The 140,408-nt window shown below is 33.7% G+C and overlaps 6 protein-coding genes and 2 pseudogenes across 7 annotated transcripts in view; 7 read left to right on the top strand and 1 right to left on the bottom strand.

Annotated features, from left to right (window-relative positions):
* Positions 1–15,493: 15,493 nt before the first annotated feature.
* On the bottom strand, positions 15,494–17,164 carry LOC128242677 (uncharacterized). The gene is made up of 2 exons (XM_052959922.1): positions 17,037–17,164; positions 15,494–16,278 (listed from the first exon to the last, which is right to left on the bottom strand). Exon 2 carries the CDS (start codon positions 16,197–16,199, stop codon positions 15,519–15,521), a length of 681 nt encoding a protein of 226 aa, XP_052815882.1. The 5' UTR covers positions 16,200–16,278; positions 17,037–17,164; the 3' UTR covers positions 15,494–15,518.
* Positions 17,165–35,083: 17,919 nt separating this feature from the next.
* Positions 35,084–43,118, top strand: LOC128243799 (flavin-containing monooxygenase 5-like). 2 transcript variants are annotated; one of them, XM_052961748.1, is made up of 7 exons: positions 35,084–35,177; positions 35,534–35,693; positions 38,888–39,061; positions 39,296–39,589; positions 39,967–40,521; positions 41,108–41,273; positions 42,125–43,118. In XM_052961748.1, exons 2-7 carry the CDS (start codon positions 35,538–35,540, stop codon positions 42,373–42,375), a joined length of 1,596 nt encoding a protein of 531 aa, XP_052817708.1. In that variant the 5' UTR covers positions 35,084–35,177; positions 35,534–35,537; the 3' UTR covers positions 42,376–43,118. The 2 variants fall into 2 exon arrangements, with proteins under 2 accessions (XP_052817708.1, XP_052817709.1); XM_052961749.1 differs by lacking the exon at positions 35,084–35,177 and having other exon boundaries at positions 35,512–35,693.
* A 4,020-nt stretch (positions 43,119–47,138) lies between these two features.
* On the top strand, positions 47,139–54,442 carry LOC128244759 (putative tyrosinase-like protein tyr-3). Its single transcript, XM_052962820.1, has 8 exons — positions 47,139–47,324; positions 47,453–47,577; positions 50,122–50,230; positions 51,063–51,163; positions 51,394–51,673; positions 52,026–52,210; positions 52,634–53,051; positions 53,646–54,442. Exons 1-7 carry the CDS (start codon positions 47,205–47,207, stop codon positions 53,037–53,039), a joined length of 1,326 nt encoding a protein of 441 aa, XP_052818780.1. The 5' UTR covers positions 47,139–47,204; the 3' UTR covers positions 53,040–53,051; positions 53,646–54,442.
* A 6,544-nt stretch (positions 54,443–60,986) lies between these two features.
* Positions 60,987–66,226, top strand: LOC128244279 (flavin-containing monooxygenase 5-like; annotated as a pseudogene).
* A 12,018-nt stretch (positions 66,227–78,244) lies between these two features.
* LOC128244627 (putative tyrosinase-like protein tyr-3) lies at positions 78,245–87,088 on the top strand. The gene is made up of 8 exons (XM_052962642.1): positions 78,245–78,389; positions 78,507–78,631; positions 82,853–82,961; positions 83,637–83,737; positions 83,984–84,263; positions 84,658–84,845; positions 85,294–85,718; positions 86,215–87,088. The coding sequence occupies exons 1-8, from the start codon at positions 78,267–78,269 to the stop codon at positions 86,325–86,327; spliced, it is 1,464 nt and encodes a 487-aa protein (XP_052818602.1). The 5' UTR covers positions 78,245–78,266; the 3' UTR covers positions 86,328–87,088.
* Positions 87,089–91,924: 4,836 nt separating this feature from the next.
* LOC128244278 (putative tyrosinase-like protein tyr-3) lies at positions 91,925–110,522 on the top strand (annotated as a pseudogene).
* A 12,058-nt stretch (positions 110,523–122,580) lies between these two features.
* LOC128244277 (uncharacterized) lies at positions 122,581–123,517 on the top strand. The gene is made up of 2 exons (XM_052962295.1): positions 122,581–123,038; positions 123,376–123,517. The coding sequence occupies exons 1-2, from the start codon at positions 122,581–122,583 to the stop codon at positions 123,515–123,517; spliced, it is 600 nt and encodes a 199-aa protein (XP_052818255.1).
* A 12,528-nt stretch (positions 123,518–136,045) lies between these two features.
* LOC128244276 (uncharacterized) overlaps positions 136,046–140,408 on the top strand; it is a 10,479-nt gene continuing 6,116 nt past the window's right edge. The window contains exons 1-2 of the mRNA XM_052962293.1: positions 136,046–136,121; positions 140,311–140,408. The exon at positions 140,311–140,408 is cut by the window's right edge and continues 157 nt beyond it. Of these exons, the coding sequence (XP_052818253.1) occupies positions 136,046–136,121; positions 140,311–140,408 (174 nt within the window). The remainder of the gene's footprint in view (positions 136,122–140,310) is intronic.

Here is a 140,408-nt window from a genome sequence, read left to right as displayed (position 1 = left end):
TGTGCATAATCACAAGTGGTTTCCGTTTTTTTCTCAGTATGTTCATAAGAAACCACTTTAAAACTTTGGTTGTTCAAAGATTAAAATCCTGCAATATTTAACATTTTAAGTGCACCAACTTGTTTGATAGATAAATAGATAATTGCTTACAAATTTACTTCTTGAAATGGAATTTAGCATACAGAAAACAATTGATGTTTTGATAGTGTTGAACATAAGCGCACATAAACTTATCTAAGATTGTTTTAGACGTACTCAAGTATTCCTGCAGCTTCTCAGGTTGTGGATACAAATGGATTTGAATATAATGCTTAAAAATTATCATCCTGCTTAAAACTTGCATCACTTTTTAAACGGGCTGTACTCCGTATGATGAAATAGCGGGAAAAAAAGAAAATTCAATTTGTCGAAAACTGACATAAACTTGGTATCATTGTGTACAATGCATTGAAACTTACTAACTTAAGTACCACATAGTTTACATTAATTTATTTTTAGCAGTTTTTTGGTGTTTAAGATGTATTTTTTTACAATTATGATATCAAAGAGTAAAACATTTTATCAAATAATTGTCCTGAGATTCGTTACAGATAAAAACTCCTTTTTTTGCCAATCTGGTGTACAGTGCCTTTAACACATCACATGTCAAAATGATACGTATCAAGGTAAACATCGACAAAAGACAACCGACAATACATTTGAGATGGCCAAGCCGTGTGATGTTTATGCAATATTTCTCTGCGAGTGTCGTCGGACCATATCTGACTTCAAACGGGCGGTAGATTCGGGGAACAGATATAACACGTATATTTTTACCAGTCGTTTACGACATTAACTGTAACTATTTCATCTTCAACATTGCATACACTTGTTTTATATAATACAAAATGGAACACTTACACTGTCAGGTAAGGTTAACAATGACGCGATCATTACACAATACATTGAAAAAAGTAAATATCTCACTACATACAAAATCTTTAATACTATATATTACTACAAAGAGTAAAGATTCTAATATTGGATTTTAATTCAAAATCTGCAGTGATCTAAACTAGTACCTTCATAAATGGATCTTATGGCACACTACGAAATGGCGTAGTGAGGGATAATTGTTTGACTGTGAAATAAGTTATCAGTTGATTGGTTAATTCTAAACATTGACGTTTAGTGTCAGGTTAACAAACACTTTATTTTAATATCTAATTAACTGCGCTACGCTTCATGTATAAGTTTCATAACCTGATATTTTTCGGGGCGAAGTCAGATTGAGGGTAGTAACTAAAATACGATACAAGTACAATTAAATTACTGTTTATTGCACATAAAAGTTACACCCTAAGACACGAGCTCTAACGTAATGGAACATTGTTAATAATCTGGGGGGTTTTCACCATCAAAAATACATTCGCCAAAGTCAATTTTTACCAAGATGGCTGTCTTGAGAACTTGCTTACCATGTGATCTACGACATTTCTCTGCTGTTCTCGCTTTGCTGACGCATGTCATCTAACATTGTGAAACCGTAAAATGAATATTTAAAGTCAGCATTTGAGCAGTTTGTTTGACAAAGGTCAAAAACATCTATCGAATAGTTACTCTTTGTTGTGTGCCCATACATGTTACAACAAATATAACGATATTATAAAACTGGCATTTTTGTAAGAGTTTTGATTGGGTTCGATAATTTTTTAAAAATCAGATTTTAGCATATTGAAAATGATCATACTGTTTCTTAAGTGTGTTTACATTTGCATTTGCAATTTTAAAGATGTACATTATAAAACGAAGACTCCATTCAAGGCTGGAAAACTGCAAATCTGAAAAAAGAGAAAACAAGGAATAGACCATTCAAGTATTCACCTTATCACTAGTATGGAACACTTACTAGCGCAGAGTTTAAGTTATATTTTTTGTATTTTAAAACACCGCACGGGTTAAGAATTTTTATACTGGCAACGACAAATAAAAAAAAATCATACAATCGAAAAGGAGAGCTGAATACTGTGAATACCAGTTTTACGTAAACGCGAATGCCGTAACCTCGGTTACGATAGAATCTAAACGACAAGGCGTTTCCTGTGGAAGCATACACTTTACTGTCTATCTCTGCTTGCGACCGGAAACAAATGTAGAGGCGCGTGCCTGAAATTAACAATCAGCCATTTTTCCAATTTGGCTTCATTTCTTTGACTTCCGGTTTTTTAGTCTGTAATTGCGTGCCTGGGAAATTGAGCGACTTGTCAATATTGAAAATGTCGGGCGTTTAACCATTATCACTAAGATAAAAAAAGAAGACTGTCGACAATGTCACGTAACACTTTCCGTTCTCTTTATAAAACAAATTCTCTTACCTTTTTGTTGGAAGCATTGTCCTATTTTAAAGATCATGACCTTGAAATTCTCTGTTATTGTACAAAACACAAGGAGATTATTAAAATGGACTTATTGGCTAAAATGTATGTTACATTGAATAAATATTTGAAATAATAGCATCCAGTGTATTAAAAATAACCATCCTTGTATGTACAGAACACTACAATTATAAGATAAGTATATATAGTTACAAGAAGGTGAAAATTACGATTACCGTCTGAATGCCAATTCTTTTATTCATTTTTTAGCTTACATCTATAATTGTGTCTTTAATGTTATTTACTGTACTTCGGTGACCCAATTCTTATTCTGAATTTTCTGCTTTTAGATGCTTAATCTCTCTTTTGAATTATCTGAGGTAAATTTGTAAATTAAAATTGGCCAGTCTGCTGTAATTTTAGAACTGCATGAAAGAGCGGATGCTGTAATTAGAACCTGTCAAACACATACACCATTATTAAAGGTATCGACCGTAGTGGAATTAAACAATGTAATGTTTTTTTTAACATCATGCCAAGTGTTCTAGCAAAATTATCTGTAAAGAGCAAGACGTGCTTTTATTGAAAAGTCGGTTTGATTGAAACTCATAAAAGAGAATAAATTTCCTTTAAGCGAAAAAGGGAACTTTTTTTGTGATTACTATAGGATGTTGCAACAATCAATTTGACTGTTATTTATTGCTCTTTTTATGTATTCCATCAATGAAACACGAACCATTGCCGATCAAATGCGAGCATTTGTTTGATTTATTTGAACATTCAGTTGTAAATACAATGTGCTCTTACGAGACAATTTATGTAAATATTGGTCCAAGAAAACGTACCGTATCCGTGCTTATTTTTTATATTTCGCTGACATCCCTTTACCTATCAAAATAAATTCATAGTTTCGATTGATGTCACGAGGCACTATGCACGCGCGGTCCATTTCATTATTAACATTCGTAGAGCCAAGGAAGAGGTCCGTTAAGTAAGACATGACCTGGCGGTCGTTCTCGGCGGTTATAGTGCTGGAGTCACTTCCAATACCAATCGCCACGATATCGACCTTCTCGTTACACATGTTGTCTACAGCATGATTAGAATAACGTTGTGGCAACAATAATTAAAAAGTAGTTCTTAACATAGTGACAAGAAACACGTGAACAGCTAATAAACAAACTTTAGGGACATGTCAAGATCCTACTCCAAGTGGTGGCATAATATGGCCAGGGAAGGGACAGTAAAAATAATTATACATGACATAAAGTGACATATAAACTGGTCAATCCATAAACTCACATGGCAAAGTGCAGTCTCATTTATGCAATAAATATTCCAAGAATCAATAATGTTCTTGTTGACACTAAAACCGCATCGAATTTAATTATACATACATTATTATTCAGTTTTTGAAATTATGAAGCAGTAATTATTAAAATGTCTAAATGTGTCATCTTTATTGCCCCTATATATTTTCCTATAAATAAACAGCTGCTTGGTTGAAAAACAACTCTCTTTAAAATTACGGTGACTGTATAATATCAAACAAAGGTGTTTTTCCGGAACACAATTGAAGCATAACGAGAACGTTAAAAAATATTTTTCAGTTTAAATACTTAAATTGCCATTCACCATAATAATTGATGCAAAAATATGATAAAGATTGAAATGTCGAGTTATCTGGAATACTGGTATTAATTCTAAAGTATATTTCAACTCCTTAAAGTTGTTCTTGGTTCACTTGTTGACCAACACTATGCTTCAAAATGTTGGTAACATTTATTCCTAAAGCAGCTCTACATAGACACATAATCAGCACCTCAATTTCTCTATCAGGTGATCAATGGTTGAAATTCCAACTAAAAACACGATGTGATTCAAATATCTCTTTAAGAAGCATGCAGTTATGTCAAAATGCAAATCATGTTCATATGTTGTGTTAAAGCAATTCACGAGGTTTTATTTTCTGGAATTTAAATACTCTGTCAGATATGTTTTAAAGCTATTCAATGCCTCCCAAAAAGTATGTTAGCACATTTTTGTATCACATGTATCCCATAATGATACATCCACTGAGTAGGCTTTTCATCCGATACTCTTTTCAAACTTAGGTTAGAGGAAATCTTTAATTGAGAGTTCTATCACTGGAACTGCGAGTTATCCATATTCAAGAGACTGTATAAAATAATTAATTCCTATAAAATACTAGTAGACGTCCCCTTCATACGATTCAAAGACCGATTCCTGAGGCCCCCAGCTCATTTTTTTTCTTTTCGGATATTACCTAGTTCACGCTCATTCATAGGAGTCAGTGACTATGCATTGAACAAATTTACCCTGTTTAGTTTCTCATATTCGAAGTATTTCCTTTTCAGGCCTAACATGTATGCATTCTGTTTAGAAACATATACTCACGAGACCGGCTTTAGTAATTAAAATAATTAAATATTAAAGCGAAGAATAGCGTTAATGAATAGTGTAAACTTGGTTAGGATAATTTAAATGCTTTGTACATTAATGTAAATTTAATTAGAAAATGCCTTGTTTATGAGGCAATGCGATGCAAAACTAATGAAAATCCAATAACTACCTAACAGAAAACCTAATTATGCATGCAGGTAGGAATTAAAGATGCAGTTTCATTTTCCTGGCCTGTGGAAGATGCTACGATATACATAATGACTGCTAATTTACCAAAGGGTTTCAAATCTTGAACAATTCCATAAATAAATACGCATAAACATGATATGTGAAATATATATACTTCTCAATACGGGAAATGCAATAATGCCATTGCCTGTCCGTAATTATGCTATGTTTAAATTTAACAGTGAAACGAAGTTAATGTTATTCATAATCAATATGAAATTTACATTCATCATAAGAAATTGCCATTGTTTATAACATTCCTATCCATTTTTATGACACAATTCAGATACTTATAGAAAAGTAAATGATAATTGCTTTTTTAATAAGAGGTAAAATATTGCTTGAACTGGGAAGCGGATTTGTTTTATGTTTCCTGCAATCATACTTAAGAAGCAACCTTTTATTAATACACTAACATTTTGTAAACTATAAACATATTTTATTTAACATAATTATTCACAAGTATGTAAACTTTGTTTTGAACGTATACGATCGTAATAAATTCGCTTACTCAATGGTTGTGAGGTTATGGGCTATCCACAGTGCAAACGTCATTTAAAGGACAAAAAAGTAACGTTTATAAAGGTCATTTTTTATTTAGTTTTGAGGGTCAATATTAAGCATGTCTTATAGATATATTCGTTGTGCCATGTTTACATGTTATTAGAAATTTACCAAAGAAGATTGTATCAGATTTCTCATAAAAAGCATTTGCATTTTTCCAAAAATGTCTTTATACAAAATAAATATGCTTTGTGTTGAACACACTACTTTCCTATCAACAATATCTTGAGGCTTTTAACAAATCGTCGGAAAAGAAAGATATATACAATTCAAGGTAAATGAAAGTCCAGTGAATACACCTTGGAAGACAGTGTTTCCGGCAGTCTTCGGTTTAATCAAGACTGCCGATGACCTTGATGGTTGCGATTCTTTACTAGATCAACTTTATATTCATCGATGCTAAACTTGTCCCTGTTGTATCCATGGTAGTAATCATAAACAGTACAAATGGCTTGCATTTTTTGTATGATTAAGAACAATGTTTAGGTGATCATTATAACAACCCCTGAACAACAAGTTTAACAAATTTAACATGTTTTTTGAGTGCCTCGGATAGCTATTGATTTAAAAATAGAATAACAAATCTGTTGTATCCGGTAGAGATGCTGGAGACTTGTTTGAGGAGATTAAATCCCTGATTAGACTTTGCTATTCAATGTTCTCATTGTTTTGTCCACATAGCCTCTAAGGATATTTAAGTAATAGATACCATTGTATAGAACAAGATCAGTTCACCATACAAAACTCATCACTATACATTACCTAATAAAAATATATTGGAAAATTTCCTGAAAGATATTATTCACTGCTTTGTCTTTGAGATGTTTCATTTATATATCATTGTATTGGGTTATTTTTGGAGTTGTTTTACAGTCCCTGACGCTTCAAATATGTTATTACGAATATGCGATTAATTTGTGCTTTTTTACTCTTGTATAATTTAAGACGTGATTCGAACATTTTAAGACAGTAAAAATATTAGCATGTACATTCATATATAGCACACCTTCACTTCATTCTCTGTTTATATCAGTTGTATCAATAACTTTTTTTACTGAAAACAATATTATAATATACATTAAATATATAATATTTTATAGCGTTGTGTGTCTCGTTGAAAGTTTGTCTTGTGCCTTGCCAAACGTATTTGACTGCAGGGTAAGAGTCTGTAGTTGTCATTGTTGTAAGGTATTGAATTAGATGTGTATGATTAAGCTACATTTTAAGCGAATTCAGCGTTTTTGAATGCTTATGCACACCGTTTTAAAATTTACACAAATTTTACCCTAACTTGCCTTTATACTGTATCCATATTTTGTGCAAACATCATGTGTTATTGTTGTCAAACATTAACAGTTTCCATAACATAATTAAGCTTTAAAATATTGCATTTAAAGCTTGGGTCCTAAATATTTGCCTCCTGCAGTTTATATTTACACTTAATACCATAATCATTTTTAAAACTTCGAATAAGTATTTGTCTCATACAAAATAAAGAAACTAAGTTACTCACAATAGGGTTGTGTTGTAATAGTATGTTGCTGTCTTCAAACGGAAGCGTTAAAAATAAAAAAAATCTGCAGACACCAAATAATGAGAAGAATATCTGTGCAGTGGATCCGCGAATATTTTAAGCCGGTGATAATTGTCTTTTCTTGTGTTCAAGTTTAGTTTCATTCGTAACTCTACAATCAAACATTTGGTCAAGTCGACATTTATTGTATCGGGCATAGGTTAGGTATTTAATTTAAATATTTTGAACGAAATTATGATTCAGGATGATAGTTTTTCACGGCGACACCGCCGTCGATGACAGTGACACTATGGTTATAACATAAGTACCTTGACATTTTGTTTTTAAAACATCAAAGTAGTCTACGCTATCTATCAATCAATCTACCGCATTATAAATACAAGACTGGTTTAAAGGTTGTTTAAATATTAAATATCCAAACCCACTTTGTACCATTAATGACAGAAAAAAAAAGTTTCCAAGTGTTACAAGTGTTAGTGATAGGTACTGGTGCAAGCAGAATAACTTCTATCAAGGAAGCGGAATAACTGCTATCAAGGAAGCGGAATGACTCCTATCAAGTGTGTCCTTGAAAAGGAACTGAAACCAGTTTACTTCGAGCGGTTCTCCTACATCGATTGGGTCTTGCACTTTATTTCCGAGGTTGAGGAAGGACAGGCCAGAATTGTTGTTCTTTTTGATGGTGATGGTTTTGGTTGGCTGGACCATGTCAGTCGTGGTTGAGAAGGTGTTGAAGTTTTGAAGTTGGAAACATTCAATTTATTAAAATTGACTATTAAAGTGGAGCGCCCCAGGGTACATATATTGTCCGTTGCTTTTTAGAGTGTATGTAAATGATATAAGCCTATATTTTTTTCAGTAGATTTGTATGCAGATGGATCAAGTCTTTATTGTGACACTAAGGAGAAAAATGAAGATCAAATCCAGACTTATATTTCAAGCATCATGAAATTATGTCCTGCAAATAAATAATAAAGACTCTTAACCAAACAAAATAACATGTATGTTACTAGGCTCGCACAGAACATAAACGTGTATGAATAAACTAAATATACACATAAAAAATCAAAATGTGGTACAGAAACTTCTTGAGGTATATGTGACATTAGGCAAGTGACTAAGCAATGTTTGCAATATGGTATATTCCAAGCACCCTCTTCTAACGACCCGACGGGTTTACACATTTTATTGATACGGATATAAAATAGCCACAAAAGAAAATCAATTTTGAACGAAAAATCAAAACGCTATTGACAACATTACATTTAACAAATTGTATATTTTCACTTTTCAACATGTTGATTAAACAATCTCGTGGCCTGCTAAATAACACAAACAATACTGTCAATAGAACGCTATTTATATGCGATGATATGGAATGAAAAAGCACAGACAAAAGATATAAATAACGAGCTTGAATGCTGATCCACTATAACAGTTTACCGCATACAATCTTATGTTCGCGTCGTCAATGCACGTATCTTTGCTGCCAACAAAACGAACCATTTAAAACAGAAGGCAATACTTTTAAGAAAGACTCGACAACAGGCCAGAATTATGTATATGAACATTTTATAAGACTTTAAAACTTGCAGAGCTTTTAGTAATTATTGTAAATAGTGATTTAGGTAAAGCTCATAGAAGATGTGTAAATGATTTAAAGTATGATTCATTTGATCTTTAAATTGTAGATTCAATAGTTTTTCAAGAGTGTGACCCCTGTGGTAATTTAACAAAATACGTATGTATTCAGATATGCCTTTCTTTGCCTTGTAATTCCTAATGTTATATTATTATGTCGTCATATATAGTGGTTCGGAATGCAACACAACAAACTCTAAGCAGATTATATAAAATAGGAGACATATAAGTTTCACCATTAGACCATCATAAGAACATTCCCTTTGGCAATAAGTCCCTCAAAATTGCTTTCTTGTGTGTCCGAGCATAACGCCCGAGTTTTTGCAGCAACACTGCCATATTCGGTAGCGTTGGAGACTTGTTGGGGAGTTAAATTACAGATAAGAATCTGTCATCTGACGGACTGATACCAGTGTTCATATATCCTCAAGATACCGTTAAGTAATGGATTCCATCGAATAATTAGATTTTGTCACCATCCGAGGCCCATCACAATAGCAATTATATATTAAGACAGATTACTGCGAAATTGCTAGCAAATGGTTTACGGGACACTTTTCGAAAGATATAAGTTTGCTGCCTGATCCAATAGACGGTACATTTGTATGACGGCACAAATGTGTATAGTTGGAGGCAGTTTTTACTCGGTAACTTTACTAGGCAAACAGGAATAGAAATATAGTGTATGCTTATCTCAAAGCTTCTTTAAAACTGATATCTAACAATGGATGTTTAAACACTGATGTATGAAAGTATATCGCTAACTCTGCTTTTCTTTCCTACGCTTTAAAGCTTATATAATGTATATTCACGTATTAAACACATTACAACAGGTTTTCGTAGGTTATACATTACACGTATTGCAATACAAACCCTCATCTATTCCAAATCAAGTAATGGCCGTTATTGACATACATGTTGCAAGTTTATCTTATTGTTATATCTCTTCGGAATTTTATGATTTTATAAATGGAGATTCTTCGAATTATTTAGCATGTTTGAATATGTAACGCAAAATTTCGCAAACATTCCAATTAATCAAACAAACAATAAATCACATTAAAAGGTCCCAATAGCGAATTTTTGCCGAACTTAGCAATACAAATTGCTATCATTAGTCACAATTATTATCACTCACAAAGCGACATCGTTATTTAGTGTCGTGACTTTATTACATTGTCCAATCCATATTTGTCCCAGCTTGCAACGGTTAATTCATATGGTCAGATTATACCCAAAATGTTGTTGTTAGGGAATGCGAAAACTCTCTATTGCTTTATATGTGACGTCTCTACAGACACATCAGTACACAGACAAAAACTAATTCGAAGACCACGGCAATACAATAAAGCCGCATAGTTAATTGAGTTATTTTCTGAAATTCATCACAATTGAAATTAATCAAATAATATGCTTACAGATCGCTTGATGCCCTCTTATGCAAATATCAGACAGTGGATGAGTTGTCCATTAGAAAACATGGCTTTTACACAAGGGAATTATTCCGGCACGATGGATTTGTATAACCTACCGATAGGAGGATATGAATCTTGATTCTATCAAGGTCGGTATTGCACGGGTATTGAACCAATATAAAATGTTTGTATGATATGATATGTTATGTCAAAGAAAAGGCTAGAGGTATACCCCTTTAAAGAGAGGACCAGCATGGTGCATTATCTAAGTTGGTCAGATTCTACCAAAATTTGAATATTGTAGATTTTTGAAGGGTTTGCTAGCTCCAATATCTATATTTAGATACATCCGTTTCTTTGTCTGAAAGAACTTTACAAAACATGACTTTATTAGTTGTTTTCTGTTTTGTTTTGTTTTTTAAAAACGGACTTCTGTATATCGAATATGTTTAGGTTGTATTTTTAAAAAAAAAACATCTAGGGGTAAGACTTTGTAAAATGGCAACGACAAATAAAACAAATAATACAATCGAACAGAATAATGATGATACCGAGTCTGAATGATGTGAATATAAGTTTCACGTAGACGCAAATGCCATAACCTCGGTAACGATAGAAACCTAACGCCATGGAGCTTCCTGTGGAAGCGTACACTTTAATGCCTCTCCACTTGCGTCCGTAAACAAATGAAGGGGCGCATGCCTGAAATTTTTCTAAATTGGCCTCAGCTCTTTGACTTCCGTTTTTTAGTCTGTAATTGCGTGCCTGTGAAATTGAGCGATTTGTCAATATTGAAAATGTCAGGCGTAAAATGTAAGTACCCAAAATCTCCGATAAATACCACCTTCAACGTCCTATTTTATATAGAAAAAAAATGTGCAAATATATGTTACAACAAATATATCGACAGTATGAAATTAGAATTTTCTAAAGAATTTCAATTAGGATCGCTACATAAATTGCCTATATTTAGATATATCTGTTTCTTTGTTTGAAAGAACTGAACAAAACATGTATTGACTATTTGTGCTTTGTATTATTTTTATTTTTTTTAAATCGGATTTAAGTATATGGAATATTTTATATTGTTTTAATGGTGTTTACATTTGTAATTGCAATGTTGAAGATTTGCATTATAAAACGAAGACTCCAGTTGTAGCTAAAAAAATCAAATCTGAATAAAGAGCAAACAAGTAATATATCATTCAAGTATTACCCTTATTAATAGTATAATAACTACTTGCGCAGATATTTAGTTAAGAATTTTTATAATGACAACGACAAATTAAACAAATCACACCATCGAGTAATGATAATACGGAGTCTGAATGCTGTGAATACAAGTTTCACGAAGACGCAAATACCGTAACCCCGGTTACGATAATATCTTAACGACAGGGAGTTTCCTGTAAGCAGCGTACACTTTACTGCCTATCTGCACTTGCATGCGCAAACAAATGTAACGGCGCATGCCTGAAATTTACAATCAGCCATTTTCCTAATTTGGCCTCAATTGTTAGACTTCCGTTTTTTTAGTCTGTAAATTGCGTGCTTGGGTAATTGAGCGATTTGTCAATATTGAAAATGTCAGGCGTATAACCATTATCACTTAAATAAAAAAACAGTCTGTCGATATTGTCACGAAACGCTTTTCCGTTCTTTATTTTATAATACAAATATCTTTAGGTTTTGTTGTAGCGTTTTCCAAATGTAAAACAATATAATCTTGGAGCTCTTTGTAAGTAATAAGAGCTTACATCTATTGTGTCTTTCAAGTTATTTAACATACCTCGTTAACATTATTCTTATACGGAATTTTCTGCATTTAGATACTTAAATCCCTCCTTTAAATTATCTGAAATAAATTTGTAAATTAAAATTGATATACTCCTGCCATTTTAGAAGATAAATGGCCATTTGAAAATACAACATATAGGAACTGATGATGTAGCTATGAATTTATCAAGGTTAAAATGTTCCCCGAAGAAGTTATTTTACAACATTTGCTGTACAATACGACCAAAGGACCGTACTTTAAATCAATCAACTAATGAAAGGATCGGAAAACGTTATAAGAACCAGTCAATAACATATACAATTACAATAGGTGTCGACCGTAGTGGAAATAAACAAAAAAGTATAACATAATGCCAATTGTTGTAGCAAAATTATCTGTAAAGAGCTAGGTGTGCTTTTAGTGAAAAGTCGGTTCGATAAAAACTCATAAAACAAAACGAAATAGATTGTTTTTCGCGTTAAAGTTAATTGCGCTAATTTTATTGCGATTGGTATAAGCTGCTGCAACAGTCAGTACGCAGTTGTGACGGTGAATATTTGCGTCTTTTATGTATGCAATAAATAAAACACAAACAATTGCCGACAAATTGAGTTTTTGATGAATTTAGCAGTTAATTATAAACCTATCGATCGCTTGAAATTAATTAGGACATTCAGTTGCAAAAACAATTAGCTCTTTCGAAGCAATTCATGAAAACATGTGTCAAAGTAATAATATGTTTAACGTATCGGTGTATGTGTTTTATTTAATATTTCTCTTACATCCATTTACCTGACAAAAATGTTTCGTAAATTCTATTGAATCACGTGGCCCTATGAACATTCGGTTCATGCGCTCAGTAAAGTTTGGGGAGCCAATGACGAGGTCTGTTAAGTAGATCTTTCTCCAAGCACTATTTGTTATAACGGTAACTTTGGTATGCTTTAGTTCGATTGAAATTCGTTTTTTTTGGCTACATACTATTAATAATATAAGTTTTATTTTAGTTATTTGGGATACTGCATTTTCAGTAGTTTTTTCCAGTACATTTCCATTTACTGAAGTCGTCTTTGGTTCACTTACCATTTGTTGTTAGCATTTATTCAAATAGCAGCTTTGAACATGAACACACCCACCTCTTGATCACCTCATTGCGTGGTCAATGGCTGACATTCCAACCTGCAACGATGTGAGACTTCTAGTGACTTTCTAGCGTTATGCCGTTATGTCATCATCTAATAACTGTTCATTAATTGTGTTCAAGTGATGATTCAGATGCCATTTTCTGTAAAACTGTTCATGTGTGTAGATTTCGAGTATTCAATATTGTGCATTAATCATACTTTTACACCAGTCAACAATATAGACACAGTGAACACTTTAAGTCGGATACAACATTGGAGTTTAGATTGCTGGAAGACTTTCCTTCCGCGTTCCGTCTATGAATTCTGCAGATTGGCTACATTCAAGAGTGTAAAACGTATTCATTACTAAACAATAAAACTAGATGTCCCCTGATATATATTTCAAAGACCAAATCCTAGGGGAACCGGATTCAATTTGTTCTCTGGATGTTTGCTCGATTTCAAATACATCAGTGACCACGCATTGAACAGGTTTGTCGGGCGAGTATTGGTTTTTATTTCCGAGACAGAAAGTATTCCAAATAAATAAGTATTATTCAGGACAAATAGTCTACCTGCTGTAATACAAAATATACAAATACTCGAGACCGGCTTTCATTATAAAAAGAAAATATTAAAGCGAATAAAAGCAAGATCGAGTATTGTTAGTTTGGTAATGTTTAAGGTTAAGTATATTGAAAATGCAATATTAGAAAATGGCATGTTAATGAGCAAATCCAAACATTACTTAAAGCAAATTTAATAAAACATCAAAGTATGAATTACACAAAGTCATGCAGTTCAAGTTTCCTCCTCCGTTAAGGCTTTTAACTTATACATTTTGAACTTTTATATCAAATGGTTTCAATATGTAATGTATATAGTTTATATATATGGTATATATGGTATCGAGCCGTAATCAGCTATTAAATTATGAAGAAAAAGGCAACAGCTTGTGAAGGATTATAATGGACACAAATAAGTGTTTTATATCACCGATATTTAATCTGTACATGACGTTTTCAAATACAAGATGTTATTTAATTTCTTCTTGTTTTGTTATCTGATGTTAGGAAGCGGTCATACATGCTGTACTTTGTAACTAACATTACAAATGCCAAGTCGATGCGGTACTGAAATTATCTGCTAATGTACCTTGCTTGTTCCAGACATCATGTTCTGCTCGACAATGCAAACAAACGTATTAGGAGCAACAAGACGCAAGTATGTTTGAGAATAATCTGCCCCCAGTGGAATGCAATGTCGATATTGCATTTGATCATGCCAATAGCAGTTCAATATCATATCTCAGGCTTGGACTGGCGAAATTGGACATTATGATGTCAGGATAAATATATTCTCGAGAAGAACAAAAGAGGTTTCAATATCATCCAATGTCATATTTAGGTTTATTTGCGACCATTATTTTAATTGTCTTCTTTTTAAATCATTTTGAGACATGTTTGTTTGTAGAGTTTAAATACAACTCAATGAATTAATTATTTTTTCATATGTGCATTTATCAATTATATCATATGCTGAAAATAAATAAAAATGCTTAATTTCCATGTTTTTACTGATATGTCATTTAGGTTTTTTTAAACGTATACATTGCAATAATGTATGAACCAAGAATTGACATATCTGATTTCTTTATCATGTTGATGATTAAATCCTAACTTGGAAAGCTTTTCAACAGTAATATTGCACCGTTGAAAAAAACTCTCCTATATAAACAGCCCCGGCTCAAAAGACCCTGTAGACCGGTTTCAATGAAGTTCTTAGTTGAATTCAGTTATCAATTAGAAATTAACTTAGTGTCACAGTTTCAACTTTTTCTTCATATATACAATATTTGTGAGAATTGAAGAAGTACTAAAAATGAGCACAATTTCTGGAAATTAAAAAGTGTAGCCATTTTTAATGTATATACAGATTTAAGATTATTGAAGGTAACGATTGAAATCATTTCTTGAAACAGACAACCTCATTCCTAAAAGCTGTGTTTTGTTCAAGTTTTTTATAAGTGTTTAAACACACATTAAAATACCCGTTTAGATTAAGATAGTAACCCTTTTTAACGTATTTGTGAATTTGCGCTTCATTTTTTATAGCGACCAAATGGTCTATTAAACAAGATCAAAGTAAGTTGATGGCTGTATTAAACAGCTGCTAGGCTTGTCCCTTGCATTTTCGTTATGCAAGTTGTTATTGTAATTGATATATTTGGATGTATATATATATATATATATATATATATATATATATATATATATATATATATATATATATATATATATATATATATATATCCAAATTAGAGTAGATCATTTTGTTACAGGGTACTAATTTCTGTTCATGTTTAATTTCTTGCAGAAATCATTATGAAGGTAGTCCTCACAGTCATTCAAACGTTTAAATAAAAGACAATGCACGATAACAGCAACTGGGCAGTAATTAATGTGTTGAAATGGAAATATTATTGTTGTTAATTAGTTTGTCTAAAGCACTTTCATTGGTTTCTACACCATACGGAGGTGAGGGTGCTTGGATCATTGCTAGCATCTCACTTCTAGTGTTCAGTTCACTACCATTAGGAGAAGACTTGTGCTCATCAAAAGGACGCACGTATTTTGTATCCAAAGTCTGTCTTGAGAAATCATGGACTCGTTGTAGTCTGTTCTCATCCTCGTTGCCGCTATCACTATCCGAGATCACTAAAGAATGGATGGAAAAATAAAGGTCACTTGAGTGGGGTCTTGTCGCGTTTGGTTTCCTATTAAAGTCGTCTCTAATATTACTTTGAGGGGCTCCAACAAATGTGGCCAAGTCTCCACAAGTTTTCATCATTGTGTTTGACATACCAGATCCATTTGAGTACGTTTTGACTCTAACATCATGCGTTGGCTTCGTCGAGTTAAAATGATCATCTTCCATCTTACTGCCTATGTCAATTGCTAACCTACTGCTTTTCAGGCTGTGTATTAGCTTTTCACGGTCACTTCTGTACTGGGAGTCAGAAGCCGATTTAAAAAAAAATTCGTCTTCACCCTCTGTAAATCTAGAAAGGTTTGTTATTACTTCCATTGAAAGATTGTCGTTTCGAGCCTCTCTCATAGTTAGTGTGAGGCTTTTCATCGCTGTTTTTTACCACGTGCATTTCAACGTGCGGACACTCGTGATGTACCATTCCGTTTGCAGGAAATGTGACGTCATCCTGTAGTAAAATACATAATTTGAATGTTTATTCTATGATAGAAAATCAAGAATTTAATGTTACATTTATAAATTTAATGGCGTTTTAAGAGATGTAAATGAAAAAAAAACGAAGATTAATGCCGATTTTTATTGGTCAAGAAATAGCTGCATCCGCTAAATATGATGTGTCTAATTATATGAACCTTTCAGCAGCAACTCACACGTTCTGCGCTTTCACTTTGTGCTTTTATATTTTTCTGTAGAACATTAAAATAAGCACTATTAAATACCTTGAAGTTACATTCGTTTCAAATCGAAATTTTGGCAAATATGTCTAAGCCCGCTATTTAATTTAAAAATGTAGTTCCAAAATATGCCAGTATCAGAAATCAGGTAAATCTACATATCTCTCAATATATAAATATAAGGCCAGCAAGAAGACAATTGGTTTCAGTTTATGAAATTAACAAGCAAAACTAACTGATGTATATAGGACAAACAAAGCTACGTTTGTATCAAAACAACCATTAATGGGTCCATGTTTACCTATCAATAAAAATCCGGCTTCATTTAAAAAAATACCTACCCGGCAAGGAAAATCAAAGTGACAAGGAAATATATATGATTTTATTAAATGCAGAATTTTCCTATTTTAATGAAATCTAAATAAAAGCGCCATAATATACATTTGCAAGTTCATACTAGGTTCTGCCCGTAAAAACATACTTTTGACTTGTATCATTATAGTTATACCTTTTTAGGGAAAAAGGGCATTACCAAGCCATAGTTTTTGTTGCCAGCTCGCTGGAGACACACGGTTGCCATGATGATAACGATGCCTCCACACAGAAGAGCCAGGATTACAATGCCGCTCATAGCCCAGCTGGATAGGTGTTCAAGGCCTGTGGGACAGTCTGAGTGGTCCCCGCACTGGGTTTCGGTCATTGCACACGATGTCATGCGCAATGCACCGCTCGTTGTTGCACTTCCGCTCAGTTGTACGACAGGATCCTGTAATGTTAATAATGATTCGTGGATTTACTTAAGTAAAACGTATTTGAATATCTAACAATCTTATCTTGAGTTATTTCTGAACAGAATAGTGAGTAAAACACACGGCTTATCTGGATAAATGAACCATTCTCTGTTGCAAAAGGCAGTGGCAATCTATTGTCTTGTCAGTTATAATATGTTTATCGTTTGATTATATACTGAAATTAAATAAATAAATAGATAAATAACAAACAACAAATTAAAACATCTAGATCCGTTAATGATTTTTTTCGTTTTATTTTTTTTTAAATGTTACACAAATCCCAAGATAAACAAGAAAAAAAAACTTATTAATATCGTTGCTTTCTGATTGAAACTGGATAACATATCAGATCGACGAGATTCAATTTCAATGAACATAAATATGTTATTATATTGAAAAATGGATAAATATCACATAAGCAAAATATGTGTAGATCTTACTTTGAAAATGTTACCGATAGATAGATAGATACGCTTTATTCCTCCAGTAACGGAGAGCATAGTTTCTTTAAGCAAACCAACATCGTTATGAAGTATCGTGAATTTATAACATTGTCAAATACATATTTGTTCCCAAATGGCAAAAGTTAATTTCTATATTCAAATAATATCCAATTCGTCTTCCTTTGGGAATGCGCAAATTATCTGTCGCTTAATATGTGACGTTCCAGGAGGCAATTTATTACAGACAAAATCAAATACTAGGAACACGGTAAGTTAATAAAAGCTGAGTTAATTAATGGATTTATTCACTTTTTTTTCATCAGAGTATTGATCAACATTGCCATTAATCATATGCTCAATGATCGCTAGATGCCCTCTGTTTTCAGTAACTATGTAGGGGGTGCGTTGTCTAGTATAAGGCAACATGGCCTTTCACGAGTGACCTGTTTCAGCGCGTTTGCAAATGTCGGGTCTTTGCCGGGTTTCATTCCTATCAGTATTGCAGAGTGTATAAAAACAGCGTGTTTTTGAAATTGTTTATGTATGCTATAATACTACATTGCAAGGTAAAAGTATACTGCATTTAGTTCAGTTATTATATAAGAGAAGCATACATGGTGCTTTCATTTGATGAATTAAATTGCTTGCAATAGTATACATGTACTTAATTCGGTTCGTTTGTCTGAAATAGGCAATTAAAGTTGTTGTAATAAGATTCTAATTCTACTTACAATCACGATTGTTTTCTTGCATCTTTCCACCTTTTATGAGTTTAAGCATACAACCATCGATGGTTTTCGTTTATTGCATGGTGTGTTCATAAACGTGCGTAACAAAAATTAGTTTATCAAGACACTAAATCCTGCAAATTTTCACCAAAATGCTCTTAACTGTACATTCTTCAAGTCTTTTTCGACCGAGAACTATATAATCAGCAATTTAACTATTCCCACATGGTTGCGAATAAATGAATAAATATATTTCTTGAAAAAAAAGTAATCATCCAATAAAAATAGCCATCATGATTGTTGTTGTGCTGGTTAAAACATATGTGTACAGAGAAGTACTTAAGATTTTTCCAGACGCATTTAAAATTATACCTGCACCTTCTCTTATTGTGGATGCAAATGGATATAAAGAAACCGCTGACAAAAATTATTCCTTCGTAAAACATGCACCATTCTTAAACACAACAGTTACATGTCAGAATGATACATGTGTAGCATTTTATCAAGGCATACTACGGTGATGAAAGCCGAGACAATACATATGGGAGCAGCCAAGCCATGTGAGGTTTGGGTAATATTTTCTGAGAGCTTTAATGTAATGGAATAATGTGAGTAATCGTATCTTGTCACCATCCGAAATTCATCGTCAAAGTCATTATTTATATAATGGCTAGCATTAGAATTTGCTTAGCTTGTGATGAACTGCAACTTTTAGTGTTTGACACATGCCATCTAACATTGTGACAACGCAAACTAAATATGTTAAATAAGCCTTTATTAATAAAAAAAGTTTGTCTTAAATAAATCCCTCTTCTTACTTTTGTGTCTGCAGATAAATGTAATAACATTTTTAACGACAGCATTAAAGCTGCACATCTCACAGCTTTACCACTTTTTACAACTTTTTTTTTTATTTTTTATCTTGGAAAGAGCAAATCTTTGCGTAATTATCTGCAAACCAATGATAAAAGATTGCTGACATAATATCAGATCCCAGATTTTCATATTTCTGTTCGATATTTTTACGGTTTAAACTGTTACTAAAGGTTTAAGAAAAATGCTTAAAACATAAAGTTTTGAACTTAAATATTAAAATCTTTCATCTTATTATTTGTTGGCAGTCTTATATAACTGGCTTCCATGCATGTTCGCAAAAATTGGCTCATTCCAAGACAAAAAAAAGTTGTCAAAACGTTCAATCTGTGAGAATGCAGCTTTAAATTAGCATAATTTATTCTGAAGAGGAGGAATTGGAAACATTATTGCCAATGTTTGTGTTTGGATGTATCTGGTTTTTTTTGCTAGAAATCGTGTACAAAACATAATTTGAACGTTTGTTCTTGTTTTTGTTTTTTTACAAAAATCACATTTTCGGTTATCAAATATTTATAAATTTTGTTTACATATTGTAAAAATTTGTATTTGCAATGTTGAATATGTACATTATCAATCGCAGTCTCCATTTAAGGTTAGTAAACTGCAGTTCTAAATAAAAAGTAAACAAGGTGTATAATTACTTCGGTAGATTTGTATTGTATTCACTTTAAGATCAGCAAGGGGTAAGAATTGGTGTAAAGGCAAGAAGAAATAAAGAAAACACACATGATATCATTGTACAGAATAATGATAATACCGAGTCTGAATGCTGTGAAGACCAGTTTCACGTAGACGCGAATGCCGTAACCTCGGTTACGATAGAACCTTAACGACAATGCGTTTCCGGTGGAAGCGTACACTTTACTGCCTATCTCCACTTGCGTCCGGGAACAAATGTAGGGGACGCATGCCTGAAATGAAAAACAAGCCATGTTTCCAATAGAGCCTCTGCTCTATTACTTCCGGTTTTGTAGTCCTTAATTGCGTACAGTGGAAATTGAGCGTTGTGTCAATATTGATAATGTGTGGCGTATAACCAATATGCTTTAGGCTCCCAGTCAATGTCACGCAATACTTTTCATCGAATAAACAAACAATTACCTTAATATTTTGTTGGGTGCATTTCCCAATTCTAACGTTTAAATACTTAACAGTCAAACAAGTCAGTTTCAAATGTGTTTGCTTTATCAACGTAATAAAAATTCAATGAAAAATTTAGAAGCCAAATCAATTTAAGGGTTTACATTATGCAGATATTATATATATAAGGACAAGAAGAAAGAAACAACCGCTACATGACAGCTTCGATTTCCTTATTTCAATATCAGAGTAATTTCTAATTGGTGTGAAGCCTTTGTTTAACAATCCCCAAGGAATGTTAATGTCATGGAGTAAACAAGGTTCATGCCGGTCAATGCCGGCAATAAATTAACAGAAACAAATAAGCCAATGTCTATAAGACGTCTCAGATAAAAACATATTTTGATATTAAGCCGAGTACTTGGATTGCTTCGAAATTGGGAGATGTTCTTTTTCATATCCTGCTTTATCTTGAAGCTTTCATGTAAGCACGACGTTGTTTTACAGAACGTAATACATCCAAACAGAGTATTAACTATTAAGAAAGAGTATATTTAAACACACAGAAAGCGTGTATTACGTATATGAGTATAGGCAATGTTAGTTAACTGTTAGTTTTTTTATTTAAGCAATGCAATATGACAGTACCTAACCGTTTTCTTAAATGTACGACACATTGCGAAGGCAGTTAAACTATTTAACAAAATTGTAACCGTTATTGACCGTTGTAATATCAAACGATTATATGCTTTTTATTCCATAGTCTCAATTATTCTTGCAAAATTATAGGAGAAAATTTAGGCGAGGTTATAGTAGGGGAGTCGGCTCGATAGAAACTTACAAGAAGTGGAATAAAATTCCATTGTTCGCAAAAAAAATAATTTAGCTGACTTTATAGCGAGTGTTATAGGATGCTGCGGAAATAAGTGCACATATTAGACGTCCAACTACAGCCCTTTAATTGCCTTCCACTAATGAAACACGAACATTTAATGACGACCAATTGAGATTTTGATTATTTCGGCAGTAAATTGTAAACCTCTATATCGATCTCTAAAATCTCATCAGGAAATTCTGTTACAATACGAAACATTTTGAAGACTTGATATAGGCTCTTTAGAGACATTTATCTAACTTGCATATTGTCACCAATAATTATCCGTGTCCGTGTGTCATGTTTCATTGACATTTCTTTACCTGTCAAAAAGGTTTCGTAATTTCCATTGATGTCACGTGGCTCTATGCACGCGCGGTCAACGCGTTCAGTTAAGTTTGGGGAGCCAAGGAAAAGGTCTGTGAAGTAAAACATGACGTTGCGGCCGTTTCCGGCTGTTACAATGAAGTCGCAAGACACACGGGAGTCCATTCCGGTGTTGGTGTTGATGGCTAGCTCCAGCTCCCCTTGTTGGATGCCCTGTGCCTCCATATCGACTTTCTCGTTACACAAAGTGTCTGTAAGATAATTAAAATTAATTGGTGGCAATACAACTTCAACAATATATTTTACGCAGTTGAAACGAACGCCCTTACAATAAACAATGCGAACGTATAGATTATTTTTACAGGACACCTTATATTAACATTTTACATACTATTTTTCGAATGGAAAGCGGAGCTAGGTTTTCATATATGAAAATGATTATGTTATTATTATGTATAAGGAGTACTATCTAACTACAAGAATGCATTTTCCGACATATAGTTTAAAGGAACCTTTCGAATCCACAAGGACATTCCAAATGGGAAAACGTAAGTCTGATATTAAGATACCAACATTTGAACCAAAGGAAAAGGACAAAAATAGAACAATACGTATGGAGGATATACAACCAAATTGTTGTTAAGCAATTTATACACCTACATAATGAAACGCCATTACAATAATACAATTCATAAATAATCATTAATTAAAAAGTTTGCTCTTGCTGGATCGAATTATACTCTAATTTAAAGTTCGTAAAATTATTTTGCAGTAACTATTTTAGCAGACAAAGTATTTTCTGTTCATCGAAGCCCTATACAAAACATTCCAATTAATTAACAACTGCTTTATTGAAATTGAAATACAACGATGACTATGAAAATACATAATTATTTAAAATATCGTAATGGAAAAGTTTTCGCCATAATAGATTTTTGTGTATTTTTATCATTGTTAAAATGACTGAAAATATGATATCAAACGATTTCGTGAAATCTTTCCTAATCAGCGTAATGTAATAATACTAATATGAAATTTAAGACAATATATGCAAACATATTGTAAAGTGGAATACCTTTTTTGTGTCTCTTTTGCTTCACTTTTTGCAAATTTAACAAGTACGTAAGGCATATATTGTTTTATTTCAGGTTCAAGTTTTTGCGATTTGTAGAAACGCAGTTTATGAAATAAAACCGTCAAGGTCAAGATATGTTCAGTAAAATACACGTTTTAACGAAAACAAACGTTATTTAAAAACAACAACAAAAGTATAAATGTCTTAAGAAAGGTGAAATAATATATTAAAATCACCCTCTCTATAAACAGTGTGTGTATACCACGTGATACATCGCGTCATAAATGCTATGTCGGAGGGCAATATTTTGTTTAAATGAAGACTTGAAAACAAGGATAACTATCACTATTTCTTCACCATTTGAAATGAAACAAAGTGCAGGCTACGCCGTTTACGAAGCCTCGCCTTCGGTATTTACCAGAGTTTGATTGAGAGTTTATTTTCTTAAAACACTTCGACGAACCTTTTCACAATACGGCCGTGTGACGGAGCACTGCCAAAACATTCTTTTGGAAACAAGTTTTTCGAAGTGTTTGGTGAAAGTCAAATTTATCAAATTTCGGTAATTAAACAAAGGCGGGGCTCTTTAAGTGGCATAGACTGCCTTTTGTTTTATTTAAAATGGAGTAGTTAAAGAACAGTTATCTTTGATTTAAGTCTTCAATTTAATGTTGCCTAACGATGTAGCAAATATGAAGTTATTTATCACGTTGTATACACACACTGATAAACATCATTTAAAACAAGAGTATTGCATTATGACGTATTTCGAGCATTGGAAAACTTGGTTGTAGTACTTACATTTCTTAATTTCAGCGACAGACAGGTCGAGCAAACAAAGCAGTAAATTACTCCAAATAGTTGTTTGTAACCCAAAGCTTACTACATAATCCATCTTCTAACACAACTGAACTGAACTTTCAAATATATGCATTCAATTGAAATACAATTTATATCCCTTCACACTTAAGTGTAACAATTAAATAATGTTTAAATTGTTTTGTTATTTTGATCACTGCAATTTCAGTAGTTATTTCTAGTTTATTTCCACTCCTTGACGTTGTCTTTGGTTTATTTGTCGACCACTTCCTTGCTCCAAATATTGGTACCTTTTATTTCCAATAGCAGCTTTGAACATGCACTCACTCAGTTCCTCAATACCACAGTGTATTGTCCAATGAGATACATTCCATTTTGTTACGAGGTAGGAGTCCAATATATCTGAAGCAGCATACGGTTCTGCCGTCATCCAATAACTGCTCATAAACTGTTTGAAAGGATGAGTGGAAAATTGTTTAATGCATTTATATTTCAAACGTCAATATATTTATACCGCATGGTCTCTCAAACATATATCAACAGTGCCAGCCTTTTGGTCGGGTTCAACATTTAAAGTAAGGTTATTGGAAGTCTTAAATAGCGCTTTCCGTCCAAGTATGGCGTAAATTGTCTATATTCAAGATTTTTCAGCGCATTCATCCCTGACTTGTATAACGAGATGTCCCCTGTCATATATTCCAAAGATCAAATCCGAGGCGATCTGGATTCTTTTGATTATCTAAATGATGCTTTATATGCGTGCATTAGTGGCCACGCATTGAATAGATTTACCGTGCTTGTATTGATATCGGAAGCATTCCGAAAAAAAAATATTATTCAGGACAAAAAATACGATTGCTGTTAAATATATAGCCGCGACCTGCTTTCGTTATGAACAACGATAATTTCTTGAAGCGTAAAATACCGATTACGAATAGACTAGTGATAATTTGGTTTGGTTAAAGAGTTTTGTGAATTCAAAACAAGTATATATGGAAATGCTATGTATGTGAGCAAGCTCGATGCAAAATGACACACAAAATGCGAAAAGATGAAAGCAAAACTTAATAAAACATACAAGTAAGATATTTAAATACTCCTGAAATTTTCCTCTACAAGTTTGTAACGGCTTTTAACGCGCACATAATGATATTTTATGGTTTCAATACATGACATGTTACCATTGTCTACCTTAAGTTTGTAGATATATATTAAAACTGATTTATAGACCCTTATCGCTCTCAGGCAGAATTTTTAAAGAAGCATTTAAGACGCCTTAATTTTAATTAAATACAATTGCTAAATTAAAGAGTAATGCTTAAGTGTCTTCTGACGTCATTGTCCCGCACGGGTGCTGTGACACATGAATAAAAAGAAAAGGAATTATGTTTGGTTCTTGTTCGGGCTGAGTCGTCATTTAGAGACTACCTTCAATAGAGCGTTTAAGATATTTAATTTTATATACTTTGAAGCGATTTATTAACGAAAACACGGCGATATTACCATTCATGAGAATGTTAATAAACGGGAAGTATAGATACCCGTCTTCGTACAATTAAACTTTGTTGAAAACAATACGCAGACGATTTGCATTTTTTTTTAAAAACATTGACATAACAGTAACAGGTATAAATACCGACATTCTACATTAATATAATTTTGTCACAATTATTTTGTCTCATAAAAGGACTTCGTCATTTATTATGATAACTTTATTTAATTGTCAATATTTATGCAAAACAACTACAAAAATTATCTCAGTATTAAAGAGTTTAAACATAAACCCGGTTAAATGGCACTGGGTAAACGCCAAAGAAATAGAAAAAAGACATAAAACAAAAAATCACAACCAAGAAACATGAAAGAACAGCACAAAACTCCACAAACAGCACATTGAATAAATACTATATATAACAAACTAGGTATGTTTATAAAGGATTGTTAGGTACCGCCTCGGTCAGTGAAATGTAAATTTACTGGGGTTTTAAAACAGTTTAAGTGTACAAACCTCACTCTTATCCCAACAATCCTAAAGGTAAATCTGATCAAAGTATGCATTAACTTGAGGGAACTTAATAATAAAACAAATAATAAACTTATAGGTAAACCCCAATTACTTCTATGATTAGAGATCCCAACTCTATCTACAGACGGAGGAATACAATTCAGAGCACCTAATGCAAAAAAATTCAAAGATACGATGCAGTCATTGTTTGAAACTATGAGCATCACGCACAGTCTGTCCTTATAAAAAAAAGGTTTAAAAATGTGTGATCATAGAGTTTCATAATAAAAAGCATCACTGTACTAAAGCAGGGAACAAGTAAAGAAAACATTATTACAAATAAAAGCGACAAATATGAAGTCCATAACCGTTCCAAACTGGCAACATTATATATGCGAATATGGAATAATATATATATTAGTTTTTGTCAAATTTTGTTTGGCTGGCTTGTGACAAATGCTTATATTTTTCGAATCAATCTCGAGTCCTTTGCCTTGGTAGAAACCAGGACTGGTGTCTAGTTTCAGAGGCCATTAGAAAGAACCACTGGTGGGGATCGAACCAACAACACCTTTGGTGAGAGACAAACACCTTAACCACAAGACCAGTCTCACCCTCGAATATATCTATATCCAGATTCTCTGTTGCTTAATGTTTAACATTTAATCATCTCAGCTGACACACCAGTACATATCCAAATTAAAGTCTAAGGTCACGCTATTTAATGAAAGTTGATAAGATTAATCGAAAGTTTTACTTAAATGTTCAGGGTATCCATCACAATTGCAAAAAAATCATTAATTCAGACATTGTAAGATGCCCTTCTTGTGTAAAAAAATCAAACACACAGTGGATGAGTTGACAATGTGGAAAAACACTTTTAAATGAACGTTCCATTTCAGATGATCATTTAAACTGTTGTAACAATTACATTTCATTTTCCATTTCCAGACCAATCCAACTAAATAAGGTATAGATGACCATTGATAGATATTCACAAATAAATCATTTCAATATTACCCAACATGGTTGCGAAATTGCTAATGAATTTATTTTTGAAATTGTGGTAATCATCTATTGCTGATATTTATATGTTCAAACATGATAGGCACTTAATAGTATTCAAGATTCTACGAAAAACAATCAAGATTATTTCTGAAGCTTTCAAAAGGGTGGTTGCAAACGAATTGGAATCATAATGCTTATAAAATGTAATTCTTTGTCACATTTGACTGGCTTTGGAATTGTTTTGCTACAAGTCTTTGATTTCTTCGAGTTGTTGATATACATTTCATTTGACATTTCAACAACGTTACAGCGGCACTATAAAATGTTATTTTAGGTGTTGTCTCATTGAACTATATTTGATCACTACGGGGAAGGGAGGGAGACCCGGCGCTGGCCGCCTCAAAAATCCTTTATGTCAATATGGGAGAACAAAGGTAATAACGTACACCACAAATACATCATTACGTGCAATAAATTGTCAACATGTTCATGGGGAGGTAACACCGAACCACCCTGCCAATACTAAAAACATATAGTAAATTTTGCTTCTGGTGAACGAAAGAATATCAATATCAGGTTTTGCCCCTTAGTTAAGCCCCCTCTAACGTTGTTTCCTATACCCGCCCCTGTAGACCAGGTAGAAAACAGCATGTTCTTATATTATTTGCATAGGTGTTTTTTTTCAGTCAGAGCCGTCTGTAGCAAAGATGTTTTCTTAAATTATGTTATAAAACTTCAATATCAAGCATTGAAACCTAAACACTTCTAGTGTGCATAGTGCTGCATAAATAACTTTTGTATGACGAGAATAAGGAGAATAATAAATATTCAATTCAAACTGGAAAACTTTCATTTCTTCATTTCAAAAATTGTTTTAATAAAAAAAAATGTTAATTTTACAGCATTTTCATGAACTTTCTAGTCTCATTAAAGATATTGTATCAACAGAGGTCGTGCTAGTAAATGCCGGCACTAAATTGGCATCAACAAAGGAGCCAGATTCATTAAGACGTCTCAAATAAATATCTGTCTAAAGAACAGCTTATCCGACAGCCATGAGACGAAGAGAAGTTTCTCGTTTTATTCCGCAAATTCTGTATATCTCTGTGAGCAATGAAAACACATGTATAAATGCATTCTGTTATTCCTTATAGGCGAGGCGATTAAGATATGAACAAGAAAAAAATAAGCTCCCGTTAAAGTCATCCAAATATAATTTCAAAAGTACTGTAAATGCCATTGCAAGGAAATTTATTATTTTTCTCGTGTTTGGACAACAATTACTCATTGGTAAAATGAGTGTCACAGTGGTGAGCTGATCGAAATAATAGCAAAGTCATACAGCAGTTCGTATTGGTGGTTTGAATTAATAATACATATACAAGAAATGGCAAATGGTGATTAAAATCTTAATGCAAACGCCATTATCTAATATTTGGCTAACAGCGATAGTTTTATCTACGTCATTTAGTCTACTCCGATGACATGATTCTGACTATCAATTATACGGCTTTTTCTTCTTTGTGATGCTCGAGCCTGTTCTTTTATTCTCTAAGGCACATCTACAAATGAGAATTGATCATGTAGTTTCTTGTTATTGAAAATGGTTAAAAGCCATTAGAAAATTAGGACAATGAGTTCCTTACCTATGGGAACTGAGAGGGAAGCTTTTAATCTATCAAAGTTAAAATATTCTCGATTAGAGATCATTTCAATAGATTTGTTAGACAATACGATCAAAGAGTGAAGTTTTAATGAACCAGCTAATTCAAAACACTGAATAAAAGGAGCGGAAGTGAAATTAAAAGAAAATCGAGTACATATTATACAATAAGCTCCGGTATTGACAGTCCGGAATGAAGCAATCTCATTTTATAACCTTTTCACAATGTAACAGAATTGCCTTCCCATGTGTGCTTGCAATATTCTAGGAAGGTAAATTGGTAGGCGTGCATGTAATGAATAGTCAGTTTAACAGAAAATCATTAATAAATGCTACATATAAGTCCACCTGAAAATTACGTTACAAATACGGCATTCTACGAAGACTAGAAATTTTATAATTTTGAACCAAACCTATTTCTTTTATTTGAAGTTTCATAGTTTTGAAATTTTCCGTGGCTCTATGCAAGCGCGGTCCACGCTCTCGGGAACGTTTGAAAACCCAAGGAAGAGGTCCGTGAAATAGGATACGACTTGGTGCCCGTTTCAAATAGTCACAGTGAAGTCGCAGGACACGCGAAAGTCACTTCTGGAGATTTTATGTACATCAAGCTCTAGCTGCCCAAAAGCAGTATGCCTTTCGCCTCCATATCCACATTCTCGTTACGAATACATTCTTGGCATCAATAATTAAAAAGTTGTACTTAACTGCGAAACACCACAAGAGCAAAAAAGCAAATGTCTAGTTAAATGACAAATACACAATATGTCTTTATAGAACGTCAAGGACAATAAAAGAAATTAAAAGTTCAAACCCAGTCTGAATTGTGAAATCAAATGAAACTACAGGGACATGTCAAGAATCAAGAAAACAATGTTTTTCTCCAACTTCTTAGTTATTAAAATTAGTATTTGGTTCCTTTCTCGACCACGACCATGTTTCACACTGTTGATAAATAGCAGCTGTGTGCAAAAAGATACTAAGTTTCCCAATTCCTCAATCAGTTGGTAAATGGCTGAAATTTAAACTTGTAATAATGTGTGTCTCCTATATCTATTGAAGCAACATGCGGTGACGTCATCATTCAAATTCATTTCATAATAAATTGGTGAAGTGATAACTGATGTCTTGAATCTAGAATGTCAATAAGGTTTTTATATATATATTTATAGTTTGTCAAATAATGCCACTTTAGTTTCTTTTTACACCACATGATTTTTCAATGACGTTAACATTGTGCAGGTGTTTTGTCGAATACATCATTCAAAATCAATAGAAGTCTCGTGTCATGTAATTCAAATACCTTATTCTCTGGGAACCGGAATCATTTTGTCCTTGGATATTGCCTTGTTTGCGAGCATTCATAGGACTCAGTAACCATGCATTAAAATAGTGAGCCATGCTGGTATTAGTTTCAAGTATCCGATATTGGAAGCATTTCCGTATAACATATTTGTATTCAGAAATAACAGAGCCTTGGGTTATCAAACAAACACTCTCAAGTCACGCTTAAGTAATTAGAACATCGATTAAATATTAACGTGAATAATAGCGCTAATGAATAGTGTTAACTTGATTAAAGCGAAAGTAAAAGCTTTATACATTTAAAACAATTTCATTAGAAAATGCCATGTTAATGAGCAAATGCAATGCAAAACTAATGAAAATCCAAACCCAACTGGAAACAAAACTAAATTAAACATGCACGTATGAATTATAAATGCAATTTCAATGTCCTGGAAGTTTGTGGACGAATTCACCGTATACCTCATGTGTTAAGTGTCGTTAAAATGTTAAACCTTAAAAATAAACAAAAACTGATGAAAGTATCTTTATTTGTCAAATAAGCTTTGAGTATTAGGATATCAACTTTTTTTATTGATTTACAATAGAAATGTAGTTCTCCCACACCTGATTTGAATAATCATATGTATGTATTCAATTAAAATAGTATAAAATGTATAAACTGTTTCACACTATGTCTTTGTTTATTCATAAGTAGTTAAAAAGGTGATTTACTTAGTACACGACTAAATGTTATGTCTTGTTCGTAATGAATACTTTTATATAAAAGGGCTCGAAACCGAGATGATTTAATATGTATTTTATAATATAAGGATAACAAATGACGATACATGCTGCAGTTTGTACTATGTAATCAAACACCAACATCGATACAGGGCTCAAATTGAGTACTTATGAACCTTACTTGTTTCAATAATTAGGCTAAAGATATGGCTTCCAAAGCAAACAGAAGTATTAAGAACAACCTGGTAACGCAGGTATTTTGACGGAAATAATGATACTGATCACGTAATGTTATTAATGTTTTAGCACAAAATTTGTTCCGGTTTTATTTAACGTCACATCTGGGCTTATTGAGACATACCATCTAGTGCCGTTCGTTTTGAATTATTTCGAAAAAAACATTATGGGTATAGGTAATGAAATATGGACTACTGAATGACTGCTTTCGGAACATGTTTCAATTAAGTGCATCTTTATACAGTTTATATGATAACTAAAAATTGTTTTTGTTTCTAATTTCAAAGTTATTTGACCATAGATACTGAGCGTAAATCGAATTATCTGTTTTATACTCGTGTGGAACAAAATATAGAAACCATATTTTTCGTAATAAAACAATGATAAGTAACGGCACTTAAACATCAAGGTCATTTTAATCATTAAGTTTTACTCATGGCATATATAAATATAACGGAATTTTCAGCTAAAAAAAATTCCCGTATGATTTTGACCGTCGGATTTGTTCTTGTAGTTGATATTGCATTATGATTTTACAAGTTGGCTTTTGGAAATATTTGTTCATAGAATTTGATTAAAATAATTATCATTATTAATACAATGGGACACAAGGCAATATATTTACTACTTTTCATGTTGATGTTGGCTCAAATATGCCAAAGCATGCTTACATTTTTTTAAAAGTACCGAGGTCCCGGCAAAAAAGTAATATCTTCCGGGTAATTTATGTAAATCATTTGCTTCAAAATTCTAAGGAATCTGTCTGTATATATCATGGCTAAGGTGATGGTCTTCAGCTGTTGACAAGATCTGATTAAACGATGGAATCCATTACTTAAAGATTCCGCGAGAAAATATGGACAATAACATCTGCTCGTCAGATGACAAATTCTATTCTGTGATCCTTTTCAACAAGTCTCCGTCATTGCCACTGGATAGGACTATATTGCATTAGCAATTCGTTCGCTATTCTACTATATTTCTTCAAAGCATGTAGCGCGGATAATAGCTTGTTGTGTCAGTAAACGGTTATCGGTTATCAGCGCTTGTGAAACAGGTTGGTCCTTTTGCGTTGCTTTACCTGAACAAAAAACATGTGATATAAATAATCTGACATCCGTCATCACATAATTCTATCTACGTATCTCGGAATTTTTGCTTACATGTATATATCATGAACTCTTTGGTTAAAATAAATATATAACGTATACTTATATACGCATACAAATCACATTTAAACTACTTGGAAATACATGGGAAATGCAATAATTAAACGAATCTGCATTTATTCAAGGCTCAAATCTTTCGCCCGAGCAAATTCATGATATGTGTCGTGCACTCATTATGACTAAGCCTTTTTTATGGTTTACACAAAGATAAGGTAAAATGCAATTATTTTTAAGAATAAATATAACTATGATGTGATTGCTTTGATGAATGAAGTGTCATAACAAAATAAAACACAATTATGCCAAGTTTGTTTTATACATATATGATGCGAAATGTTTTTGGAAAACGCGGTTATTGCACTTCATTTAAAGCAAAAACGATTGGTTTTACATACGTATCTTATTTGTTTAATATAACACCCATATTAATCATTTTAATGATATTATTAAAGGTAATTTGACTAATTTCGAAACTTATGAAATAGTGTAATGTAACCTTGGTGTTTTAATAATCTTCCTCTTTTTTACCGACTATAAAAATGCTCCATAAAAGAAAATTATGAGTGACGTTATTGAGTTGTAACGCTAACATGTTAATTTTGCGTAAAATTATTTAATTATTGGTACTTGATTGTGACTTTAAACCGGTTTAACACAAACATACAGTAATCAATACTGCTGGAAAATTACGAATGTGTCAGACGAATTATTTTGTGTTTCATCGAAGATAAACAAAATCACTGAGCTTTGCAGAACGATGAATGACACTAAGTTTTGCAAAATGGATATCCTAAACACCCACTGGGTAAGTCATATATTTTATTCATTTACATTTTTGTGTGGCTTTTTGAATACGTTAAGAAGTAGGACAACTCATTAGTATGCACCAGTCAATTGTCACCACGGTCTCCCCAGGTCCGGGGAAAAGCGGGGACTTTGACTTTCGGTCCAGCCAAGCCCGGGTAAAATCCCTTTTCTGCGGGGACAAACTGCTGGTAAAATCCCCGCCAAATGCCCCCGCATCCAAGAGACCCTAGAGGTAAGGCCTAATTCCCCGCTATTTGTGGCGCAAAGGCAAAACCACCGCATTCAATCGGCACTGCAGGGCCACCTGGAAGATAAAAACACACCCCATTTCCCCGGCTATCCCTGAGGGGTGGTGGTTGCAATTGACTGGTGCATTACTGTAAGGTATTCTTCTAATCCCCACTAGAGGCTCCTGGGGGAGGAGGGATGTCACACGGCCCCTGCGCGTGCCGCCTATGCGAACACTTGAAACCTAATAAGTTTCGGTTCTGAGGGAGGGGCGCTAGTCAAAAGCATACACACCTATGTTATGCCCCCTTTTATGTAAAATCTGGACCCATGGATCATCTGCTAATCTCTAAACATCTAAACAGGTTATAGTCCACCTAAATGGCCGTCAACGAGTCTTTCGACGATTTTTTTTTACTATGGCAGACTCGAGACAGGGATACAAAAGTTAAAAGTTGAACACGGTTTCATCCAATCGCAAGGTACTAAAATGACATTATATCTTAACAAATTTAGTGTGCGAAATCAGCGGTAGCCTGATCGCCAGAGGGGCAGGAAAAAATACCAAGGCTACGAATTTATTGATTAGTGATTAAATCATCAGGCTTAAAGACTAAAAACAGTTCGGTGAATGTTTACCTCAACACTGTTTACCAACTTATAATTTCTCATAAGTACGGATATTTCCTGCAGCTGTGATCTCCCTTGTCAAACAACACTACATTGCTTAATATGATTATTGTGACGGAAATGAACTGTTTGATGTATTGATTTTGTTTAGGGGATAATTGAATTAAGAAATAGCAGTTTTTCATCACAGTTATAGATCAATATGCAATTTTTAACTGGCAATAAATATTTACATTCACACGGATTGTTATTTCAGCCCTTACCCCTACATCAACTACCCAACCCACTGGCAACACAGGTTGACAGAACAAGCCCCCCACACACACACACAATTCTCCACCAACACTCCCAGACCCTGGCAACACAGGTTAACAGGACCATCCCACTGCCTTACTTGCATCTTTAATTGAATAAGATAATGTACAGTTCATATCATTCCTTGTCTTTAACCATATAAGGTACTCATAAAAATGCCCCATGTTATTTTCTGTTAACTTCCAGTACTATGTCACCTACTAACCCTGTAATGAATGTATCACGTTGACACCCTGTTAACCTGTTTAAATGTTTCATTTATTTATTAAAATATTCATCAAAATATTCATCAAAATCCAAATAAAGACGCCATTTTGGTACAATATAAATATGGAAAATGGAAAAATGTGGGGTAACCGCGTGACCTTTCCTTGACCAACAGTGGTGTGTCATTAATGTTGGAGTCGTGATATTTTTTCTGACCAATAGAAATAGACCAATGTTATATTGATATAACTCATGTGTATTTAGGACAGAAAAAATAAGTGATTGCTGTATTTAACCGGATATAAGGTATACAAGTAATTAAAAAACGCGAAAAAAATTCTTAATGACAAGACATTATTGTTAAGGAATGGGCGGAATGATTGCAGATAATGAGCCCTTCTTAATCATTAAGCTAGGTACCGCCTTGGAACGGTCAGTCAAATATAAATTTACTGGGGGTTTAAAGCAGTTGAAGTGCACAAACCTCACTCTTATCCCAACAATCCTAAATAAAGAAAAAACGCAAAAGGTAAAACTTATCAAAGTATGCATTAACTTGAGGAAACTTAACAATAAAACAAATAATAATGAACTTATAGGTAAACCCCAAGTACTTCTATGATAAGAGATCCCAACTCTATCTGCAGACGGAGGAGTGCAATTCAGAGCACCTAATGCAAATTCAGCCCGACATTGACTTTATAATATGTTTAAAGACAAGACGTAACGAAAGAATCTATTTTGCTGTGAACCCGCGTTCATTTAATGCTGGTGACAATTGGCTGTAAAAGTTGTTATCATAACTCTAGCATGAATTTTGAGTTATGGCCAAGGTTAGTGGTCTATGCAAGACGATGCCGAATCCATCAAGGTAAAGGAGAATACAGGTGAATAGTCCCGACAGTTTGTTTGTAAAATTGGACGAGCAGAACATCAAAGACAAAAAGTTGATAGAACTGTAGGTCTTCTCTATCTATCAATCTATCGTAGGCATTAAAAAACACAAGTTTGTTAAAACGTTATTTAAGTTCAAACTAACAATGCATATCCAAACCAATTCCTCACCATTAAGTGACTGATAATAGAACGTTGCCAAAAGTTCAAAACGGGTTTAACTTAAACATAGCGAAGGCATTGACTAATTTCTACAACATAGAAGAAAGTATATCTTGACTTTTCAATACTTTAACGGAGAATTGTTTGTGGTTCTAGTGCATGCATTTAGATGTAACCTTTCACACAGATTTTGTTATCAGTGCTGCAATAGTTTGTCCTACATTGAAGACGTCCCGGATTTATTTTTTCATCCCGTTATCAGATTGACATTTTCGTACTGTACGATACTCTTCTGAAGCATTAACAGGTTTGTTGCAGCATTTTTATTTCGTTATTAATTCATATCAAAGTTAAAGTTGGACAATTACAAGTATCTTGTTACAATTTTCTATTGAAGACATGATGAAACACAAGTGTCAGTTTGTGCAGTGCTTATTCGCCTTTCATGGATTCACTTTTTATCAAAAATCATTTCAAAACGCATTGTCAGCATTTAAGGTACAAACTCCTTTAACAGTATAATTATGTGATAACAAAATGTTCCTTCAAAAATCAACGCGTGTGTTATCTTTATATTTATAGCTTATAGTTGCCATTTGATTATACAAATGGAGATACACTGATCATTGTTAAATGTGTATAATGTTGTAATGTACATTATAGAAAAATGGCTAAGAAACGAGTGTTAGTGATAGGGGCGGGTGCCAGCGGATTAACGGCCATCAAGTGTTGCCTTGACGAGGGACTTGAACCAGTCTGCTTCGAACGTTCTTCCTACATGGGTGGTCTGTGGCACTACACGTCCGAGGTTGAGGAAGGACAGGCCAGTATTGTTGTTGTTGTTTTTGTGGTGGTGATATATTTTGGCTGGTCTATATAAGTAGCTGATTGGCAGGTTTTGGATGTTGTAAACATAAAATCTTGAAAATTGACTATTAAATGTGGAATGCCCCAGGGCTCAATAATTTGTATATTGCTTTTTATTAAGTTTGCTGATGATACTTTTATAATAATGGAAAAAATAAGAAATGAAAACAAAATCCAGACCAATATTTGAAGCATCCAAAATAATATATGCCTCTAGGCCAATACAACAAATTGAAACGAACTTAATATATACAAAGAAAATATCAAAATGCTAAGTACTGAAATTTCTTGAGATTTTTGTTTATTTTTAAACAATTGTCAGCTGTTTAGCAATGATTGTTATACACTCAAGTCCTAGCTTACTCTTCTAGAGCTCGTTTGCTGATACGAATTTCATTCTTTACAATTGAGCCGTATCGCGCGATTTTGGGCATTGCATACATTTGCTGATTTGAGTTCAATTACATTTCAGAAAGCAGTAGTGAAGAGTTCACGATGATTTTACTTATATTGAGTAGAACTCGTGTTTCTAAGAATATATCTTGTATCGCGCATTTAAATACCAATTATGACGACACGCACATGACGTAATTACAAGCGTATGTAATTGAAATGACGTGTCCCATTAACGTAGCAAGCTTAAGTTCTGAGTTGTTGTTATACAACACAATCATTATCGAACCTAAAGAAAGAAGACAAATCTTAGTTTATTTTTGTATTTTTAATACAATTGGCTGTTCTATACACTACTATGAATACAGTCAAAATAAGTTGGGACGGATGCCATTCTATCATAAGTAAACTTATGGTCATAAACTTTTGAAAGAAATGAGACGCCAATGACATTCCTTTAAAAAAAAATCCGTGTTGAAAATAAGTAATATACATATAAACATTCTTTCTTTTCTTCATTTTCTATTAATGGCTATTTCATTTGCAATTATTATTTCCGAAGGCCCAAATCGCGTGGTGCGGCTCAATTGACTTTTTCCATTGATAACTTTAACAAACAAATTGATATTATAAAAAATGGCTACACTACATGATATAACTGACAAGATAAACCTAATGGCACGCTTGAGAAAACAATTAATTTCAATATTTGAATGACTAAAATTCTTTACTTTAAATTTGTAAATTGAATCAAATATCATACAATGCTCATTGTTTATACAACCTAAAACAAACAATGTTCTAAATACATAAACTATCTTATTACTTCTCGAATAATTTAACGTTAAATTCATTATCATCTTTTAGCACGGAAAATGCCAAGTCTAAATTCAAAGGATACTCTCTTTCAGAGTCAATACACGATATTGTATACTAACATAAAGTTTGGGTGATAAACCTTTAATTACTTACGTAAACTGAAGTTTCGGAAAATATCAATTAGACATAACAAGATTATAACGTGTATCTAATAGATGAACACGCGCGAGTGATAAAATATTTAGTGCAATCTACTATCGTCTTATAATGTAGAAATACCGTGTGTTCTGCATCTTTTGTTCGAATTAAACTCGGTATCCGTTTTAAGAATCATTGTTTTTTGAAATTTATTCATTCTTTTGGTACATTAAAACAATTACATTTATTGTGGCAAACCATATTTGGGAGGAAGAGTGCATCTATAAAGTACAGCACATGAATCGGTCACCGTCTGTTTTTCAATAAAACATTATCTAAAGTTAAGCGCTCTGCTTTGTCGGTACAATCTATCAAAAAAAAAAGCATGAGAAAAAAACTACTTTCCCTGAATACCATTCTATAAATTCCTATAGATAATAACAATATCTATACTTTTCAATAGTATTATTTTGGAAGTCTCGAAGAAGCGCTTGTGAAACCGATTTACATATACAGCATGAACTTTCAACATGAGGAAAGCATATCTAGATAACAACTTGCTTGTCAAAAATGGAGCTTACAGACGTGGTCGACTGGCCGAGGAAAAATCTGAGATAAAACTCTCTTTCTGGGGAAAACTCAGAAACCTCTTCCCGTTTGGCATCAGGATTTATCTTGTACCACTAGATGTTCGGCCTCATCACCTATAAGCTCCTTAACAATGATGCCTAGAAAACATATCATTTACATGATTTATGTATACGTACTATATCAAGTTATACAAGTGTATATCGCATAGCTGTGTTTTTTTGTTGACAAGTGAAAACAATTAGATCATTCATATGATGGCATTGCATAATAACAGAACACTTTCACCATAAACATTTGCTTACAAAATTTAAATATCAATTGAATCGATGTGAACTTATCGGTTCGCCAAAGCTGAATTCCTTTACATTCATATGCGCATGAAACACTCGTGCGTATGAATCACTCGTGCTTATAAAACGCCACCTGTAGGTTATTCATTATAAACAAGGATTTTCTTTCCATTCTAATTCGTTAAACTTAAACGTAGAAAATTGTATTGCATACAATCTGTTTGATTTAAAATGATAAGACATTAATTCTAGACAACTGAAAAACAGTAAGGCTATCATCGTTGGTTCGTGTGAATATATGTTGTCTATATTGATACAAATAGGTGTCTATTTTATCTAAACATTTTACCATTGAAAACACCAACAATCAGTAGTAGAGTATTGTATTAAATACATCTATGTCATTATTTGCATTTCTGTAATACTTATATATACTTATATATTAATGCGTAATCTGAAAATGAGTATGTTTTTACGACTTTTGTTTTCTTTTCTCTTGTTCTGATACTTTTTGTTACGATAAGGGCCTCGACTCATATATTATACAACGTTGGAGAGTAATAAGGTCCAACTTATCGGACGATTTTGCAAGGAGGAAGGCCAAGGTCAAACTTAGTATTGTTTTGAAAATACTTCCGTTGCAATATAATAGATGGCTATAATGTATGGCAGACTGTTTGACGCATTCTGCCTCTGCTTGCCTTACCATAAATACTATTTATTATTTCATAGATATTCCGTCGTAATTCAGTGTTAAGGGAGATGGTTTTGTCCACTTAACATTTATTTTTTGTTATAGAAATATATTTGACCTCTCTGATGAATGATGAACTTTCTGTGAAACTGATGATCTACAGTGGTTAAATATGATTCTAATAAGTAGCTTGTGTATATGTAACGCTGATATTTTCCACACTAGGCATGCGTGATGAAGTCAACTGTGATAAACACGTCTAAGGAGATGATGTGTTACAGTGACTTCCCGATCCCTGCTGAGTTCTCAATCTACATGCACAATACCCAAGTGGACAGGTACCTGAACATGTATGCAGACGAATTTGGAATGAAAAAGTACATCCAGTTTAATAGGGAGGTATGTCGTCATTTACAGACTAAATGAAATTACCATCTGCAATAGTAACTGACCTTGACATTTGTAATTTTCCAACCACTCTGATGCGTTTAAGTAAACATTTCTATTCCACTGATCTGATTTAGATATCCAAAATTACAGTTTACACGTCCCCTTTGACGCAGGTCATTGGTGCATACATTAACTGTATTTTATTATTACGATATGTTTCATGAGTTTATAACACGGGTTAAGGTTGTCAGTGTAAAGCCTTCGACATCGGGCAAAGGAAAATGGGACGTAGTGAGTAAGGCGAAGGGCTCGAGTAATTCTGACACCCAAACGTACGATGCTTTGCTGGTATGCACGGGCCACCATGCCAACAAGAACATCCCCGATTTTCCCGGGCTCGACAAGTTCAAAGGGGACGTCGTACACACGCACGACTTCAAGGATCACCATGGCTACGAAGATAAGCGCGTCCTTGTCATAGGGATAGGAAACTCAGGTGGCGATGTGACCACTGAGCTCAGCAGAATCTCGTCTAAGGTATGTTATCATAATCACTAATGTTTAAACCTAATTTTAGATTGAAGACACGCTTTTTAAGCTTAGAGTTAACTGTCAAACTGATGCCTGTAGAATTGTTTAATCTTTCGAATGCTTCAATTTTGTCACCATGCAAACTTGTCTTAAAGTTGTGTGGGTGAATAAATATATAGCGTTCACTATGTCGGGTTAACATTATTCGAAATAACTTGATAATGCCAGGATAATGTCGCGATGATAAACTTTCGAACAATAGGACAACTAAATTAAACAATTAAAAACTCTTTAAAAATGTTTTAAAGCAGACTATTGTCAAATAACGATAATTAGGTAGTTTTCTTACAATAATTGATAAACTTAAGTTTATAAATCCACAGGTATATTTGAGCACACGGTCCGGCGCGTGGATATTCAACAGAGTGGCGGAAGACGGGGATCCTTGGGATATGCGTGCAACTACACGATTTGATAAGGCCAAACGAAAGACATTGCCTTGGAACATGCTCCAAAGTTTCTTTATCAAGAATCTAAATAAAAAATTCGACCATGCGAAGTATTGCCTTCAGCCAAACTTTCCTCCTTTTAGCTCCCACCCAACGATGAATGACGAGCTTCCAAACAGGATTGTCATAGGAAGCGTGGTTGTGAAAGCTAACGTCAGCCGCTTCACCGAAAATGGGGTGGAGTTTGAAGATGGGACGAAAGTTGATAACATCGATAAAGTTGTAATGGCCACGGGGTACATTTTTGGGTTCCCGTTTCTTGACAAGAGTATCACAGAGGTAAAAGAGAACAAGGTGAATCTTTTCAAGTACATGTTTCCGCCAGATGATGAGCACCACACCCTGGCGATCATCGGTTGCTTCCAGCCCCTCGGCGCTATTATGCCGCTCAGCGAAATGCAGTGCCGTGTGGCCACGAAGGTCTTCAAGGTAGGGTATGAATAATGACATAATCAAGAGCCCTTTTCGACCTATTAATACACTGCATACTTAATTGTTAATAAGTTAGTTGTAATCCCATGTCATGTTTATAAAAACGAAGGAATGTCTGATAAATATTATTTGCGAAGCCACCTGCAAATCCTTCACTTTATAAAACTCTCATCATTTGAAATACATATCGAGCTCTGCGCCACAATTAGTGAAGACTTGTTTAATCGAAATACTATTAAGGTGACGTTCACAGAGCCTTACCGGCAGCTGGTAACCCTGTGTTGTCTCCCTTGCTCTCTACTAGGTTGTGTAACGTTTTCATGTCATTCATTGCTAAAAAAGCAACACCCTTCGTGTTTTAAATTAATCTGCTTTCCTAATATCACACACATATTAAGGGTCAGTAAATCGCTGTTCAAGCTTTTCGCTTCCTTGTTATCATCCCGTTTCGGCGCCACACCTCCCTTACTTTTGAACTTCAAAATCCTCTTTTACATAACACGGGATTAAGATAAAGTAAGACTATCATGTAGCCAGAAACACGGGTAGAAAATATAAATTAAAATACCTACTTCTTGTATAGGGAGAGATTAGCCTGCCCGACCGGTCGGCGATGTGGGAGGACATCCGGAACAAGCAGGTGACCATGGCGCAGCGCTACAAGACGTCCACAAGACATACAATACAAGTAGATTACGTCGATTTCATGGACGAACTAGCCGAACTTATTGGATGCAAACCAAATCTTGGTAAGATTTTGTTTTAGGTTTTGTTTTCCGTGAATTATGTTTTCAAAATTAATCCGATTCACATGTCTGGCCAGGCTTCACTTTTTGAAAATAATTTTAGGTTTAGGATTTGTTGTTGTTCGCCATTATGCCATAATCTCCCGAATATACCCATAAAGGCCTTAGAGCTGGAGGCCCGCAAAGGATTTTAATTTCGATTTCAATTGTTGCAAAATGGCAAGCCTCAACCAATCATTAACGTTTTTTTATTCGTCGGTGTTCCCGTTCCATTCATGTGATTTGTTTTTAATTTATGTTATTGTCTAAAATAGTACTGAATTTATAATTTACCCTTTCGGACATCATTCGGTTGATCTGCTTACTTAGTGAAGTTAGGTTTTGTCACACAGAAACTAACCGTAATAATAATACAATGAAACCCACAGGGACAAATCAACAAGTGCATAGTTTCTCATCAACAGAAATTTCGTACCAGAATTATATGAGGAATACAAATCAAATGTACTCACTCATTACGTTTTTAGCTTGTCAAGTCTACTATCCGGATTATTCCGGATTTTGGTTGACTTCGAGTGACTCGACTGTAACGCCATTCACCTCGATCTGTATCTTTAAACTATTTATGTTGTCAATGGATACAAGTAAACACTTAGAAGTCGTTCACAGATGACTATTAAGGTTTTATAGCAGATAAATATCGCGATAAAGGGCGCTCCGTAACTCTATTTTGTAAACAATTATATTAATACTTTAATCCAAAGTTGTGTCCTTTATCGTTGTTTTTGAATATTAGGGATATATATTCGGAGAGGCAGACACACAAGGAGTTGTTTTCCGTTTTATAATTACAGGAAAACTGGTTCTTACTGACCCAAAGTTGGCTTTTGATGTATTTTTCGGTCCTGCGTCTCCCTACCAGTACCGCCTTCATGGACCCGGTGCCTGGAAGCCAGCCCGGAAATATATCCAGACTCAGTGGGAACGGACGTACAAGCCCCTCACTACTCGCCCATGCAAAGCGAACAAGGCAGGGAGCTTCGGTCCAATGACCATAATGGTCGTTTTGATAATTGCTTTCGTTGCTTACTTTTTGGCGTTCTAGGAGATATGAACGGATTATAAGTATCTTCCATGGCCGATAGTGTAAGATTGGATATTCCGACCCGAGCGTAGGGTGTTTTGCGGAAACGAGGTTAACCGAGTTTCCGCAAAACACCCTGCGCGAGGGTCGGGATGAACCTAACTTACACGAGCGGCTATGGTAGATAGTTTTCTCCCACCTCTGTTAAACAAAATTAAGTAAAAATGTATTTTTTTGCCGGAACTCTGTTGTGCTTAGTAAAAATAATTGCGTACGGATTTGCAATAATTCGTGGTTGTCATGGATATTCGCGCAGTGATTCAGAGTACATAAATGGTCTGATCGGTCTTTAAATAGTTCTAAGAAGAGTGAAGCATTATTTCTTGAAAGGTGCGTGAAAACTGTTTTCTGGTGACATTTGAAGCGAGAAATAATTAACTCGCGTTCTAAATATTGCCACCAGACAATGTTTCCGTGATGCGCTACAGACGACAGTCTTCAAAAAGGGAGGTAATTACAATGTGGTGACCATTAAAAGAAGTTCCATACGGGCATTTTATCTTCGCCCGTGGGCAAGATAAGAATTTCTAGCATGGTCAAATTAATGGATCTACTTATCTGAGGTGGGAGAAAACACATTCTGTGTTTAGCGTCCTATGGACACCTATGTGTATTATTAAATAAAAAGTGAAACTCCAGTTTGAAAACGTTAAAGCTGCACTTTCACATATGAACCATTTTTACAATTTTTTTTATTTTTTGTCTTGGAGAGAGCAAATTTTTGCGTAAATATCTGGAATCCAATGATATAAGATTGCTGACAAAAAATCAGATCGTAGATTTTCATATTTCCATTCGAAAGTTATTGTTTTATGGCTTAAACTGTTACTAACGGTTTAAGAAAAATGCATAAAAACATCAATTTTTGAACTTAAATATAAAAATCTTCGATCTAACTCTTTGTCAGCAGTCTAATATTAGTGGTTTCCATGGATTTTCGCAAAAATTGGCTCGTTCCAAGACAAAAAATAAAAAAGTTGTCAAAACGTTCAATCTGTGAGAGTGCAGCTTTAACAAATACATTGCAGAGTGATCTTGCATCTCATCAAAAGCTTAAATAATCTTTAAAAAAATAAACAAAAAGAATCCAAAAAAAATAATGGTATGTTTATCCTAGGTGTATATGCGTTCATGTTCAAAGCAATTCAGACATATCATTGTTTTATAGATTTTGTACATTTTTGGTGTTCAGTCATTTATAACCAGAACACGGTAACGACGATTGGAATCAGACTGAATTAAATGTTTTCGTGGGAGACTAAACAAGGTTTTAATGGAGATGGATTGCGATTTCAATCAACGGAATCCTACTAAAGCGATGCTAGCGTCGATAATGTCCATAGCATGTTATCAATACCACTGGTCAATAAAAACAGAAATCAAAACTTGACTCACGCTATTATTATGTATTGGGACAGTGTTTTAGGGTGAACAACTTGTAGTGCCGTTTGTACTTGTGGTAAATAATAAAATGGGTTATGCTTCTGGTTTGCTTCCACGTGACATATTTTGATCTACTCGCACGCATTTATGTACGTCGTTCCTTATCTTTGTATTCATAACTGTTCTCTTATCGTAATAAATATTGGTTTAAGATAGAAAGGTCAATACACCAAACTTTTGTCTAAGTTAATCCAAATAACATACCTACAACAAAAAGTCCCATTGTGTTGTGCCTGAACATAATAATCGAGGTTACAGCAAAGCTGCCACATTCGTTGCGGCAAGGTTCGAGCCTTGTTTATGAATTTAAATAACATATTAGACTTTTTCATCTGACGTTTTGATGTCCTTTTATGTCCTAAAGGAACTGTTACGTAATGGATTCCATCGTATAATCAGAAATTGTCACCATCGCGAGCATTCAAATTTCGTTATTAGACCAAATACAATATTTGGTTTGTTTGTGGTAAACTTAGTTACATGTCATTTGAATTTTGTTATATTTTTTTGTGACGTAGCAAATATTGTTTGCAATGTATGCCTTCAAATTTTCTTTAATTAAGTAAACATAAGATGGCAACTTTCCCACTTCAAAATTGGAAAACTTACTTAAATAAAACTCCGCTGTATTGCCTGATTAGTTAACATGAAGAAGGTTATCGTGGCTTAAGTCGGATCGACACAACTCGAAGCCAAACCTATATATGTTTGGGTCGATAGGTGTTGATATGCAAGGTAATATAAACTCAATTTCCCACAGCATATTCTGTTTATCTTTACTTAAGAAAGATATATGCTGAACGTTATAGGCATTACGTAGCCGATCGAGTTCTTTAAGCTTATTTTAAATAAACCATGCTTTAAACAAGGATTTAGATCGAAACGATGTATTCTCTATGACGCCGCTTTGCTGCAAGATGAAATATCAAATAATGTATTGATGAATTTTATATAGATATGGAACTATGTAGTACCGTAGGTTAAAGTGCCATGAAATAATATTTTCATTTAACTAATGATTGAGGTTGTTAAGAAATAGAAGGCGTATACAATAAATGTCAAGAATAACACATCGAAGGGCCCTTATTTATTGAAAATGTACCCTACGGGTATGGTTGGATCCTTGACGAACGCGCGTGTGTTTCTTTGATTCGTTTTATATCAACAGTAATTTCTTGTTGTAGCGCTGACATCGCTTGTTCTCTGTTGGTATAATCTTTTTGGCAAACACGTTTGAACCTGTAATGTACATTGCATATACGAATTGTTGTAATAACTCTGGCTTTATTCATTGTCAAGTTATGTCAATCATTCAACAACTTGACCATTACTCAATGACCATTCAATATTAACAAGAAACTTTGTACACATGTTACTAGTGATGCAAATATAACACAGTCCATAGCTCTGGGTTAAATAGTTATAAGGTAGGTCATGCAAATATAATACAGTCCATAGCTCTGGGTTAAATAGGTATAAGGTAGGTCATGCAGATATAATACAGTCCATAGCTCTGGGTTAAATAGTTATAAGGTAGGTCATGCAAATATAATACAGTCCATAGCTCTGGGTTAAATAGTTATAAGGTAGGTCATGCAAATATAATACAGTCCATAGCTCTGGGTTAAATAGTTATAAGGTAGGTCATGCAAATATAATACAGTCCATAGTTCTGGGTTAAATAGTTATAAGGTAGGTCATGCAAATATAACACAGTCCATAGCTCTGGGTTAAATAGTTATAAGGTAGGTCATGCAAATATAACACAGTCCATAGCTCTGGGTTAAATAGTTATAAGGTAGGTCATGCAAATATAACACAGTCCATAGTTCTGGGTTAAATAGTTATAAGGTATGTCATGCAAATATAACACAGTCCATAGTTCTGGGTTAAATAGTTATAAGGTATGTCATGCAAATATAACACAGTCCATAGCTCTGGGTTAAATAGTTATAAGGTTAGTCATGCAAATATAAACTTGGCTATAACCTAACAAAACGTTCAAGACTACTTCATGGCGATTTGTTTATGAAATATACTACTTGCGACCATTTGACCATGTGAGACATGTTTAAATCCATTTGCTGTAGTCACGCATCTTTTATTATGTGATACAGCGTATGTTATCATATTGGAAATGACCTGTTTTTAACAGATCAGCTTTATAAATAAAATGAGAGTTTGGCAATATCTCTTTGAGGGCTGAACATTAAATGTGTGGACAGAAGTAAATTCAAGCAATTATCAATGTAGCCAATATAACACATACACGATCGTATACCAAATATAGTTACGATATATCAGAAATTTTATTTTAAGATATTGATTTCTATGTTAAGTTATTAGCAACTTAATATTAAAGTTAGAGACCACGAAACAATCCAATATTTAAGTCAATTCACCAATTTACACGTGAAATAATAGTGTGTTCTTAACTTGTGTTTTTAATATTACATGACGTGACAAAAAAAGCTTGAACATAACCGACATGGTTCAGACGAAGTGGTCACATCGGTGTACGAGTTAAAGCGATGTGGTGAAAATATAAAATGAAACAGTAAGGAAAACCATTTAGATGCAGCATGTTCTGCAATTGTTTTGAATTACAAAACATTCAGCCTCCAAACCAAACTCCAAAAAAGACAATAGTATGGGATGGTGTTACCTCGCTTCGATAATTAAAAAAGAAAAAAAAAACATGTCACATTGAGTAGTCACTTTGTAGCAAGTGCATTTTGCAATTTAAAGTACATAGCAATTTGAAACATAATGGCGCTTTGAAATATAAAATTCAATTTTATATCAAAGTCTGTCATCTGCCAATACTCGCAATATACTTAATTTGAGTATGTGCTGTAGTTCTTATTTAACACTATGAATGTTAACCGATCAGTAACCGTAGTAATTTAGTCCTCCTCTCATTTTTTATTATGTTAGTAAAATTGTAGTTGTGCATTTTAAAAGAGTTTCAATGGCATGGATATTTTGTCTTAAACCATAATTAGATATGAAAATGTATACACAATTTGGAGAAAACATATGCACATTTTAAACCAATGCAGAACTATAATGTTTAACGAGTAAATGTTAAGAGTAAATTGCAAAACATTTGGCGACAAGGCTTTTGCCCTGTGTTTTACGTCAATTTCACAAATTTTAACACTGTTAGTTTCGCCAAAGAGATTCTTTATCTCATTCAATACTTTAAACATTGATTAAAACAGGTTGTCAAGGTTTAAAAAATCGCGATTTGTGCGTCACTGAGTGTCTTTCAAATCGATATATACTCTGAAGGTAAAACATGCGGTATTCGTATCGTAGTCAGTTCATATTCAACAAAGAAAAAGATGGCTGTTCTTGTTATTGCTACCATGATGTCTTTATGTGTGTCAAGAATTGCAGCTGACTTCAGCCATACTCTGACACTTCCAGAATACGTGCAGGAATGTTTCGATCGGAGTAAAAATGTAAGCGTGTTTTTTCCAGTATAATGATATGTTTTTTGATAATGTTATATTTTGGTATGTTCGTTGTGAATATTGATTTTTGAGGTAATAATATGAAGGATATAACAGAAAAGATACATATTTATCAGCTTGCACAAGTTGACCGTAAATTGGCAGAAGAGGCTTGTCTTCGAGCACATTTCAACAAAATCCTAACACCTTTAATAACGGATGAAGATTACAATTACTTCAAGACTGAGTTTGAAGATACAAGGTATGCATATTTCTATACCAATCAAAACATCTTACAAACACGGTTTTCGGGGCATGCAAATATTGCTATAAACGCCTACTAATATCCGATTCAAATTGAAATAAAACAAATATTCCAAGTTGCAATACACTCATTTATATGTTTAACCTGTCACGAGATGTGATACAATAAACAATTGTATTCGAAGTGTTCATGAAATATGTTAGTAAGCGAACCTTTGGTCCTAGGGTGACCTTGAAATGTGTTTTGTATTATATCAGTTGTTCCTGTTACACCTGCATTTCACTAGGGGGCTCTGTTGATCCAAAACATTCAAAGTCACCCTTTTTGCAGTAGTACGATATACATAGCGCTTTTTGAACGACAGATGCGTCTGTATGTACATCGTTTATTTTTATCGTAAATTGATAGAAACGGAAATCGATTCTTCTAAGAAAGATGATATCTGCTTCTCAAATAATGAATATCATTTACAACCCTATGACGTGAGACAGCAGCGAACAAAAGCTGTTGCATTAGGTATTGATAAGTGAATGGCTTATAACGTCCCAGCGCGTGTACTTTTACACAAGATTTCTCTTTTTCAGTCAACAGCTTCTCCCTAAATAAGAACGTACGATTAACATATCGGGGCGACTAATCTATTTAAATGGTTCAGGCGATAAAACGTGTCGGTGTTAATCTAAAGTGACAAGTTGCGTAGTAAATTGTGTCGTTGTTGACTTATAAGGCATTAGTACCAACAAAGTCCTGACAAAAATACAATATGAGGCAAAACTAATGAACAAAACCACCCAAATCACATCCAGTATGACTTGTGTGCTACTACTGCTGGCGCAACACTACAAATATTTAACGTGTAATGACATGTTAAATTGATATGTATTTCGGTTGTTTTAAGTATGCTTTATATTTTCATTGGATTGCAACCTGATTTCTTTCGACCTAGCATTTTTTGGCCATTGTGCTTGCAATTTATGCAACCTCGAGTCCAGCTTGACAAAACACACTTTTAATACAACAGTTAGAATCAGCATGTAACTGGAAATACCCTTACATATAAAATAAAACCAATTTCATCATTTTTCTATTTAACTTTATTATTAATATTTATTTTTGAGGTGGAGTTCGGATGCTAACATTAGATTTATGATAATGTTAAATATGTGTATGCTGGCTCGTGTGAATATAGGGCGTAGATCCAAGTCATTGTACTCCAGGGACCTCGATTTGTAACATTAGACATACCACTTGGGGTCATCTAACTTTATAAGGGCCGGTCAATCAGCCCCCGATGGTATGTTTTGACCGAAGCGTTAGTCATATGGCCCGAAGTTTTTGTTATATTTCTTATATCATACCGACCACCTTATACTAACATTCATGTGGTAAAAGCACCAGTTGTATACAAAACAAAGTTGCTAAAAAGTACAATAGTATGAATGCTTCTAGGATGTTTACCCAAAACGTTTTCTGCTAGAAATAAAGTTTGTTTTTTTATTTTCTCCTGCTTACAAATCGGTCCAAAATCAAGGAGCCGTGTATTTTTTTTGTTTATTACAGTAGTTGACCACGTGATCTTTAACTCAGTCAGTTGGTCAAGCGAAAACGGACTTCTTTTGTATTCTGAGGATGAGCAGAAATAATGCTTCAGAATCTCTGAAAAGTCCGCCAACAACAGACGTCAACAATCATTAGCCAACAATCACGCTGCATGCAAATGTTGTAGAGAAAATTGGTCAGACAATCTACATTTGCACTTACCGCAACCGCAAATGTTGAAAATATATAGCATTCAACGATGTTTATTATATAATATCAACGTGAATTAAATCAATTGAGCATCGAACGATTGTTTGTTTACACTCGTGATCTTGAAACATGACCTGTGAGATCAGTGACTAATAATTGCTTCATGATAAGATAATGTTTGGTGACTGATAAGTATATCAACTTTTAAAGCGTTTATGTTTTGAATTGTTATGAACGTATTCAAATGTAATTACTTTGACCATAAACATATTGAATAAAATTAAACAGTATTGAGAACTATTTTGGGCCATATTTCAATTGGAATGCCTGGTGTGCCAATGTCAACAGGGGAAATAATTGCCTCCCTTTTTAAAGGTTCATAGTTGGTTTAAGGAGATGTTTCGTCTTTTAATAAACTAATTAAAGGATAAATATAATTCTAGGTTAGTGACTCGGATGGGGAAAGTTTATTTAGCTCTGATAAGCAAGATACGCGTCCTCAATCAACGGCACTTACGTTGAATCTGTCCGCAAATCTGGTATAGTGGAATCCTGCAAATCCTTACTGGTGCTTTTAAGAAATAACTTGTTGAGTCCAAGTATCAAAAGTGAACATACCATTAAACCTAAAAGTTGTAACTCTCCTGGAGAATGCTTTTTACAGCAACACACTCTTTTTACTCAGAGAGAGATTCAGACTATTCTATATTCTGTTTCTTTCTTGATTAAAATATAAGTTGAATGTTTTGTATCCCAACACATCACAATATGGCTCAATTGTCGCTTTTGAAGGTATGGATTTCATGGACCTCCTACAGGATTTAGGCGGAGATCCGATATTCGAACTCTCTCTCGGCAGGATAGAGAGGCTGTATTTGATGTGTTCAGGACCCTATATGAGGTAAACATAAATACGTTTTCTTTTGCTGTACTAGCTGCGAATAGACGTTTAATTAGATATTACTAACATAAACATTTTTATATGAACTAGTTACGTATACATGAAAAATGAATAATGTTACCAGACCAAGAGGCTCCGTAACTTCTGTGTTAGATTCGTCACGAACAGGTATATTTAAAATTTTGCTGAAAGTATAGAAAATACGGTCACAAATTGCGTAGTGTTAATTCAAGATCATACCATGCGACAATAAAAACATATCATATGTTTGTACATGCAGATTTGTTTTGTGTGAAATTGAATTAAAAGGATTATTAAACGCCAAAACATCATCTCAAGTTTAAATCTAAGCTCGTTCGACACACAAATCTCTCGAAGTAACGTTAGTAACGTCATTAAAAGGTATTTCATTTAAGGCTAAATACATAAAAAAATGTTTAAGTGTGTATATGCCAGATGCTGTTTGATGTATGATTGTATAAGTAAATCAATCAAACAAATCAAGTTTTCAAAACAAATCTCGGCATAATACAATTGGTGTGCTAGTTATTTAATACACTTAAAGACAATACATCGTAATGTAAGAAATGTTTGGGTGACGTAGCAGTAAGAAATCTGTGAATTGCAATTGAAGAGTTTGTATGAAAAAAATGATTTTAATTTCATGCTATTAAATTGTTTTATAATTAGGTTGAGAATTTCTTTTAACCGTTTTTAGTTTGTTGTTGAGTTGCTTGTCTCGGGTCAAGTTGAGTGAAAGACCTCTAAAAAGGCTGACCTTTAAGTTGCATTGTATTTTCTAATTGTATTTGTTGTTGCGTTTGATTTCAAGAATGGAGTCCTAGGTCGCTTTGGAAGGGTGCATGGTCAAAATATCCCGTTGAAGCATAGAGGAAGGGCTTTTTTACCTTGGCACCGGATGTTGGTGGTAGCGTAAGTGAACACATGTAAAATGAATGCACTAGTTCCTGTATAGCATTCAAATGGTAGTATGTTTAATTGTTAAACGCATTTCGAATGCAAGAATTGGTGATACTTGTTATATAATAAGTTTCTCGTTATTAAAGGACAGGTTAAACTTGGATATTTCCTGCTACTCGTACGCGTGGTTTTTATTGTAGTACTGTTATCTTGTATTGATCTAAATGCTTATTGATTTTAAGATTTGAAGAAGAAATGAGAAAGATAAATCCCGACGTATCTTTGCCTTATTGGGACTATACTATGGACTATTACATCCCATCGCCTGACCAATCTGTTGTGTGGTCGCATTGCTTTTTCGGAAATGGTGATGGCCCAATATCGTCGGGGCCATTTGCAGGATGGTTTGGAGGATATAACATTGAAATTCAGCGACACATAGCCAATGCTGACAGTCGGTGCCCACCAAGACTTATTAACAAAGATGACATCAAAGGACTGATGGATTTTTGCCATTATCAAGTTAGTGATTAAAGATACTTGGCTTAAACCGGCTGATGGCGCTGTAGCGACCCCTGTACCATTGTTGTATTACAGTCAATGTCTATGAGCTAGTGCAAACTTGGGTTGGCGATCCATGCAAGAAACACCTTTGTTTTGCCTACTAGTTATTGAATGAAATACTTTAACTTAAAATGGTGCCGAATAAGTAACAATTTTAGAAATAAGATAATCATCACGACAACCACTACTATTTTTATTTTTTATTTATTTTTAGGGGGGCGGGAGGGCAATCGATTTAATAGCGTTAAAATGTTGAATCACTACCATATTTATAGTTTATATAACATGTTCATTGCATCATTTGTTTTAGGATATAACGACAGGGACAGAAAAGTATTTTAGTAAACCATTTAACTTGGAAGTCCTTCATGATGGGGTTCACGACTGGCTTGGGGGTGATTTGGGGGTCGTCAAGTATTCTGCGTTTGACCCAGTGTTCTGGATGCACCATGCCTTTATTGATTATATCTGGGAACTATTTCGACATAATCAACAGTAAGTGAAATTGATTTATATATGCATACATTAAAAGACGAACTTAAGATTGATTCGATTGTTTTAAGAATGGCATGAGGGTAATTGGCAAAGCGATACCTGTTTAATGTATTTTTAAGATTTTTTACAGATACACTATTTCGTTTTTTAAGCAAAATTACGAATTCTAGATTATTAATTTATAATACCCCTACACTACTTTTTCGGGGTTTTCAGGTTTATTCATGAAATTTATACGCGCATGTATGTCTTAAAGTATTTTCATGAGCGACACTGTTCACTTCAGTATAGAACACGGAGAACATTAGGGATGTACCGTTTTTACAACATCCCGGTAAAATTAAGCATGTTTTTTACCCAAACATTGCTATCAATTACTCATTTTTAGCTACACAATAGTTTTAACCGTTGTTCTATTGCAAGGTCTCATTGCAACATAGATCCTGAAACAGATTACCCAACTACCAACCTCGCTCAAAACAACCATCCTGGCCATGGACCTAATGATCCAATGCCAGCTTTTGAATACTTGAAAAACATTAACGGGATGTGGAACAACTGGACCACAGATTTCTATTCTTACGAGCCCCAGCCAGAATGTCCCGAATGTGGAAATTCAATCTACCTTTTCTGCGACAAAAGCATCGACCGCATCAGGTTTCCGAATGGAATTTGTGTGAGCAAACAAGTATCCGATTGTAAAGAGGGCCACATATCACATAAACGGAAGACTTTACAGCGTGAGACGTGTAATAGAAGGTCCTCGTTGGTCTCCAAGACGACGGTCGTTACAGGTATAACACAGCTGAGGACAACCGACACATCTTGAGAGACTTCATAGGTACACCACATTTAATTATAGTTATAAAGATCAATTGTCATTTTACTACGATTTGTGAACTCATTTATCATTCATTTTTTTATTATTGTCTTGGTGTCGTAGTCGGCCGATTCATCGTTTCCAAATGTAAATATCGGTCATGATAAAAAAACGTTCATACATTGAAAAGAAACTTGGTACACTTGTTGCCAGAGGCAATACTCAAATTTATAGCGAGGATCATATTCATGACTTAATAAATGTCGAGTTATTCACCGTGATGATTTTAAAAAGTCAACGTTTTAACTTGGCCTGACTTAATACACATATAATATTTTTACATGCGACTTTTATATACTTTTTCATAATGGAATAAAGCTTATTCCAACGAGGCCTATAACTCGGGCTTCATAAATTGTTATATACCTTATATATTTGAAAAGCATGCAACATCTTTAACTTGTCCATTACAAAAGAAATGTACAAGAAAATTGTAAAAAACGTTGTACACGAATTACTAGATACAATATGCACATGTTTGATACGAATCGTAATCGTGGCGCTCTTTTTATGTGTTTGGTTTTTTACTTATATATTGTAGCGTTTTTATTTCAGCTGATGCGTCAGAACCGAATCCGAATACGTGCCCTTGCGATGTATCTGGATATTTACGCGAACATTATTAACTACTTTGTAGTTGCTGCTTTATTATTCGTCCTAGCTCCCTGCAATATTGAACTTCCTATTGCCTTTCCTTAGTTGAATGAACATCATTTCAATTACATTCGTAGTCTTATGAGAGTTTATAATTATGAGGACGTTTTATTTCGGTTAAATTTGTGTGATGTTGATGTAATCAAATATGTCATTTACTCCGCGATTTGTTACACAGGCGAATTATTACTTCGTTCAATAATTTTGAAGCGTTATTTCAGCGTTATCTTAAAAAACATTTTCTGATTGTGTACGGGAATAAACCTGATCCATATGTGAAAGGTATGGCCGGTGACGGATAATCATGAGTCTTTAGCTGACGAGTGTATGAATAAAATATGAAGATATGTAAACTCGAAACAGAAACAACCAAGGAATATAAACCACATCACCGGGTCGTTGGGTTGCCCGTCAAGTATGTTAGTTACAACGACCTGCCGTTTGCGTATGTTTGTAAGATTGCTTACCAATCATCGTTAGCGCTACAACCCAGGTGCGGTGGATATTCGCCTTTGGATTGCTAAAATAGTACTCTAACCGATAAAACTATGCTGCGGTGGCTACCTTTTATTACAAATAATCAATGTTTAATTATTGTCTGTATTTTCAGTTTTCCTTATGTTTGTATGTTGTATGTTTCGTAACGACAAGCAGTTGATAATTTCTCAAAAAAAAATAAAGAGAAATACAGGGGCAAGCCCAGTTGTTGAAGTTTTAAAAATCAACTCCATTTAGGGAAAATTAGACAGCGGCCACAACGACAATGAACTGCAGACACAAACGTATTAATATCACTTACACAACAATAAACACCAAAAATAACTTAAACGACTTATATAAATACAAACACCACAAACCAACCATACTCTCCTCAAAACTGCTTAACCGTTAAATGATGGGTAATATGCAGTTACATCAATGACATAAAAGAAAACCGCTCTTCTCTACGACAAGTCTATCATTTGCATAAGGCGCCCAAATGCGCCTCCGTAAGACACTTTTTGTTTGTTTGCACTAATATAAACATCTATCCGAAAAAGAATGTGCAATTATATCATCCATTCAGTTGTGAAAAACTTGAGACGGATTTTAAATTATTCTAAGCATTCGGTACGTGTAATCAAGGATGTAATTGTCTGTCCGATTGCCAGACAGGTACAAATCATTTAAATCTTCTGACGAAATGTATCATTTTCAGTCTGTGGTAAAATAAAATTGGCGCTTTTATTATCAAAACTTTCAAGTTAAACATCTATTTCCAAACAAATGGGAAGTTAAAAAGTTTATGTTGGCTGTTAAAAAATATGCTACCCATTGCGTATTATTGAATATGCATTAATTCGAAAAGCTAGCAAAAACAGAGATAAATTTAAATAAAAATACTCGCACACGCTTTACTTATGGTTAATCAAATATACCCCCAAAGCATGTGTCATGCCTTAAACACATGTGTCAGTATCATTTTTTTTCATTTTATAGTAGTCAGATGCAATTAATTGAATACAATTAAGGCCTACATAATACTCTGTCATGTATATGACAACAATGGAATTGTACTCGAGAAAAGAGATCATAGGTCTATTATAAGTAAGATATAACCATTTTAAAGGGACTGGTTTTTAACGAGGATAATATCTTAAAAGTATGTCCAATCGTTGAGTTATTGGGTTCGTTGACGGAATATACGATATTGAACACGGTGTATTTTACCTGAGCGAGCGATATTGTCCCTCGCTTCGACTTCGTTGCTGGCATTACAGGGACTTTGGGTGACAGTGTTAGCCTCATATAGAATGTTTATGACAAGTAAAGGGTCTTTTTTATTAGATATAATATAGTTATACAATACGCAAAAATTACACCATTACGGAATAGAAATTGTGAAAATAATCAATAGGGAGTAACACAAAACCGTCCTACCAATATCTTAAACAAATAAATTTTGCTTCTGATGAAAGAAAGAACGTCAATAGGTTGTGCCCCAAATTCCCGCACCCTCTAACGGTATTTTCTATAAGGGCCCTTGTAGACCAGGTATCATACAAAATTTTATTTTTAATTTCAATGTACAAAGTTTGTTTTTCAGTTAGAACCATCTGTAGCAAAGATGATTTCTTAAAAAATGTTATAAAAATTCAATGTCGAGAATTGAAACAAAATACTTCTAGTTTGCATTGTGCTGCATACATAAGTCTTGTTTGACGATAATTCGGAAAATAAGAAACAACCAATTGAAACAGGATACATTTCATTTCTTCATTTGAAATAAGTTAATATACAAATCCAGTCTCATTGTTGATATTGGATCAACAGAGGTCGTGCTAGTCAATGCCGAAACTAAATTTACAGTGACAAATGAACCAGAATCATTAAGACGTCTCAAATAAGTATATGTCTAAACAACAGCTGATTCGACTCCGTAGAATCAATAGAAGTTTTTCGTTGTATCCTGCAATTTCATGAAGATGTAATTCTATATATCGATGTGAGCATTAAAACACATGTATATATGCATTCTGTAATTTCTTCTAGGCAATGCGATTGAAGTATTTACAAGAAAAAAAATAAACTCCCGTTAAAGACATCCAAACATTTCTTTTTAAAAGTACTATATATATACTATTTCAACGCAATTTATTATTTTACACAGGTTTGTATTTTAAAAACGCAATTAAATAACATAGCCAAGTGAATAAATAAACAATACCTTAATGGTTAAATGGGTGAAACAGTGGAAAGTAGTTCGAAATAATAGCAACTAAGTCATCCAATAGCTCAAAAGGGGCAAATGGGGATTATAATCTTAATGCAAGCGACATTTATACATTATTTGGCTAACAGCGATAGCTTTGTTTACGTCATTTTTTTACTCCAATGACAAGATTCTTATCAATTATACGGCTTTTTCTGCTTTTCGATGTTCGAGCCTGCTCTTTTCCTCTCTAAGGTACATTTGCAAATTAGATTTGGTTATGTAGTTTCTTGTTACTGAAGATTGTTTATAGCCATTTAGAAAATTGGGACAATAAGTTCCTTACCTATGGGAACTAAGGCGGTAGCTTTTAATCAATCAAAGTTAAAATGTTACCCATTAGAAACCATTTTACTAGATTTGTAAGACAATACAATCAAAGACTGTACTTGACATACACAAATAAAACAAGACACTGCATAACAGGAGTGAACGTGAAATTAAAACAAATCGAGTACATTTACAATTTGCACCGGTAAAGACAGTAATGGAAATTAACAAAGTCATTGTTTTATAACCTTTTCACAATGCCAAAGTAAACATTGTACAAGTCTTAATGCACTGTTCTGTTCATGATAGGTTCTACTGTATCAAAGTGTTCGAGACCATTGGAGATGATTTTAACTATTTAATATTATTTCATAATGAATGTTCAAAGAGTTTCAATATGAAGAAGAGTTTTCTAATATACTTTCTGATTTTGATGATACGAATTGACCTTACATGCCGCATTATGTTATTTTAAAAACTACTAAGTGCAGCATGTAGGTTCGCTTCTCAGCATTATATAACAGGAATGTTATCAAATAACTGGAAATCCCTTCTATGGATTAAAACCTTTTGATATATTAGCACTTAATTGGTAAATATTTCCACAAGCTTTTAATACTAATGTGAACAACTCAGAAGCTCAGTAGCCAAAAGTTTAAACATAAACCCCGTTTAATGGCACAGGGTCAACGCCAAAACATAGAACAAAAAACAAACATCAAACAAGAAACAGGTTACAACAATATAAAACTCAACAAAGAGCCAGTGCATACATACTAGCAAAATGTAAATTTCCTGGGGGTTTAAATCAGTTTGCGTGCACCAACCTCACTCTGATCTCAGCAATCCTGAAAAAAGTAAAGGTAAATCTTACCAAAGAATTGAAGACATTGAAACTGCATTTTTCATTAATTCTTACGTGTACAATTAAGTTTTTTCTTCAGGTTATGTTTGGACTTTCATTAGTTTTGCATCTCATTTGCTCATAAATTTCCAGACATATTTAAGCTTGTAAGAATATGTTGGTGGAGTAGGGTGATGACCTTTAGTAACATATGTGTTAATTGTATATGAACTTAGTGTGTTTCTCATTCCGGGTCTGTTTTGCCCCTGACCTGTGAGCTTTTGAAGATGATTAAAGCTATTTTACGGATGCTTAACATTTCCTTGTAGTTTTCATTGCAGAATTAATAAACAGTACGAATACCTTGCAATTTATTTTCTTTATGCATCTTGCAAAGCATTATTTTCATTTATAATAATAAACATTGATTCGTGTTTCATGACAGTGATTTAATTAAATAGACATTAAAGTGATTCTTGCCTTAGATGGTCGTAATACCAGCCCCTTAATAAACTAAGTCCCACTTAACATGCTTTCATGAGTGCCTTATAATTGAATCTCTATAACACAATTTGATTTCAAATTACAATTTGTTGTCTGATGGTTTGATTGTGTTGTTCACATAACTCCCATGACTATTTACGTAAAGGATAACAAAAAACAACCAAACCGGGTCAACATTTAAAATCAATTTCAGTTCTTATTTAATAAATCATATAGAAAAAATGTCCAGAAGATAATATTTACTGCTTGATCTCTGAGATACTCCCGTTAATATGATTTTTAACGGTTTTTTTAGAGTTATTTGTTTTTACAGTTCCATTTGCTACTTAAATTGTGAAACCGTTTCTAAATGTATACACATTTACTTTTATTATGTTCCTCTTATATTCTGTGCAAAACATCACATGTATTTAATTGCAAAGATTAACAGTTTCAATTTTATTTTTAACTTCAATCCATTTAAGAAATAGTGCAGTTGAAGCTAAGGTCCACATTATGTATACACCATAATAACCGTAAACCTTCTAACAGCAATCAATCGCATACTAAATTAAGCACTAGGGCATACATAACAGAGTTGTATAGAATGGTTATGTATATATCTGTAAACGGAATCATTACATTTATGTTTAAGTTACAAACAAACGAGAGATATTGTATATATATATATATATATATATATATATATATATATATATATATATATATATATATATATATATATATATATATATATATATATATATATATGTATATATATAAAGAAGCGACATAGGACTTTTATCAATGTATTGCCAATACCAAATACTTGAGAAGTAGGCATTCATTAATTATGTGGTTAAAATGGAAACTTTATTGTTAAGATAACATTTTTGAGCACCAGAAAGTTGTTGTGACGTCCAAATCACCATTTGTCTCTTGCTACTTGTAATGTGTTCAAAAGCGGCAAGCATAATAATTATTTCCCAAATCACCGTATGGTTATCTTTTACACGAATATCTTCTTAGAAATTAAAAATATCATAGATGAATCAAACATTTACGAAAATTCATTATTGGCTATAGTTCGGTTCGCATTGCTTAATGTGACGTAACGATACAGACTCTCAACATTTGAACTCACGTGAACTCAACTTTGACCACAAAGCCACTGTTTCCGGGTTCCCTGTTTTATTCAGTGAGTACAACATACATAGTTCGATCAAGACTATCAGACAATATCTGGCTACTCCAGTTCGTCTCAAATACTCACTCACTATCTCACACCATCTTCAAAACTCGACTCCCTTATACAAAATGAATAATTTATTAAGAATGTAGGCCAAACGCTAACATCAAAACTACCCTAGCCCTCACTCACGTGTAATTACCATGATATTAGGTTGTTCAATATTGTGCTTTTTACGCATTCGGCTGTTAACCACACTGTCTTAAATTACATTAATTTTACCACATGATTTAGTGATGGTTATGTGAACGAATGTTCATGAAATATGCATCAGTTTACAATAACATATCAATAAAATATGCTCTACCATTATTATTAAGTGTTGAGCATGAAGACATATTCCTTCATGTACGACAAATATACCTTAAAAATGAAATAAAAGTACCGATAACGTTCTCGATACGTTTTAGAACAATTTGATACAAACCATATTAATTGTATTGGATGGTATTGTAGCATACCGCACAAAACAAGCATGTTCAGAACGGCCTCCTTGTGTGTAAGGAACACAGGTTTGAGTGTACTGATAGCCTTTTGTGAGTATTCGAATCCTATATGGTCCTATATTGACATTATGATATGTTTAAAGACAACATTTTAGCAGAGAAATTCCTTTACTGTGGACCCGCGTACATTTAATGCTGGTGATAGCTATAAAACTAGTTTTCGTAACTCTAGCATCAATGATTCAGTCAAGTCAAAACGTAGCTGGCATATGTGTAAGTTTGAACGAATTTTGAGTTATGAATACGGTTAATGGTCCGCTTATGTAGAAGGAAATAAAGGTGAATAATCTCAACATTTTGTTTGGAAAATTAGACGATCTTAACATCAAAGAACAAATATTGATAGGAACTTAGGGATACGTTATCTATCAATCAATCTTCTACATTGGAAACAAACAAGTTTGGTGATACGTTATTTTAATATCAACTACCGATGGATAACCAAATCCGTTCTCTACCAATACATTACCAAGAATACAAAGTTGCCAAAAGTTCAAAACGGGTATAATGTAAACATAACGAATTCCTTGACCCATTTACACTTCATTGAATAGAGTTTATCCATACTTTTTAAAATACCTAAGCGAATACTTGTGTTTTGCTCTAGTGATTGCATTTAGATGTAACCTTTCACACATATTTAGTTGTCATTGTGGCACTAGTTTGTTATACATTATCCAAGTCCCATATTTATTTATTTTCATCCCGTAATCAGTTTGACATTTTGTTACTGTCGGATACTCTTCTAAAACATTAACAGGTTTGTTGCAGTATCTTTTCCTTGTTATTTATTCATATTTAAGTTTACGTTTAACAATTGCCATTATTATAGTGTTTTTTTAATACTTTTACATTATGAATATGAACATTCTTACCGATGTCAGTTTGTGCAGCGTTTTTTCGCCTCTCATGGATAAACTTTGAGTTAAATAAGTATATGGGAAAACATTCAGAAACGCATTGCCGGCCTAAAAGGTAAAAACTCCGTAGAAACTATATTTGATTACAAAATGTTCACTCAAGAGTAAAATTCGTTTGTTGTCTTAATTTGATGCTCATAATTACAATTTGATTTTACAAGTACAGATACACTGATCATTGTTTAATACGTCAATGTTGTTTTGTTCATTATAGAAAAATGGCTAAGAAACGAGTGTTAGTGATAGGCGCGGTGCCAGCGTATTAACGGCCATCAAGTGTTGCGTTGACGAGGGACTTGAACCAGTCTGCATCGAACGGTCCTCCTATATTGGTGGTCTGTGGCACTACACCTCCGAGGTTGAGGAAGGACATGCCAGTATTGCTGTTGTTGCATTTGGTGGTGGTATTTGCTGGACCATACAGGAAGCAAGGGATTGCCCCACGGCTCAACATTTTCTCCACAGCTATTAATTTAGTATGCTAATGATATAAGCCTATATTTTCTTCAAAATATGTATATGCAGTTGATTCATCTCTTTATGAGTATGTTGAAAATAAGAAGTAAATTGAAGATAAAATCCGACAATCTTTCAAGCATGTAGAAACCGAACATTATGCTACATGGCCCCAAAACATATTGAAACGGACTATATTACATACAAAAATGGAAAATGTTTTAGTACAGACCTTTCTTGAGATCGAAATAGCAAATTATGTAAACGGTGGCATGCAGTATTGAGCAATGTTTGTAATAAACTATAATCCTATCGATCTATTCTAAAGCACTACTGCAGCTAAGATTTGTCTATTTTTCAATTGAGCCGTATCGCACATTTTTAGGACTTCGGACATACATTATTATTTGCTTACATTATGGCATAAAGTATTTTAGTTAAATGACTTTTCAGGAAGTAAAACATTAGATTGCATGATAATATTATTAATATTGCGTAAGATAAATGTTAATAAGTGAGACCATGTATTGCGCATTTAAATACTGAATTTGACGACACGCACATGACGTCATTACGATAATATATTATTCAAATGACGTCCAACATGAAAGTATCAATATTATAACAACCACTTAATTTGAGTTGTTTTTCTACCAAGCAATCTTTATGGAACATGAAGAAAGACATATATTATGTTATAGTTATTTTGTATTTTTAATCCATTGAGCTTTTTGATATGAATGCAGTCAAAATAAGTCGGGGCGGTTGCATGAGTAAACTAATGGTCATGAACTGTCAAATAAATGAGGCACCAATGACAATCATTTAAAAGAAAGACGTTTGAAATATATAAATATACATAAAAAATCATAATTTGTTCCATTTACTATTAATTATTATTATTATACTATTGATTATTTCATTTGTAATATTTTTTCCGAAGGCCCAAATCGGGTGATGCAGCTAAATTTATATAAACTGTCATCTTATTAAGAGGAAATTGCCGAGATTAGATTAAAAGCACATCACATAAAACGTTCGATTTATGATTGTTCGCAAAACATTACCTAAAGTTAATCGCACTGCTTCGACGGTACACTCTTTCTAATCAAAATGCATGATAAAGTTACTAACATACTGTCTTTGTATTTCAAAATGATAAGGCATTAATCCTAGACAACTGAATAACAGTACGCCTATCGTAGCTAATTTGTATATTGACACTTGTATGATACAATTAGGTGCATCTCGTGTCTTCGACTCGAGATTCAGGAACGAGTTTCGCAAAACCTTTGTCCGCATATATCATAAAACGGTGAAATGAAATAAGGCCCAATCGATAAGCTAGTTTTGTTAGGAGGAAAGCAAAGGTCGAACTCATTGTTGTAATGAAATACTTGCGTTGCTTCAGAAAAGCTTTACCGGATATTTTGATCAAAGATGACTACAATTCATTATCGAATCGGTACGTTATATGCCATAGTTATAGGGTCTGACAGTTACTGCCTCTGCTTGACATATCCAAATAATAATTATATTTGCATAGTTATTCTGTTGTAAAACATTGTTTTAGGTGTCGGTTTTGTTCAGTTGCGTTTGTTCTTGTTACAGCAGTATGTTTAAGATGCCTGGCCTTTGATACTTTCTTCAAAAACGGTGATCTACAGTGGTTGGATATGGTTCTAATGCATATGGTTCTGCCTTAAGTACCTTATGAAATTATTATTTTTCCACACCAGGCATGTGTGATGAAGTCAACAGTGATTAACACTAAGGAGATGATGTGTTACAGTGACTTCCCGATCCCTGCTGAGTTCTCAATATACATGCACAATACCCGAGTGGACAAGTACTTGAACATGTATGCAGACGAATTTGGAATAAAAACGTACATACAGTTCAATAGAGAGGTATGTTGTCAATTGATATATTTACAGCCTAGCATTATGTCAATCTCGACAAAAATGAACCTTTTGTTACATCTGACATTTATATTACTTCCTACATGTATAATATATTATGTTATGTAACAATGCTATCCTGGGTCGGATAGGAGGGGGATGCGGCGGTTACATATTGTACATCAGACATATGTTACATCCCGACTAGCAAGAATTTTGAACACTCAATGAGATAACCATCTGCAAGAGTTACCTGTCTTGACTTGTTTAATGTCTACAACGCTTCTTATGCATTTTTATAAACCTTCCTTAATGTGTTTAATATTGTTGATTGTTTTTGACGAGTGATAACATACTGATTGTGAATATTTAGACTGGTGTTATCGCTCAGTGAAATAATTTCGATATTGCGTCAATACATCATATTTTTTGTAGACAACGTTTATGCAAAATATCTAAACAATTTAATCATACTAATATATTCGATCTTCTAAATTTGAGTTTGCTCAAACTGAAGACTCAGGATTTTAGAACAATCTACTACAAACCGACCCTGCATATGCATATTGACCCTGTTCAAACGCTTTAAACGTCATATCCTTATACATTGCTAACTGGAAAGATGTTATAAAGCTGATGTTTGTCAAATATTGTTCATTAGGTAGTATTCTTATAATATTTGTTTATAAATTTACAGGTGTATTTGAGCACACGGTCCGGCGCGTGGATATTCAGCGGAGTGGAAGACGGCGATCCTTTTGACATGCGCGTAAATACACGATTTGTTATGGCCCAACGTAAGATATAACCTTGGAACATGGTCCAGAGTATTTATATTAAGAATCTAAATAAGAAGTTTGATCATGCGAAGTATTGCCTTCAGCCAAACTATCCTCCTTTGGGCTCTCACCCAACGATGAATGACGAGCTTCCAAACAGGATTGTCATAGGAAGCGTGGTTGTGAAAGCTAACGTCAGCCGCTTCACCGAAAACGGAGTGGAGTTTGAAGATGGGATGAAAGTTGATAACATTGATAACGTTGTAATGGCCACGGGATACACTTTTGGGTTTCCTTTTCTTGACAAGAGTATCACAGAGGTAAAAGAGAACATAGTGAATCTCTTCAAGTATATGTTTCCGCCAGATGAAGAGCACCACACCCTGGCGATCTTCGAGTGTTTTAATGAATAACAAACGTTAATTGTTAATTAGTTAATTGCAAGCCAGTGTGACGTGCACATGGCCTGACCGACCTCTATTAACCTGTCTTGTCTATAGTGCACTCAACTAGGCTGTGTTTCGTTTTGATGTCATTCATTGCTGACGAAGCAAGACCCTTTGTGTTTAAAATTAATTGACTTTTATTATATCATGCACATATTAAGGGAGAGTGAATCGATATTCAAGCTTTTCCATTCCTTGTTATCATCACCTTTGGGCTGCATAACTCACTTACTGGTGAGTGTAATATTTACCTCATCCTTTCAAATTCCTCTTTTACACAACTCGGGATTGAGATGAGGTTAGATTATCTTGCAGCCTACGAACACAGGTAAGATTTAACAATTGATGAACTTTATATTGTATTTACATTTTGTACAAGGAGAGATAAGCCTGCCCGACCGGTCGGCGATGTGGGAGGACATCCGGAACAAGCAGGTGACTATCGCCCGGCGCTTCAAGGCGTCCCATAGACACACAATACAAGTCGATTATGTCGATTTCATGGACGAACTCGCCGAAATTGAATGCAAACCCAATCTTAGTAAGATTTCGTTTATGGATTTGCTTTCCTGATGATTGTGTTCTCATTTATCTGATTCAATTTAAGGTTTAGAATTATTTGTTGTTCGCCTTTATGCGATAATCGCCCAAATATGCCCATAATGGCATTAGGGCTGAAGCCCCGTGAGGATTATGGACTCGATTGCGATTTTTGCATAATGGCGAGCGTCAACCAACCATTAACGATCTGAAAACGTATGTGCTCCCTTTCAATTCAAACAATTTGCTATTACTGTATGTGAATGTATAAACAAGTACTGAATATATAACATACCCTTTAGTACATATTTCGTTTGACCTGATTTATGTGTGAAGTTACGTTCGTCATAAAGATACTATCCATATTATAAATACAATTAAAACCAAACCAACGGGACAAATAAAAAAGCCCATCATATCTCAGTTTTCTTGCCATAATAACATGTAAGAAAAATAATCCAAAAACACTTTTAGCTTGTCAATTTAACTGTTGGAATGCTCATGTCAAGATGTTGGTTAACTTCGAGTTACAACATTGGAACTACTTTCATGTTTATCTTTATTCTCACTCTCGTCATTAAACTATTTCTGTTTCCAATCGATACACTCTTAAAGTAAACACTTGTAGAAATCAAAGACGTCCTTCAAAGATGTCATTAAAGTTTTTATGGAAGGCAAATGTCATAATAAAATGCAATTCATCAATACATTTTGTAAACATGACATAAAACGACCACGTATATTACATTACTTTAATCAACAGTTTTGTTCTTCAATGCTGTTATGATATTCTGACGTGAACAGCGATTTCCACACAACTTTTTAAACGAAAAATATAAATTGAAGAGAAATCGCAAAGTTGACGTTCAAGAGGCACGAAATTACCTTTAAACAAGTCTGATATCAAATACAGTAACATGCACCTTAATTTTAAATAACCGGCATCATATCACGGTACAAAACTGTATGTCGTGCTATATTGATATTAACCGTTTAAAAATGTTTTAATTATTGTCCGAAACTAAAGGATACATATTCTGAGAGACAGACCGACAAGGAGTTTGTTTTCCGTTTTATAATTACAGGGAAACTATTTTTTACTGACCCGAAGTTGGCTTTTGATGTATTTTTCGGTTCTGCGTCTCCCTACCAGTACCTCCTACACGGCCCCGGCGCCTGGAAGCCAGCCCAGGAATATATCCAGACTCAGTGGGAAAGGACGTTCAAGCCCCTCAATACTCGACCCTGCAACGCGGACAAGGCAGGAAGCTTCGGTCCAATGACCATTATGCTCGTTTTAATCGTTGCATTTGTGGCCTACTTTTTGGTATTCTAGGAGATGTGCAGGGATGAACAGTTATCAGGATAAAATATGTTGTGTCTTGCTGCCATAACATACTGTAGTGTTTGGTTAAATGAAAGGTGAAATTCCAGTTTGATAACGTTAACGACGTAGACTTTGTGGGGTGATCTTATTTCTCATTAAAAGCGACAATAAACTTGAAACCAATTTACTTAAAAGAAATGAAAACAATGGTATGTTTCTCCTTGGTCCACGGCGATACAGAAAGATTTTTTTTTAGTTTTTGTACATGTTTGGTGTATAGTCATTTATAACAACAACATGGTAACGGCGATGGAAATTAGATTGTATTAGTAGAATATTTAAAAACATTCGTCAAAGGTTTCAAAACAGGCCTTGACTATGTGTTTGGGCAGTTTAATATGGAGCAAAAATTTGTAAGGGGTTAATTGTAATTATTGTAAATAATAAATTGGGTATAGTTTCTGGTTTATCCATTGTCTTAAGCACTATGATTTTTCTCTACACAATACGGATGTGGGGGGGGGGGCGATTGAATCATCTCCTTCATCTCCCTACAATAGTTTAGTTTACCAACGTTTTGAGGAGAACTGCAACCATCAAATGGACGTACGTATTTTATATCCAAAGTCCGTCTTGAGACATCTTGGACTCTTTGTAGTATGTTCTCATCCTCGTCATCACTATCACTATCATAGGACACTAAAGAATGGTTGGACAAATTAAGGCCACTTTAGTAGGGTCTTGTCGCAGTTTGTCTGCAATTAAGGTCGCATCTTGTATCATTTTGAGCGTCTCCAACAAATGTTGGCACTCCTCTACTGGTATTAATTATTGTTCTTGATGACCCCGATCCTTTTCAGTACGCTTTGAAAGTAACATTATGCGTGGGCTTCATCGAGTAAAATTGATCATCTATCAACTTACCGGCTATGTCAATCACTAACATACTGTTGTTGAGACTGTGTACAGCTTTTCGCGGTCGATTCTGTACTGGGAGTAAGATTTCACTCTTAAAGATCTTCATCTTCACCCTCTGTAAACCTAGATATATTGTTAGGACTTCCATTGAAAGTTTGTCGTCTCGAGTCCATGTCATAGTTGGTTTGGGAAATTTTATCGCTGTTTGGATCTTCGCGCATTTCAACATTCCGTTCGCAGGAGTTGTGGCGTCGTCCTGTAGTAAAATACAGCACTAGAGAGTTTCTTCTACGAAGTAAAACCAGGAAAGTACTGTGACATCAATAAACAAGTGGACATAAGATAAACAAGTTTCTTAACATATGATGTATTCTGCCACTTTAGGATATCCATAAAATGTAGCATACATACACGGCTGAAGAATAAACAAACGATTTCCTTTACGCCAACTGTCTGAGATTTCCCCTACGCCAACTGTATAATATAAAACGGATATTTGTAGACGGAACAAAGTTACGTTTGATTCAAAACTACTATCACTGGTGTCCTTTTTACCTATCAATACGATGATGTCTTTGAAGTCTTAATTAGGCCAACCTTAACTGATTTATATTAAGCGACCTAAACGATAAGGATATACAATATACATACAAGTATATAATATACAAATTCGAATTTGAAAAATAAAAAGGAAAGCATTGTAAGAAACTATTGTATATTCATACTAGGTACACCTTTTCAGTGTATCATTTCTGCCTTAACTGATTGTGTTGTTAGCTCTAGAAAGACATTATATGTTTGCTTAATTTGGATTTTGAAAATTTTAAGGGTTTCAAAAATCTACTTGAACGATGACGTCAGACATAAAATATAATTGAGATGGTCGTATTAAACACAATGATTGGCAACAAGCTACATACAAACACAACGATGGGAAACGATGGTTACCAAATCATAGTATTGGTTGCCAGCTCGCTGGAGACACACGGTTAGAATGATGATGACGATGCCGCCACACAGAAGAGCCAGGATCACAAAGCCGCTTTAAGCCCAGCTGGATATATGTTCAAGGAGCGTAGGACAGTCAGAGTGGTCCCCGCATGGGTTCCGGTCATTGTACACGATGTCATGCGCAATGCTCAGCTCGTTGTTGCACTTCCGTTCAGTTGTGCGACAGAAGCCTATAATGTCAGAATGCGTCGTTCCTTATTTCCTTTAATAAAATAAAATAACAGCTTACAAATGATTGATAAATAGTTTAAATAGATACAACAGAATACTCAGGAGAAAACTGGAAAAAAAAACTTCTTTGTTGCAAAAAGGCAGTCTTTAGTGTTCTCAATTCAGCTGTGGTTTTTATTTTGTTATTTAGTAGATTTGACAAATGTCTATATGAAACGAAGTATGATATATCAATGAAAATTTACAATAGTTGCCATAAAAGAAACTCTTTGTAAACGTCTTCGTACTAGGAAGCTTGTTTGATGATGTAACACAGACTTTTGCAAATCTTCCCTCTAAGCAAACAGACATCACCATTAAAGGTCCCAGTACCGACTTCTTGTCGGCTTTAGCTAGACAAATTGATATCATTAGTCACAATTATCTCCTCTCACAAAGCGACATCGTTCTTCAGTATAGTGACTTAATTTCATTGTCAAATCCATATCTGTTCCCAAATGGCAACACGTAATTTCGATATTTAGATAATATAAGAAATGACGTCCTTAGGGAATGCACAACATATATGTTGCTAAATATTTGACGTCGCTACAGACACAGAAAACAGACAAAATCAAATACTAGGACCAGAGTGATTTAATAGAAGCCGATTAATTAATGAATTTATTTACTGAACTTCATCAGAGCAATCATCTCAATTGCCATAAATTACATGTTCGATCGCTAGATACCCTCTTGATCAAATACAAGGCAGGCGGCGCGTTGTCTAAACGAGAACATGACTTTTACAGGAGTTACATTTTTGGTGCGTTGGTTGCATTTTAAAATAATGTGTACCAGCCGAGTTTGAACGTTGTGAAGACCAGTTTCACATAGATGCAGATGCCGTAACCTCGGTTACGATAGAACCTTTACGACAGGGCGTTTCCGGTGGTAGCGTACACTTATGTGCCTATATCCACTTGCGTCCGGGAACAAATGTATGGGCGTATACCTGGAATGAATAATTAGCTACGATTTCAATTTGGCCTCAATTCTTTCACTTCTGGTCTTAAATTGCATGCCTGGAAAATTTGAGCGGTTTGTCAACATTTTGTTTCGTGAGTCTAGTAGTCATATTAAAGATATCGAATTAACAAGTTATGTTTGTCAAACATTATGTTCCCCCTAAGTGCCATGTTGTCAGGATTATTTGGATAATTGAATGAAATATGCATGGACGGAAATGACAGCTGATTTGTCATTGACATTAGATGCCTTTTAAGCAATTTTAAGATAATGACCATTCAAAGTGTGAGAATAGGAGGTACTGTTTTTAATTATGTTAAGATGATGAATGATATTTGCAGATAAAATGTTTCGTCTTAGCAGCAGGGAAAATGTAAATATTACACCTTGACCTTTGACTCTATTACTTCAATATCCATAGGGTTCATCAACTGGTCACCTCCAACCAAAGTGTCCAGTTTGATGGCCATTGGTGCAGGCATTGTCAAGTTATCACACAGAAAAGCATTTTGTTTTCAAGGTCACTGTGATCCAATTATTGACCTTTGACCCAAGGTTTCCTTAAATCAATTGGTCATGCCCAGACTCCATGTCAAGTTTGTCGGCTTTGTTGAGATATCACTCAGAGAAGCTTTGTTAACCTTTAGCCTGATGGCCCCTTAAATCAAAGGGGTCGTCTACTGGTCAGGCCCAACACCCAAGTCCAGTTTGGGGGCCATTGGTTCAGGCATTTTCGAGTTATCACTCGGACAAACTTTTAGCGTTCAAGGTCAATGTGACTTTCACCTTTGACCCATTAAATCAATAGGAGTCATCCACTTGTCCAGCCAATCCTCCATGTAAGTTTGATGACCATAGGTCTAGGCATTGATGATTCATCACTCGGACAAGCTTTGACAACCTTGACCATTAAAGGTCACTGTGACATTGACCTTTGATCCGATGATCTCGTAAATCAATAGGGCTAATCTACTTGTCAGGCCCAACCTTCATGTCAAGTTAAATGACCATACGTCCAGCAATTGACGAGTTGTCACTCGATCAAGCTTTGGTCTACCGACGGACCGACCGACCGACATGTGCAAAGCAATATATCTCTCTTCTTCGAAGGGGGCATAACATAGGTCATTGGTCATTCTAGTCAATGTCGGTACTAAATAAACTGTATGAAATAAACCAATATCATTTATAAGTCTCAAATGAACACCTATCTTAACATTAGGCCTATTCTCGGAATTAGGAGATGTTCTTCTAGTCAATGTCGGTACTAAATAAACTGTATCAAATAACCCAATTTCATTTATACGTCTCAAATGAACACCTATCTTAACATCAGACCTATCGTCGGAATAAGTAGATGTTCCTTATATTATACTACAGAATATTGAAGCTATCTGTAAACAGTACTCGGCTATTTCATGCATGGAAAGGGGTTTTGAAGCAGAAAAAAAGTGATTTCTAACAAGCGGAAAATATATATTTTGTATGTCCTGAGGGGCAATCTACTTAATTGTTCATCAGCGATATGTAATTGCATTATCTATTCAACAATTTGTATATCCTTTATATATAATAATATTAAAGAACATAATGATTTAGTCAACAGTTACTAAATTGCAAAATAGATGTCACATTGATATCGAAATTATAGCAACGATCAAGATATGTAAAAAGGTTCTAAGAAGGCGCAAACTACTATCATAATTATAATAATCCTTTAATAAGAGTCTTACTAGCAATTATAAGCCATCTCTTCTCTCAGGTACATTTTAACCTCCAATGGATCATATAATTTCCTGTCAGTTAAAGATAGTAAAATGCCGTTGAAAGATGACAATGAGTTTCATACTTATGGGAGCATAGGGGTGGGTTTCAATCCATCAATGTTAGGGTATTCTAGTATTCGCAACAGAAAATAGCTAATTTTATTGCGATTATTAAAGGATGCTTCGTAAATCAGTGAGCGGTTTTGACGTTCAATTACAGCCCTTTTTATTTCCACCATTAATGAACCATGAACCATTAATGAAGACCAAATGAGATTTTAATTAATTTGGCACTTTATTGTTTTGCCTCTATTTTTTCGATCTCTGTAAATTCATCACGAAATTCAGTTACAAACACGAAGCTTCTTTAGGACTAAAAATATATAATTTTGAAGGTGTTTATGAAAATTGCATATGTTACCAAGAAACATTTTATGTTATGTATCCATGTATTTTTTTCGATGTCATCCCTTTACCTGTAAAAAAAAGTTTCATAATTTCCAATGATGTCAAAATGCTATGTGCACGCACAGTCCACACCCTAAGTTAAGTTTTGGAAGCCAAGGAAGGGGGTCTGTGAAGTAGAACATGATGTGACGGCCGTTTCCGGCACTCATAGTGAAGTCGCAAGACACACGAGTGTCACTTTCGGAGTAGTAGTGGATGGCTAGCTCCAGCTCCCCTTGTTGAATGCCCTGAGCCTCTAGATCAACCTTCTCGTTACACAGCCTGTCTGTAAAACACAATAATAATCATTCCATGACAACAATGTTTAAATGTACCCCTTAATGTAGTTATCAGAAACAACTGATAGCGAACATGTGAGCATCTTGGCGTCAAAACAAGAGTAATACAAGACCCCTAATAAATAACATGTCAAAGTAGTACAACAAGGAAGAAATGTTACTTCTACTTCTAATTTTCTGTATACGCACATTATATTTTGTGAATAGACAGTGGTGAGGTATCCAAATAAGTAACTTTTTTCATTTTAACGAGTTCTTTGCTTACAACAACAGTGCGTTTTCCATCTTGTGGATTCTATTTAAAGTACAGGGATATACCAACTAGCCTAAATATCTGACCAAATTTGTTTTACCAAAATTTGACCAGAGGAAAGGACAACAACAATAATACATAGGAGGATGTTCAATTAGTATTTACTTAGCAACCCACTCATCCACAGGATAAAACGCTTTGTCAATAATTCAATTTATATAAATATATTAATAAATATTACGTTTTTGTTCATAATAGCGTTGCATCGAATTTTAATTTTGCAATCCTTCAACATTATTTTGCAATGGTTTACAGACTAATAATTTCCTCTTCACTGCACCCATCATAATGGATTGAATTGCATATACATCCTGTTTTGAATTGCTGAAAATATGATAGCAAACATGACATTAATATTATCATAGATACTAATCCATCTCCTAAAACAACTCAAGTATAACGATAACTTTCAAGAGAGTATATTATTTTAATTGCCACAGACTATAAAATAATGTAACGATATGATAAAGTCTGATTTGTCTTTTGGAACACAGCACTTTCAGTAGTTATTTCTAGTATATTCCCTCACATTGAAGTGGTTTTCGTTCCCTTGTCGATAACCACCATGATCTAAATTGTTGTTAACTTTTATCCAGTTAACGCTCTGAGCGTGCACACACTTAGCTGTTCAATATCAAGGTCCGTTGGCCAATGAATAACATTCCATCTTAAAACGTGGTGTGACTCTAATATTACTTGAAGCAGCATGCGGTTATGTCCTCATTCAATAACCGTTTTGTTTTGAATTGTTTTAGAGTGATGAATGAGGTTTTCTTTCTGGTAAATTGTTCAATGTGTATATCGAGGGGGTGAAAGCGAAAAGGTTTTATCTGTTTTATTATTTAATGTCACTTAGAACCTTTTTGCATTCACCCCTCAGTATGTTTCGAGTGTTCAATATTTTCCTTTTATTTTGCTTGCGTTTTACAAGACTTCTCTCCAGACCGGCTTACTAAAATAATAATTTATTAAAGCGCAAAATAGCGACAACGAATAGTTCTAATTTGGGACATAAAAATCTAAGTACATTTCAAACAATTATATTAGAAATTGTATGTATGTGACCAAATGCGCTGAAATACGAATGAAAACCCCGAAACGACAAAATTCAAAACTTAATTAAACATTCGAGTATGAATTATGCATGTCTTTCCGATAACATTATAAAATAAGATTTAAATCATAGACACGTTTGTAGAAGAATTGTTTACTTCTACAAACATGTGTATGATTTAAATCTTATTTTATAATGTTACTAAACGAACATATTTCGAAACTGGAAGAATGTAGTACAGTGTAAGAAAACTTTCACTGAAGGTTGGTTTACTTTCACTGAAGGCTGTTTGTAGAGTTTTGTGCTGTTCTATGTTTCTTGTTTGTGATTTTGTGTTCTATGTCTTTGGCGTTTGCCCATTGCCACTAAACCGGGTTTATGTTTAAACCTTTTGCTACCGAGCATATTTCTGTAGCTTTTTGCATATATATTGGCTACAATTCCATTTAAGTATTGTGCCATGACTTTTTCTCCCGAGTCGGACTTGTGCATACATTGAGATCATTTCAAGTACACTTCGTTGCTTATGCACATCGTTAGAACATTCTGGTGCATAACCCATAATTCGGGGATGGTCTAGACTAACCACCGTTATTAAGAGTCTCTTAAATCGTATATAATATTGCGATTTTCAATGACAGTCGTCTCACAGGTTCAGCCTTAGACCATCAAACGAATAAATTCCATGTTTAGAACACATTGATTTGTGCAGAATGCTTTTATTATTTTGATTGTTATATTAAATAATTTCATTTCTCAAATTCGTGCAATAAAGGCATGATAGGAACGCTGCATTTTATTGTTATTGTTATAATAAAACGGTTTACTTACTATCCTAAAGCAGGCACTAACTTTGGTAACTGATCAACAGTTTGATATCATTAATCTAAAGAGGCTTATGTAATTAATGCAAGTCAAACGGAATGTTCTGTTTTCTGTAAGGCTATATCAAAATCATTTCTCCCACAGGTCCTACAACCCAAACCATCGAAGATAATGAACTCCCTTTGTTATACCCGTGCATATAACGATGCACAACATTAAGAACTAACCAGAATCCTTTTCATGTTGATCTGACTTCTCATCATTACAATAGCAGGAATTAAAGCCTTATTCATAAGAAAATTCATATTTAAATCATAACTTTAAAAATCTTAATACTATTTAGATATCAATATCGCTTATTACTTAAAGAAACAACAGTATGTAAACTTATTTTACTTTTTTCTGTTAGAATCATAGTTCATGATTGATATGGTTATCAGAACTATTATTGCAACATAAAAATCAATGTAAATTTTTGAACACCTGTTTGAAACCAAACCCAACTTAGGACACTCATCGAAATTCCGATTATAAATTGTTTAATAAAAATGGGTGTATGGTAGACTTTATCTCCGACTCAACAATCGCGGCCAAGGTAGTTTTGTGCTGAGACCAAATAAAATATTTGGTTTGTTTGCGGTAATCTGAGATGCGTGATATTTGAGTATTGAAAGTACTTAAGGCGTGTTAAATTGTTTGCATAGTATGACTTCAACTTTTATTTAATGAAATACTACTAAACTTAGATTGGTAACGTTCTTACGTCCTAAATGGCAGTCTTCAACTTATATATATAACTAACGCTGTGTTGCCTGATCAGTTAAAATGGATAACGTGCATGTGACTTAGGTCGGAAAGACACTACTCGAAGGTCAACAGGTATTGACATGCATGGTAATATAAATCTCGATTCTTCTGTTTAGATTATCTTAAGAAAGACATATGCTTAAGTATTGAGGCATTACGTAGACGATCACGTGCATTCAGCTTATGTATTATTAACCATGATATGAAAAAGAATATCGATCGAACCGATGTATTCTTCATGATGCCGCTTTGCTGAATGATAAAATATTTTATAAGGTATCGAGGTATCGATTTTTTTTAGATATGGAACCTTGTGATACCGTTTGTTAAAGTGCGATGAGATAAATATATATCTTGAACAAAACAACCAGACTTTTTTTCATTTCACAAGACTTGAGATTGATGAAAAATAGTCGGCGAGACAAGACATATGAAGGTAACAACATCAAAGGGCTCTAAATATGTGAGCATGTATCATATGGGTTATTTGAGGTTAGATGCTTGACCAACTCACATGCACTTCTTTGATACGTTTTATATAAGCAGACATTTTATCAATGAATTAATGACACCAGTTGATCACTTTTTTGTGTCATCAATCTGACAATGTAGGTTTGATTAGAACCTGTTATGTACAGTGTTTTACGTATCGGATTTCGACCGAGTACAATGTATGCCTTCCTAGGAATCATCCGTGCATGTGACCCATGTGGCACGGAAAACGCGAAATGGTATCTTTCAAACAGTTACTGTTTATTACACTATACAGTTATCAAGCTATACACCATGAGTCATTAAAAGGCATATAATTGGCATTAGCCAATTATATAAACTATCTAACGGTGTATAACATATTCCAATCACAGCAAAAGTATCCTGGCAATGTGACAAGACTTTCTTGTTTAAAGAAATCTAAAAGGGAGTTTTTCCGAGAACATTCTGGCTAAAATGTTTTGCATAAAGTACATCAATAATGTATACGTGATACGTGACTCTTTTTTACTAGCCGTTCTAAGTTTATAACAGTTAATGATAACGATATTTTAATAATGCTCTATACACTTGCAGTAGCCCTATGCGTCTAAATAGACACTACATGATATACTTGTATAAAACTCAACATGGAACGCAAACAGTATATTAAAAGGAATTTACTCCTTCACCACTTTATTTCTTATTTGTACAATATCGTATAATTATTCTATAGTTGTTTGATAAGCACACGCCATACAAACATCACTTTAAGAAACAATCTGTACCTTTTCTGTTGTGTGGATTAGATCTTGTAAAGGGTACTAGTAGGCTTATCAACAACAAATAGTTCAACAACCATCATCATATTGTTAACTTATACAGAAGTGTTTATTGCAATGTTACATCAACCATTTAGATAATGAGTAAAAGAGTCTAAATCATACCGAGACTACCGGAACTTTCTTCTTAAGCTAGGCGTTTTATTTCATTATCAAGAAGATTTCTGTATATAAATACAGGCATGATGAAACCAAGAAATGTCTGCCTCTTTTATCTATCTCGTTAATGAAGACACCTACAACCTTTGGTGTCAATGAGCCAAGACATCAAGTGTATGAAGTGTGACCTAATGATATGAATAGTTCTGTGATTCATGAGCGTGTCTTTTTAATCGTATGCTTACGAAACCAGGAACCAGTCAATGCCGGTTAAATTCATTTGCCAATTAAATAATTAAAGGGAGTCAGTGCTCTTATTAATGCAGATAAAGGAGAAAATGTAACTGGGTAAAACGCATTACAACTGAAAGTAAAAGGAAACATATAATTTTCATGCTGCTTTAAAAAAAAAGCGTACTCATATTTTAAATTACAAAATGGCAGTTTGTTCTACACTACTGTCGGCAATCCCATCACTTTATTCCATTAGAATGAAAGCATAAGGCAGAGCTTAATAGTGTACTGGTGGTTCTACAAAATACATATTTTGTGCTGAACCAGACACTTCGTCACTATCTTTGAAATGAAATTCTAAAATGGAGTCAGTATCCTTCAATTAATAACGCTGATAAGGACAAGCTATATCTGGTTACAAATTAACCATTGAAACTGTCTAAACATGAACTTACCTCTTATGTAAGGGCTCGGGTAAATTACAATAGGTCGCATTTATTAATATCAAAACGGCTGTGTTTTGTTAACTATTGTTGGCAAACCTGTAATTTTAAGCCCTTTATGAGATAGAACGTAATAATATACCGGTGAAATTCAACGATGTCTCTATCTAAACTCATAGGCTGTGCTTAACATCTTATTGCCATAAAAAGAGTGAGCAAACTACGTTGCGTGACTGTACAAAATTAAGTATGAAGCTAATGGTAGAAACACTGTAAAATAAAATATAATTATTAGTTGACATACTCTTTGAAATAACTAAACAAAATGCCTTTGATAAAACAATCACAATTGCGAGCTCCAAGTATTTTAGCTACACATCAGGCATTTTGTATTTCAATGTAGATAATATGTGTTATAAAGGGGCCACTGAAAATGGTTTGCCATTTTTTTATTACAATATTAATACAAAATGTTCTTTAAGAAAAAAGGTGCCTTAAGAATATCAAACTGGAAAGTTGATGTTGTTTTTCTTAAATTATAGAACAGTAAGATGCTGGGTGATGCATTGTAGTATCTGTTTATTTCTTAATCAAATTCCTTATCTATGCCAAATCAACATAGTACATTGCTTGACATCTACAATCCCTTTATCATAACAACTGGCCAATTCCCATATTCACCAATATCTTGAGTCTGAGTTATAGTCTTAGGCTTAGAAGAAATGTATTAATTTTTAAAAGTTAACACTTTTTCTCTCTTAAACATTGTCTTGCATAATAAAACATGGCTCATTGTACATCTGTTATCACTTGAAAATAATTTTCATGATCAATAATTTGCTGAATTATATTTTATAACAAAATAGATTTAATAAGTTTTCAGTCTCAAACTCAAAACCAAAACGTCCGTGAATATTTGGCCAGGAGGTCCATAAATTGAATTAAATCTGCAACTTTGAGCGCATTTTGCTTGTTGCAAGCATATTAAGCGTGAATACGATACCCACATTATTCAGCTACGAACATAACTCTGTCTCAAAAATGCAACAAGTTCTGCCCGGTATTGAAACACTGAAACTTGGCCATAACTCATTAACAATTCATACAAGGATTTACCCTGTGTATAAGTTAACGTCAATTTAACAAATTTAAACGTTTGACTATCGCCCATGAAATTCTTTATCTCATTCAATACCTTTAACATCATGATTAAAACAGGTAGTCAAGGTTTAAAATATCGCGATTCGCGCGTCACTGAGCGTCCTTTTAATCGATAACTGCTCTGAAGGTAAAACATGCGGTATTCGTATAATAGTCAGTTTATATCCAACAAAGAGAAAGATGGCTGTTCTTGTTATTGCTACCATCGTGTCTATATGTGTTTCAAGTGCCTCTGCTGCTGACTTCAGCCATACTCTGACACTTCCAGAATACGTGCAGGAATGTTTCGACCGGAGTAAAAATGTAAGCGTGTTTTTTTTCAGTATAATTATGTTTTTCTTGATAATGTTTTATTTTGGTCTGTTCATGGTGGATATTAATTTTAGAGGAATATAACAAGCAAAAATACATATTTATCAGCTTGCACAAGTTGACACTCAGTTAGCGGAAGAGGCTTGTCTTCGAGCACATTTCAACAAAATCCTAGAGGCTTCTATAACGGATGAGGATTACAACTTCTTCAAGACCGAGTTTGAAGATACAAGGTATGCACATTTCTATACAAAACAAATTTAATACAAACACGATTTGCGGAGCATACAAAAATTGCTAAATACACAAAATTATATCTAGAAAACTTTATATTTTAGTTGAAATAAAAACACGATATTCCGAGTTGCATTACATTCATGTATATATATATATATATATATATATATATATATATATATATATATATATATATATATATATATATATATATATATATATATATATATATATATATATGATATATCGCTAGTCGTAATACAATGAAAAAAAACAACATATTCGACGAGATCAGGAACTATGTTAGTAAGCAAGCCTTTGATAAACCTACTTTCATATTTCCTGAACGAGGTGAATAGATCTTTGTAATTTTTGATGACAAGATTTTACATGCTTCACCTGCTCTACAGATGAGCAGAATACTCGTACTGCAACTTATACCAATTCCTGCGCTACATGCATTTCCAAAATATAGTACCCGTAATAAATTTAAACCAAATATATAAAATTATCTGAGTTTTTATATGTAATTCGTAGAATGCGATACGATATTCAGTAGGAATTACAACAAACACGCTTTCTTTTAAACTGTGATGTCATATCCTGTAAGATACATTTCCTTGAAGTCATTTGCTGTTTAAATACTTAAAGTTCCGAACGTGTTCAATCATATTCTTTTAAAGAAATAACGACGAAATACTACGTTTTTTCCTTTGAGATATACATGGAAAATGTACTTTTGTATTAAAAATATCTTCATTATCAATACAAAATGAAAAAATAAACGTATGACTTGCTAAAATATATCCAATTAGGCCTTTTTTAATTTGATCATAATCATTTGGAAGATATTTGTTCTGGTCAATAGATATAGAAGGATCTTATATGACATTTAAGTAATACAAAAATATACGTGATGGCTATTTTGAACTGAAGAAAGGTATCGCATGTGAAAAAATAATTTTAATGATTTTGTTATTATATAAGAACTCATCAGGCTAAGCCCGGTCAGACACGTTTAACTGATGATTTCTTTTAATATGGCAATGAGACATAAACTTTTAACATTTCACCAATGTCCCAAAAACATTGTACATATTTTACCTTAGTGTTGACGTCATTGTTTCACCTAACAAAATCAATAAATTACTTAAATCACATCTCTGTCATGGTTCGACATAATAGCATAATTGATGTAAAACATATAAAGCATTGCATTCTAGATGATAAAAGACGTAATCATGAAATATTTTTAGGGCTGGCTTGCTTTTTGTTTGTGATAAATCTTTGATTCGGAGTTTTTCAAAGTAATACCTATCGTCGTTTGCTTGTCGCCATTTCTAACAATAGGGTATTCAAATCTCAAGTAAACATATGTATAATGTAAACATACAATATAAACAACCCCATAGTGAAACAGATAATCCGATATGATCATGAATACATACATGTATTTGTACTGTATTGGTCATTTGATGAAGTGCAGTGTTAGCGAGGCGTATGAATACGAACAGATCACTCGAGTTTCACTTAAGTGTAACTCCCCTTGTACCAATCAAGTGACCACTTGACGTGAATGTGGTTGGATTGTGAGTGAGAGTGACGGCTCTGAATTCGGCCCATACAATATAATTTGAACAATGTTAAAACTATAATTAAGCTACTTGAACACAGGATAATATGAAATTTCCATGTATTCCGTGCGAATAAATACAAGTTAAAGCTTGTTTTCTATTGATCACTAGGAGACTCCGTGAATCCATAACATAATGATTTACCCTTTATGCAAATTGTTCTATTAACACATATCGCATTTCGTACAACAGATGCGTCTGTTTGTTTATCTGTTTCCTTCATCATTAATTGTTAATACACTGTCATAGAAACGGAAATTTGTTCATGAAATATGAGACCTTCTATTTAAATAATTAATATCAATCCCAACCCTTTAATGTGTGTGTGTGTGAGAGAGAGAGAGAGAGAGAGAGAGAGAGAGAGAGAGAGCACAGCTAATACAAGCTGTTGCGTTAAGTATTGATAAGTGAATGGCGTTTAACGATAAATAGCAGGTACTATTTTACAAAATATCTCTTGTTCAGTCACCCGTTTCTCGATAAATAAGTACCCAAGCTAAATGTATCGGGGCAACAAATCAACTAAAATGGTTCAGGCGGGAATGTGTCGGTGTGTATCTAAAAGGATGTATGACCTTCATGACAAGTTGCGTGGAAATCGTGTCGTTGTTGACCATAAAGTCGTTATGGCCTCCATGTCATGACACAGATATAATATGGCGCCGAAATATTGAACGAAAATCACACAAACCACCTTCATTAAGCCTAGTTTTCTACTACTGGTGGCACAACAATACGAAACCTTAACGTATAATGACACGTTAAATTGAAATGTATTTTGGTTGTTCTAATATTTGATATATTTTTATTTTTATTTTAACATGATTACTTTCAATTTTGCATTTTATATGGTCATTGCGTATACGATGTCTCATATAACCAGTCCAGCTTAACAAAACAAACTTGTAATACAACAGTTTGGTTAAGCCTATAACCGGAAATAAAATTACTATTTTCAATTTAATTCATCTTTATTGTTAATATCTATTTGTATTTATTTATTTTATTTTTTATCTTATTTTATTATTTTTTATTTTATTTATTTTTTTTTTTTTTTTTGGGGGGGGGGGGGGCTTGCATTAGTATTTATGTTATTATAATGTAATATGTTAATGCTGGCTCGTGTGAATTTAGCGCGTAGTTCCACAATTATAAAAAAAACTGCAAAACTATTATAATTTTGTTTAACTGAAATGTTTTCTTCGTTCGTTAAAGCGTAGAATACTTTATTGTGTCTGGGCTGTCACTACTCAAATACTTCTTTCACAAGATTTTTATCGTCCATTTAGTTATCGTCCAACAAAGTGCTACTGTATTAAAATCGGATTCCTCTTCGGATGATTTTCATGCCTTTTTCTGGTCATGTTTTGTCTATGGTTTGCCTTATCACAGATGTATATCATAAAATAAACACAATTCATCTGAATATGTTTACAATTTTAATTATCTTAATTATTTAAAATATTGTAAATTATGTTATCTTATTATATGTGTTTTTTATGTTTTTATTAAAATTTACACCATGCATTTTTATGTTAGTTTAAAAGATAAGTTTCTTCTTTGTTAACGTGAATGAACGTACGTCGCGTACTCTTCTAAAACAACTTTGAGTAAATTTACATTAACCAGAGTCGTAAAACACACTTTAACTCACAAGCGAATGCAATTAACCAAATTACTACCTTTTGAAGGTCACCATATAATATCAGTGTGGTAACGCTATCCTTACTCCTTATTGATAAGCAAACGACAGGAATGTGAATTATTTAAACTCAATTATAAATTCGGTTATAAATTGAGCGGAAAGTTGTGAACCAGACGAAATGAAAAGTTGTTTTTAATTAAATTTAATTGAATTTAATAATAAAAGCATAGTGTATTCAGGTCAACCATGAACTGAAAAGGACACGTATATTATATAACTCATTTCTACATAAGAGAATATATCAAAATAAAAAAAAACTAAGGATGGTAATGTATGCAACGCATTTGTTTTAAATATATAATTTGATTATGTATGTAGTTCAAATCAATAGGAATATTTCATATTTTATTAAAACCTTGAAAGAGTGTTTTCTTTCACCAACTCGGATTTTTGATCCAAAAAAAGTGATCCATGAGGTGTTGGATACATGTATGATATCAGCACAACTGATATATCCAAAGTTATTTTAGAAAAGTACATTTGTTTGTTTGTTGTTGTTTTTTGTCAACAATTGTCAGTTTTCTGCTAGTGCTTGTTTTATATAGTAGGAGAATCAGATGACTTTGTCCGCAAATTCAAAATGATAAAATCCTGTCTAGGCTTAGTGGAGCTTATAATAAATAAATTGTTGAGTCCATGTATTTAATGCATCCATATCATGTACTTTAAGGTTGTAACTTTTCTGTGACATACAGTTAGAAACTTTTCTAAGGATCAATGTACATTAAGGAACGCTTTTAACAGCAACGCACTCTTTTTTAACTCACAGATAGATTCAAACTATTAACTAATTTGTACTGTTTCTTTCTTAAATGAAATTTGAGTTGAATATTATGTTTCCTGACACATCATATATGGTTCACTTGTCGCTTTTGAAGGTATGGATTTCATGGACCTCCAACAGGATTTAGACGGAGATCCGATATACGAACGCTATCACGGCAGGACAGAGAGGCCGTGTTTGATGTGTTTAGGGTACTTTATCAGGTAAAAATTTTATGCTTGCATAAACAGTATCAATTTACTATTGCTCAGGTATATTTGAACTAGCTTCGAAAAGACGTACAATTAAATATTGATGAGGTATACGCTTTCATATGTACTAGCTGGAAGTATATGTATACTTGAATATTTTTACAGGAACAAGACAGGACAATAAGTTCTGTATTTGTCACGAACAGGTTAATTGTTAAAATATTAGAAAAACGGCCACAAAGTACATTGTATTAAAACCCGAAAGTACCATGCGCCAATAAAATATAGCTATTAAAAGGTATATCATTTAAGGCTAAATATACAAAATTATCTTTAAGTGTGTTGCTTTTAAGTTGCTTTTTGGTGTTTGCTTGTAAAAGTAATTCAAACAATTTGATCAAGTTTTGAAAACATTGTCGGCCTAATGAAATATCATTTAATACGCTCGAAGACACAGTACATCTTAATGTAAGTAAAATTTGGTTGATATACAACTACATAAATGAGTTCGTATACAAATGGCATTTTAATTCATGCTGTTTAGTTGTTTTATGATCAGTTTTAGAATGATTTAAGTTTGCTCCATCTGTTTTAGGTTTGTTTTGATGTTGCTTGTCTCATGACAAGATGAGTATAAAAAGGCTTACCTTGAAGTTGCATTGTTTATTTGTTGCGCTTGCGTTCCAGAATGGAATCTTGGGTCGATTTGGAAGGGTGCATGGTCAAAATATCCGGTGGAAGCATAGAGGAAGGGCTTTCTTACCTTGGCACCGGGTGTTTTTGGCAGCGTAAGTGTAGACATATACATTGAATACACTAGTCACAGTTTTGTGTAATATTGCAAACAGTAGAAACTGCAGTAGTAGTTTGATTAGTTGTCAAAAGCATTTCGAATGCATGAATTTTCTAGACTGTTATATATTTCTTGGTAATATAAGAAAAGGTTGACCTAAGATATTTCCTGATACTGGTCCCCGTAGTTTGCATTATATTACTGTTTGGTTTTAACAATCTCAATGCGTATTGTTTTTAAGATTTGAAGAAGAAATGAGAAAGATAAATCCCGACGTATCTTTGCCTTATTGGGACTATACTATGGACTATTACATCCCATCGCCTGACCAATCTGTTGTGTGGTCGCATTGCTTTTTCGGAAATGGTGATGGCCCAATATCCTCGGGGCCGTTTGCAGGATGGTTTGGAGGATATAACATTGGAATTCAGCGAGACATAGCAAATGCTGATAACCAGTGCCCACCAAAACTAATTCACAAAGCTGACATCAAAGGACTGATGGATTTTTGCAAATATCAAGTAATTGATTTAAGATATTGAGCGTAGACCTCAGGCGCTGTAGCGAATAAATTCCTACTGATATATTGAAGTCATTGGCAATGAACATTATAATAACAACTTTAAAATATAATGTTATGTCAATTTATTCATGAATATACTATAATCTGTTTTATTGAGTTCAGATAGCACACTGTTGTAAGGAATCAGATAACGATTCTATTTTTCTCGAAAATGTTTTTAAACTTGACTTGGCCATCAATGCAAGCAACACGAATTCTGTTTTGTCTACTTGTTACTTAACGAAAGACTACAACTAAAAAGTAGTGAGCCGAATTAAATAGCGTTGAAGAGTTGAACCCTTACCATATTTATATTTAATATAAAATGACCATTGCTTTTTGTTTTGTGTCAGGAGATAACAACAGGAACAGAAGACTATTTTAGTAACCCTTTTAACTTGGAAGTCCTTCATGATGGCGTTCACGACTGGATTGGGGGTGATATGGGAGTCGTTGGGTATTCTGGGTTCGACCCAGTGTTCTGGATGCACCATGCCTTTATTGATTATATCTGGGAACAGTTTCGACAAAATCAACAACAGTTAGTAATATGGTTTTACATATACATAAATATATAATAACACCAAAGCTTAAACGTAAGGTTGTTACTATTAATTTTAAATAACATAAGTTGTAACTGTCAAAGCCATAACTGTTTATATTATTTTTTTAAATCAAAATTATTTAACGATGTATTTCAATTTTTAAGCAAAATTATGATTCCTGGACTATTATCTTATAATATCTCTTTTTTATTGTGTACGTCTTTTTACAGGCATAGTTCACCAAATAAACACTCGCATTTATGCATTACAGTGTTTTTTTATGATCAACACTATTCATTGCAGTATAACACACGAAGAACAGTAGGGGTGTACCAATATCAAGATAACATTCCAGCATTATGTAGGACGGTTTCTACACAAACATTGCAATTAATTATTAATTCTTCAACTACACACTATTTTTTACCGTTGTTCTATTGCAAGGTCTCATTGCAACATAGATCCTGAAACAGATTACCCAGCTACCAACCTCGCTCAAAACAACCATTCTGGCCATGGACCTGCTGATCCAATGCATGCTTTTGAATACTTGAAAAACATTGACGGAATGTGGAACAACTGGACTAAAGATTACTACTCTTACGAGCCCCAGCCAGAATGTCCCGAGTGCGGAAACTCACCCTACCTTTTTTGCGACAAAAATATCGACAGCATCAGGTTTCCGAACGGAGTTTGTGTGAGCAAACAAATATCCGATTGTGAAGAGGGCCTAACACCTACACCTAATCTGATTACGTTACAGCGTAAGACGTGTAATGGAAAGTTTGTCCTCGTTGGTTTCCAAGGAGACGGTCGTAATAGGAATAACACAGATGCAGAAAACCGACAAATCTTGAGTGATTACATAGGTACCTCATAGTAACCATAACCATAATGATGAAGAACAATTGTCATTTTTACTACGATTGTGAACTGATGTATTATAAGTAAACACATAACAACTATTTCATATATTGAAATGAAACTTGGAACACTTGTTGCCAGAGACAAAACTCACAAGTGTAGCGAGGGTCATATCCATGAATTTAATAAATGTCGAGTTATTCACCTTGATAAAAGTGAAAAAGTCATGCAAACGTGTAAACTTGGCATGGCTTAATGCACGTTCAGTATTTTTACATCAGAGTTTATATACATTTTAACAATGGAATAAGGCCATTACTCAGGCTTCTCTAATTGTCAATGCTCTCATTAAACATGCAACATCTTTAAAGTGTCCATACCTATAGACGTGTTTAATACAATGACAAGAATGCTGATGAAATGCATAATAAGGGCCGTAATGACAGCGCTCTATTTATGTTTATGGTTTGGAACTTATACATTGTAATGGTTTCATTTCAGCTGATGCATCAGATCCGAATCAGAATACGTGCCCATGCGATACATCTGGTTCCTCACGCGAATATATCGGGATGAACTACATTGTTGTTGCTGTAATTCTCGCCCTCAAATAGTTCCTTGCTTTTATGATATATTTTACAATATTTAATTTCCTTTCGCGCTTCTTAACATTAATGGATATCATTTTTAATTGCTTTCATAGTCCTATAAATGCTTCTATCTCTGAGGACGTTTAATTCTTTTAAAATTTGTGTGATGCCGATGTAAACCAAGATGTCATTAACTGGTCAAACAGCCGAATTACTTGTTGCGTTCAATATTTGAATATACAGATTGTTAATAAACCTTGGCGTTTGATCTGAATGTGAAACATATGGCCAGTAATGAATAATCGCGAGTCTATTAGCTGCCGAGTGTATGAATAGCGTGTGAAGATATGCAAGAGCGAAACAGAAACAACCATGGAATACAAGCCACATCACCAGGGATCAACTACGGGTCGGTGAGTTGCCCGTCAGTTTTGAAAGCTACAACGACCTGCCGGTTGCGTTTATTTGTTACATTGCTGGTCCAGTATGCTTAGCGCTATACTCCAGGTGCGTTGGATATTCGCCTTTGGGTTGCTATAAAAGTATTCTAACTGATGAAACTCGGCTGCATTGGCTATCTTTTTACTTAAAATAATCTATGTTTAGTTATTGTTTGTTATTTGTTTTTCATTTGAGTGTATGTTGACTGACAGGGAGGGGCTTATATAAATTTGGTTTTCAATACTTATGTGATAAACTACATAAACAAGCTCAGTACCAAAACGTTCGGCAATTGAGTTCATCAATCGATGAATGCAACATCTTTGGATATGTTCGGATCGTAATTCATTGCATATCAATATACATGAAAGCTATTGATCTTGTTATTGGTTGTATTGTGTCTGCAGGTCTCTTAAAATATAGATCAACATTTTTAAAAGTGTAAGTTTATTATATTTTAAATATATTGGTACCAGAATTGTGGTAATTTTACGTTTTAAAGTGATTTCAAGTGGTTGATCTTTTCCCGCGTTATTGTGACGTCATTTGAAAAAAATGTTTCCGGTTATAGTCGGGTCGTTCTATTTATAGAACGGGTAAGAACGGATTTCTGGAAGGTTTTCTTAAATGAAATGAAGTATTTTTTTAACAATTCTTGAATGAAATAATGAACTATTGGTGTAAATATAAGGAATGAATTGCGGGGTTGATGTCATTATCGGGGATATGAACGCAATTGGGTTGGTCAAAGTACGCGCGGAGTCCTTCAGACTCCACACACATTGACCAACCCAATTGCGTTCATACCCCGATAATGACATCAACCCCGCAATTCATTCCTTAATTAGTTCTGAATAATATTACACTACATAAATGAAAGCTGCAGCTTGCTCGAGCCATCTGATTTGTGTACCATACTCTGATCTTATAATGTTTATGCATAAACACAGTTGACGTGAATCGCTTCTATATAGATAGATGTTTGTATTATGGCTAGTATTTCTTAGAAGTAATTCAGCGTTTATGGTCAAATATACAACTTTGTGACACTATATGGCCACTGCTGATTTTGCCTATTAAAATCTATCTGGCCATGAGTGCACACACAAGGACACTGTTGCGGTTTCAAAACGTGACCAAGCGAAAGTATTCATCTTATAAAAGTAGAAATATGTTTACTAAAGCACTTGACCTAAAAAGCAAATTAAATCAGCCTGGATAGACTGTCTAGCTCCCAGGCGAACCTGTCTCCACACCCAAAACACTGGGACTATTAAAGAAAAGGGAGCGACCCGGCGCGCTCGAGGAAAAAACAATATCTTATACGCCATGGTTTTGCGAGCTCTACAGCTTGGAGAAGAAATAGTTATCTTACTGTTTTATTTCGTTTTAAACGGACTTATAAATTTTAAGAACATTACGAATTGGGATTGAATGTTAAAGATATTGAAGAAAGTTCTTATTAAATACATTTGGAAATGTTTTTAGAACACTACGAACTAATATATTTAAGTTATTAAAGCAAATTCTTTATTTCAAACATTTTTATATTAAAACTACCAGTATACGATTATCGAACTAGATTAATGGTTATGTGTGCATACTTATGTATGTAAATATATCAGAACGCTAAAGGCGTTCCTTATTTATGCGAGGAAAAACTAAAAAGAACAATAGTAAAGTGCCACATACACCTATCATTATTGGTACCCAGTTCCAAGGAGTCGACCCTTAAAAAACATCTTAAGCCACAAGAATGTTGTAGCAGCCACGAAATCGTCGTATCAGCCATGAGACTGTTGAAGCAGCCACGGAGGGAAGTTATAGCAGCCACGGGGACGCTATTATTATCACGACACAGGTCCGAGTCTTTTTCATTTATTGGCCGCTTACCTGTGTTAGGGATTTTTGATTTGTTTTATTAAACAAATATTCAATTATGGAGGCACCGCAGCCACCTTCGCCGTTTCAATTATGTGCACAGGGAATTACAGCCCTTTCCGAAACTTTGTCCACACAGTCTGCGCTACATACACTCCCAAAATTATCGGGAAAACTATCCGAGTTTATAGATGTCATGTTTCAAGCGTCAGCTGGAATGATGTGTGAGTTCCCACAGAGATATCTCACGGCAAATCCTGCGAATTCATATGAAGCATTAAAAGGAGAATTGAGAATTCGTTATCGGGAAGTAGTTGACCCCAAATATGCTCTCAGATTATTCAGGGACGTTAGACAACGCCCATCTGAGCCCATCGGCTTCTTCGACTGGCGAAGGATGCCTGTGAGGGGGAACGCGGCAGCATGGCGGCAATTGAGCGGGTACTTGTAGGTCAGATCGTAGATGGTCTAGAGAATGACCGCATAAAATTCAAAATTATAAGTGAAAACCCGTAAACTCTGCTGGATGGGGTAGCGACCGTCCCTAGTGAACAAAACTTACGAAAACGGTTTTCGCTAGCACAGTGCAGAGAAACAATATGGGTTTCACGCCGACACAGTTCATGAGCCAATGGAGGTAGACCACGAAACGAAAATGCTTTAAATGTGGTAAGAAGAACCACGTGGCAAGATACTGTAGGAATGTCGGAGCAGTAACGCAAAAGTTATCTCAACAGCAGAAACCTTCGCAACAAGACCAATTCAATTTCCCCAGACGCAATAGGAGCGCCGAAAAAATTTCAGCGCGGTTTTTGGCTATGTGACTGGCCAAATCACTTCCGGCGTCACTGTACAGCCACTCATTTAAACTAAATGAACGTTCTCAGAGTGGACAATCTGGTAGTAATTTTTACAAAAAGGTTCTTTCAACTTCATTTAAGAAAATCCGACCTCTTGTTTATTAAAATTCGGTATGCACTGAAAGATTCCAAGTTTAATTGGTACCGGAAGGAAAGTAACATTGATTAGCAAACGAATTTTTGATCAAATATCCTCCCAAACGAAACTTCGAAAGCATTTTTTTACAATCAGTTAGTGGCATAGCACATCGGGTTTTTGGGTCTTCATTATTAACTTTCATTATAGGAAAACAGAAGCTTAAACATGAATATTACGGTAGTTAAAGACATAAATCGAAATTGTATTTTAACAAGACTTTTTCCAAAGGTTTAATACGAGGATTTAAAGGGTAAATGAGGAGTTTATTCCTTTACAAAGTGCCATTCATATTGCTTAATGAGTTAGAACCTGCCAATCGATAACAATAAGACCATAAACTGCGGGCACAACGCATGGTTAAATTAAGCATAACGCTTTATTACCACCTGGCAATTATGATTGATTCAAAACCGTTGGCAGACTGTATAGATGATCAGCCGAGACTCATTGTAGCGGTTAGTTTAGTGACCTTGAAAACGAGAGAAAATTTCATGTTTATATTGTAAACAATACAGGCCTCAAAATGAAATTGAAAAAGTACCAGGATAAAGCTCAAAGTTGTTCAACTAAAAAAGTAAATATTGTATATACAGAGCAAGCTGAGGCATGTTCAAAAACAAATAAAAATAGGAACGAGATTAAATATAATCCAACACATGAACATATTTTAAGACCTTTAATTGAAAGAAGAAGAAGATTTATTTGACAAAACTGACAAAGACTTAACTCCTACAGAGGAGGTTGAGGTGAATATCGACACCGGAAACCATCCACCTATTATATTGATACCTTATCCTACACCGATAACACATAGGAATGTATTTAATAAAACAATAAATAAAATGTTAGAGGCAGACATTATTGAATCATCATATTCTCCATGGTCATTTCCAGTTGTTTTGGTTAAAATTTCAGATGGCAATTTAAGATTTTGCCAAGATTTTCGACGACTAAACAAAAAAATGAGGCGTATCCACTTCCGCGTATTTTCGAAATCCCCACAATGCTATGGGGTTGTAGTAAACACAGTGAACTTGACATCCGCAGCGGATTGTGGCAAATCCGGGTAGATGAAGTTTTCAGGGAAAACTAAGCAGTTCAACGCCTCGTTAACACTGTACTGAGAGGTTGTGAGATATTCGCGACACCATATTTAGATGATATAATCTTTAGTAAAACACTTGAAAAAAAAAATGAAACACTTAGAAATAGAATTCGCCAGAATCAGATATCGCACGTTGAAACTTAGACTGAGCAAGCGTATTTCCTACCTTTGAATTTCGTCATTTAAAACCTTGATACAAACACACACAATTCTTAAATGTCAAAACTTTTCATTTTTTTAAATAAGTCTATAAGTTGTATTTCAATTTCCAATCGAATAAGGCAGCTGTTTATCAATTGAAAAACATATTTAATATACAGGATTCGATGAAGAGCACATGATAAGACTTACTGAATATTTATTGCAAAAACCTTTTAAGAAAATAATTTAATGAATATTTTATTCGATACAAGTTTAGCACGAACACGAATATACAAATGATATTAAAATATAAATTATTTAGTGGCATTATTGACATTGCATTTTGTCATGTAGGTTTTCGCAAATAGTTGAATGGTTGACATGCATAAGTATTTTCGTCTTTCAATTATTAAACAATGAACAGTGTTATTTGATTTTGGTATGTCTCTATAGTTTCAATTGATTGATTTAACAATTCAGACAAATAAGAGTTTGAACTATTAATGTTATCTAATATTCCATGGTGTTGCAAATTCGTGCCTTCACCATTAAACTAGACATGCGTGTTAGCTGTTTTCATTTGAAGAACTACATTTAAATGAGTTTTTTTACGTTATATATCTTTGGCGTTTACCCAGTGCCATTAAACCGGGTTTATCTTTTAACATTTCGCTATTGAGCTTGTTTCTGTAGTTATTCGCATAAATATTGTCATGCATTTAATATAATCTCGTTGCAGACACACTGTGTAACGATAAGGGTGATATGGAGGTGCAGGACAAGTTACAGGTGGAGCTGGAGCTTGCTATCAACACGTACACGGACAGTGACTCCTGCGTGTCATGCGACATCACCGTGACCACCGAAACGGCCGCCGCATCATATTTCACAGACGTCTTTCTTGGCTCCTTGAGCCTTACTGGACGCAAGGACCGCGTGTGAAAAGAGCCACGTGACATCAATCGACACAGGTCAAGAGATGTTACAAAAGCATGAAGCATAGACAGATAACGTTACATAATTATACAACTATAGGGACGCCAAATATTAAGCAATGGATAATATTCGCATTCCTAAAAGATGGTAAGTCTAGTAATATCTCAATATATATGCCGGCTTACAACAAATATGGATTTGATAATGTAATAAAGTCATTATACTAAATAGCGATGTCGATTTGTAAGACAAAACACATGCGACAGATGATTTATTTGACTTGCTAAGTGCTGCTAACTAGCATAATTGTATAAAGCCGTGTATTAGGAATTCCTTTTATGACAACCCTCATGAAATTCCCAAGACATGAATTAAAAAAAATATCAAAAAAATCAAACTAAATATTTACATTATTACACAAATTCCTGTTTAACCACATGACGCAATATAATCGAGTCCAATGGCCGTTTCTATACACAGTTAAATGCAATTGATAAAGAATTCATACCAGCCAAGTCATTGATAATGTTATTTCCAACAGGTTCATGTCGCACATCGAGGCGGAATTTAAACAACGAGCGGTGCCTTGCGCCTCGTGTGCAGTAACAGAACCCATGTGAACACTAATACGACTGCCCCATAGGCCTTAAACACATCTCAAGCTTGGCCAAGAGCTGAATAGCGATCCTGGCAACCCTATATGGCGGCGTCATCATCATGATGGGAACTGTGTGTCTTCAGTGTGTTGGCAAGATGAACTATGAATTGATTACCGTCTTTTTTCATCCTGCATTTTGTCCATAGCGGTTGTTTTGCATTTTTGAATTACATAAGATCATGTCAAAATGCTTTGCGTTATTGGACATCTACGATTTCACCATTTAAAGTAAAATGTGTTTGAACATAATCTAAGTTAGGAAAAGAAATACGAGTTTGAAGAGCTTAGTTATGATACGAGTTAAAATATAAATCGTTTACTTGGAGAAATTCATTTTTTACGTGTAGTTACATCCAAACATATATGCAAATTTGTATATATGTATATTTCAAGCAACGATAATACGATTTGGGCATTGGACGTTTGTTGGCGTTTTTATGTAGAGTAGATAGCTTTTGAAAATTAACCTTAAAGCTAAGAATCGAATTAGTTTAGTATTAGTTATATATCTTTTTCGAACTGTAATAGCGGTAACGATGATGAGAACATACTACAAAGATTGCACGATTTCTCCAGACAGGACGTGGATTCAAAACATATTTGGCATTCTAATGATCACAGGTCTCATCATAAAGTGTGTAGACTAAACACCAGTAGTGAGAGGATTGTGATGATCATACATACCATACCTCTATATGGTGATAATAAAAGTAAAAGTGCTTGAGACATTCTAAATCATAACCATAACATTTCAATTTCAACACATTGATTACTGCCCAGCTGTTGTTATTATTCATGATATTTGGTTAATATCCTACAGACAAAACTATACATTAACATGAAATCAATACCATCATGCTAGTAAAACATAACCTAGTGCATTGCAATCACTTATTTTTTAGTATGGTTCAAGTGTTGTGGTTATCCCAAGGCCAAAGGAATATTTCCAATTAAATAAATTTCCACATCCCCTAGACTGTCTTTTCTCAGTTCCTAACCTATTTCATATTATAATTACTGTATATAAAATAATTAAAAATAAAAAGATGAACTTAAAAAAGAATATGATTATTTAATGAGTTATATAATGCACATACCGTCTATAAGAGGAACTCTCTCGTAGATTTACACCAAAATGCATATAGTAGTATTTTGCTTCGCATGAGCGGCCTTTTATTTTTATACCAAATGCATGTTAATGTCAACGACTTAAAATTCAAGATATGAACATGATCAGATGTTTAGTTACTCAGTAAAACTAAATTACTTGAACAACTAATAATGTTAATAAGTTGAAATCAAAGTTGTAAACTTTGAACTAGTATGGAAATAGAAGACCGCTCATGCGCAGATAAAATACTACTTTATGCATTTTGGTGTCAATCTATGACATTCTCATTTTATATACGTTGTTTGCATAACACCTGTTTTATGTGATGGATTTGATTTCTAATTAAATAATTTGTATATATGTTGCTTTATTCATCTGACTATTCATTATTATTGTATTATAAACAATAATTATCATGTAATATAGTTTCAGAACTGAATTGAGTTGACCTAAAAGGTAAACATATAACTGTTCAACACACCAAACTAGAAGTAATTGACAATAAACATAATTCTCATGTCCTGCAACGAAACATGCCATTTATTATGTTTTGTTGAGTGGCTGAAACGTTCAAGCAGAACTACCATATCAGATGGCGGTGTTGGAGATTGTTGTGAAGATAAAATCACGTTTTAGAATTTGTCATCCAACGCTCTGATGCGTTTGTTTAAATTTCTCTCTAGGAATTTTTTAAGCAGTCGATTCCACCGTATAATCAGATATTGTCACCATCCGAAGCCCATTAACCTGGCCATAACGTATACAGACATATTTCTTACATTTTTCAAGCAAATGGTTTACCGGAAGTATATTAATTTGCTGCCTAGTATCTTAGACATTCGCTTGTGAATGACAACACTGATGTATTTATAAGGAACTAGCTTTTGTTGTCGCTTTGTTGTGTCGCTCTGTACATCTAAAATGTAAGTAGAAGTACAATTTTATTATATGTGTATAAGTTTATCGTAATGCAAATATACAATTAACCAACATAACTGATAAACGAATTAATATAAAATATATTTTTATATATCGTTACTTTTTCTAACTTTATTCTTGACGAGGCGTTCCTTTTTGTCGTTTTATTTCTATGTCAATCGCATTAGTTTTAAAAATGTATAAGTTATTAATTTATTTAACATTATACCGATGCACCCAAATCAGCATATACAGAGTAATAGCAGGTCAGACAACACCAAACACATAATTGTTTACTTATATTATGATGTACTGGGGAAGAAGACATTTAATTAATACCAACAACTCTTTTGCCGTTTGGAAAACCACAACACCTTAATATACAAAAATAAGGTATATTTGCAACAAACTAGATTATGTGTTACTGGCATGATGATATTAAGTATGTAAATGTATAGTTTTGTCTATATGATACGAAATAAGTACCATGAACAATAAGGGCAACTGGGCATCAAACTTTTATGAGTTTAAATTGAAGTGTTATTGTTATGATTAAGTTCTTTGATTTTTCTCGTCACCATACGGAGGTGGAGGTGGAGGTTGTCTTATCATCGCTAGCATCCCACTCCTGGTGTTCAATTTGCAACTTTTAAGGATGATACATGTGATCATAAAAGAAACTAACATATGTTTAGTCCATGGCCTGTCTAAATAACTCACACACTCTTTGTAGTATGTTCTAATCATCATTACCGCTATCTCTATACGAATAAAAAAAGAATGGTCGGCAAAATAATGGCCACTGCAGTTTGGTCTTGTCGCTATTGGTCTGGCATTAAAATTGCTTTTTGTATCATTTTGAGCGGCTCCAACAAACGTTGTCACTCTTCCTCCATTTTTATCACTACACATTGGAATACTACTTAAATGAAGAGCAGGCTTGAACTTTATGGAACTAAAATAGTCATCCCTCAGCTTACCTGATTATTCCGTCGTTTATAACCTGTTATGTAGACTTTGTAGGATCAAATACAACAGTAATAATAGTTTCGGTACAAACCAAGCTTTGATCTGTCACTGTATATCGGTGTGTTTGCGTCTTATTTTTGTAACTTGAACTAGTTTTCTTGATGAACTTTGTTAGGATCAAATACATCAGTAATAATAGTTTAGATACAAATCATGCTTTGTTCTGTCGCAGTTTACTCGTATTTTTGACGATAAACATTATCTGCTGTCAAGCAAATAATTGTAACGCTTTTAATACTTAATGCGTTCAGTCAACCTGACTGTGAATATTTGTTTGTTTCTGTTCAAATCCCTTCTCTATGCCAAACCAACATACATTGCTTGGCATCAAGATTGCCAGTATCATTGCAATTGGCCAGGGCCCATATTCACTAACATCTTGAGTCTGAGTTAAAGACTCAGACTTAAAAACATTTATTGCAAATAGGCAATGGTCGGATACGGTATAACCACACTTCGATTATTAAAAAGGAAAAGAAAAATGCATGCAACACTAAGAAGTCACATCCGAATTAGTGTAAATTGCCTAGTAAGTAATTGCCATGGCCGCTCGTGTAAGATGCAAGGTTTATCGCAACCTCTTGTAGGTAAACCACATTTCCGCAAAACATCATATGCTTGGGTTGGGATGAACCCTAACACGAGCGGCAATAGAAGATACATATATTCCGAGTTTTCAGATACAACGTATGGAAATTTGTAAATCATTGAAAATCAAACACGTTTAAGGGGGCATAAAACATTGCTAAATAAACCAATTTAAACTGTTTCTTACATTAAATCGGTCCAACATGAAGATTTCGTGTAAATTTTAGTTTATTAGGATAGTTGGCCAAGTGATGCTTTTTTCTTATTAAATCAAACACAAAATACCCCATAAACATTATCCTGCAAATAAATACACACAACGTTGTGAAACTAGTCGAACTCAGAGTCAAGACGTCCATGAATATGGGGCCTTGAAGTCCATAAACTGAAATAAATGTACAGGTTTGATTGCATTTCACATATTGCAAGTATGTTTAGCGTTAGACCGATACCCACATTATTCAGCTACGAACATAACTCAGTCTGAAAAGAGTGCAAAAGTGTTGCCCGTCATTCAAACACTATAACATGGCCATTACTTAATAACCATTCAGAATATTTACCTTCTATTTTATGGGCATGCTACCAGTGATACACAGCTCCTTACTCACAAATTTACTAATTGTAATATTAATTCTGGCATCATTAATTGTCAAGATATGTCCCTCATTCAACAACTAAAACTTGACCACAGCTGATTAACTATTGAATTTTACATACAACAACTTGGTACACATGCTACTGGTGATACAATGCAAATATGTAATACAGTCCACACCTCTGGCATGATGACATTATTTGGTAGATTAGGTAGTAATATATTAATTTTGTCATAACTTTAAAAGGTTCAAGATAACTACATGATAATTTGTATATACAATATATTACCTACGACCATTTGACCATGTGAGACATGTTCTAATTCGTTTGATATGTCATCTTTTACTTTATGTTTGATTTTGTGGAATTGTAAAATAAAGTACAAGTTGATATTCTGATAGTATTTTTTGTTGGCTGAACATAAAGTGTATGGACCGAGGAATTTCATTCCATCAATTATTAATGTAACCAATATAACACAAATACGATGTTATACAATATATCTTAAAGATATTTCGGAAATTTATATAAATATATTGATTTTTATGTTAAGTCTTTAAAATACTTATGTTAAAAAACTACAGAAACAAGCTCAGTAGCCATAAGTTTAAACATAAACCCAGTTTAATGGCACATGGTAAACGCCAAAGACATAGAACACAGAGACATAAAAATCACAAACTAGAAACATGGAACAATAGCACAAAACTCCACAAACAGCACAGAGCATCTATACTAATATATATATATATAACATCTTTAGGTTAGAGACCACTAAAACAACCCAATATGGTTTACGCGATTTATTAATTTGCACGCGAAATAACATTAGTTATAGATTTTTACAACCCTAACACTATATATAGGAATTAAGTTCCACTTGTGTTCTAAACATTAAATGGCGTTAAATAGAGAGTTTAAACATACCCACCATGGTGGCCCAATTTCGGTGTAGGAGTACAAGAACATGAAATGTAAAAAGGAAAAGTAAAGTAGACCATGTAGATCCGGCATGTTCATCAACTATTCCAAATTACAAATCATTTAGCCTCAAAACCAAATTACAAGAAGGCAATAGTCTGAGGTGGTAACAAAAACAAAAATGCATGCAACACTAAGAAGACACATCCGCATTGATGTAATTTGCCCATTTAAGTCAATAACTATTTGACGAGTCATGGCGTTTTGAAGTTTAAAATGCAATTTATTTCATGACTGTTCACTGCCAATATTTGCGATATACTTGATTTCATTGTGACTGTGTTGTCTACATTATGTTATATTATAAACGTATACCGATCAGTTTATTGTAATTTGTGCCTCCTTCTTGAATTTTAAAATGATCATGTCTTATGTGCAAATGTTAAGAATAAATCGGGAAAAAATGGAACAATTGTTTTATTGTCATCATGCAATTGCCTCCCATGTCAACGTCCGTCGTCTGTAGCACCATGGAAATCTTGTCTACAATATTTACAATCCAAATAAATTATTTTTAGCTTCAAATGACACCAAAAAGGTTTTCAGGCTGCCCTTAGGAAAACATGCTACAATCTTCTCATGACTATTTTTAGATAGATCTTAACTCTTTACATAATTTGAATCACTGCGCGCATATATATGAGAGCTACACATTATCACATATTTATACGCGAATTAATTATAGTACTCACAAAATATTACCAGCGAATTAAATACATTTTAACTTTTTTTTTTGTTTAGCTGAGGCGGAAGAAAATGCATCTACTATGGCCACTCGTGTAAGATAGGTTCATTTCAAACCCATGAACCTATCTTACACGAACGGCCATGGACGATTCTTATATTCTTTATGACCGAGTTTGCAGATACAAGGTGTGCAAACTTTTAAATCATTGAAAATCAAACGCGTTTTAGGCGGCATAAGACATTGCAAAATTAACCAATTTATACTGCCACTTCGATACAAATTGATCTAAGAACAAGGTGCCGTGTAAATTTAAGTTTATTAGAATAATTGAACACGTGGTATTAATCTACAGTCAGTTGCTCACGTGAATGCAAAAAAATGACCTTTTTCTATTCTGAAATGTCAGAGCAAAAGCTCCCGGTTGTAGTACGGTAAAGGCGTCGGTTTTCTTTTTTTCTTGACTTTACCGGCGTGGGTCCGCACATCACTGAAACCAAACTGACTTTTATACTATAACTGTACTTCTTTCTGCGATTGTGATAGCATTAAGTAAAATAATGATAAAATTATTGTTTCAGATGTGTTACCGGGATAACTTATTGTTGGTCCAAAAACATGAGCGAGTACCTTTAAACACTTAAAAATGTGTTTTTCGTCTTGAACTAAAACGATTAAATTGATCTCACTTCAACGCGGAAGAAACATCACTAATTTTGTTCATTATTGCATAAACATCGACGGTTTAAAAGAAAACAACAACAACATTCTACTGAAATTTCTATGAAAGGTCATTTATGAAGCCTGATCAATTACCATAATGTAATGATATGTACGTATGGATGATTTTTTCAATCCGATATATGTTAAGAGTTTAATAATAAAGAAATGTTTTTTGTCTATAGTCTATTTTACCAATTATTGTCCATATGGCGGCAGTAGAAACTGTAGTAGTTTCAGGTAAGAATCAAATACAATTTTAAATTTGAATCAGTAAATTGAACAAATAGTCTTTGAGTGTTCTTAAAAGTGGTTGGGTGAAGTCATTTTATAAAAGAGGACGTAATTTGCTACTCTTTATCTATATCGTTATTAGTGAAGTGCTGCTTAATAAATGTTGATAAAGCTAGCTGTGTCTGCTTAACCTTAATGTTAAATGTTGACAAAAACATTTGCCTTGTAAAGTCTGTATCGTTTTTTTTCTTTATTAACCAAACTGTATATCTTGTCATATTCCTTGAACAGTCTATACCTTCTAAGTGCAATATTAATAAAATTGTGTATTTTTAAAAACAAATTGTTTTTGATGATAAATAGTAGAGCATATCATGTGTTTTGTATTTCTATCCATGTTGGCCGCTAGAATAAATACTAGTTGAAACTTTTGCAATACATTTACTCTGTGATAAAAAAAAGCATATTTAAGTATGCTTAATAACAATATTACGACAGCTGTCAAATTGAAGTTTGTTTTAATCGTTAATTGTTTGCCTAAATTTCTTAGTATATCCCTATTTACATTACAAGATACAATTTGGCACATGGAGATAAGAATTACGGGATGTGGTGAGGCCCGTCCGATTTCCTCTTCTTTGTTCATTGATATTCCCCACGTAGAGTGTTCATATAATAAAGATTATTCGTTAAAACGAAACAAATATGTAGGTGTGCACACATTTTATACAAGGGGCCAAGAGCAATAAGAAAAAAACTTTGAACATCAACAAAAATGATGTACTTGAAGATTAACGAAAGAAATTTCAAAAATGTTATGCTTAAATTGAAACAATTGAAAAAGAAAACTGTCCAAAGACCAAAATTTCACAAATATCGTCACGGGTACTGTTTGTTTTTTAACCAACATAATAAAATCCTCATGGAATATTGAACACATTTCATGAGCACTATTTAAATCCAACAACACTTTCAGAATAATTCCAACAAGAAGTTCGAAAGAAATCCTAACAGAATGATTCAATAAAATCCAAGATTTAAGAAAGATCTTGCACTGGTTATTTTTGATAGAAAATTTAACTTTATCAAAAAACACAAATTCATAAAAAATATATAAGAAAAATTCGGACCTTACTCCCGATATTTTCAAGTACTTTGTGTCAAGTTCTTTAAGAATCTTGATTATTCAAAACTTCTATACATACGAGAAACTCATAAAATACCAAATTTCTAAAAAAAAAAAATAAAAAAAAAAATAATGAAGATAAAAACAAAGTGTTATTATGAAACATCGTATTTATTTATTTAACTAAAAGGTCACTAAAAGAATAGCCAAACAGCCAAATACAATCTACTGTGATCTTGTTAAACAGTACAAGCGTAAAACAAATATTAGCTAACCAGACAAACATCATGTTACACAGGAGCCAACATGCCATGACGGGAACGGTCAATTCCTGATTCACTATTTATTGCATTTAATATCCAATAGTATGTTTTGCATATGAACAGATGTACATGACTTTAAATATTCTAGATATTTGTCACTTGTCGCTTTTATAGGTATGGGTTTACTGGACCTCTTACAGGATTTCAGCAGAGATCCGAAATTTAAAATCACTCCATGGCACGACGGAAAGGCCGTGTCTTATGTTTTCAGTGTACTTTATGTGGTAAGAGCTTCATGTTTTTCATCGGTTTTAACTGTGAACAGATGTTTAATTAAAAGGTGCAGAGGTTGACACTTAATGTTTTTCATCGGCAGTAGTTGCAAATACATATATGATAAAATACTGCGGTGATAAACACTAAATGCTCTTTATATGTACTAGCTGGTAATAAAAAGTATTATCCAACATTGCTGGGGTAAGCAATTTTTTTCCAAAGAGGTCAACACTACGTTTTTTGCATTCACGAACAGGTGTCATTAAAATAAAGTTGGAGTTTAAATAGAACATACTGCTGAGTCACATATTTAGACCGGGACTTAAGTTCTATTTTTGTCTGTTAGTGCCCACCAATCGTTATCTTCTTCTCAAGCATCAAGAGAAGAAGATTATTCGTAAAGTAGTCAGTTTATGTCAAACGATGAAAACGATGGATACTCTTGCTTTTGCTACCATTGTATCTATATTTGTGTCAAATGTGTTTGCAACTGACTTTAGATATACCCTGTCACTTCCAGAAAACGTGCAGGAATGCTTCGACCGGAGTAAACATGTAAGCATTTTTTCAATATAATGATAATTTTTCTTGATAATTTTATTGTGGTACGTTCATGACGAATATTGATTTTTAGATTATTTCTAATGAAAAATAAAACAGCAAAAAATACATTTTTATCAGCTTTCACAAGTTGACCATACGTTGGCGGAAGAGGCTTGTCTTCGAGCACATTTCAACAAACTCCAAAAGGCTTCTATAAAGGATGAAGATTACAATTTCTTCAAGACCGAATTTGCTGATAAAAGGTATGCACATTTCTATACCAATAAAAAAACGTTTTGCAAACACGGTTTGCGGGGTATACAAATATTTCTAAATACCCCAAATTATATCTGATTCCAGTTTAAATGAAACAACTATGTTCCTAGTTGCAAAACAATCATATAAATATATATATTAAATCAGTCACAAATCGTTCAACAATAAACAATTTTATTCAACGAATTCAGGGTGTTAGGAAGCAAGCCTTTGTTTCATATTTCCTGGTGGGGTTGAATAAAACTGGATTATATGATGACGCGTGTCAGATGCTGCCTATTTCATTTGCTCTTTAGATGAGCAGAGTACTACAAGCTTTACCTTCTCTTGTGGTACATGCACTGAAAAAAATGTAGTACCCGGAATATTTAAAAACCAAACGTTTATCTGATTGTTTTTATTCGTAGAATCCATACGATATCCGGTTAGAATTGCAACAAATACACTAAACTTTGAACGAAATAACTTTCTTTTTAAGTGTGACGTCATGTCCGATAAGATGACATTAAACATTATTTTACTATTATTTGCTATTTAAATACTTCAAACATGTTTTCATAATATCACGAAATCACGTATTCCATTAAGATTGTAATCAAATAAATCTTCATCATCAATACAAATGGAGAAAGAGATGTTTGACTTGTTAGAATATTGCCAATTTATCACTTATTTTTGCCAATTAACTTGATTACAAACATGTGGAGTGATATATGTTCTGGTCAATAGAAATAGCGTTATGTTACAAATGCGTTATGCAGAAAATACGCGATGGCTTTATTGAACAGGAAACAAGGTATAGCATATGATAAAATATACTGGTCATTTGGTTATCATATAAGGAATCACCAGGATTAGCCCGTTCAGACATTTTGAACTGATGCCAACTTATAATATGGCTATGAAACATAAACGTTCAGAATTTTACCAAAGTCTCAAAAACATTTGACGTCTTTAAATTAGTGTTGACGTCATTTTTACACCTAACCAACATATCAATAAATTACTCAAGTCACATATCCATCAAAGAACCACATAACAGCACAATTGATAAACAACATATAAACCATTCTATGTGATAAAAGGCACTCTTAGAAATGGGAAATCAGATAAGATTATGAGGCCTCTTTTACTTTTGGTTTGTTTTGAAAAAAGTAATTGGAAATTTTGTGATCAATATATAAAATTATCATTTCAACAATGTTAACACTATAGTTAGGCTACTTGAAAACAGGAGGAACATCCTTGTATGAGCAACGGTGGATTAAAAAAATAACAATATAGTTTAGGATATCATTTAATGATTCTGTTCAAAAACCTTTATGTTAAATGGCATGATTTTTCAATTCCAATCTATCTTTAAACCAAATTTAAGCCTGTTCTTTCTTGATGAAATTAGCAATTCGAACCATTGTCTCCTTGAGCCAGAAACGTTGACATTTCCTTTATGCTGGCAGTAAAAGCTGTAGTACCTTCATAATAGAAAACAAATATTGCATCAAGGAAATGTTCCATTTGGGATATTCTAACCAGATAGTTTAAGGCGTCTCTATTCGAGAACACATGTGACCACTGAAGAGCAATGCTCGAGTTGCCTAAATGGTGGAAAAATACAATAAAAGAGGCCTCATTAAAATAGGCCTTACTGATTAGGAGGAGATGTAGTTTAAAGTAACTAGTTACTAACAAAGAGTTATCACAATAGCTTACTAGTGCATTAAACACAAGGTACTTGAGTGTTCTAAAATGAACGACGGAAAGACGAAACAATGCTACTCATAATTTTCATCGTAATCCAAATGTTTTGAGGTTACGAATGTTTAAGTAAAATGGTGTTTAAAATATGTTAATAAAGCTATTTTTGTTTTCTTAAACATTAATAATGTGAATGTAATTTGTGTCTTCGTGCTAATTTATTTTATGTATTTTTTGTTCAACTCTGGAAAAGCTGTCCAAGTTTTTTCTTCATTTTCCTTATGCAGTCTATGTCATTATTGATCCAGCTGTACATATTTTATAATTTCCTGTTGTTGTTTTTCTGTCCATGTAGGCCGAGAAAAAATGTACAAGTTAAAGCTAGATTTCCATTGATGATCTGTGAATCAAAAGCATTAAGAATTACCCTTTATGCAAAAAGTACGATGTAAGCATATCGCATTTCGAACGAGACATGGATCTGTTTGTACATTGTGTTTTCTTAATATCGTAAATTGTTAAAGCACCGCCATACAAACGGAAATCATCTGTTCAAAAAAGATGCTATCTTCTATTCAAATAATAAATATCAATTACAACCCTCTTATGTGTAAAAGAGATATCACAAAAGCTGTTGCGTTAAGTATTGATAAGCGAATGTCGTTTAAGGATCCAGTACGAGTATTATCATACAGAATATCTTCTGTTGTCAGTCACACGCTACTCCCTAAATAAGAACGCACGATAAAAATATCGGGGCGACTAAACCACTAAAATTGAAGAAACTTGAAAACATGTCGCTCTTTATCTAAAAGGACTCATGACGTACAATGACAAGTTGCGTGGGAAAGTGTGTATCTATTGACCTGAAAGGCGTCAGTACCATGGCAAAGATACAATATGACGCTTAAATAATGTACAAAAAACAACCAAATCACGTTCGTTACGTCTAGTTTGCTACTATTGGTGGCACAACACTGCACATCTTTTAGCTATAATAGCACGTTAAATTGCAATGTATTTTGGTTGTACTATAAAACATATTTTAATTGGAATTTCAATCTGAATAGGTTTATCTTTACATTTTCTAGGGCCATTGTGAATGCGATGTGTCATATTTCAGCATTTTAGTTAAGCGTGTTACCAAAATAATCAAACAGAATAAAAAAGCTTTTTTCATTTTCATTCATTTAACTTAATTATTAAAAGAAATATTTTTAATTTATTTTTTGGCCTTTGGGTTGGGGTGCTAACATTCGTATTATATCATTGTTATATGTGCTTGCTGATCCGTGTGAATTCAGCACGTAATCCCAAAATGTTTTATTTGTACGCGATATATTTTATGTGCTGTGTGATTGAGTCATAACCTTGTGTCACTCAATAGAGCAATACTTTTTAAATAGTTGATTTCTGATCATATCTATGCTATATATATTGTTTTATTACAATACATTTACATTCCTTTATTAAAAATAAAGAAAACACTTTTTCTTAGCCATTTCTATATAAATATTCGCGTCACTTTAGTTAATTTTATTTTCTTATTTTGTGAAAAGAGCAGTTGACCTTCTGGAGAGATGTTAAATAAGTACGTAACCATATCATATTGCATGGCAAGTGTGTGTGTTTACTTTACTATTAATAGTGATTTCCCTTTGGATAATTCTTTCAAGTAAAACATACATATTTACGTTTTAAGCATACATGAGTATTTAAAAAATAGTAATATAGATAAGATCACGTTTGAATACATCTATCAAAATACACAGACTTAGATTTAAGAATTTGTGCCCTTCATTATTAAGCTCTGGTGGCCTATAATCAACAGGGTCCGATAAGAACAGAAATTTTATTTTATAAACAGCATATGTCTATGTGCTGTGTCAAAATCCTCTGATAACATAACACAATCCACTGTGTTTTTGAAACATTACAACATAGAAATGTCCTTGAGAAATATCATTCATAACACATTGTCTGTAAAAGCATTAACTAGAGCTTTGCAATACGTTTGTTTCACTGTTTAGTACACTCGGTCTTGTGCCTGTTCTTGTGGTATGTTTTCTTTGTTCATTAAAGTTAATACTTCGTCTACGTAGCTCGGCTTGTTCTGCTTAAATAAATCATCAACAAGACCATTCATTGGATTGTCCATTTTGCCATTGTCCGCTGCTTTTATTAATCAGATTTTTTTAATGATGATTTCATTCTTATTTCTGTCCATGTATTTTTTTAATACTTCGCTTTATCACAGTGTTAAGCCAACATCCTTTAGATTTCATGAAATAGATCCAATTGATCTGAAAGTTAATACAACTATAATAATATGACCTAATAGAAATATTGTAGTTTGTGTTATTTTTGTATATGTAGTTCGTATCTTTTTTTATTTTTCGTATTAAGTTTCAAATGTTGCATTTTTTTCTTTCTGAATCTGTACGATCCGTTTGTTTTAAATACGTCAACATATACAAAGAGCTTAAAATAAACTTCTTGCAATGTGTCAAATAGTACGTAGATATATTTTGTAAGGGGAAATGTTACCTTGTATTTTGATATGTTATCAAAATAACTAAGAAAAATAGTGGAATATTATTATTTTATAAATGAGTTTCAATAACTGTAGATCATAATATAAATGGAACATAATATGTTTCTGTTTCAATTTTCTTTCACAAATAAAATAGGTCTTGTAAACAATGTTTGTGCATTACGTTACTGTATAAAAATGAAGTCGCTCTTTTGTTACCGTGAAAAATGAGTACTTACTCTTTTAAAACAACTTTGAGTGAATTAAGTTTAACTAGAGTCCTAAACACACTATAACTCACAAGGTCATCCAAAAATCAGCTGTTAAAGATCTTAAGATAATATCAGTGTGCTATCACTACCCGTACTCCTCATTGATAAAGAAAGCGGGCGGAATCTGAATTGTTTAAACTAAAGGTTACAATTTGAGCGAAAAGTTGTGATCTTGATCAATGGTGAATTTGTGATAACAATGCCGCAAAGTAAATAAAAGCATAGTGTATTCAATTAAACCATGAACTATACAAAAACAAAGATATTTTACAGCTCTTTTTTACAAATACAAATATATAAACATAAACGTTAACAAAACCTGAGCATAGTAAAATATGCAATTCTTCTTAAATATAAACACTTTTGCAGGAAATTACAATCGTTTAAATATTAAATATAAAGTGTTGTTTTTTTTCAAAAATTGTTAGTTTGATGTTACTTATACATCTTTGTATACCAAGAGAAACAAATTATTTTGTCCGCAAATCTGGTTTAATAAAATCATATTTCGGCTTACTTGGGCTTGTAAGGAATATGTTGTTGAGTCCAAGTATTAAAAGTAGCACCACTTAGTAAGATCTATGATAAACAGTTAGAAACTTTCAAAGGCTCCGTGTCCATTACGGAATGCTTTTCACAGAACCACTCTTTTTTCACTCATAGAGACATTAATTAAAAATTAACTTGGTTGTGCTGTTCCTTTATTCAATTAAATATGAGCTGAATGTTATGTTTCCTAACACAAAAATAGCATGGTTAACTTATCGCATTTGAAGGTATGGATTTCATGGGCCTCTCACAGGATTTAGGCGGAGATCCGATATACGAACTCTCTCTCTACAGGACAGACAGGCCGTGTTTGATGTGTTCAGGATCCTTTATGAGATAAGCACTTTATTTTTCCATAAATAAGTATAATTTAACTACTGCTGAAGTAAATCTGTACTAAATGTGAATTATCAATAAGTAACGTTAGTCACGTCATTAAAAGGTATATCATTAAAGGCTAAACATACAACATTATGATTAAGTGTATATAGACAGATGTTGTTTGGTGTTGTTTTTTTTGTAAAAGAAGATCAATCAATATTCAAAAACATTGTCGGCATTAAGAAATCTATTTGAGAGGCATTAAATTCTCTCAAAGACACAGTACATCGTAATGAAAGTTAAATTTAAGTGATGTATTTATCTATAATTCTGTATAAAAAATGGCATTTCAATTTCATTCTTTTTAGATGTGTTATAATCAGTTTTTGAAATATCTAAGTTTGTTACATCTTTTTTTTTTGTTATGGAGTTTTGTGTCTCGTGACTAGCTGAATGTTAGGCCTCTAAAAAGGATTACCTTTAAGTTGCATTGTATTTTCTAATTGTGTTTCTTGTTGCGTTTGCTTGAAAGAATGGAGTCTTAGGTCGATTTGGAAGGATGCATGATACAAATATCCTACGGAAGCATAAAGGCAGGGCTTTTTTACCTTGGCACCGGGTGTTCTTAGCAGCGTAAGTGTAGACATATACATTGAATACACTAGTCACTGTTTTGTACATTTTTGCAAACAATAGAAACTGAAAAGGTATTGTGTTTAATTGTCAAAAGCATATTGAATGCATAAATTGGTTATGCTTGTTTTATATTTCTTTGTAATTTAAGGATAGCTTGATCTTTAATAGTTCTTGCTACTGGTCCCCGAAGTTTACATTGCATTATTTATTGTCATGTTATTATTCTCAATGCGTCTTGTTTAAAGGTTCGAAGAAGAAATGAGAAAGATAAATCCCAACGTATCTTTGCCTTATTGGGACTATACTATGGACTATTACATCCCATCGCCTGACCAGTCTGTCGTGTGGTCGCATTGCTTTTTCGGAAATGGGCATGGTCCAATATCCTCGGGGCCATTTGCAGGATGGTTTGGAGGATATAACATTGAAATTCAGCGAGACATAGCGAACTTTGATGGCCAGTGCCCACCAAGACTTATTCACAAAGCTGATATCAAAGGACTGATGGATTTTTGCCAATATCAAGTTAGTGATTTAAGATACTTACCTTAGACCTGCCTAAGGTGCTGTAGCGAATCAAGTCCTACTGATTAATTGAAGTCAATGACTATGAAAATATGATAACGACATTAAAATGTCATCTTGCTTAATATATTAAATATATATATATATATTATATATACGAATAAACTGGTTCGTCTAGTTAGGTAATTTAGTTCTTGCAAGGAACCCGAAAACGATTTAATATTTCTCGAAAACTGTCTTTTTCTTTTCAACTTGGCTCAGCGATCCATGCAAGCAACACGTTTTTTTGTCTACTCGTTGTTAAACACAATGCTACAAGATTTAAGTGATGTGCCGGAAAAGTTATAATTGTAAAATTTAAACAACAATCCCGACAAAAACTATCGTTGAAATAGCGTTGAAGAATTGAATCCCTAACCATACAGATAATCTATATAAAATGGTCATTACTTGTTTCAGGAGATAACTACAGGAACAGAAAAATATTTTAGTAACCCGTTTAACTTGGAAGTCCTTCATGATGGGGTTCACGACTGGGTCGGGGTGATATTGGGGTCGTTGGGTATTCAGCGTTCGATCCAGTATTCTGGATGCACCATGCCTTTATTGATTTTATCTGGGAACAGTTCCGACACAATCAAAAACAGTAAGTTAAATGGTTTTTCACATGAATACACATATAAAAATGATTTTAAACCCTAAATCTAGGGGTTTTTTTTATTGTTAGGTGGCACAAGGTGTTACTGGTTAACTAATAACTGTTTAGGGTACTGTATTTCATCCCTTAAGAAAGATCATCACGAATCCTTGAATAATAAATCACAGCCCTTCGATGTTTTGTACAGATTGTCCAGGCTTTTTTCATCATATGATCACACACATTTATGCTTTAAAAGTGTTAAGTTATAAACGACACTGTTTACTTTCGTATACAACACGAGGGATGTACAAATGTCACGAAAAAACTACACTCACGTAAATGACGGCAGCATTTAGAACGATTTTCACAAAAACCTGGGAATTAACCATTAATTATTCTGCTACACAATATTTTAAACCCTTGTTCTATTGCAAGGTCTCATTGCAACATAGATCCTGAAGCAGATTACCCAGCTACCAACCTCGCTCAAAACAACCATTCTGGCCATGGACCTGCTGATCCAATGCATGCTTTTGAATACTTGAAAAACATTGACGGAATGTGGAACAACTGGACCACAGATTTCTACTCTTACAAGCCCCAGCCAGAATGTCCCGAATGTGGAAACTCCATTTACCTTTTCTGCGACAAAAGTATCGACAGCATCAGGTTTCCGAACGGAGTTTGTGTGAGCAAACAGATATCCGATTGTAAAGAAGGCCAAAGACGTACACTTAATCCGATTACGTTACAGCGCGAGACGTGTAATGGAAAGTTTGTCCTCGTTGGTCTCCTAGGCGACGGTCGGAACAGGAATAACACAGATGCAGAAAACCGACAAATCTTGAGGGATTACATAGGTAACTTATTGGTTATCATTATGATGAAGAGCAATTTAATAGCTATTCCGTTTTTTAATTATTGTCGTCGTCGTCTGCGGATTCATCATGTAAAAACGTCAACCACAGCCATAATAAAAACGTTCATATATTGTGATGAAATTTGTAACACCTGTTGCCAGATACATTACTTACATGTATAGCAAGTTTCATATCATTGACTTTAATAAATGGCGAGTTATTCACATTGGTATTTTGGCTAGTCATGCAAACGCTTTAACTTGTCATAACACACATGCAATACTAAAACGTGAGACCTGATACAAATATTAACGGTGGAATCAAGCTTTTTTGAAGGAGGCCCATACTCGAGCTTCATTGATCATCAAATTATATTCCTTGATATTTAAAATACATGCAACATCTTCAATTTTTCAGTAGCTAAACAATTATTTTTGGCATTTACATGAAAATTTGTACACGAATAAAAGTGACGATAGGCATATGACTATTAAGGGATGCTGCTCTTTGTGTATGTACATGGTATGGATTTTATACTTAGTAACGGTTTTATTTCAGATGATGCGTCAGATCCGAATCAGAGTCCGAGTACGTGTTCATGTGATACATCTGGATCTTCACGCGAATATATTGGGATGAACTACATTTTTGTTGCTGTAATTTTCGCACTCAAATAATTCCTGGCTTATATTTGACAATGTTTGACTCTCTGTCTCGCTTCCTTAGATAAATGGAGTTCATTTCAATAGCATTCATAGTCCAACAAATGCTTTATCGCAGGACGTTATATTTTGGTTAAATGTGTGTAATGTCGATGTAAACAAAGATAGTATTAACTGGTCAAACAACAGAACTAATATTTCGTTCAATATTTTTAAGGCGTTATTTCTGCTTTTTTTGCATGTAAAGAGTGTTAATACACCTTATGGGTTCATCTGTATGTTAAATCATATGGCCATTGACGAATTTTGAGACTAGAGCTCCCGGTATTTTACTACAAATAAATAATGTAATGCAAATACAAACTCCAAAAACAAACTTACACCACATACATAAATACAAGCACAAACACAAACCATACGCATATCAAAATTGCTTTACTGTTAAAAGAGGGGAAGTCAGCTAATATGATGTTATTTACAATGACAACAAAGACAACCTCTGCTTTACATCGAATTATCGAGGAAAACATAGAATGCGTAAAACATCTTTTTTCAGTATACATACACGTATAAATCTAATTTAGCAAAGAAATTGATATCCTAGTTTTGCATTTATAAGCAATTAGCAACGGGCATTTAGCAACCCGGGTTCAATCCCGGTCTGCTGTGGCAAATGTGTTGATGCGATTTGTCAATGTAAATGGCTGCACATTTCTGTTAATTGTACATTAACATTGTTCTGAATAATATTCCACATTAAAAATGACAACTGCATGTTGCCCTTACCACCTTCTTAGTGTACCGTACTTTATTTTGATAATATTTATGCATATAAAACGATTCAGATGAAACGCTTCCATTTATATATGTGTTTGTATTATTATCAGCTCTTCTCAGAAGTTATAAAGCGTAAATGATTAACGATACGAAATTTAGTTATTGAGATATATAACAAGGACGCCATACGTACGATGTTTTCGTTAAGGTTTCAAAATGTATTACTTTATTTATTCGTGTCAAGGCTCATGGTTAACAGCTACCTCATGCTTATCATTCAATACAAAAAGTCACAAAAATTGCTTAATTATTGCCAGTCACGCAGGTACTGATAAGCCTCCTTTCCAAGGAAGAAGTGAACCCCAACTCGCTAGTGTGAAAAAAATGTATAATTTTCATTAAGCGTCCAATTGCACCCCAGTAAGACGCTTGTGGTATGTTTGACCGGATATAAACAGCCATCCGATTTGAAAAAATACTGGTTTGAATATTGTCTATGGATACCTTATGTTCGATAAAACACACGTTCGTACGTATGGTATCATCGATCCGAGTGCAGGTCAGGTTCAATTCATTAAAACCCTCTACAGAAACATACACTTTACAGACTGTGAAGAATATGAAGTTGGCCATTTTCATTTTTATCAAAATGTTTACAACTTAAAAATTTAGGATTTTGTTTCCAAACAAAAAGTAAGTTTAATAGTATATGGGGAATCGTTGGCCCTACAAAAGGGAGATAATCGTTGCAGTCATTCATCGCCATACTCCTGACTTTCCATTAATTAAGATTTTTGAATTGTCAATCAATGACATCACTCGCATAAGTTGAGTTTTTAATTATGATTGAATAAATTTCAGTAAAAGTTCAATTGCAGTTTAATTGAAATAAACTAGTGCCTACATAAATATTCGGCCATGAAAATGACATCAGTGGTAATGTCAAAACAAAATGATCATCAGCCAAAAATAAATAAGATAAACATTTTTAAAGGGACTGTTTTTTACCGAAGATATAAGTCTTAAACATTTGGCCAATAGTTGACGGTTGTGTTCAGCTAAGTGTTTCAAAGAAAACGAAACAGCCACTTTGTGTATTGATCAAATGTTAACATGTTTGTGATAAGCTTAATGGAATATACTATATCAAACACGGTGGTTTCAGCATGAGAGAGCGACACTGTCCATCGGTTCGACGACGTTATTGCATATCTGAGATTCTTTTAGGGACTTTCACTGGCGATATGGAAGCTTTTTCTTTTGTTAAAATGATTTTCATCACTTTCTGTAGATAAACACTTACTACCTTTGAGAGTGTAAGCCGCATTTGGTATTTCATGAAATGTAAAATATCGTCACCATTTGAAATAAACTGTTATGTATAATTTAATATTATTTTACTTATACTGGTTGTAAGGAGGCATTGTATTTTACCTGTGTCCGCATTGTGAATTAAAACATCATAACAAACACTCGCACATAGTTTTATGCTTCCTAAGTAATCAATTCAGAACACTAAAATAGGCCGTGAATAAGCAACATTTCCATAGTCTCTTAAATACAGACATTTTATGACACAGCTAGAAATAAGGCTGACATTGATACAATCAGAATCATAACTCCGAAATGGAAATTTCCATTTATCAGGCTTTAAATAATACGTGTAATACGGTGACTTTATGCCAATCCATCCTGCATTTTCTAAATGACGATGTCTTTATTCATGAGATGCTGAATGTTTTTGATTCCAATAAATAATAATAAATAAATATATATATATATATATATATATATATATATATATATATATATATATATATATATATATATATATATATTATATATATATATATATATAAATGCTTTATTTGATTCCACTAGAATGCCCAAGTTAAATGCAAACCCTTCGCATAACGTCGATAAACTAGACTTGAGAGAGCAAATTAATTTGATATACTTGTTGAACGCGTCCACAACTCTGTTATTTTTGTGAAAAGAGAAAGCTACATAAGCTGGTGCTATTCTGCTACTGCTACAGTTGATATTTCTGTTAGTGACCAGTCTCTTTTAACCGAACAATTTGGTTCATCGGTGTTTTCTTAGCGTATGTGCTAAATATGTTTTATCCACATGCTCGGTCTGTGGAATTCAACAACATTCGTGAGTTTTTGAATCAACGGGTCATATGTACTTGAGTGGTTTTAGTAACCTTTTCCGCTCCTTTCACTTGCTTCCTGCTACAAGTTGACGTATGTAAAGCACGGTCTTTGATCTACCTTGTAAACTGGTTTCTAATCGGGGACATATAAATATTAACAGATTGAAAGCTACCTCCTCACTTCCAATACATATGGAATTCATTGCCGCAATCCTCCGATGTCTTTTAACCATCTAAAATGACAGACAAATACATAAGTAATTCTATTTTACAAATGTTCCCCAGATAATTAAGAGGAAAGGCTCGAACTTCGTGAAGCAGAAAACGCCGTATAATTGTTAGTACGAATCTCAGACTGGATAACGGAGTAAAATAAATAAACAAACTTAAAGACGCAACCGCTGTAAGCGAAATACCTTGTTACGGAACTTGCATAAAGATGTCGTTTCTTATAAACCTTGAAGTTGTATTATATTTTACATATACCAACAGCTAGTGGAGCTCTTTGTGTTTATTATTTCCAACAGTACTTCAATGTGACATCCATGTTAACAATAAGCAACTGACAATTAATTTATTGAGAACTGTAGTTTAATTGTGTATTGAAACTACAGTGGTTTTTAAATACCTCTATGAAATGCCAACAACAGGTTGCGGAGGGATTAACATCTTTAAGATTATGCAGAATACATCAAGGAACATCTCTAAATTCCAGGGCACTCAAAAAACTAAGTCTGATATGAAGACAGATATAAATTTCACTCTGGCTCATTTGTTGCTGTTGATTAGTGACGACAATTAACTAGCATGGCCTTTATTGCGGTTATTTTTTTCTTCTGTTCTTATTGTCGTTGTACAAAATATGGTATTCACAGCATTAACATTGACCCAAAACAATGTTTCTTGTCTTCTATTCATAGCATTAAAGTTTAATAGCATTGTTAAAGCATATATAATTAAAAGTAGATGGTCCTGACTGAAAATAACCTGTGGACGTTAAACTTAGAAAATGCTGTAATACATCTGATTTAAATTTAGTAAAATGGTACCAACGTTTCAAGAGTAGTTGTTTATAGTTTTGTTTCGATGAAGAAACTACAAGGTGTTTCACAATGTCGACGGACTGCTTTATAAGTGATATCGCTCAATAACCGGACAGTTTCAATATTGACAAGTCACTCAATATCCTCGGTACGCAATTATAGACTGCAATTCCGGATGTGAAAGAATTGCAGCAAAATTAAAAAAGATGAATTTCATTCCAGGCATAATCCCCTACATCTGTTCCCGGACGCAAGTGGAGTAAAGGGTAAACTACCACCGGAAACGCATTGTCTGTAAGAAAATTCGTAAGTGCGGCTACGGCATTCGCGTATTCATGAAAATTGGCTTCACGTCTTCTAATTTATCCATGGCTTTATTTTTTGCTATTAATTTATGATCTTCTTTGATAACACAAAGTTGTTAATCAGCACGAGTACGTGCTTTAAACTATAGATTATATAAATAATTTAAATGGTATTTTCTTTATTTACTCTTATTGTCTCTCAGCCGTTGTCTTCGCTCGATAATATGCATCTTATACAACTGTTCACTTAATACACTTAATACAATACGTATAGTAAATATTTGATGAACTTAAACGTGAATGTTCAAGCACGTTTCTCACTAAACAGTGCAAGTTTAGTTCTGTACAAACAAGGATACGGATTCATTTGAATGAAGTCCTTGGACCTATGATCCCTATTTAAATATTAAACAAATGCTTATTGCATATTGCCGCAAACAGATTCGTTACATGAATGTGTATGTAACAAATTATTATTAGGAATTTGAGTACATAACATGTTGGAAAATATTAAAGCAAAGTGTTCAAACGCATATTTCACTCCTTTATATTGTCACAATGTTAGATGACATGCGTCAAGAGCTCGTAATCACAGGCTCTCCGTAAATAACACGCTTAGCAATTACTAAAGCCAGACATTTCGGTAAATAATGAAATGGGTAAAGGATTTTGGATGGTGACAAGATCAGATTACTCACAATGTTTCATTACATAAAGAGTATTCTCAGAGAAGTCATAGCATACACAGCACAATTGGTGGTCCGTCCATTTGAAAACAAATATGTTAAATAGCAATTTCGTTACATTGTAGGCTTCATTAAAATCACTTCGTTGGGAATATATTTAATGGTTGACGGTGGGATTTTTTGAACACATAACATGCGAAATATTGCAAAGATAATGCATTTAAAAAACACTATTTTTAAAACAACCCAAGCAACAAAAGATAACTAGTCATGAAAGGATAAATATTTCATTTGTGTTCATACTTGCACGAAGACGTCTGTTGTGATTCTACATCACTTTTATTCAAGGTGTGAAACACGTTTCATTGTCGACAAAACTTCAACAATATTATCTAATTTATTCAAGCGGTTGTAAACTACAATCTATTAACTATTAATGACAATACATTTATCCAGACAAACAAACCCAATAATATGTAAAATTATTCTTACATAATTAAATTCAAGCACCATGGCTGTTCTAATAAAATAACTCAAAAGAGCATATATTCTTTCTTTTTGCATAAGCTGTACTGACTTACACAATAAATTAAATTAAACAGCTGAAGTTCGATACTCCTTGCATTATCATTTAATATGATTAAGCTTAGCTTTACATATGACCAATTAGCCAAGATACAGCCTCCCTTTTAAAGTCCTTTCCCTTATGGCTAACTCATCCATTGCCTCATATTTGCACAAGAGGGCATCTAGCGATCTGTGGACATATGATTTAAGGCATTTGTGATAGATGTTGATGGATGTCAAATATTAAGTAATGCAGAATGATCGTATTACTAAAGGATTTAAATTGTGAACATATCTGGATTTAAACATAAACTAAAAGTAACTGTTGCCAGCTTGAAACAGATAGGGATTTGACAATACATATCATTCATCTAATAATCCTGGTATTGGTTTCATGGAAAGTTCTTCGTACAGAAAAGGACTCTCTGGTAAAGTTCTTAATTTCTTATGACCAACTGATCCGCTGTCTGACATTTGCACAAGAGGGCATCTAGCGATCTCTAAAAATATGATATATGGCGATTGTGATGGATAAATATGTAATTTAATCGATGGATTAATCGGCTTTTATTAAACTACTCTCGTTCTGTTATTTGATTGTGTCGTGTACTCTTGTATCCGTAGGGACGTCAAATATTAAGCAATGGGGAATAATTGTAATCCTAAAGGATGGAAATTCTAGAAATATCTCAATATGTATGCCAGCTAAGAACAAATAATGTAAAACAGTCATTATACTAAATAACGATGTCGCTTTGTGAGACAAAATAACTGCGACGAACGATCAATTTGTCTTGCTCAGTGCGGCACAAAGTCGGTACTGGGACCATTTATATTGATATATGTCGGTTCAAAGGAAAGATCTACGAAGTTCTGCGTTACATCATCAACTAACATAATTGTATAAAGCCGTGTATTAGAAATTTCGTTTAACACAACCCTCATGAAAATCCCAAGACAGCCATCAATAAAAAAGTCAAACTAAATATTTACATTTACAAGATTGTGTTCTAACCACTTGTTGATTAGACGCAGTATAATCGAATCATATGGCTGTTTCTATACACAGAAATATGCACATAAGAAACAATTCATACCAAACAAATCCTTGATAATGTTTTTCCTTACAAGTTCATGTCGCACATCAGAGCGGAAGTAAAACAACGAGCGGTACATTGCGCATGCCATCGTGTGCAATAAGGATACCAATCTGACTGCCAAATTTGGGCTTTATCACCTCTCAAGTTTGGCAAAGAGCTGAATAGTGATCCTGGCCATTCTATGTGGAGGCATCATCATCATCATCATCATCATCATGAGTACTGTGTGTCTTCATTGAGTTGGCAAGAAGATTTGGTAACCCTCTTTTTTTCCGCTGCAGTTTGTTCATATCGGTTGTTCTACATTTTGGATTAAATAAGATCATGCAACAATGCTTTGCGTCATTGGACAGGTATATTTTCACCATTCAAAGTATATTATGTTTGAACATAATCTAAATTAAGCAAAGAAATACGATTTTGAAGAGATTAATAGTTAAAACGGAAATGATACGAGTCAAACAAAAACGTTTACATGGAGAAATTCATTTTTACTTGTATATACATGCATATATATATGCGGCTTTGTATATAATATATATATTTCATATGAAGATAATATGATTTGGATTGTTTATTGGACATTTTGACGTAATTATGTAGGGTAGGTAGCTATTGAAAATCGAATCAGTTTAGGTTTGCCTAATACGTATGTACAATTTATCATTAAATTGTTACGTAGAAAGGGCACCATTGATTGTAGTTTAGAAACAAAACCAAGCTTTGCTGCATCATTGTATATAGGTTTATTTGCGTGTATCTTTTTTTTACTTGACCTAATAATTTTCATGAACTTGTTAGATTTATAGATATACAAAACCACTAGATAACGGATAATCGCGTATTTCGAAACTATAGTTAGCTGCTGTCAGTCATATCAATGTAACGCCTTCAATAATTAATGCATTCGGTGAAACTGAACGTGACTATTAAGGAAATAATCAATTTCAAACCGTTAGTTTTGAGGAAATCGATTGTCTGCTTTCAACCTTGTCTGTATAAAATATTGTTTAATGTTGTTTTTTCTGTGTCACAGCACGCACCTAGCCAATGGCATCAGAGAGACATTAAAGCCCAACTCCATGTTTTGACCAGTATATTTGTATCAATTTACGAATTAAGCAATAAATCACTGGTTGTATCAGACCTCTGAAATACCTTTGATGACATTTAAATATCCTCCTCTTTTTGTTTATCTTTCAATATAAAAACAGTGCCTCTGTTTTCGCTGGATACGAGCCAACATCCTGCCCAGGAATGAGTCCTTGCCAATCGTCATAAAGTAGATTTGCTGCAGCAATATGGTCATCGACGATAAGGTATAAGTCTGTATCATCCGCATAAAGGCGATCACAAGACCTTATTTCCTGCAAAATTAAGAGAAAGAAACAGACAAATAATAGAGCATTATGGAACGCCAGCTGTTGGAGATACAGTTTCCGATTGAGTATCCGTTAGAAAAAAACACATTATTTTCGTTCGCTAAAAGAATATGTAAAACATGCAAGTAATGCTTCCAAGATCCTTCTCCGCCGTAGTTTAAAATTATCTTTGTGCCAAACACGTTCAAACGATTGCTAAATGTCACATCAGACTGCCATGATAATATGATAACATGTCAAAGAGACTGCCTTCAGACAGAATACTAAAAAAAGTTTTTATAGTATTCTGTCTGAAGGCAGTCTTTTTTATTAAAAACATATATAGAGGCCTAATACAACCAGTAATTTATTCATTGATTCGTAAATTGATACAAATATACTGGTCAAGTTTTTTTTCAGATCTGATTGGACCTGAAGCGTGTTCTTATTCATTAACACATAACTGCGTCCACTTGATATGCTGATGTTTTTTAACGTTCTGCACTCACTTCGGGAACTTCTATTTTCTGTAGATCGTTAAGATTTACACATCTTTGTACGTTAAAATGAAATATATTTACACATTCTTTGAATATCACAGCGTTTCAATTTCACATCATTTCAAGAACTGACAAAATAAATGTGTATACATCATAATTTTGAATACACAATGAAGGATTTGTCACTTCCGGAAATCCATGTTATGTATGATACAGACACGGTTAAATGGCAAGTAATCGATTCCCCTACAGAGAGCTGCTTGAAAGTGGTTATTTCTTTCATGATCAGTTTCACTTAACGCCTTTTTTAAACAAAAACGCTTGAGAGAAGATAACAAGTTTCGAAACACGCTGGAATCTATAATATGGTGAATATGTATATTTTTTAGTATAACAATGTTCACCAAAATAACGAGTTAAAGTAAAAGAAATAAGGCAAAAACAAACTGATATTTTTTTTATTGACGGAGACAAGCTAGGTTTCTTTCAAAACAATCATCACTGGTGTTATTTTGACCTGCTGGATTTTAATTATGTTTTAGGAAATACGAAATGAATTCAACGTTAATCGTCAGATTTCGATTTCATGAGTGTTTAAGTTCCATGGGGTAGTCAGAGTGGTCTCCACGCGGGTTTCGGTGATTTCACAAGATGTAATGCTCATTGCACAACCGCTTGTTGTTGCACTTCCGCTCAGATGTGCGACATGACCCTTTATGGACATGAATATTTGGTTTTATTTGGTTTTATTTGGTATGCATTGTTTCTCAAATGTACATTTCTGTTTATAGATGGGGCCATATGGTTCCATTACATTGCGTCTATATGCCGGCATATTGTAGGTATGCAAACTAGACCATGTATATATTCAGTTTGAATGTCATAAGAGATGTCATAAACGGAACTATTAATAAAATAAAACTTGACTGATGATGTAACGCAGACCTTCGCCAATATTTTCTTTGAAAATCAAACAGCACAATAAATGGTACAAGTGACGACATTTTTTCAGAGCTTGGCAACACAATTTGATATTATTCCTAACAATTATTTTGTCTCACAAAGCGACACCATTATTTAGTAGTATTACATACTGCATATACAAATCCATTTCTGTTCCAAGTTGGCAGCAGTCAATGTATAAATTCAGATATTACATGAATTGTCATCCTGGAGGAATATGATCATTTATATTGCTAATGTTTGACGTCCCTACAGACACATCAGCACACGACACAATTAAATACCAGGGCCAGAATAATTGAATAAAAGCCGAGTAATTTGTGGATTTGTTTACATTTATTCATTGGCGTATCCATCACAATTGCCATAAATCATATGTCCAGAGATCGCTAGATGCCCTCTTCTGCAAATATCAGACAGCGGATGAGTAAGCCTTGAGGAGGAATACTTTACAATTGAGGGCCCTATCTTGGCGCGTTGGTTATATGTAATGAAACAATCAATCACTTGGCTACTGAGCAGAATCATATTAAATAGTATTGTAAATAGTATTGAACTACAACTGTTTGTTTCAATTCGTTGTGTGTGTGTCATTACAGTATTTGTTAAGAAGACGTCTATAAGCTCTTTTGAGATAATTTAATAGGAACATACATACTACATTACATTGCTTATGCACATGCGGTTATTGCATACACTTACTTAATTTGGTTTGTTTGACAGAAATATTTAATTTTCATTATTAATAAACAAATTGTTAGTAGTTTTTGGCATAAATACTTGAAGAAATTAAATTGTATTTATGACGTTTCGTCAATAATGAAATGTGTTTAACATCTGTCAGCAGGGCAAAGCAGGGTCATCTTAGACTTCCTTGTACATGATATGTACCAATATAAATAAAATACTTGAATGTTGATATAGATAAACAACAGTGATTTTCTTTGGTTGCATAAAACATTGTTTTTGTTTAGTTTAACATAAAACCATTGCAATATTTCAAATGTTATGTGATTCAGAGAGTATTCAAGATTCTTCTTTAAATATTTAACATTATTTATGTAGCTTTTTACGGTATGGTACAAAAGGATTTAAATACAATGCTGATAAAGTAATTTCTTTGTACATTTTGCATCATTCCCAAACAGATGACCACATGTCTAATTAATACATGTGTTACAAGATATCAAATTCGAATACCTCAATGACAACGGTGACAATACATTGAGAGTGCTAGTTTCGTTATGTCCGACAGAGCTCTAAAGTTATGGAACATTATGAGTAATATAATCTTCTAATCATCCAAAATATATTACCCAAAAGAGTAAACAAGAAAAAGACCATTCAAACTGTTTACCTAATCTATAGTTTAGAACACGTACTTGTGCAGATTTCTATTTTTGCATTATTTTTCATTGAAAGAACAGCGTTTCAAACTAAAAGTAAAGAAATGAACAATTAAAACACAATATCATCGAATCCAAGTATGGTAATACTACCCGAGTCTTAAAGCAGTGAACTTAGGGCACCTCGGTTACGATAAAATCTTAACGACAGTGCGTTTCCGGTAAAAGTGTATATTTTACTGCCTTTCCCCACTTGCTTCCGGGAACAGATGTAGTGGCGCATGCCTGCAATGATCGACAATTGATCTTTTTAAATTTAGCCACAATTATTTCCCTTCCGGTTTTGGAGTCTATAATTGTGTGCTTGGGAAATTGAGCGGTTTGTCATTATAGAAAATGTCAGGCATGTAACCGATATCACTACAATAATAACGCAGTCCGTCGACAATATCACGAAAGAACTTTCATTTTTCTATCAAAACAAATACATTCAGCTTCAGTTGACAATAAGTTGTCCAATTTTACTATGTTAGACCAGATATCATTAAGAATTTTCTTATTTGAACACATGTTAGTTTTGATCAGGACCATCGGTTTCCAAGACTTATGATTTAACAATATAATAAAACTTTAATAGCATGTATATAATACAAAATCATTTTGGGGCCTTCATGCTGTAAAACATTTGTATAACGAAAATGAGAAATAGAAGAAGTAAATTACAGCAACATGACATGTTTGATCTCCTTATTTGAATTGTATTTACAAGTTTTAACCTTTCAATGAGTCTCCCAGTCTCATTAACGATATAGAAAAAAAATCTTTGCTAGTTAATGTCGGCACTAAATTAACATCAACAAATGAGCTAGTGTCATCTAGACATCATCTTATCCGGCAAAATTTTGAAGATGTATTTCTGTATCTGGCATTTCATAAAGGCAAACATAGTTTTACTACATAGGGAGAGAGTTATCCCAACACGCAGAATATCCGTATGCTGTAATGGAATGTAGACAGTGCAGTTTAAATGTTAAAGGAGTTGTAGAGTCAATGGGAAAATACGATTTTCTAATAAATACAGGTTTTATATCATGATTATTTGTGACGATGGTTTTTTTTTGACACACTGATCATGAAATGTGACAGGTAAATTAACGTGTAATACAGCTTATGCACTGGGCCATCTTTGACCGATGACGTAGGCGAGCTCGCGTTCCAATATCGCGAGAGTTAACCGCGCATGCGCAGTAAGCACCCATCTGTCAAAATGGCTTATATGGACAACAATAACGCCGATAGTTCAAATAATTACGAAGATTCTTCGTCTGATGATGAAAACCAATTGAATTTAGATGATTTAAACATACAGGCATATCGCTTTGAACCGCAGCGAGATACAGACGACGAGAATTCCGAAACTGATGGGGATACTGACGAAGAAAGTTTGCAAGATCATAGTATTATTGGAAATGATCGAGTTGGCAACGTTGGAGCCTGGTGCCTATGCGGATGTTGTTCAGATATGCAGAAAGAGATTGACTGTTTATGTTGCCGTGAATTGGTTGCAATAAATGGAAAGGAAAATAACGAACAAATTCAGCTTGATTGCATATGTAACCACCCGAAGTTCTCTACCCTCTGTCTGGATAGAGATGTTTTGGGAGTAGCAGCCATAACTGTATCTGCAATGATGGGAACATTTCTACCAGTGCCAGTAACTGACACGTATGTTTCAATGACAAAAAGAAAAACATTTAAATATTGAAAATAATACCACTATTATCATATTATTGATAAACCTGATTGAAATGCTAAAAAAATATTTTTAATGCTGAAAAAACTGGTTTACCTACATTTACCTTAAAATAACAGTAAATTTATTAGAGTACAGTTTAATTACTACAGCAAATTAATTAAAGGAAAACTTTAAATAATAATTTAAATTAATGCATATAAAACACATACTAAATAGTTCATGATTTTCCGTTAACCATTGGTTATTAAAAATGTTGTAATGCCCGTTTTAAGACGATGTTGATTTTTTTCGGTTGACGGCGTATAGACAATTTACGCTGTGGATCTATGGCAAATTGGGTCGACATAACAGAAGAGTGGTGCCAGCTTGTGTTGTAAACAAGGTTCGCCTACAGTTCCCTAACCTTGATGGAAGAGACAATTTTGTGGGGTTCGAAGAGGCAAACTGAGATTACTATTATTGTTGTGTACAGCAGTTTGAATTGGCATATAAATGTACAATTGAGAAATTTATAGGTGTATTCTTGAGGTCTTTGTGTAAACACATTAGGGCATTAATTAAGATAACATGTATGTTTCACTTTTAACAACCAGTTTCACAGAAAAGCAGTCAATGGATAGTCATAGCCTTTGCATGTTTTAGTTGGCATTGCTTTTGTAAAAAACCTTAGCTCGTAAAATTAAGAAATGTCTAAAATTACATGTTTGTATTGATTCCATGACACTCCTGTATAAAGTACAGCATCTTTTAAAACAGTCATCTTAAAATATTTTTGCTGAAAGTACTTCCAATAGGCTAGTCGCCATACATGTACAATGGTGATGTTCTAGGAAGTGGGTTTACCAACAATTTTGTTGTATTGTTTGAAAAAAATATTTGTCAAACAGAAGACACAATTAATGAGCTCAGCTTTGTGAAGAACATGTTGAATGTAAATAAATATGTTTTAGCACTGCATTGTTTTTTATTACTTGCAAAACGCTTTGAGGAAAGCAAAGGTAAAAATTTAACTCCGGACATTTATGTTATATGACTATTGATAATGGATCTTGACCCACTGACATCGAATATGGTACGAGAATATCTACTGCTCACGGGCAACCTAACCCTGAAGTTTCATGGTCATTCGTCACTCAAGTTAGGATGCCACTCATTCAAAACATTGTATTTACTATGTACTAGTAGCTCAAAAACATAAATATAAAATCCAACTTTCTACATTTAATCGTGTGTATATACAGATCAAGCAATCTTTGCTTACAGCTACTATTGTAATGAAAATGACAATCACATTTTAGATGAAGCATAAATTAATGATAATATTTAAAACCAGTAAAAAGCAAAACTTAACATTATAAAATTAACAAGATAAACAAAATCCATAGCAGAATGCAATAACAAATAACATGTAAGTCATAATGAATCCGAGGTCATAATCATTTTCCAAATCGAGAGACTCGACCTTGAACTATGATCTCTTTTCTTGGTTTTTCATTCCTACTGATGTTCGGTGGGAGCGATCTTCTGTTGGGCCGTGTGCAATTTAATTTTTCAGTTTCTAGCGTTTTTTCCATCAAAATTTCTAAATATTCATATGACTTTTTCTCATACATTTTCTTCGCAATCCATGATTTGGAAAGTTTGGAAAATTCTGTTCTAAACCGTTTCTCCCCTTTCCTGCTTCCTGTTTTTACTGTTGCCTGCGCCCTGTTTACATTATGGTTATGGTCAAGGGCAGCCAGCTGGGTTCTTGCTATCATGCCTTCCAGGCTGTAATGGATCCGCTTCTGCATGTACTTCAGCAGCAAAGCACGATAGCTTTCCAAAGCACCAGTATGACAAAATAGAGTTAACTGTCTGATATCTTTAACCAACAGCTTGTTGGTTACAACATTTGTAAGTGCCTGGTGCTCTGGTGACTGCATCTTTAGCCATTTCGTTTTTCTTTCAACTGTTGGCTCTAGCCGTCCATGGCAACATTCTGTGACATGATGTCCAGGAAATACATGGCGGTTACACACATGATGGACGATGGATAGCCACTTTTCCACCAACACATCTCCATTTCCATCACATGTGGCACAGCACCACCATAGGTGATTCACCACCGACTTAATCCAAGTTGAAAGCCTCTCGCAACCTTTTTGCTTACTTTTCTTGCTAAGTTTTTTCCCAACTGATTTGGCAAGATGCCATACATCAAACTGATGATTTATATCAGGCCATTTGTCAGTCAGGTATTTCCTTATTTGCACATGGCGGTCCGTAGCCAAAACATCAACAGTAACTTCATTGTCTTGAAGATGACCAAGGCATTTTTCCAAACCATGTTTCTCCATGTGGACAGAGCTGCTGGTTTCTGTACACTGAGTTACATGGAAACCTAAAATGACATTTGTTTGAATGTCCATCACCGTGTAGGTTCCATACTTGGCAGAAAATCCAGGGCTATCACATATGCCATCACCAGCTAAACACACTCTTTTTCCTTTAAATGTTTCTAACAATTCAGACTGGTGTGAATTCCAGGCATCATTTACAAGTCTGAAGAGGTGAGACGACTGAATGGCATTGTAAGAGGTTCTGTGCAAGAAGCGTAAGCCAAGAAGTGCTGCAAACTGTGTGAGCACACTATAGTTCTGGCCACTGAACAAGGCTGCAGCAGCAATCTGTAGATTTCCATGAGGAAATCTCCCAGATGATTGCTGTGTACTCCATTGAAAGTCATGGAAGTTAGAACACTGGAAATACACAGTCAGAGATGATCCTTTCATGTAAGTGTTTGTAATCATGCATTGTTTGTCACACTTGATGCAACGAACACCAGCTAGAAGTTCATTCAAACACTGGCAATAAACAATAAAACTACTTTCATTCAAGTCTTCTACAGACAAAGAACTTCCTGAGCTTGAACTGGTGATTTCCTCGGTCGCAGGTTCAAAGGTTGGATCACACTTTTCATCATCAACACACATTTCTGACTCGTCCGAGGTCAACTCAAACTCGAGATCTGTGGAGTCCAGTAGGTGAACTGAGCTGATGTCAAGTTGCGGAAGTTCACACAGTTTCCGCGACTGTGTAGACATCTTGGGGCGAGCTGGTGAAGACATCTTGGGGTATATGAATGGTCAATAGATATACTGGCGGGGTCACACTGGGTGGAACTGTCAACTGGTTGATCCTCTGTCTGTGTTTCAGCATGCTGGGCAATATAACATGTCTGTGTGCTGGCGTCCACCATGGCCCTTCGAGGCATCTGAAAATAAGTTATTTACAATGATCAACCAATATGCCTATACATGAGTATGCAACTGAATCCACATGATTCTGTCAAGAAATCTGCCAATGTTGCAGTTTGTTAACATGAACCTAAAACTGTCAATTTTCCAGTACTAAATAAAGCACCACAGAATGCCAAGAATGCACCAGATTGCAACAATTTTTTTCCGAGGGGACATGTCCCCGACCCCCCCCCCCCCCTGCACAATTATGAATTCACATAAATTGAGGGCTAGCTATGCCCCTGGTCATGACAAATGCAGTGAAGGATATGCATCAGCAAGTAGTTACTCCCATTAAGTAAGTGAGGCAAAAACTTGATAAGAATTAGCGCTCCACACAGAGTTTCAATTTTTATACACGACCCAAAATACTCTTAATTTTATCCTTTCATAATATAGCCCCAAAGCAAATGTTTTTATCGACAATGAGCTAAATCTTAATTTCTGGCTATGAATGCATCATGTTAATTTAAAAAGATGAGTAGCCATCTGATACTCTACATTTTTTTTATACTAATAGAGTTCTTTAATCTGCACTTTCACAGATTTACCATTTGACAACTTTTTTATAATTGTCTTGGAATGAGCAAATTTTTGTATTTTTGCAAACCAGTATTAAAAGAGTGCTGACAACAAATCATATCGCAGATATTCATTTTTAGATCAAACATTCATATTTTATGCATTTTTCTTAAAGCTGCACTCTCACAGATTGAACGTTTTGACAACTTTTTAATTTTTTTCTTGGAACGAGCATTTTTTGGCGAAAATCCATGGAAACCAGTTATATAAAAAGTCATAAAACATAAATATCGAAAGTAAATATGAAAGCATGCGATCTGATCTTTTGTCAGCAATCTTATATCATTGGTTTGCAGATAGTAATGCAAATATTTGCTCTTTCCAAGACAATAAATAAAAAAGTTGTAAAAATGGTAAATCTGTGAGAGTGCAGCTTCAAACCATTAGTAACGCTTTTAGCCATAAAACATCAATTTACGAACGGAAATATGAAAATCTGCTTACTGATCTATTGTCAGCAATCTTGTATCACTGCTGGTTTACAGATAGCTACGCAAAAGTTTGCTCATTCCAAGACAAAAAATAAAAAAGGTGTCAAAACGAGAGTGCAGTTAAAGAGAACAAAATAAATAATCAGAAAAAAATAGAGATTACAGTCTATGAAACGAACAATGATGTTTACATAAGTACAGTGTACAAAAGTATATCCAACACTTTTGTAAGAAATGTTTAGTCACTACATTTGTAGAGCAGTCTTATGTTTAGTTTTTTGGTCCATACCTTTCTTGGAACTTCTGAAGAAACAACTGGATGAGCTGGACTTGTACGATGGAGAACAGTGTTCGTCACATCTCCCAGAACATCACGAGAAGGACCCATCTGAAAAAGCAAGCCAAGAATTTTCATTTTAATGAATATCAAAGCAACAAATATATTGGTGGCATTGTGCATTCTTTATTCCATTTCATTTAAACAAAAAACTGCTGAAGCTGTCATCTCCTAAAGCTTGTTAAAATTCAGCTCAAAATTCCCTTTGAATGGAAAAGAAGGCATATACCAGTTAGAAATACCATATTATTAAGTTTAATCAAATGACATGCAGTAGTTTTCAAGTTATGCTATGGACCAAAAAATAACAAAGGGCAAAAGTAACAGTTCTTACGTTCTGCACTTTACCATCGTATCAAGTTAAATTAAATCCTTCCGTTTGTTTTCAAGTTATGCTCCGGACAAGAACAAGTGCAACCAACCAACCTACTGACCAACCACAAAGAGACTAATAACTACTCTCATACTTTTTTGTCAGGTATATTCAAAATCAATAAAGTAATCATACTTACATTTATATCTGCAATATTAAGATCAATTGAACCATACTATTTTAAATGTCAGGTTGATGCAAACAAACTAAATCAGTATGCAAAATGCTCAAAGTCAAACTATATTATACCAATGGCTTTTTCGGTACTGATGGAAGCTGACTCTCTGTATATACTGTGAGACGGGTAGGTTGACCATTGTGCTCTGCATTGGGACATTCACTGGACTGAAATGACACAATAAAACAACATGCAAATACAAGATCCCATTTGATCATGAGTGTAGGATGATATCCCCCCCGGATGAGTGCCCCCCCCCAGACATTAGCCCCTAAGACCATATCCCCCCCAGATGATAGCCCTCCCAGACAATAGCCCCCCCCCCCCCCCAGACAATAGCCCCCCTACATATATATAAATGACTTTACATATATACACTCTTTTAAATTTGCATATTCATAAAACTCATCAAACATAAAAAAAAGTATTATTTGACGTTCAATTAGACAAACAACTTTGATGTTTCCACCATGTGAATAGTATACTATTATGCAATTAATGTGTAAGGTCAATCAGTAATTATTAACTGGATTGCACTAAAACATCTTCAAAAGAAATAAAACATATAATGTCATTATCGCATTAAGGATTATCACCCTATTAAATAATTAAAGGTCAATGCAAATGACAATTAAAGGTGAGAACTTACTGACCAAAGATTATTAAATAAGTGCTTAGTCAACAAATAACAGAGAAAACAATTAACTTTTAAAATAATAAATGTCTCATTGTAAAATCACATGCTTTTTCCGTTTATTTTTCACTATTCATGATTTTTTTTCATTGATTTATGCCTTTGGGTTGTTTCATATTATAATAAAAATCATTGTTTTGCAAATTTGCTTAAATAAAATGGTTATAATATGCATTTTAATATTGGGGGGGGGATATCGTCCATTATTTCACTAAGACAGGGGGGCTATCTTCCGGGAGGGCTATGGTCCTAGGGGCTAATGTCTGGGGGGGCAATCATCTGGGGGGGATATTATCCGTACCTCTTTGATCATACATTCTATTGGCCTTTAAAAGTGATTTTAAACATTTTATGTATTAAAAGTAAAACATGGTAACATCACTTTACAGTAACTGAATGTGCTGTAATTCATTTAAATGAAATTGTGTACTGAAGTTTTATTTTCAAAGAGATCAAAGCTTAAAGGCAGGGCTCAACTGTTTAAACATGCAGATGGCAAGCACTAGATGTATATACCAGTATTGGGGCTTTTTCTAGGTTATTCTATATTATTTCATTATAAAGATTGCTGAATAAAAATAGCTTTAAAAAGTGTTTTTGACAAGATAAATAAATCATCATTTTTTTCAATCCAACGTATATTGAAACTAATTAAAAAAACATCAATTGTTACATGTCATTGCACATAAGTGTAGATATTCTTACATATATATAATTGCAAACTGATTTCAACTGAACCTCAAAGGCCCTGCAGAAAGGGCTCATTTTATGACATGCAACTGGACTAACCATAAAGTCACTTTTTAATTTTCATGTGCAGAAAAGTTTTATGGCCTACAGCTGGTCAAGTTTGTGTATATACAGAAGCAAAACATATGTTTTATGACATGCAGCTGGTCAGGACTGTCTGGACAGTGCAAAAACTAGTTGCTGGGGTAACTAGTACATATGTGATACAAGATTAGCTATGAAATGAATTAAAGTAATTATTAAGTTTAATGGTAAGTATTCTGTCTATTGAGGAAACAAACATTAGGCATATTGGTCATCAATCCAAGTCCAACTTCCAAGTCTTTACTCAATTTCCATTTATTCAATAAATATTTTCATGAAACAATTTTGTCAAGATATAATATTTTACATTTACAACAGCCTACTGTTTGTATTCAAATTAATTTGATAGTTAAAAAAGGTAAAAACATGTTTTAAGATAAAACAGCAGACTCCCTGATAATACAAATGACTATAATATTAAAAGAAAATCTGTCACTACAAAGAAATCAAATTGCAGTAAAAACAATATTTAATAAAGATCAAAGGATAATTTTGACTTTGGTTGATCAAATTATATTTAGCTTGCAGAAATAGATCAGTATACATAACTTAATGGCTGGTCATGATGTGCATTATAGATATGACACCAATTTGTCCCTAACTGATATTTATGGAAGCATGTAATAAGTAATGACCAATACATCTAAATGGCTGTCAAAGAGTTTTGTGACAATTTTATGACAAGGGCAGACTGGAGACTGCAGGGATACACAAGAAATTTCAAAATACTAGGAACCTATCCCTGAATGCCAATTTTCTAAGCTAAAGTAATGACTATAATAAAGGTTACTGAAAATGAGTACTTAATCCGGTCAAGTCAACATAATTCATTTTCACAAAAACGCCATGTGTGCATAACTTATTTATAAACACAAACATTTGGAACAAATTAATCCTAGTTATTATATTTACTCAACATGTTTACTATCAATTCTACATAAGATGAATGGACATGACATTTTTTTGAAGGTTTGCGTAAAAAAGGTTTTTAGAACTGTCATCATTTTTTTTAATGTGATTGGTAGAATGTGACAATAATTTATTCATATCATATATTGTCTTTTTACTTTGTACATGTCATGTAGGTCATCATATTTATAACTTAAAACACACCACGCCTGCTTTAAAAAATATTCATACAGAGTATTGAAATTAAATAAAACCGTAAGAAATAAAATACATGTCTTACCTTTCCTCTTTGTACAATAGTTGGCACTGAGCCTGGTACGAGATCATATTGGATTTTACCTTCCATGTATTCAACCCGGAGGTTTTTCTGGTAACACTTCCGATGAAAATGTTTATTACACACAACAATTTTTGTGGTTTACACATCAAGTCCAATATGTTGACATTCGACAACCATGTCTTTCTGTCCGCTTTCTTTCTAACACTTGGGACATTGTGTACTTTGTCACCTTTCGTTGTGCTACTACTGCAGCCCGCAACAATACACTTCGTCATTTATTAAATCAAAATGCTAACAACATGTATATCTTATAAATTAAAACAACCGTTTCACGAAATGTCAATATTTCCGCGAATACAGCGTATTCGGAATACTTCGCATTACAATGGCAATTGCGCATGCGCAAAGCGGGGTGCTATAAAAAATTGCCGAATTTACCGGAACGTTGTAAAATATCGCATATCGCTATTCGCAACATCGATTAAAAGCATATTTTAAATATTTTTTTAGGTGAAATTGTCACAGATCGTCATATTTAGACGTGTTCTGGTGAAATATAACAAATTACAATAACCCTACAACCCCTTTAATCAGAAGCGTTGAAACCGAGATGTGTTAAAAATATACACAATTTTGTATTTTCGGAAGTGCATCTTATTGCAAACAAATGTATTTGTTTAACACATTTTAAATTCTCAATTAAACTACAGCTTCCAATTAATTAAATATTAGTTCCTAATTGGCAATCTCGATGTCACATTGAAGTACTGTTGGAAATCCTAGAAACAAAGTGATCCAGTAGCTATTGTTGGTATATGTTAAGTATAATGCAATAAAAGGGTGTATTAGAAGGGGAAAATTGCGATAATTATCTTAACGCAAGTTCCATTAAGTATTTCGCTTACAGCGGTTTTTTCGATAATGTTATAAATTATTCACGGTGGCCAATAATCTTACTAGAAATTATATAACAGTTTCCATTTCTAAGATGTTCGAATTTCCCTTTTACATCTCTGGTGTACATTTGTAAATAAGAACTGATAGTGTAGTGTCCTGTCATTTAAGATGCTTAAACGCCATTTGACAATTATGACATTTGATTCTATGGGAACATATGAGCTTCTTTTTGATCTATTAAGGTTAAAACGTTCCCGATTTAAGATCGTTTTACTAGATGTGATAGACCTTACGATCAAATACCGTATTTTACATTATTCAACACATCCTGGAAACTTAATTAAAAGGGCGGTTAAGTACATATGCAATTAACTCATGCATGTATTGAACGTGTTGGAATTAAAGAAAATTCTTATGTTGTTGTTTTTATGACCTATTTAATAAGGGTCCGATTTACGTCACAAATGACAAGAATTCAAGCAGAATTATTGGTAAAGAGCTATGTTTGCTTCTATTGAATAGTAGGTTTAATAGAAAATCATAAAGAACTCGAATTAAATTCCTTTATGCAAAACAGTCATTTAAGCTGATTCAATTGTCATTGTGATAGAATGCTTTGGTAATCAGTTTTCAATTTCGACGTCCACTTATTGCCTCGTTTACTTCTTCTATGAATGAAATAATAACCATTTATCAAAATCAAATGCAATTTTGATTATTTTGCGATTATCTGTCGAAAGCATTTCTTACTTTCTAGTGTTGTCACGTTGGGCTCTGCATGCGCGTGTATTCGCTAAGTAAGGTTCATATAGCCAAGAAAGACACTCGTAAAAATAAAATAACTAAATATATTATCAAATTGGTAAACAGCTGCATTATTGAAGGTGAAATTGAAATACAACTATCTTTGACTGTATAATATTAAGTTATAGACGTACCATAAAAGGTCCAAGCAAAAGTGGTTTGACATTTTAGATTTGTATGATATGTGATAGTAAATATCTCGTAAAATAAATCATTGATTAAGAATCTTTGACATAAGAGCAAGGATAATATCATGCCTCAAGTTTCAAATATTACTATTCTGAAGACAGATAGTTGAGAATATTAGTTCACAAACCATGTGTATGGTATATAAAGAAAAATAGCACAAAAAACATATATAAATGAAAACGTCGTACAGAAGCTAAATAATAATGCATACTAGATGCTCCAGGTTCTTTCAACGTCATATCATAGTTAATTGCGACATACCATACGGTTACCATGTATACAAGAAGTTACAGTCAAACATGTATTAAGTGGCCACCCTTGGGAAATGATCAAAGTGACTGCTTAAGACAGGTGGCCACTTAATACAGGTTTGACATTTCCGCCACTTTAGCTTTATTCAGATGGAGTATGTATCTTAACCACCACCTCACACCACAATCATTAACATCTGTATCAATATTATTGAAGAAGGTTGAATACAAATACATTTGTATAAATAAAATAACTTTATTTCAAATTTAAAAAGAAAATACATTAGATTAATGTTGATACAATGCATAAACAAAACACACCACATATCGGTCTACACATTTACACAACTACATGTACATACACGTTTTTTAGTTTTCTTTTTAAAGTAGTCCGTACATAAAATAAATGTTGATGCATAGCGTAAACAAAACACACCACAGATCCGTCTACACATTTACAAAACTTCATGTGCATACACATTTCCTGTAATTTTCTTCTGTCTATTTGCGTATGGATTTCCATTGTTTTCATATTCCTCCACAATTTCACGCTTACGCTTAAGTAAGAAATTAATTTGAGTCCGTCCACAGTTAAATTCCTTGGCAACACTTCTTGCACTACGGCCGTTTTCTAATAACTTTATACATTCGATACGTTCTTTTAGAGTCAAACAGTTTCGATTAGTCTTTTTTCAGCCATAATCAAAGTATAAAATATCAAATATATATAAAAAAAATATCAAGAACAATGCATTGTAAATATCATTGAATATAAATCCGTGCACTTTAAAAATAATATTGAAGTGAATAAAAATCGTAACTCGTTTCACGCCGTCGAATATAAATGCAAACTGTGAATTCTTAATAACCGGTGTTATAGTCAGTTTTTAATAATTAACTGCTTAATTATTTAATTATCGTTTTAATTGTGTCATTAATTGTGTCAATTCTGATCAAAACATTCGCCGACGTGTAATAAACATTATTTCTCGATGAGTAAACACGCATACAATCGTGTGATGCAATATTCATTTTCATTAGATGACGGAGATACCCGAGGCCGTCGTTATTTTCCGTAAACTTCTATACGCAATTAAAGCTGTGTATTGGGAAAATTTGTAAGCGGAAATGTCAGTGACAAGGGATTAGTGGCCGCTAATTAGTGATTATATGGCTTCATGGGGACAAAAATTAGTGGCCGTGGCCGCGTTAGACAGTTGGCCGCTTAATGCACGTACATTATATAGTAAAAACGTACGGGGGAACTTGGAGTGGCCCAATGAGGCAGGTTGCCATTTAAAGCAGGTGACCGTTCAGCCAGGTTTGACTGTATTTGATAAACGAACATTGATTTAAACCACATTTACATCACTTGGTAGAAGTCTTTCTCATTGGCAAGTCCTTCAAGTTTCGTTTAATTCTTTTAAATATAATACATCACATCTACTTGTTGTTATTATGTGTGACATAGAATTTGGTCAATACAAGAACTGAGCTATAGAAGGCGTTTGATGGAATATGCCTGGCTCGTATCATGGCTAAGAGTAAAACATCTCTAACATTTTAACACAATAATACGCTTAATTAATACTAAATTAACCTTTCGTTATATAAACGTTGAGGTGAGTTTAGTTTAAACATATTTTTATTTATCAGCGTCTATACACAAAACATATATACAAACAGAAAACACATGTGCAATCTAGAAAAGGATTAGAACGAAAGACAAATATATCTTAAAATGTTCTACTCCAAACATAAGAAAAAGTACAAATTTAGTGACGAACATTTGTACAGCTTACAATGTAGATGACACAATGATATTGATATTGTTGAATTGAATCAAGTGGTATTGTTTAATGTGTTTTTGCTTTATTTAATAAAGGTGACTTTATTATCAGTGTATATGATTTCTACATTGTCTTTGATTTCTTTTGGGTATTTTTCATTTTTGTTAGGTCAAATCATAATCGATAAAGGAATAATTCAAACAGTCTAGCTAATTCTTGTTCAACTTCTCCCACAATGTTGTTCAATTACAAAATGTGGAAACATTTAAATATACAGATAAACGTAAACGTCCCACTACTTTCAGTGGTGTATGCGTTGCACTCGTACGTTTTTACAAATATAATACGAAAGAGTTAAAACGAATATTTGTTATACACATGTAAGTACTCTTTAACACCCTATTAGCTTTATCATTGCGATTTTTGAATGTATAACATAACTAAAAGTCTCGAACTACATATTACATTTCTGATTACATATAGCCTTTTTTGCATACAATGCTGATAAGTTTCCCTTTTATCATATTCCTGGCTGGAGTTCTTTTAAAGGGGGAAAGATATATTCTGGACAGGCACTTAATACATCAATAAAACAAATGTTTCGGGTCGAATGAGACTGGTCACTAAAAGCAAAACTAACTGTAACAATAGCAGACTTTCACCGTCTTATGCACCTTTCTTGTTTTCCTAAAAATAACACAGTTAAGAAAAGAAGACGTGTTCGACATAATGTATAATGTTTTGCACTTGTCTTGATATTCTAGTTTTTCGACACCATGAAACGGGTTTGCATTTAACGTGGACTTTCTAGTTGTATCACACGAAGCATAATTTGTTAAATTCTTATACATCATTTTTTGCATGTGACAGTCCCATAGATGATTTGCTTAAAGAATCAATAACAACCAGAATCTCATGAATAAAGACCGCGTGACGCTTTCATTAAGAAAATGCAGATGGACTGGTATAAAGTCACCGTATTTCAGGAAGTTATAGCCTTATTAATGGAAATTCCAATTCCAGAGTTTTGATTCTGAATGTATCACTGCCAGCCTTATTTCTAGTTGTGTCGTAAAGAGTCTGTATTTAAGAGACTTTATGGAAATATTGCTTATTCAGTATTGGAATGGTCTGAATTGATCCTCTATGGAGAGATATACGCGCGATCAGAAGCAATGTACGAGTGGTAGTTATGAGACACTTGGAGATGCTGTCAAACGCTGTCAGTTTTCTATTTAATTACAAAAAAAGAACATAAACATCCACAGACATGTATTAAACTCATCCATACAACTAGTTTAGTCGGTACAAAATGTTAAATGATCAAATTATGTGATTATTTATGTACAGATTTTATGCATCAACTTAAAGTGTGCAAAATTAAATTATAAATAAATGACATTAAAATATATAAATTCAAATAACTGTTAAGATTTTTACTCCCTGATCTTATCTATCAAAGAGACAGGTCTTCCGATACACAACATAAAGGCATTTCTTTAAAAATATTATGAAATCTACGTATTTGGAAAAGGAAATTTATAGAAGGTTGCTATTATTATTATTATTATTATTATTATTATTATTATTAATATTATAATTATTATTATTATTATTATTATTATTATTATTATTATTATTATTATTATTATTATTATATATAAAGCATACAATGTATAATATTATCATTATCATCATTATCATCATCATTATACATAATGCATACAATTTTAACTATAAGGACATGCCTTTTAGCCATAAACTTACTGTAATATTGTTTTAATGGCACGAAGATCGCTGTTGCAAAATGTGCGCAATTTCACATAAAAGGTTTACCATCGTAAACAGTAATGTTCCAAGTGTTGATTTGAAAAAGTACCTCAGCAGGGCTTATGCGCAGTGTTCAAGACCCACGGTCTATCAAATCTATAAACCTTCTAAATGAAGACATTAAGGTTCAACATGGAAATACATATAGATCAAACAGTTCCTGTTGCCTATATTATTTAAGGTAACATGTACAGGAAAATAGACAAATGAGCAAAACAACAAAATTCCAACAAAGATGACATATTTTCTTCATGTAACATGCAAGTTCAAATCAATTAATAATTCGTACGTTTAACTCTACATAAAAACATCTGTCGAAATTATTAAAAAGGAGAAAACAAAATAAGGTGTCGCAATAAACCAGATATGACATTTAGATAAACTGAAATCAATTTTGAGCTTCTCGATGGGGCATATTTTGCCTGACGTCATAATGTCTAACCCCGCCAATCCCAAACTTTATTCTATTAAAATAGTATTGACACAATTAAATGCAACAGCGGCAAAACATTCCACAGGACGTAGATACTTCTCAAACATGCTTGAGTTACCTGGCTGCTTCTAATATTTTTGTTCGCGTTTACAGAGAAGGATTTTATCATAAAACCTGGAACAAGCAAGGTCCATTAGCGGGTAATTTGAGCACCGTATCGCTTGATATAGTTTTTCACATAAGTATTGATATCATAGCCTTCAATAAAATCGAAAACATAAACTTTCTACTCATACTTGTAATCTCATTATGTGTAAGTTTAAAGCCTCTACATTCTGGAAGAAAACAAAATAAACTGCATTTCGAATAATTCATTCTTTGAAGTTTAATTAAGTATTGTTTTAATTAGTTTTGGATTTCAATTTGTATTGTATCGCATTTGCTCACATTCATGGCATTTTCTAATACTACTGTTTATATCTAGCCAAATTAACACTATTCATTTTGTTTAAAATGAAATCATATTATTTACGAAAGACGGTCTCGAGGGTCTTATATGCATAACAACAAACATGTTGTTGGACCTGAACATATTTTTTATTTCGGAATGCTTCCAATATCGGAAACTAGAAACTAATAGAGATTAGAGAATTCTGAATAAAAGTCGCAAATATTCCATACAGAATGACCAAATCACACGCAAAATGACCCTAAATACTAGAGATTCACAACACCCTAAATCCTAAATAGAGAGACAGTTCCATATGTATACGAGACATTAAACAACGTTAAATAAAAATCTTATAAAGAAACCATGTAACCAAAATAATTCGTTAAACGTTACGACTTTGTGTTCGCTAAATTAACAAAATCCCGTATAGGAGTACAAACATTGCGCTGGAAATATAAACAGAAAATAATATCAAGCAGATCCAGCATCATGGTCAGCCTTTTTAAAAAACCCAATCATAAACCAGTCTGCTTAAAAATCTATATAGACTTACGCAGGCAATGGTCTGAGGTTGTTTAACGATGCTTTGAATCACTGTCATGTGTACAATAAAGCAATAAGGCGTATTACAATAAGTAAGCACTTCCGAATTGGTGTTATTGGCGCACGGCAAACCTGTTCAATGCTTGATCACTCATTCATATAAATGCGCGCAAAGTAGGCGGCATACAGAGAACAAATGAATCAGCTTCCCACTTGGATTTGGTTTTTGAACTTTATGACTGGGGACATCTAGTTGTACATTTATGTTAGTGATGAATTCGTTTAATACTCTTAAATGTAGCATATCTGCGCCATTCATTATCAGAGCGCGCAATTACAGACATCTAATAACCTAACTAGCAATTATACTGTATCAAACAAAAAGCCTGCACTGAGAGAATATGTGGTATAAAAATATACTACATATAAAATATTGAACACTCGAAACGCATTGAACAGTTTTCTATTCATCATTTCAAACTGTTTTGAACAGTTATTGGATGATGACATAAGCGCAGACTGCTCACGAGATATTGGAGTCACACCTCGTTACAAGTAGGAATATCTACCAATGGCCAACGAATTGTGGTATTGAGGAACTGAGTATGTGCATGCTCAGAACCGCTATTGGAATAAATGCTACCAACGCTTTGGAGTATGGTGGTGGTCGGCAAGTGAACGAAAGACAATTTCAATTAGTGGAAATATAATATAAAGTATTAATGAAAGTGCAGTTTTCAAAATAACAAGAAAAATCACACTATATTATAGCGTTACATAATTGTATAGTATGTGTCATTTAAAATTGCATTTCAATTGAATAAATATATTCTAAGGTTATCGTTGTACCTCACTTGTGTAAGATAATGGATATTTTAGTAAGCTTTGGATTACAATCAACTAATTGGAGTTACTTTTTCCTTTGTTTGCTCGCCGGGTTTGGTGGCCAATCAGTCGCTGAAATTAAGAAATGTAAGTACTACAGATACGTTTTCCAATGCTCAAAATATATTGAAGTGATCTAAGAGAGAGGGTATTTCCATTGTATTGTTTTACTGTTCTTTAAGACATTTGTAAAATTGTTTTAACACAAAACATAAGTTTACATTTAATGCTTCTTTGGCTGAAAAAAGTTGTACCTTCTCCTTTATTATTTCGTAACCCGACTCCTACATTTATTTATTAATTATTCATTTATTTATTAACTAATTAATTAATCAATTAATATATTCATTCATTCGTTTATTCGTTCGTTCGTTCGTACGTTCGTTCGTTCGTTCGTTCGTTCGTTCGTTCGTTCGTTCGTTCGTTCGTTCGTTCGTTCGTTCGTTCGTTCATTCATTTATTTATTTATTTATTTATTTATTTATTTATTTATTATTAATTTTATTATTATCATTATTATTATTATTATTATTATTATTATTATTATTATTATTTTTATTTTTATTATTATTATTATGGACGCTTTTTAAATCGTGACTTTAAAGGACGTTGTATTTGAAATTCAACTTCAATAAGGAATCTGATTATCAATGGAAAATATATTTCAGTAGAAAGGGTACTTTGAAATAGAAAAAAATAGGTATAATTCAAAATAATTTCAAGAAATGCAAAAGTATCATTCGCAGAATAAGAATATAAGTATTTTATAAATATATTAATACAAATTGTATTACTGACATAGCGGTTTATCTAGTATCAGTAAATTTTTGATTGAGCATTCACCTATATATTTTTTAGGTTGTCCCTTTCCTCTGGCCAAATGTTGTTCAAACAGAATTAGAAATATATAATGGCTAGTTGGTATGTCCCTGTAGTTTCAATAGATTCCACAAGACTTAATTCAACCCACGTAATTGTTCAAATGAAAGAAATAACAAACTTGAATACAACCCCCCGCCCCCCCCACACACACACACCTTTAATTTACAAATCATAAATTGCGTACACAGAAAAAGTTGATATATTTGTTTTCCTTTTTTGGGCTATTGTGACTGTTTTTTTAATTTAATATGAGGCGTCTTGAATCGTTTTTGTCGATGTCTAAGACAGTAATCTAGAAGTTCACATGTTTGATTTTCTTCAAGAGCTATATTAAATATGAGCTATATTAAAAAATATTGTAATGCATTGAGTTTGATTGTGCTACAGACACGCTGTGTAACGAGAAGGTTGATATGGAGGCTCAGGGCATCCAGCAAGGAGAGCTAGAGCTAGCCATCCACACCTACTCCGGAAGTGACTCTCGT

This window comes from Mya arenaria, chromosome 8, assembly GCF_026914265.1.
Source record: "Mya arenaria isolate MELC-2E11 chromosome 8, ASM2691426v1".
NCBI lineage: Eukaryota > Metazoa > Mollusca > Bivalvia > Myida > Myidae > Mya > Mya arenaria.
The sequence above is the reverse complement of the archived record's forward strand: the minus strand, read 5'-3'. Positions and strand labels throughout refer to the sequence as shown.

Coding starts and splice junctions, on each gene's coding strand:
- LOC128244627 (XM_052962642.1), top strand. CDS start 78,267: ATGGCTGTTCTTGTTATTGCTACCATCGTGTCTATATGTGTTTCAAGT. Junction 78,390..78,506: donor GTTTCGACCGGAGTAAAAAT/GTAAGCGTGTTT, acceptor CATATTTATCAG/CTTGCACAAGTTGACACTCA. Junction 78,632..82,852: donor ACCGAGTTTGAAGATACAAG/GTATGCACATTT, acceptor TCGCTTTTGAAG/GTATGGATTTCATGGACCTC.
- LOC128242677 (XM_052959922.1), bottom strand. CDS start 16,199: ATGAAAAGCCTCACACTAACTATGAGAGAGGCTCGAAACGACAATCTT.
- LOC128244277 (XM_052962295.1), top strand. CDS start 122,581: ATGGCTTATATGGACAACAATAACGCCGATAGTTCAAATAATTACGAA. Junction 123,039..123,375: donor CCAGTGCCAGTAACTGACAC/GTATGTTTCAAT, acceptor GACGGCGTATAG/ACAATTTACGCTGTGGATCT.
- LOC128243799 (XM_052961748.1), top strand. CDS start 35,538: ATGGCTAAGAAACGAGTGTTAGTGATAGGGGCGGGTGCCAGCGGATTA. Junction 39,062..39,295: donor ACATCCAGTTTAATAGGGAG/GTATGTCGTCAT, acceptor ACACGGGTTAAG/GTTGTCAGTGTAAAGCCTTC. Junction 39,590..39,966: donor TCAGCAGAATCTCGTCTAAG/GTATGTTATCAT, acceptor ATAAATCCACAG/GTATATTTGAGCACACGGTC.
- LOC128244759 (XM_052962820.1), top strand. CDS start 47,205: ATGGCTGTTCTTGTTATTGCTACCATGATGTCTTTATGTGTGTCAAGA. Junction 47,325..47,452: donor GTTTCGATCGGAGTAAAAAT/GTAAGCGTGTTT, acceptor CATATTTATCAG/CTTGCACAAGTTGACCGTAA. Junction 51,674..52,025: donor TGGATTTTTGCCATTATCAA/GTTAGTGATTAA, acceptor CATTTGTTTTAG/GATATAACGACAGGGACAGA.